This window comes from Lotus japonicus, chromosome 2 (genome assembly GCF_012489685.1).
Source record: "Lotus japonicus ecotype B-129 chromosome 2, LjGifu_v1.2".
NCBI classification, from domain to species: domain Eukaryota; kingdom Viridiplantae; phylum Streptophyta; class Magnoliopsida; order Fabales; family Fabaceae; genus Lotus; species Lotus japonicus.
Window position 1 is genome coordinate 91008891 of NC_080042.1, and position 143054 is coordinate 91151944.

The 143054-nt window shown below is 36.3% G+C and overlaps 13 protein-coding genes, 1 long non-coding RNA gene and 1 pseudogene across 17 annotated transcripts; 2 read left to right on the forward strand and 13 right to left on the reverse strand.

The window, feature by feature from the left end:
- Positions 1–2040: 2040 nt before the first annotated feature.
- Positions 2041–3868, forward strand: LOC130735862 (CASP-like protein 1C1). The gene is made up of 4 exons (XM_057587738.1): positions 2041–2169; positions 2826–2995; positions 3127–3229; positions 3430–3868. The coding sequence occupies exons 2-4, from the start codon at positions 2835–2837 to the stop codon at positions 3658–3660; spliced, it is 495 nt and encodes a 164-aa protein (XP_057443721.1). The 5' UTR covers positions 2041–2169; positions 2826–2834; the 3' UTR covers positions 3661–3868.
- A 609-nt stretch (positions 3869–4477) lies between these two features.
- On the reverse strand, positions 4478–8314 carry LOC130740948 (LRR receptor-like serine/threonine-protein kinase HSL2). Its single transcript, XM_057593681.1, has 2 exons — positions 5136–8314; positions 4478–5042 (listed from the first exon to the last, which is right to left on the reverse strand). Exons 1-2 carry the CDS (start codon positions 7705–7707, stop codon positions 4666–4668), a joined length of 2949 nt encoding a protein of 982 aa, XP_057449664.1. The 5' UTR covers positions 7708–8314; the 3' UTR covers positions 4478–4665.
- Positions 8315–33193: 24879 nt separating this feature from the next.
- On the forward strand, positions 33194–37408 carry LOC130740949 (malate dehydrogenase, glyoxysomal). The gene is made up of 9 exons (XM_057593682.1): positions 33194–33471; positions 33549–33761; positions 34029–34343; positions 35193–35282; positions 35391–35474; positions 36463–36498; positions 36673–36762; positions 36910–37004; positions 37101–37408. The coding sequence occupies exons 1-9, from the start codon at positions 33400–33402 to the stop codon at positions 37171–37173; spliced, it is 1068 nt and encodes a 355-aa protein (XP_057449665.1). The 5' UTR covers positions 33194–33399; the 3' UTR covers positions 37174–37408.
- A 24-nt stretch (positions 37409–37432) lies between these two features.
- On the reverse strand, positions 37433–38752 carry LOC130737274 (uncharacterized). Its single transcript, XM_057589025.1, has one exon. It carries the CDS (start codon positions 38750–38752, stop codon positions 37433–37435), a length of 1320 nt encoding a protein of 439 aa, XP_057445008.1.
- A 7033-nt stretch (positions 38753–45785) lies between these two features.
- Positions 45786–50164, reverse strand: LOC130740950 (leucine-rich repeat receptor-like serine/threonine-protein kinase BAM1). The gene is made up of 2 exons (XM_057593683.1): positions 47431–50164; positions 45786–46863 (listed from the first exon to the last, which is right to left on the reverse strand). Exons 1-2 carry the CDS (start codon positions 49997–49999, stop codon positions 46421–46423), a joined length of 3012 nt encoding a protein of 1003 aa, XP_057449666.1. The 5' UTR covers positions 50000–50164; the 3' UTR covers positions 45786–46420.
- An 8063-nt stretch (positions 50165–58227) lies between these two features.
- On the reverse strand, positions 58228–63302 carry LOC130737275 (uncharacterized). The gene is made up of 7 exons (XM_057589026.1): positions 63263–63302; positions 62934–63176; positions 62404–62842; positions 61386–62311; positions 60227–61306; positions 59975–60112; positions 58228–59894 (listed from the first exon to the last, which is right to left on the reverse strand). The coding sequence occupies exons 1-7, from the start codon at positions 63300–63302 to the stop codon at positions 58228–58230; spliced, it is 4533 nt and encodes a 1510-aa protein (XP_057445009.1).
- Positions 63303–69907: 6605 nt separating this feature from the next.
- LOC130737276 (replication protein A 70 kDa DNA-binding subunit A-like) lies at positions 69908–71792 on the reverse strand. The gene is made up of 8 exons (XM_057589028.1): positions 71686–71792; positions 71396–71602; positions 71182–71314; positions 70942–71096; positions 70714–70834; positions 70426–70620; positions 70264–70347; positions 69908–70169 (listed from the first exon to the last, which is right to left on the reverse strand). The coding sequence occupies exons 1-8, from the start codon at positions 71790–71792 to the stop codon at positions 69963–69965; spliced, it is 1209 nt and encodes a 402-aa protein (XP_057445011.1). The 3' UTR covers positions 69908–69962.
- On the reverse strand, positions 71727–72650 carry LOC130735863 (uncharacterized). Its single transcript, XM_057587739.1, has 2 exons — positions 72223–72650; positions 71727–72140 (listed from the first exon to the last, which is right to left on the reverse strand). Exons 1-2 carry the CDS (start codon positions 72370–72372, stop codon positions 71796–71798), a joined length of 495 nt encoding a protein of 164 aa, XP_057443722.1. The 5' UTR covers positions 72373–72650; the 3' UTR covers positions 71727–71795.
- Positions 72651–77955: 5305 nt separating this feature from the next.
- On the reverse strand, positions 77956–79537 carry LOC130740951 (transcription factor bHLH25-like). The gene is made up of 3 exons (XM_057593684.1): positions 78839–79537; positions 78346–78723; positions 77956–78223 (listed from the first exon to the last, which is right to left on the reverse strand). Exons 1-3 carry the CDS (start codon positions 79250–79252, stop codon positions 78149–78151), a joined length of 867 nt encoding a protein of 288 aa, XP_057449667.1. The 5' UTR covers positions 79253–79537; the 3' UTR covers positions 77956–78148.
- A 5700-nt stretch (positions 79538–85237) lies between these two features.
- Positions 85238–87430, reverse strand: LOC130735864 (transcription factor bHLH18-like). Its single transcript, XM_057587740.1, has 4 exons — positions 87272–87430; positions 86663–87157; positions 86007–86387; positions 85238–85897 (listed from the first exon to the last, which is right to left on the reverse strand). The coding sequence occupies exons 1-4, from the start codon at positions 87308–87310 to the stop codon at positions 85814–85816; spliced, it is 999 nt and encodes a 332-aa protein (XP_057443723.1). The 5' UTR covers positions 87311–87430; the 3' UTR covers positions 85238–85813.
- A 12394-nt stretch (positions 87431–99824) lies between these two features.
- Positions 99825–101281, reverse strand: LOC130737277 (transcription factor bHLH18-like; annotated as a pseudogene).
- A 7483-nt stretch (positions 101282–108764) lies between these two features.
- LOC130740952 (transcription factor bHLH18-like) lies at positions 108765–110959 on the reverse strand. 2 transcript variants are annotated; one of them, XM_057593685.1, is made up of 5 exons: positions 110834–110959; positions 110635–110749; positions 110005–110538; positions 109543–109923; positions 108765–109278 (listed from the first exon to the last, which is right to left on the reverse strand). In XM_057593685.1, the coding sequence occupies exons 2-5, from the start codon at positions 110680–110682 to the stop codon at positions 109204–109206; spliced, it is 1038 nt and encodes a 345-aa protein (XP_057449668.1). In that variant the 5' UTR covers positions 110683–110749; positions 110834–110959; the 3' UTR covers positions 108765–109203. The 2 variants fall into 2 exon arrangements, with proteins under 2 accessions (XP_057449668.1, XP_057449669.1); XM_057593686.1 differs by having other exon boundaries at positions 110869–110888.
- A 9021-nt stretch (positions 110960–119980) lies between these two features.
- On the reverse strand, positions 119981–123019 carry LOC130740953 (uncharacterized). The gene is made up of 3 exons (XR_009020284.1): positions 121836–123019; positions 121652–121756; positions 119981–121439 (listed from the first exon to the last, which is right to left on the reverse strand). It is a non-coding gene; the product is annotated as an uncharacterized LOC130740953 (long non-coding RNA).
- Positions 123020–127102: 4083 nt separating this feature from the next.
- LOC130740955 (transcription factor bHLH18-like) lies at positions 127103–134316 on the reverse strand. 3 transcript variants are annotated; one of them, XM_057593688.1, is made up of 5 exons: positions 134104–134254; positions 133480–133992; positions 133014–133385; positions 132502–132589; positions 127103–127158 (listed from the first exon to the last, which is right to left on the reverse strand). In XM_057593688.1, exons 1-4 carry the CDS (start codon positions 134206–134208, stop codon positions 132512–132514), a joined length of 1068 nt encoding a protein of 355 aa, XP_057449671.1. In that variant the 5' UTR covers positions 134209–134254; the 3' UTR covers positions 127103–127158; positions 132502–132511. The 3 variants fall into 3 exon arrangements, with proteins under 3 accessions (XP_057449671.1, XP_057449672.1, XP_057449670.1); XM_057593689.1 differs by lacking the exon at positions 127103–127158 and adding an exon at positions 134279–134316 and having other exon boundaries at positions 132395–132589; positions 134104–134180; XM_057593687.1 differs by lacking the exon at positions 127103–127158 and having other exon boundaries at positions 132395–132589.
- Positions 134317–136870: 2554 nt separating this feature from the next.
- On the reverse strand, positions 136871–139774 carry LOC130740956 (transcription factor bHLH18-like). The gene is made up of 4 exons (XM_057593690.1): positions 139616–139774; positions 138930–139517; positions 137838–138212; positions 136871–137391 (listed from the first exon to the last, which is right to left on the reverse strand). The coding sequence occupies exons 1-4, from the start codon at positions 139670–139672 to the stop codon at positions 137311–137313; spliced, it is 1101 nt and encodes a 366-aa protein (XP_057449673.1). The 5' UTR covers positions 139673–139774; the 3' UTR covers positions 136871–137310.
- Between the last annotated feature and the right edge of the window lie 3280 nt (positions 139775–143054).

Here is a 143054-nt window from a genome sequence, read left to right on the forward strand (position 1 = left end):
TTGGACTTACCTACTTGTGTATAGGGTTTTTTTTTTCGTGAATATATATATATATATATATATATATATATATATATATATATATATATATGGGGAAATCATGATATATATATATATATGGGGCTGTTAACTTACACCCACTAGAATTTTAGAAGGAGTAAGTTAACAAGCAACACCTTTTCTTTTGGACTAAAAAACTAATTCACTCAATTTTAAAGTAAAGCACGATCTTGGATAAAATTGTAATTTGCATTTTAGTTTTTTTATTTTAAATTAAAAAAAAAAACATGATTTCTCTCCCACGTCATGGGCATCATTGTATGTTTCAACTTTCAAATTCAATCGTAGGATTTTTCTCTCTTGCATCCTTTAACTTTGACCAAGTATGCCAAATTGCCAGTGCTATGAAGACGACGATCTACTTATTGTTATCATTATTACACAATATATTTTTTTATTGAACATTGCACACTATAATTTGAAAGAAAAAAAAAAGAATAACCTTTAAAAAGAACATGAGAAGAAGACATGAACAAGAACGTGGAGTACGATCGAACAATGATGCCCAGAAAAAAAAAACTGAAACCCGTTTTAAAATTGAAAATAAAATAATAAAAGAAAAAAAAGAAAGGCAAATTACAATAATGCAAAAAAGGTGCATTGTTTTAAAACTTGTGAGGTTGGTTTTTTAGTCCATGGATAAAAGGTGTAAGTTGTTAACTTACTCCTTCTAAAATTCTAGTGGGTGTAAGTTAACAAACCCCTATATATATATATATAATTAATCTGTCTTTCTTTATATGAGATGACATTTAAATTCTTGATAATCGGAGGTTTGGAGAATTTGAAAGTAATAGGTTGTCCTAGATGTTGGACAGTAATGCCATCTTTAGTTGTCATATAAGGGAAGAATTTTTTTATGAAGGGTGTTCCAATAATTACCCTGCTACTCTTGAGTTGACCGCAGAATCCTGCTACGAGGATTTCTACAATTAAGGTTTCTGGACAGTTGTTTGAAGTGGAGTATGCTGTAGCAACCATTGTTATATTTTGGAGGATTTTGGTGATCTCATATTCATTTTCACCGTCTATGTTCCATTCATAGATATTGTTGGCACTGAAACTCTTGAAATTAGAAGAATCCTTTTCTTCTAATAATAAGTCAGGAGCAGTAGCCCTATTGTAATAGAGTTTGGTTCCTTTTCTCCAATTGTTTATATATATATATATATATATATATATATATATATAATAGCACCTAAAAATCCAAAAAATTTATGTGATAATGAAGATGGATGGACAAAATGTGACAAGGACCATAATAGCCCAATTTTTTTACATAGTGGTCCATGCTAGATCTTTAAGTCCACCCTAGACGCGAACAAAGAATTCTATTGTCATTTAAGTTATCAATCAAAATCTCATCATACTTCGATTCATTCTCAATTAAAATCAATAATGTGTAAGATCTTTACTTTTCTACCAAGTAATTTCAACTTTTTTTTCCCCTTATTTATCTATAAAAGTTAACATTTTTCACTAGTTTTAAATTATGAAATTGATTTTCCTTATTCATCTCATTTTTACGAAAAATGAGATGAATGAGAGGTGGTGAATCTATAGTGTCCAAAAATAAAAAATTGTCCAATTTGATGTTTCCTTTAATGTTAGTTTACACCTTTATATCTTGCATTTGTCATTTACTCCGTTTTACTAATTTCAACTATTTTGTTTCCTCAAAATTAAAATATTATTAGTACATGATTAGATTTTTAAGTTTGTTGACACCGTTTGACATTCCAATATTAGTGCATGATTAGATTTATTTATTTTTTGGTAGAGGTGCACCATGATTAGATTACCTGTTAAGGTAGAATATATAAAAGGAAATTAATAATATTAAAAAAAATGGTGATTTGGCGGCAAACCCTCTCCCCTCTATTTCTTTCTTGTCAATCAGAATTTTTTCTAAAAAGGCAAGAAATAATCTTTACTATGTAACATGATCCGGTCTTTTTTTGAGTGAACGTAAAACAGATATAAATAAAGACCGGATCATCACTTCCCTGCATCAGAGAAGGGAAGTTTCAGAGCAGAAAAGGAACATTTCGTGTCCTTGAGAGCAAGGAGAAGAAGGGTTACAAGAGAGAATACTCAAGAAGAGACCAGGTATGACTTACGGTAACTCTTATGTTGATTTCTTATTACGATGAGTTTGACTATTTCACACATGTTTCAAGATTACAATAATAAGGGTTCGTATCAGTAAAAGTTAAAACTCATGCGTAAATGAATCATATTCCATCATAGTTAAAATAATCAGCATTTTAAATTGTTGTCACGGTCACGTTTATGTTGCAAAATTGTAGAAAAATATGGGTTTATGTGGCCGTAATTGCTATTGAGATGCCGTTGCAGGGACTCATAAATCTTGATGTTGTTGCTGTAATTACGGTTGCGGACAACAATTTAAAACCCTAAGAATAATTAAACTTGGACACCCTAGGAAATCCCTAATAAGAGAACTGTTGAACATTATCCAACTGTCCTGAATACACAATTGATCAAAGAAGATACAACTAGGAAGTGCATTCTGCCTTTCTCCCCCAAGTCATGTGCCTTTCTAAATTCAGCAGTTTTTTTACTCAATTTTTTTTTGTTTGAATTAAAAAATTAAGAGTGACTTGATTTATGATTATGATCATTAGTCAGTGAATGAAGCAAGGTCAGTACTCAATGGTGGCTTGATTACAATTTATGAATGAATTCTTTACCATGACGTCAATGAAATAAACTTATGAATCTGTATTTGTGGTGTGCTTCAGGAATAACTCATGGCAATTGAAAGTGATTCTGCCCTTCTTCCGCGTTGCTTGAGGGCTGCAGCCTCTTTGACTTGCATTATTGCTGCCTCTTTGATGCTGACTGCACGTGAAAGAAGGATCTACGAGGAATATTTGGTCCATGTCTATTTTGGCGATTTGGCAGCCTATTGGTAAGTACATTAGCAAGTTCAATTGGGGAGAAACTCTTGCATTCCCAGGTTACTTATGACCACATTGGTTATAAATTTAATTCCAACTTTTGATAAGTCTCTTTGGTTCACTTTGTGTGACACTGTTTCAGGTGCTTTGTATTTGCAAATTATACAGTTGCAATTTACAGCGCTTTGGCAATTTTACTTCCAGCAAAAAGCCAACTGTGGCGATTCCTAGTGGCTTTAGATGGGGTACTAATCTCTATCCTGTTTGGATGTGAATCAAAAACCCTTATTGGAGCTTACCTAATGTATTTTTTAGTAGAGAAACTCCTATAAGTGCTATTTGGTTCATATCCATATAGTCTCTTATTCTCTTAACTTGTTAAGCTCTTTCTTTTTTAGTCATATTTATCATCATTTTGTAATTGGTTGATGCTGTGTTTGACTAGATTTTGGTAGTGATACTCTCCTCAAGTTGCTCAGCAGCATTAGCAGTTGCTCTACTGGAAAGGAATGGGAGCTTACATTCTGGTTGGTCGCCCATATGTCACGTAGTTTCATTTTATTGCCTCCGACTATTCTTAGCTGCTGGTTTTGGCTTTGTTGCTGTGATAATTTACGTGATGCTGCACTTGCTGTCCATTCAAGCTGCATTAAATTCCTTTCTCGTTGATAGTTAGAGGTTTAACTTCGCTTAGTTTTTTGGTGTTTAGAGAGAAATTTACAAGGAGTGCTACTGCGGAACTTTGCGTAGTTTTTTGTTTTTATTACAACAATGGGTCTAAAACATCTGGTTATTACTTAGTATTTTTGTCAACATTGTCCTAGTTAGAAATTATTTTTATTATGTAATGATACCAGCATATTGTTTAAATGTCTTTTTTTGTTATCCCCTGCATATTCATGGATTTATCTATAGGTTTTATATGCTGCAAAATTAATAGTACTCTTGTAACAGTACTGCAATAACATCTGCCACAATTTCATTTTAGTTTAAAGTTTAAAATATTTGCTCAAAAAGTTAGAATTAGCATTGAAGTCCACAAGAACTTTGAGAACTCTGAAATGGATGCTACACTGCCTAAACTAGTATGCTACATCTGCAGATTTTTCTGCAATCACTGTGCTTGAAAAATTCATGAAAGAATAAGCAATGGTATGCTTTTGTCTAGTGAAAAAATAGATAGTGTTTAAGAATCAAGACAATCTACTGGACAAGATTTTATGTGCTATCAATATCCATGATCCATCACAACATTCTGATCTCTTTAGTTTTCTTCAACAGCTAAATTGCAACTGATAAGCTAATCAATACATGTTACTGATATTACAGTGTCACCTATAGACATGTAAACTTTTGGAATCATTTGTATGAAAGATGAGTGGTTTGAGCTAGGTCTAAATGCTAATCCTTAACTCTTCCCACAATCTTTGTTTTTTTCCGGGTTATGCCCCAAAAACAGATAAATAGTTCAAGCCAAATCCTGCAGCAGGGTATTTCTCGAGTATAGAATGACAGTAACTTTCCAATTCACTAATTACTTTTGTTTTGATCAAAAGTTCAAGACATGTTTCGCACGTCATAATGTGTACAAGAAGAACTACATACAATTAGCAACTAAACAATCACTCATAATAGTTAGTGTCCTTCATAAATATATGTTCAAAATTTCCTACAGAACTTGTTAAGTTTTCCTGCATACAGGAGAAGGTTTATGGCCCTTGAGCAACTCAACCACCCTTCTCATTGAGGGTCTATTAATGGGAAATGCTGAGGTGCAGAGCAGAGCCACATTCAAAACCTTCTCAACCTCTTCATAATCACAAGTGTCTGGGTTCAATCTTGGGTCCACAATCTGAGACAGAACACAACTGAGACCTCCTCCGATGTTACTACCTTCAGGAGATGGTGATAAAGCAGTCTCAGTGACCCACTTCACTATATCTTTGCTCTCACCAAAGGAAGAGTCATTAGGCCTCTTTCCGGTAACCAATTCCATCAGTACCACACCAAAACTATACACATCGCTCTTCTCAGTCACTTTCAGTGTATAAGCATATTCTGCAATTGGATCAATTAGGTAGATATTTATAAGTTACCAATCAATTTTCCTAAAGTACACATTCATATTCATATAGATAACCAAAAACTTACCTGGAGCAATGTAACCATATGATCCTGCAACTCTGGACATAGGACCTTCCCCGGCCTCGCGCTGCAATGTCTTAGCCAATCCAAAGTCAGCTACGCGAGGAACAAAATCATGGTCTAGCAATATGTTATTACTCTTCACGTCCCGGTGAACAATCGCGGGCACACAATCATGGTGCAAATAGGCCAAACCCTGAGCTGCACCCACTGCAATGGTGAACCTTTTGGACCAATCCTCCAACTCCCCACATTTTTCAGCATGCAGAACATCACCCAAGCTCCCATTCTCCATGTACTCATAAACCAATATTCTGAATTCATCCCCACTGCAACTAAACAACAGTTTCACAATATTAGCATGCCTAATTACACCCAATGTCTCAATCTCCGACCTGAACACCGATTCCATGTCCGGTTTCTGCGTCCCGCCCCAGAGCTTTTTCACCGCCACGGTCTGCCCCGTCTTCAATTCCACCTTGTACACTTGCCCTGAACTACCACTCCCAATCACGTTCTCGCTGGTTATAAAAGGCATGATGTCTTCCTCATTGAACCCCACTCTTTTGAACATGGTTGTCATAAAGTTGCTACCTGTGGATTTTCCACGTGAATTTCTCTTCTGGAACCAAACCAGGGTCCCCACGAGAACCATAACACACATAGCTAAAATGATCACAACAACAAGAGGAATTGGTCTGTGTCTTGAACATGGATGCAGGGTTTTCATCACCTGGCTGCAGAGACCAGGGTTTCCCATGAGACTCTGCAAGTACCGTTGGTGGTTGAAACCTGAAGGAACCTCCCCGGACAAGTTATTATCAGAGAGGTTGAACTGGTTCAGTGTTAGCTTCGTCAAATCCACCGGAATCTCCCCGGTCAGCGAATTCGCGGCAAGGTCAAGGTATATTAAGTCCGGCAGGCTACCAAGCTCCGGCGGGATTTCACCGGAGAATCGGTTGTGCGACAAGTTCAGCTCGGTTAACTTAGTCCATGAGGTCACGTTACCCGGAATCTCGCAGGTGAACATGTTATCCTGCATCCTGAGCTTCTGCAACTTCCTCAACCCGGTAATGCAGGTAGGAACTTCACCGGTGAACCGGTTGTTGCTGATGTCAATCTCCAAGAGGTGAATGAGTTCGCAGATTCCCGCCGGTAACTTCCCGGAGAAGTTGTTAGAGGATAAAAGGAGCTTGGTGAGTCCCGTGGCGCCGGAGATGGAAGCAGAGAGAGGACCTTCGAACCTGTTGTTGTGCATTTTCATAAAGTAAAGCCGTGGAAGGCTCCAAATCCGCGGCGGCACCTCGCCGGAGAATTCGTTAAACTCGATTCTCACGTATTCCAGGGAATGACAATTCTGGTACTCATCAGGGAGATTTCCAGAAAAACCATTCGTGAATGCGATGAGATTCTGAAGCTTGTTCCTCTCGCAGAGTAACTTGGGAAACTCTCCGGTGAAGTAATTCGATGAAACATCGAATTCCTCTATCGGAGAGTTTCGCCCCAGATCCTGAGGTAGTTTCCCGGTGAAGCTGTTGTTGAAGAGTCTCAGTTGAACCAGGTTCGGATTTGCAGCTAAGCTTTCAGGGACTTTACCTTCAAGAAGGTTGTCATTCAAGTTCAGAGAAGAGAGATTCAAGGAAGCTAGTTCCTCTGGGAATGCTCCGGTGAGAGCGTTCTGAGAGAGGTCTAAGTAAACCAAACTGGTGAGGTTTCCAAAGCCTTGAGGTATTTCACCGGAGAGATTGTTAAGGTAAAGCTCAATTTGAATCACACTTTTCAACCCTGAAATGGTGTTTGGAATCTCACCGGAGAGAAAGTTATCTGACAAATCCAAGTTGTTGAGTGATGCAAGGTTGCCAATGGAGCTTGGTATTTCTCCTATGAGGTTCAACTGGGTGAGGAACAAGTTTTCCAGGTTAGAAAGGTTTCCTATCTGGGAAGGTAATGGACCTGGTTTCATTGGATTGTAAGCTAATTCCAATCGAGTTAGCTCGCTGAGGTTGCCTAAGTATGGAGGAATTGTTCCGGTGAGAAGGTTCGCGGTTAAAACGAGCACGGTCAGCTTCGGAAACCGGCCGAAGCTGGCCGGAATGTTGCCGGTGAAGTTGTTCCTTGAGAGGTCTAGGTGTGTTAGCTTGGTGAACCCCGGTGGGAACTCCGGTAAGTCACCGACGAATAAGTTGTCGGAGAGGTTTAGGCGTTGGAGGTTGGAACAAGGGAGAAGTGTTTGTGGAGAGATTGAATTAGCATTGCTGAGGAAATTGCCTGCAACATTGAGGCTCTGGAGGGTGTGGATGCGGCAGAAACCGAACGGGAAATCGCCGTAAATTGCAGTTTCGGAGAGATCAATGGAGACAACTGATTTGTTTCTAGCATCGCAGGTGATGCCAGTCCAGTTACAAGGGTTGTGGTTTGTGGTTGAAACCCAGTCATGGAGGCTCTTGTTCTTGTCTTGAAGCTGTGTGTTCTTGACCCGGAGCAGAATCTCATAGTCTCTAGCCAGTGATGCTGTGGCAATTCCACTTGAGAACAGCAAGCATAGTAGCAAAATGGGGAAAGGATGTTGCTGCTGCATCCTCTAGAACACAGATAATGAGAATGGTGAAATTTTGAGGAGGGTGTTTGTAATTGAAGAGGAAGGTGTTGTGTTATAGATTGTGTTTCGAAAATACAAGTGGATCCACGTCTAGTAGGATTTTACATCAAATTGAAGCGATGAATAGTTGTTTTTGGAAGGATGGATCCACGCGGTCTACTGAATCTAGAACTAAAACCAAGCATATCCCTAATGTAATGTGAGACAACAATGAGTAGTGATGTTGCTCGTGAGTTTCTGTTATTCATGCAGGGGAAACGTGATTGGTCTTTTGGAAGATTTGGATGAGAAATGGGAAAAGGCACCGACTTTAAATTAAAGGACTGAGCATTTTACATGTGGAAGCAGTAACAGAAGAGCAGAGTCTAGAAGGCATGTATGCTTCCAGAAGAAGAATCGTTTTCTTGGGATCGCTTTATTCTGTATATCAATTGGCTTCACGAAAGAGTGTTAGGCAAAAAGAGAGTGATCATGGTATAGCATAGGAACCGCTAGTGGTAGTAGATAGAGCTTGATGATTTAAGATTTCAAACATTCCAGAGTTCTGAAATTGGAATTATTCCCCCTAACACACCTAATCCTATTTAAGAACAAAACTTCTGAAAGAATCGAATATTGTGACTGAGAATCTGAGATAACCATATTCTATAAAATTACTAGGCTTAATTGCACTTTTGGTCCCCCAACTATTGCCTTCCTGCGAAAATCGTCCCTAAACTTCAAAATTAGCAAAACACGTCCTCCAACTATACACCCGGTTGCAAAATTGGTTTTCCGTTAACTTCCGTCCAAAACTTAACAGATTGCTGGAAAATAAAATAAAAAATCACCATCGATTCTATCCCATCCTTGTCCCTTTTCCTCCCTCTGTCTCTGTTGTCCCCTCTTTCATCTGCAACCTACCCATGAAACCCATCCCCACCCAAAACCCATCGCAACCCACCCCACCTCACCCGCAACCCAACCCCATCCCCACCGTCACCCGCAACCCACCCCTGAAACCCACCCCTCACAAAGGCACCAATCTCGCTACCAGCCCAACGATTCAGATATGAGATTTTGCAGGTGATGAGGGTGAGGTTTGAATCTCAAAAACCCCAAATCCATACCGAACGAAAACCCCAACTTCCATAAGGAGAAGGCGAGCTCAGATCAAAATCGAAGGAAGAAGGCGAGTTGATGGTGGAAAGCGGTCAGTGATGGCGGCGAAACAGGAGCTTGGAAAACGCCGCCATCACCGGCATAACAGGAGCTTGGCGGTGTAACGAAGAAGAAGAGAGCATGGCCCAATTGAAGAAGTTGGAACAGAAAGAAGAAGGTGATGCTGGAACAGGAAGAAGAAGAATTTTTCTTTTATTTTTTAATTCATTTTTAACGGAATATTCTGTTAGTTTTTTGACGGAAGTTAACGGAAAACCAATTTCGCAACCGGGTGTATAGTTGGAGGACGTGTTTTGCTAATTTTGAAGTTTGGAGACGATTTTCGCAGGAAGGCAATAGTTGGGGGACCAAAAGTGCAATTAAGCCAAATTACTATTACTGTATGATATGATATGATTTAAATATACATCTAAGCTTACATCATATACATTTAAAATTAAACAGAACACTTGAAACGTGTTGTTAAGCTAAAAATTACGAGTACTACGACTCTCGACATCATGGTGCAAAGGTGGGTTCTCGACAGAAAGGGTTATGGCGAAACCGGCAACTCAGCACACGATGTCCCTCAAAGTCAAGTTAGTGAGAGCTATATCTCGACAAACTCAGCAGATGAAGAAATCTCGATCATCTTAATGGAAGAGGCGGTTACCGAGTAACAAGCAACTACAAGCACGTGCATATACCCACGATGCCACGAATAGCAACGGTTGCCCACGACTCAGAACCATCCACGTGGCAATAGAGTCACGTGCGCGAAGACCACCGGCTAAACGTGGGGCATGGCGCCAAAATTCAAAACCCACGAAGCCATCATGCATCCAAGAAAAACCGCCAAGAACGTGGGCAGGAACAGCACTATAAATAGAAGAAGCAGCAGCAGAAAAAGGAGTTCCCAACTCAAACTCTGAAAATTCACCAAAAGCTCCAAATGTCCGCATCAATGAGACTCAAGGAGCACAACGTGATGATGGAGGAGTATGTTGCAGAACCAACGTTGTAGTTTTCTCGTGTTTAAGTTTATTTAATTCCCAGTTCCTTTATGCATTTTCTTGTCGAGATCCACATCTCTTGTTAGTTTTTGTGTTATTTTATGTATGTGACTCCTTTTTAATTGACCCGTGTTTAATGAAATTCAGTTCTGTCTAAACCAATTCGTTTTTGTCGAAAAACACACACACACACACAATACTTTGGCAAAGCGTTTTCTCAAAAGGACCCTGAATCTAAACTTCCTTTAGTCGAACTAAGAGGATATTTGTTTACCAAAAATCCACGTAAACAAATTGGCACGCCCAGTGGGACTGTTTTTGTGAAAACTAAGTTTTACAGAAGCGTTTTGTGTGTTTTGTTTGCTGCATGCTACTTGGTATTGGTACTTGCCCTGGTTGTGATTTACGTTTTATATGCACCTGAGAAGTGATAAAACTGTAAGTATGGCAAGCAATCGAGGAAGAACCTCTCCTCAAGGGTCTAACGTGGGTAATCAGAGCAGCCCTGGGGGAAGTAGCGGTAATAATAATGAAGAAGTGTCTACGGGAATGGGGCATGGCACCAGTATGCCAACCCAGAACGTGGCAATTTCTGCAGTTGCAGAAATGCCTGTATCCACATCAGTACAGGCACAGATTGTTCCAACGGTTACGAGGGAAAACATGCCTTATGGTATGCCTACGTCTATGATGCAAGGCATACAAGGCACGTATTCGACGTTCCCTGAAAGTGTTCCCCCATTCAGCATACCCCCTTTTGGGGCAAATGGAACAATGCTAAATTTAGGGAGTCAAGTTAGCCCTCCTATTCCTGGATCTAGTTCACAAATTTATTTATCTACAGGTATGAATACTGGTTCACTTCAAGCCATTAGGCAGCAAGTAGATGATAGTAACCATGAAATGGTTAACATGTTATCTCGACAGATAGGTGAACTACTTAATCCAGTGCTCCAAAATAATAATGCCAATAATCAGCATTTGGCACGTCAGATGGATCGTTTGGCGACAGCCCTGGGGGCACCAGTCGAAATCCAACCAGCACCAGGGATTAACCAAATCCCATTGCCTAACCCCGCCCCTGTGCGCTATCAAGTGCCACAACACCAAGATATGGGGGCAAACCCTTTATTTAGGGGGAACGAGGCAGTGCAGCCACCGTTGCAAAATGTGTACATGGTGAACAGGGAAGAACATGCTGATGGTGTGCTAGAAAGAATTCGATACCAGAATGCTGGGGGGCAACAAAATGTTGCTGCTGTAGTGGAGCAATTGTTGAACCAACATGGTTTCAACGTGGGTTTCGCGAATAGACCCCATTTTGTGTCAGCCTTTACAGAGGAGGTTCTCGAATCAGAACTTCCTCGAGGCTGGAAGGTCCCCAAATTCACTAAGTTCTCGGGGGATTCGGGAGAGTCCACTATAGAACACATAGCCAGGTACCAAATCGAAGCAGGAGACCTAGCCATCAATGAAAATTTAAAAATGAATTACTTCCCGAGTTCTTTAACTAAGAATGCATTTACCTGGTTCACCACCCTCGCTCCTAGGTCAGTCCACACATGGGCCCAGTTGGAAAGGATTTTCCATGAACAGTTCTTTAGGGGAGAGTGCAAAGTGAGCTTGAAGGATTTGGCTAGTGTCAAAAGAAAGCCAGCAGAATCTATTGATGATTATCTAAACAGGTTTAGGATGCTTAAATCTCGATGTTTCACTCACGTCCCTGAACACGAGTTAGTGGTCTTAGCCGCTGGTGGTTTAGAGTATTCTATTAGAAAGAAAATCGATACTCAATACATTCGAGATATGTCTCTGCTCGCAGATAGAGTAAGGCACATCGAATTGCTAAAGGCCGAAAAGTCTGAGGAAAGGGCCAAAACTACTAAGTGGCCAAAGAAGGAAAAAGTGGCGTACATAGATGCTGACCCAGTATGTCAAAGTCCATGTGTCTATCGAGAAGTCCCTGTAGACGTCGAATTAAATGATGTCAATCTGGCTGAACTTCAGCCAGGCGATCCTTATGTTTGTAAAGCATTGAAGCCACGTGAAAACAAACTTGGGGAGGAAAACCCCAAGAGCACGATTCCGGCTGTGAAAACTTATACTTTTGATGTGACCAAATGTGATGCAATTTATGATATACTTGTGTCTGATGGTTTGCTTGTGGTCCCTAAAGACCAAAAACTTCCTTCTCCTGAACAAAGGAAAGGGAAGAAATATTGCAAATATCACAACTTTTTTGGCCATTGGACCTCACAGTGTGTTCGTTTCAGGGACCTTGTGCAAGGGGCATTGGACTCAGGAAGACTCAAGTATGATGAAAAAGCCAAAAGCCAAATGAAGATTGACTCCGACCCACTGCAAGTAGCTGAAGCCAACTACGTGGAACCTTTCTACATTGGCATGGTCGACATTTCTGAGAAGCTAAATCTGGGCCTGACACTCGAGGAGGCAAAGGAGGAAAACATGGCTGTCGAAGAACCGGAGGTCGCAAAAGAGGTGAGCCTAGAGGAAGTTTACCCCAAGGCAGGAGAAACTCTTGTTGAGTTTTTGTCACGAAGCAAAGATGGCGAGAAAGAAGTCATGCTTTGTCCTCGATGTAGTGCCGTTTTCGACAAGTCAGCAGCCAAAGCCTATCAAGATTCTGAGATGAAGAGGCATTACCAGAGCAAAATGCCTGTGTCTAGAAGGTTGAAATATCCCCACGAGGAGTGGGTTGAAAGAGATCAAGAACTCGATGGCCATAAAGGCCAAAAGTTAAGAAGCAAGGATAAGACTTATGTCCCTGATGCTGGGTTACCAAAAAATCAATGGTTCAAGCCAGCACCTCCAAGGCCAAAACCATACCCCAAGTGGCAGAAAATCGACTTGGGCTAGGGGTCTTCTTACATCAACAATTCCCGTGTGTCGCGGAACTACTCCTATGGCTCCGGGAACTATTATGCTCCTGAACAAATGACCAGAACTCAGTTCAGACGTTTCCTGAGGAAGAGGAAAGCGGAAAGGGAAATGGGTGGCAAGTTCCGTTCATTATGGGACATAAAGCCCGAAGACAACCCGCGCAGCGAACCTAGTGTGGCGTCAATCATTAATCAACTTGACCACGCCATCAAACAAGGAGCGACCGTGCCACCAAATCCAGCCAAGGAAAAAGGGAAGGATGCTGTCGAGGATGAGGACGAAGACATGCTCGACGATTTCGACGACAGTGATGGGGAAGATCTTAACATCATCTGCATAGTGTCTATCTTACCTGCTGAATTCGACCGAATCTCAGAGGTCACCGAGAATGAAGAAGACTACTACGACGAGGAAGAGCCAGATGACAACCCCTTATGCTACTACGTGATGCAAAAAGGATCCGTCGAGGACGAAAGAGCTATTTTCCAGAGGCCAACGGAGCAGATGAAAAGCCACTTGAAGCCGTTATTCGTTTGGGCCAAAGTCGACGAAAAAGGAGTCAATAAAGTTCTTGTCGACGGAGGGGCCACAATCAATTTAATGTCTAAGTTTATGCTCAAGAAGTTGGGCAAAACTGAAGCAGACCTAATCCCTCACGACATGGTCCTTTCCGACTACGAAGGGAAGACAGGTTCTTCTTTAGGAGCAATTATGTTGAACATAACCGTAAGGACGGTGGCCCGTTCCACGTTGTTCATCGTGGTACCCTCAAAAGCCAACTACAACCTGCTATTGGGGAGAGAATGGATCCACGGCGTGGGGGCAGTGCCCTCAACCCTGCAGCAACGAATTTCCATTTGGAAATTGGATGGGGTCGTCGAGAACGTGCAAGCAGATCAGAGCTACTACTTAGCGGAGACAGGTTACGTCAGCAAAAAGAATTTCGAGAAAAGTTTAGCCACAATTGCTCCTCTAGACACAGTGGCCTCTCAATATTTCAACCCGTACTCGGAGTATTCGGTGACGTTGGATCCCATCAGGGGTTTAAACCTTAATGAAGCATACAAACATGATGCCATGAGTGGATGGCACAGCGATGAAGAAAAGGATGCCACAACTGAGTGGCAAAATGAGGTTAAAGATGATTAATTCGAGCCTAGCTCGAATTTCGGCTTACGCAGCCGAGAACAGAATAAGGACGGCCTTAGAGGCCGCAAGAATAGCCAAAGAAATGGCTACCGACGAAGCCAATGCCTCAATCTTGCCTGTCGAAATGACACCTCAAGAGGAGGCAACAGCAAATAAGGATAACACGTGCATAAGAAAAAACGAGCAGAGTGTCGATGAATGCGAATTCGAGGACCTTCGCGATTTGAGACTGGATTGCATCTATGATGACGGTCCATTAGGTTTCGAAAAGCCAGTGGTCGACATTTCCAAGAAAATCGAAGCACAAGACCCTCTGGAAGAAGTGGACCTGGGAGATGGCTTAGAAAGAAGGCCAACATACATCAGTGCTCTTATTGACCCGGAGCTAAAGGACAGGATGGTGAAATTACTCAAGGAATTCAAAAACTGTTTCGCTTGGGATTATGATGAAATGCCTGGCCTTAGTCGAGAATTGGTGGAATTAAAGTTACCCATCAAAGAAGACAGGAAACCGGTCAAGCAATTACCCAGGAGGTTCCATCCAGATGTGTTGGTGAAAATCAAGGAAGAAATCGAAAGACTCCTTAGATGTAAATTTATCAGAACGGCTCGATATGTGGACTGGTTAGCCAACGTGGTTCCAGTGATCAAGAAGAACGGAAAGATGAGGGTTTGCATTGATTTTCGAGATCTTAATGCTGCCACTCCAAAAGATGAGTATCACATGCCTATTGCTGAAATGATGGTAGATTCAGCTGCTGGTCATGAATACTTAAGCTTGTTGGATGGTTACTCAGGCTACAACCAAATCTTCATAGTAGAAGAGGATGTGTCGAAAACAGCTTTTCGATGTCCTGGTGCCTTGGGGACATACGAGTGGGTGGTCATGCCATTTGGGTTGAAAAACGCTGGCGCGACCTACCAACGGGTAATGAATACCATTTTTCATGATTTTATCGAAGCTTTCATGCAGGTTTACATTGATGACATTGCGGTGAAATCCCCATCAAGGGATGACCATTTGTTGCATCTAAGGAAATCCTTTGAGAGGATGAGAAAATATGGCTTGAAGATGAATCCCCTTAAATGTGCCTTTGGTGTTATTGCAGGTGATTTTTTGGGTTTTGTGGTGTATAAAAAGGGCATCGAGATCAACAAGAACAAAGCTAAAGCCATTCTCGACACTAGTCCACCAACTAGCAAGAAACAACTGCAATCATTATTGGGAAAGATTAACTTCCTAAGGAGATTCATTGCCAACCTCAGCGAGAAGACCAAGTCATTTTCCCCACTTCTTCGACTTAAAAAGGAAGATGCGTTCCGCTGGGAAGCAGAGCACCAAAAAGCGTTCGATGAACTCAAAGTGTACTTGTCCAGCCCACATGTAATGGCACCACCTATAAAAGGAAAGCCAATGAAGCTGTACATCTCTGCCACGGATGGAACCATTGGCAGCATGTTGGCTCAAGAAGATGAAGATAGCAAGGAAAAAGCCATATTTTACTTAAGTAGGGTGTTAAATGATGCAGAAACTCGATACACCATGATCGAGAAATTGTGCTTATGCTTGTACTTCTATTGTGTAAAGCTGAAATATTATATAAAGCCAATCGATGTAATGGTTTTTTCTCATTATGATATAATAAAGCACATGTTATCCAAACCTATCTTGCATAGTCGAATTGGTAAATGGGCTTTAGCCCTAACCGAGTATTCACTAACTTATGCCCCACTAAAGGCAGTTAAGGGACAAGCAATTGCTGACTTCCTGGCAGATCATACTTTGCCTCGAGAAATCGTAACTTACGTAGGCATCCAACCTTGGAAGCTATTTTTCGACGGTTCCAGCCATAAGAATGGCACCGGAATCGGGATGTTCATAGTATCCCCAAGGGGCATCCCCACGAAATTCAAGTTTAGGATTAAGAGTAACTGCTCAAACAATGAGGCTGAGTACGAGGCATTAACATCAGGCCTCGAGATCCTGATAGCCCTTGGGGCAAAGAATGTTGTCGTAAAAGGGGACTCTGAGTTGGTAATAAAGCAGCTTACCAAGGAATACAAGTGCGTCAGTGAAAATCTAGCTAGGTACTACACGAAAGCTAGTAATTTGTTGGCCAAATTCGACGAAGCTAGGCTAGGTCATGTTTCCAGGGTAGACAATCAAGAGGCCAATGAATTGGCACAAATCGCGTCAGGATATATGGTCGATAAATGTAGGTTAAAAGAGCTTATCGAGGTCAAAGAAAAACTAAACCCCTCTGACCTCAACATCCTGGTTATTGACAATATGACACCTAATGATTGGAGAAAGCCAATTGTCGATTACTTGCAAAATCCTGTGGGTACTACAGACAGAAAGACAAAGTATAGGGCAATGAGCTATGTCATCATGGGAAACGAGCTATTCAAGAAAAACGTCGACGAAACACTACTGGAGTGTTTAAGCGAAGACGACGCGTTCATAGCAATCTCGGTCGTTCACGATGGGCTATGTGGTGCCCACCAGGCAGGAATCAAGATGAAATGGATCCTATTTCGACAAGGGATGTATTGGCCTACTATCATGAAAGATTGCATGGAGTATGCCAAGGGGTGCCAAGATTGCCAGAGACACGCAGGGATACAACATGTGCCAGCAAGTGAATTACACTCAATCATTAAACCATGGCCATTCAGGGGATGGGCTTTAGACCTAATTGGCGAAATTAACCCATGTTCTTCTAGGCAACACAAGTACATAATAGTGGCTATAGATTACTTTACCAAGTGGGTAGAGGCAATTCCTCTACAAAATGTTACCCAGGACACGGTGATCGATTTCATTCAGAATCACATAGTTTATCGTTTCGGGTTACCTGAGTCACTTACTACAGACCAAGGCACAGTATTTGTAGGCCAAAAAGTGGCATCATTCGCGGAATCTTGGGGCATAAAACTCCTAACCTCGACTCCCTATTACGCTCAAGCGAATGGTCAAGTAGAAGCGGCCAACAAAACATTGATCTCCTTGATTAAAAAACATGTTGGTCGAAAACCTAAAAGATGGCATCAAACATTGGGCCAAGTGCTTTGGGCTTACAGGAATTCACCTAAAGAAGCTACCGGGGCAACGCCATTTCGACTAGCATACGGCCAAGAAGCGGTGTTACCAGCGGAAGTATATTTACAGTCATGCAGAATTCAAAGGCAAGAGGAAATTCCAAGTGAAGACTATTGGAATATGATGCTTGATGAATTGGTCAATCTCGATGAAGAAAGACTATTGGCGTTGGATACCTTAACCAGGCAAAAGGATCGCGTTGCTAAAGCTTATAATAAAAAGGTTAGAGTTAAATCTTTTATACCCGGTGATTACGTATGGAAGGTTGTCTTACCAGTCGATAAAAGGGATAAACGCTATGGAAAGTGGGCCCCAAACTGGGAAGGCCCTTTCACAGTCGAGAAAGTACTTCTAAACAACGCTTATTCGATTAAAGAATTAGGAGGTCGAAATCGACAAATAACGGTAAATGGCAAATACTTAAAAACGTATAAGCCAACGTTGCATGAAATAAACATCGAATAAGGAAGCAAGAATAAGAAAATAAATAAAGTAAATTGCCAAACTCGAATGTTTTATTAATTAGAATAGAGCATTTACAACTATGGCAAAGAAACTTTAAAAAGGGGGATTGGCCCTATAACTATCGTATTTGGCCCTAAGAGGCTCCATGCGCCTCAAGACATCCTCTTGTTGGGATTCCAGTCTCGATTTCTCCTGTCGAAGATCCAGCTCCTCACGGGCAGTGGAAGAAAGCTTGTCCACCAAGGCTTTCAGAGCTCCCACACTCCCCTCAGGGTCCGCTTGGTTCAGAGCAGCCTTCAACTCTTCAAATTCTTCCATCTTCTCCTCAATTTGATGTTCAGCAAAGAACACTCGAGCAGTAAGCTCCCGGTGTTCTTCATATAGGGGTACAGCTTCATGCAGGAGGCCCAGAAACTCCAGAAGAGGGGTTTTTACAGAGGCAATAATATTCCTCTGCAAAAGCTGGTTAATGAGCCTGGTAAGCTCTTCAGCCAGAGAAAGAGAGGAATGCAATTCCCAAAACAGGTCTTCGTCAAAGGCCAAGCTCCGGATCTGGTTAAGAACACGACGGCTAGCCATGGTTGAAAGGGTGTGTAAGAGCAGGAAAGGAATTCTGGAAAAGAGGCAAGGGAGAGTTTGAAGAAGTTACTGAAGAGAAGTAACCAAGAATGCTCTATTTATAGTATAACAACAAAGGAGTGCATTAATTAGTGGCAATCAGTTGCCAACTCTTCATCTTATGGTTACAGGCCACATAAATTACCACTACCATCGTAAATGGCTTTGGCCTTTAATGAACAAAGACTTTCATTGAATCAAGAAAACGTGGTATAAGATGGCAATAAATTGGCTTATTTCCCAGAAACCAAGTAATGACTACGTAAGGGGATGCAAGGGAGTTTGAACGGTGCAACAATAAGCGAATAGCCGTCAGAATAAATGCACAATGGAAACTGAAAAGACATGGCAAATTAAACGTCAAATTATATGGCCTACGTGCCAAAACCATTGTCGAAATATTACATGCAAATTGGCATCGAAAGCCATGGTTAAAATAGTGTCATCATTACATATTGATAAGAGAGAGTCCTAAAGCAGGGATTTAAAAGAGTTCAAACGATCAGCGAAGGTGGCAATCTTGGCATCGAGATCCTTCTTCACGGCCTGGTCAACCTCCAACTCCTTGATAACATCTTTTGTCGAGATGATCAGAGCCTTGGAGTCCTTAGTAAGCACATCCAACTGAGCCTTCACAGCAGGGCCTTCCTCGACCAAATCAGCTCGCTTTTTCTCCAACTTGGTGATCTCTCGATGCAGCTCCTCAAGTTTAGTGTCGACTTCAGAAATTTCATCTGCAATTAAAACCTTCCTAGCAGTGAATTTCTTGAAGTCCTCTTTCATTGCTGCAACTTGAGCTTTACCAGAAGAGACTTTTGCTTCCTTAAGGCTGACAGCTTGACCAACGTCCTTAACTTGATGAAAAGTGGCTGAAGCATCCACTAAGAAGGATTGAAGGTTGGCCAAAGCAGCAGCCTGATGAGAATCAAGTTTTTCGCCAAGAAGGAAGACGAGCAATTCCTTAGCAGCATGGCTCGCTTGAGGATCAACTTGGATCTGGTCGAGAAACCCACTGGCGAAAACAATAGCCTTCAGCCGACCATACTCTCCTCGATTTGCTGAAAATTGGCCACCCCACTAGATTGAGCAGTCTCAGCAGTGGCATCAGCTTGATGGGGTGGAGAATCCCATTCCAAGGTGCCATCAAGAAAGCCATCCAAAGCTGCCAGCGGGTCCTCCTCAAATAAAGTGTCGAGCTTTTCACTAGACACATGAGATGAAGAGCCACCCTTGGCTTGAGGCGAAGGTTGCACAGTGGCAGTCGATTTTGGAGGAGGCATAGGGTTATCATCCTTGCCTGGAAGAGGTTCTGCTTCGCGAATGGGAGAGGTTGCACCTTGAGTTTCCTACAAGAAAAACCTCTTTAATGCCCTTTTTGATAAAGTAAAATGCATATTAGAGGAGCCAACAAAACATGAAAAATATAAAGATACCTGGCAAGCAGATTCCTTAGAAGGGCTCGAGTTGGTGGAGCTTCTGGAACGGCGGGGAGACTTATGACCAGATTTGCTCCTGACCTTCCTCCTTCCCTCAGATGTTGAAGTCTTTTTAGCCGAGGATGCGGCCTTGGGAGGTTTCTCGACACCTTCAGCTTTGGATTTTGCAGGGTTGGGAGCTGGAGAATTCTCACGGGATGGAGGATTGGAAGTGGAATGCTCATGGACATCAGCCTAAAAGAAACAAAACAAACAAGAAATGACTCAGATTAGGAAACCACAGGTTAAAATGTCACAAGGTACCCTCGAGAATGGAAAACGTACCTGAATGACGGCGTCGCCACCACCTTCTTTGTCATCGACTTCTGGTTGAGCATCAGATGCCAACTTAGAAGCCCTACTGGTGGTGGAAACACCAGCCCCTTTGGCCCTCTTCTGACTGGCCGAAGCAACAGGCTTAGGTTTCCTTTTTCGACTCTGTCGAAGAATACGTTAGTTCATAATCCAAAGAAATTGAAAAGAAAAAGGGAAAAGCATGAGGAAAGTACCTTGAGCTTGTCAGCAAGACTGACATCATCATCCTCATCATCATCATCATCATCCTCAATCACGACTGGCTTGTCCTTGGAAGAATGAGCCACTGGGGAAATAACTTGATGAGCTGGTCGGGTAATGACTTCAGCCGTAAACAAAAGATAAATTAAGAAGTAAAACAGGAAAACCTAGGCCAAGTCGAAGTATTACCTTGACCAATACGCATGTTCAGCGATATGTGGTTGAAGATTTCGACGGGCACATGATACGGAAAGTTCCATAGGTGGTACTTAGTCCAAGTCACTCGCTTTCGAGGAGGTAGAGCTTGATTGGCCAACACATTTATGTTTACATGGTCAACCCATTTAGGCAAGACCGGTGGAAAGGCCAATGCAAACCTACTCGTAGGCAAAGATGGGAACCTAAAGCTAGTTTTTCGAATAACAAAAGATAGACCCTCCTCATCAGCGTATCTCGAAGGCGAAGAGTTGGGTAATATACCACACCAAAGAACTCTTGAAAAGATCGAATTTCTGCCAGGTGCGTACCTTTGGTCTTCTTCGGATCCTGCTTCTGCAAAATAAAAGCATCTGTCATGCATTGCAGACAATCTACGAGGGGATTCGAAATTTGAGCCCAATACTCAGACCACCAGGCTTTGAAAGCATTAGTGGCATAATATGAAGGAGCGTAAGTGAAGGGGCTCAGGTTGAGGAGTTTCTTGTTATAAAACTGAACAGTCGTGTCGAAAGCAGGAGCCCTCTTAATAGCTCCGGGGTACAGGACTAGACTCTTGTCAAATAAAGTGTTGGGTAGAACTTGGCTAAGCCCAAACTGTCGAGAAACCAATTGAGGGTTGTAGCCACATAGAGTGTAGTCACTGCTAGCAAAGCCCACAGTTAAAACCCTAGGAGATAAGAGGGTCCTCCAGAGCGTGATGTGGTGTTCTTTGGGCAATGCAGAATCAGAAGCATTAGGGTAAGAATTCCTCAGCCAGAAAGGGCCACGAACAGCCTTGCTGTAAGGAGAGAAACTGGAACGATAATGCTTCAGCTCGAGAAACATGGTAAAGTACTTTCTGAAATCAGCTTCAAAACTCGACGCATCATAAGCAGGGGTCAAGGTCTCGAGCCTGTGGGCATCAATCCTGGTGTTAGAAACAGTTGGAGGATTATCTTGTGCCGGCAGAAGAGATTCGAAGACTGCATTCAACTAAAGTTGAAACAGCCAAAGAGGTCCAGCTGCATTCAGAGAGACGGTCTTGGTATTCCGGATATCCTCGACAGCTTCATTCAGCATTTGATAGAGGTTGTCAAGGACAAGCCTAGCCATAGCGAGTTGTCGACCCTCGTGAAGTAGATTGGCTAAGGGCAAAAGCTTGGCAGGAATACGCAAAGACTTGGTGCAAAAAACATAAGCAGACAGCCAATACAGCAAGAAAGCGACATGTTCAGCATCAGACACCTCACCACTCTCGACATAATGGTCCTTAATGAATCGACTAAAAGAAATGTTGTCAGTAGGAATCGAGATGGGTTTAACAGTGGCAGGTGCAGAGTGATAATCATCACCAATGGGCCATAATCCGGTGATAGCAGCAACATCCAAGAGGGTGAGGGTGATCATGCCAAAGGGAACATGAATGCAATTAGTGGACCTCTCCCAGAAATAAAGTGCACTCAACAACATAGCAGGGTTATACGAGATTGGAGATCTCGACAGCTGAATCAAGTCGAGAATCCCGACATCCTTCCAGTGTTGCCTCTTATCTTCCTCAACCCTATCTAACAATTTCAGGTAGGCTTTGTCGTTAGCAGAGGGGTTAGGAGGAGCTGAACGAAAGGCTCGTTTTGGGTCGGAAAGAAATGGCATACGGTAAGAAGGTTGAAATGCCAAAATAAGCTCCTCTCCCCTAACGCTAGGGTGAAATGATTCATGTTCTTCAGGGAGACTATTGGGCCTATCATGCTTCACTACTTTCAAAGGACCCAAAATGGCGCGTAAAGTACCATTAACAGAGAAAGGAATGAGTACCTGGGATTTCCATATAGCTCTCTTCTCTGCTTCGTTGGGGGTTCCGGGATTGCCACGCGCTTGGATTCATCCAGCTTAAGCTCAGTGGCCAACGGGATGGTCTGCTCAGGATTGGAAGCCATTGAAGAAAACGGTAGATATTCCAGAGAAAACGGAAGAAGATGAAGTGAGAGCGCTGGGGGAAGGAGCTGAAGGTTTGAGAAAAGAGTAAAGCTTGAACGAGGAATACCAAGAGGGTATTTATACACAGAAGGGCAAACGGAACCCAGGCCGCATTGAGCAGTAATTTATAAAAATTTGGGGTCCAAGCGATTATTTTATTAGTTAACTCATGTCACATCTTAGCTTTTTGGCATAGGTGAAATCATGGCCCTAAAAAGGCTATAACTGTCAGCTAGTGGAGAAGTCATCAGACGTTATGGCTGCTGATTGGACTTGAAGATCGAATGTTCGAGAGCACAAAGTACTTGAATCGTTGGAATCGAACGGCTGCGATAAAAAATGCTTGGTGTCTTCAAGCTAAAGCAGTCGACAACCAACATTCTTGGGGGGCAACTGTTAAGCTAAAAATTACGAGTACTACGACTCTCGACACCATGGTGCAAAGGTGGGTTCTCGACAGAAAGGGTTATGGCGAAACCGGCAACTCAGCACACGATGTCCCTCAAAGTCAAGTTAGTGAGAGCTATATCTCGACAAACTCAGCAGATGAAGAAATCTCGATCATCTTAATGGAAGAGGCAGTTACCGAGTAACAAGCAACTACAAGCACGTGCATATACCCACGATGCCACGAATAGCAACGGTTGCCCACGACTCAGAACCATCCACGTGACAATAGAGTCACGTGCGCGAAGACCACCGGCTAAACGTGGGGCATGGCGCCAAAATTCAAAACCCACGAAGCCATCATGCATCCAAGAAAAACCGCCAAGAACGTGGGCAGGAACAGCACTATAAATAGAAGAAGCAGCAGCAGAAAAAGGGGTTCCCAACTCAAACTCTGAAAATTCACCAAAAGCTCCAAATGTCCGCATCAATGAGACTCAAGGAGCACAACGTGATGATGGAGGAGTATGTTGCAGAACCAACGCTTTAGTTTTCTCGTGTTTAAGCTTATTTAATTCCCAGTTCCTTTATGCATTTTCTTGTCGAGATCCACATCTCTTGTTAGTTTTTGTGTTATTTTATGTATGTGACTCCTTTGTAATTGACCCGTGTTTAATGAAATTCAGTTCTGTCTAAACCAATTCGTTTTTGTCGAAAAACACACACACACACACAATACTTTGGCAAAGCGTTTTCTCAAAAGGACCCTGAATCTAAACTTCCTTTAGTCGAACTAAGAGGATATTTGTTTACCAAAAATCCACGTAAACACGTGTTTATCTATTGTTCATAGAAATCTCTCAAAGGAAATTACGTCATGTAATAACAGCTAGCTAGAGTGCTAGTCATCACTATAGATTATACAACCATTCCACACACGCGTCCAATTGAATAAGAAAATTGGAGCCATAGGTTTGCTATAGTGACAAGGTCATGCGTGAGAGAATTTGAAATGCCCATATTCTGTGAAGGGAAAATGACAGTAACATTTTAAGAAAAGCTCAGATTTCTATTTCTACCCAAAAGATCTATATTCTATAGTCCTAGATTTGATAAAAACAGAAGATGCTGTTCCTCCAACTCTGCGTCGCCGTGAAGGATCAGCTGTTTGGTATAGAAGAAGGAGCTGTCTCCCACCTTCATTTACATTGCTCCCGAGGGTTAAACAAATAATTAATGAAGCTCATCACATCTAATTGCCATTCCACTTGACGGTATTAGTACTTCAAATTATACTTAAAAGATTAAAGCATCAACTAAATTAAATTACGGATATATGATAGTGAAGATGCAACTTGCAAGCACAAAATCTTACAAGTTTAATTAGTTAAAAACATCCATGTAATTTACTACTCTAATTAGTGCATGTTTGGATGCATCATACTAGATTTCCAAGCTGGGAGAAGAAGTGATATTCATGATTTTTGGGAGGACTAGAACTTAACCAGACATTCACCATGTCCATGGTCCCTTTGGCAGTAAATACAGCAGCATCCACTACAAGATAATGAATGCTTTTGTTGACTCCACTGAAGATAATCAATTTTGTCAGTGTCCTCCTTCCCCATTGAACTTGATAAGGTGATCATGACCTTTGCAAGAGTATTGCTTGTGGGTCATGGTATTTTTACTAAGTATCTTCTAATTTGGTAGTCATAAGATTAATTCCTTTTAAACTCTAAAATTATATTAAGTGGAAAAATATCTACTAACAAGTCATTTTCCATACATACATTTAGGATCAAATCATTAACTAAATATTTTAAGAATTCAATTATCTATCAATCAACTGTGCTAGAAACATATTGTCGGTTGTGACTTTCAAAAAAAAAAAAAAAAATATTGTCGGTTGTGGTGGGTGATGATAGTGCATCATTTGGTAATTGAACGAGGAAAATGACAGAGCTACTTTACGGGTCATGGAGCAGTCTATTCATGGCCTTTTATGGTGTCATGGACTTTCCTGGTTTTGGGCGTCACTTGCAATTGCAACCATATTGCGTAGATAATTAAATTTAGCCTAAATTACTTGTAATGAAAACAAAATGGTGGAATTAGTTGAGCTAATTCAGCCTTTTGGTTTGTAATTTGATTCCTAATGATGATTAATTCATGGTAGGTCAAAAGCTGAAGTCTATCACACAGATTAGGAATTTTACTGTGGACTAGTCGTTGGGTTGGACCCCTTAGTCCGTTAATGAGCAGAGTCCAAATTAATTAGAAAAAGTGATTTTCAGCACTTGAACGTTTCTAAACTTGTGTTGACTTGGTGCCATTAAACCAGCGGCAGGGTGGTCCGTATATGTCATGTCCAAATGCTACACATATTGACTTGTAAATTGTAGACTTTTTTTGAATTGCATACTAAAATCTTACATATTCTCTTGAAATAACACTCAGGAGAATGATACATTAATATCCGAATGCTCAAAATAGTTTTTTTATGGTTCTGTTAAGATTATACAACAGTAAAAACACACATAAAACATATCACATCACATCGTATATATTACACCTATTATTTATTTATGTTCTTTTACTTTAATTTTCACATCCATTAGTGCCTAGGCCTAGCTAGGCTAGCTATGAGGTGTTGTAATATGTTCTTTCCACACAAATGAGCATACAATCCATTTTTAAGGATAAAGATAAATGACACACATTTTGTGACATGAAAAGTCACAACTAAACTTCAACAGTTGAATTGAACAATGTTCATTTTATATTGTGTTAATCTTTACACCCCGCATTTTAGAAAATGAAAAAAACACAAGCCAGTCTTACTTGGAGAGTGTGCATAATTTGACATCATGTCAAATAGCATCTCTCATTTCACCATTCACTCTTTTATATTTTATATTTTGCAGTCACAATATTTTTCTCATCACCAACCCTATAAATTTGCTAATTCGAATTGAAGGGTGATATAAAATCGTTCTATACCCACTATTACCCCTAACCTCCCCTAAATTATTAGTTATTACTTCATTGAATTGGAACCTATGCCCAATTATAACCATAAACTGCTAGTCATCCTTTTCACATGAGAAAACCCTTGAGATGAGCTTTTTGGCAGATTGCTATTTCACTCCGAATCAAATCTCACTAGCAACTTCAAGAGTATTTCTTTGTATATCGATGAGGAAGTCCTAACCAGTTGGTTTAGATTGTTGCACTAACAATTCCACACATAAATAAAATTCAAATCTCATTTTAAATCAAAACACAAATCTGATGACATCTCTACTCATCAGGCAGACAATTCCTTTGAGATTACAATAATGGATGATTCTCCAAGAAGGTATGACGATATTTCCATCCAGAGAATTGAATTAAGCTTTGACGCTACAACAATGCTATACCTCAGGGTAAGCCTATTGTTGGGCCGCAAGAGGATAAAATCGAGAGATCATCCACATTGGGATGACATGAACAAATTACAAGTGGATTGGACACCATATATTTCACCCAAAACCTTAAGGTATTAGGTGTATGAGTCTACTCACTTATAAAGTGATTATTACTCCCCTAATCTTTAAATGTGAGACTTTCTTACTCACACTTGAATTCCAAGACTTACCTAGGTGATTGACATCCTTTGAGGTTAGGTCAAATTATTGTTTGTCAACTTTTGTTTCCTAATTAAATTAAACAAGCAATTATTTGCACTAATCTCTTTGCCCACACTACCTAAAAACCCTAAAATCACATCCCTTCCTATTAGGGAAAATCACGTGCAAAATTATACACAGAAGCATGTTTCCGATTTTGATTCGCAAGTCAATGGGTTGGGTTAAGCATGTTTCCCACTTGTCATAAACCACTATGAATGAATGGACCAAACTGAAAGCATAAGAAATTTTTTTTTTTTGAAAGCTTAGCTTAAGATTAAATTTGACAATTCGATTTATGATCTTATGTTTTTTTTTTTGAATAGTTACGATCTTATGTGGTTACATGTATTATGTTAAAAAATTAAAATGTTGGTCAATGTAAAAATTTGTATGGCGTGAGGACACCTAGGTAAAAATCGCTTAGATGGGCTAAGAGCATGAAGAAAGGCAAACTCCAAATATATAATATGATCATACATTAACATTTCTAATATTGTTATATTGATGGTAAATATGGACGAAAAGAAAAGTTTGTTCTCAATTAATGTATAATTGGCACAATAATATAAATTGGAAAACCGATATACACGCAGAAATGATGAGAACACGAAATCCCCTAGATATACTGCAATGGTCCATGACCCCTGGAAATCTAAATCCTCCTCTTGATTCTCATAGGATCAAAAGGAGGAAAAAGAAATTGTGACTAAATTTAAAAATAAAAACTAAAACTAATTTAGCACTGCCTGGCTCCAATCTGTATGCCTGTTTTTCTCTATATATGTATCAAATAATATAAACGATAATATTTTTTAAAATAAAATAAAAAATAGGGGGAAAGAGCAAAGTTACATTGCTGCAATCCTTGGCTTTCCAAATTGCATATGATATCACCTCTTGTTCACACAGTTGGTCATATCAGACGAAGAGGGTATGTTGATGCTGGTGCCTCTTGAGGAAAAGAAAGGAAGGAAGGGGTTGTTTGACATGAGAACATACAAAGTAGGGTTAATTTTCTTCTCTTCATTATGCTGATCTCTCTCATAAGTCTAAATTAACGTACAACTGAACTCAGAATGAAAAGAAAGAGAAGGAAGGAGGAGATGGAGAATGGAAGGACAGAGAGATGAAAAGTAGTGATTTATAAGCGGGTCTGAGAGAAGCATTTTTGTCCGTGCGGTAAAGCAAAAGCAAAAGCGTGTTTGGGCCGGTGACGCCTCTTTTTCGACTTATGCTTTGTCTCCATTTTTGGCGAGACACGAGACTCTCTTCCCCATATATATTAACTAGTATAGTATATTTACCTTACCTTGGATACTAACTGCATGCGATCGATGCGATCCTGCTGTAAATGTCATTTTATTCTCGATCAGATAATACTATACTAATGTATAATGTGTTAGTGCTCGCTCACTCTGTGTCGTAAATCATCATGTCCCATTCACACACCTACAACCTCATTCTCATGGACTTTTATATAAGCTGTTTTTGGCCGGTCTTTTCTCACAAAAATATATTGTAAACCAACTATATTTGCACTTGCTTATAAAAGGAAACTATATTTGCACTTCACATAACGTTCTCATGTGTGGCTAATTCTTTTAGCTTTAGGCAGGGACGGATTTAAGTGCAAGGGTATGAGGGTAAGTGCGGTATCTTAATTTTGGAAAAAATATTAGAAAAAAAAATAGTGGTAATTAAAAGTATGTGGGTTTTTTATGGCTTCTTTGATAAATAATGTCATCATTTATGTTCCACAATGCTAAATGCTCCACTTGTGTCTCACATTACTAAATGTCCTCACTTGAGTAGTAAAATTAAAGTTTGTGGTTTTTTATGGTCAATTTGGTAAAAAAATGTCCTCACTTATGTTCATTTTGGTAAAAAATGTTATCACTTGTGTTTCTTTGGTAAAACGCGTCATCCCTTTTAATAGTATATGTTATTTTTTTTTTCGAATTTATATGTATATATTGCCCTCACTACATCAAATTTCTAGATCCGTCACTGACTTTAGGTGTTTTTCAGATAAATATGTGGCACCTAAAATGATATTTTTTTTTACAACAAAAATCATCTTTATTGAATAATGAGGGAGACTTGAATACAACTTTCAAATGAAAAAGGGATGCAAACAAATACATCGGGATATGATATATACCAATAAATATATATGCTTAGATAAAAACAAAAAAAACATATATGTTTTGATTGAGTCATCATTCATATATTTATTCATATATTTGTATGAACATTTTCTTTCGTATATAAATTTTAAATATTAATATTATCATCATTAATTATTTGCAAAGTAATTTTTTAAAATGTTCTCAACTGATTTTTTTTTTATCTTCTGGATCACCAAAATTTTGTTCCAAAGTAGAGATGTCGGAACCTGTACCATCATTTTCATCATTCACCGACTACAATATCTAGATGTCGCTTTCTTTATCGTCAATAAGCCTTGATCTTTTCAAAAAAAATAATAATAAGCCTTGATGGTCAAAAATCTATCACAAATGGCAAATAGTCAACTAGACCACTTATGCGAATATCACACCTAAAATAATTTTTGAATACCACAAAAATCACTACCACCATTTCTTTTTAAGAGTAAATTTTTCACACACCAAACTCAAATGATGAATGATGAATGTAAACATGGTTACCAAATGACTGTGAATTACCTACGGAAAATAGCAAATTCATAGCTGTTTGCGGATCATGTGGAAAGTATATAAATATTGTAGGTGATTACTTAACCCATGTATGGCATAGGTTTGATTTTGGAAATCATCTTTTGTATTCTGCCATAGGGAGTGTCATAGATTGCTTAGGCTTAGATTGTTCTCAAGCTGTGGCCCGCCTCGTCCTAGCGTTCTGCATGCTAGCTAGTTGTCTTTCTTGAACCTAGCCCAGGCTAACAACAACAAAAATTTCTATTTACTAGTTAATTTTCAGAATCTGGAGCACGGGAAATCATCCCTAAATGCCCAATTTGTATCAACCCCAAATTGTAGTGACGCCTTTTTCCCAAAAACATGGAAGCATGACTTTTTTGCAACATATGAATTAGAGGTATATAATATAACTGCTCATCTATGTATGGCTACCATTCACAAGCGATCAGTACAAAGATACTAAAACTGATGCATCACTCTCAAATAAGTCAACTAAATTTGAAAGAGCTAATTAATCAAATCCACGAAACATTAATATACAAACATAAAGAATCATGTTTAGGACTTTTGTCCATGGAGAAAATGTTCTAAAGAAAAAATTCCAAATCACATGAAATTGATGTTACCTTTTTTTTTTTTAAATGGAAATTGATGTTACCAGGACAATAGAACAATACCCACGTACCTAACAAAAATATATAAATACAAAATCAACTAGAAATCAACTAGAAATTTATATAATGTTCGCCCGCAACATAAACGTGGTGTTCTACTTCTACTCTTTACAATATTGTTTAATTGCGCATATGAACTTCCGGTGTGAACAAGATCCAAACGAGGTTTAGTCCTGTTAGCTTTTATTGATCAGTAAACGCAGGCAAATTTTGACGCTCATCTTTACGAGATATTCCTCCTGCCAAACGAAACACCATACCATCTTGTTTTACGTGGAATGTGAAATTGATTCATTGAGAGAAAGTTTTTTTTTTTGAAAGTGAGAGCAAGTTTGCATTAACTTATCTTTTTTAAGAATGATAAATTTTTTAGAGTAAAATCATTGAATTTATTCATGCAAAGCACCAGTAACATTATTAGACGATAGAATACCCACCAAATCGGGAGACTATTCTTCAATCCAAACAAAACGAGGACATGAGAAAACATATTTAGCTATAAAATCGGTGGCTAAATTACCAGTTCTAAGAACGTATAATAATTGGAATGAAACAAAAGAGTGAGAAAGCATAAGCCAATCAATAATTACTGAAGCTAGGTGAGACTAACTCTTATCTCCCTCGTGAATCTGTGCAAGTGTTTAACACTATTAAACTAATCCGAAGGGGCGGATCCAGACCTTATATATCAGTGTGGTTAAAAATAAAAGAAATTATAGATTAAAATATTTTGAAAATATTTTTTTTTCAAAAAAGAGAAAATATTATAGTTATAAAACCATGAGAGAAAGTTCCTCATAAAATAGAAGAGTTTACAGTCCAAAAAAGACTAGGCTTACAACAAAAAGTTTCACATGAGAGCAAAGCCACGAGGTAAACCATCAAAAATTTATTCTAATGAATTTTTTGTGTAGCTTGCAAAGTGCTTACAGAAAGAAAGTACATAAATGTGTAAAGCAAAAGAACAGATCAACAATTATGTTTTGCTTACACGGACCTGCTCCCACAAAAACCAAACTCAAACAAAACTTCCTAGACAAGAAAAATAGAAGAAAACCAACAAACACAAGTTTCAATACAAATAGAATTGCAGAGTGAGACACGCGTGCATTGCCGCCGTGCAGAGAGAGCATCGTCGCGTGCAGAGAGAGCTTCGATGGAGAGTAGGGAGAGCGTGCGTGAAAACTGAGAACAGAGAGAGTGTACCTGAAAGGAGTTTTCTTTTGTCATTTTTTTGTACTGCTTTATCAAGCATACTTTTTTTTTGGAAGGCGAAATAAGTATATATAAGTGTATAGCAAAAATGGTGTTATTCCCTAATACAAAAACAAAAGAGGCGACTATACAAAGTTGCAGACAAAGGATGCAACACCAGCCAGAAAGCAAATTATCAAATTGCAAAAGCCAGATCTACTTAAAAGCTAGGTACAGCTCCATCAGCAGCATATATACATGTATCCCGTAGACCAACCCTTTCTTTGCGCCCCCCCCCCCCCCCCTCCTTCTTTTGTCAATCATATAATTTTTTTAAAAAATAAAAATAAAAAAATTGGTGTGGCTGCCTTAAAGTGGGTCCGCCCGTGCTTGACGATCATCTCTTGAAAATCAGTCTCCGAGGACACTTGCATTGCCCACTGTAGGCCACAAGCCTCCACAATAGCAACATTTAGAGTCACCTGCTGCTTACTAGGTGTCGAGCCTAGCACCTAACCACTGCCATCGCAAGCCACGAATTGAAATCGAAACCCATGGCAGTCACTTGAGGTGCAACAACATCAACATTGACCTTTATCTTGCCATGAGCCATGAGGTGGTGGCCACCACTTATTCAGCTCGCTGCATACCACACCCGGGGGACACAATTAATTTTAATGGATTGCAATCCTCTTTTATGTGAAATTTTTTAGAGTAAAATACACTTATCCCCCTCAAGGTTTGCTAGAAAAACACTCCACTCCATTCTTGTTCAAAATATACACTCCACCCCACTCATCTTATCATGTTAACTTTATCCAAAAGATGCTAACGGAATATTCCATTCAAATCAAAATTATTTAATGTAAACTTATTTTTCCATTTCTTTTTTTTTCTGGTTATTTTTTATTTTATTTTTTTTCAAAAAAAACCTCACTTTCAAATAAAAATCGTTAAACGTCAGTTCCATTAAAAAAAAACATTAGTTTTAACAAAAAAGAATATAACATCACAATTACTAGTAATACCCAGTTTATAAAGGATTTTTATAAATAGTGAATTATATAAAAATATTTCGAAATTAATTTCATACTAATTAAAATTTCACCAAATAAATACTAATTAAATTTCTTTTTCCTATATTTATAAAAAAATGTTGCTTATGAATTCATTGAGTAATGTATGGATATTATTTAATAAAATTCTCTTATCATATATCAATAACATCCTTCATTTTCAATTACTAAAAGTAATATATACTTTAACATTTAACATGTTATAACCAACGCGATCATATTATCCAAATTAATTAATTAATTACAATAATAGTATAACTTTATATTCTTTTATGGAGTGGAAGTTTAACGTACTTTTACCATAAGTTTTAATTTAAAACTATTTCATACATATTTATTCTTGAATTATTTTATAAAATGGTTACTTTATATACTAGCTCCAACAGTATGTAAGCATTGAGAATATTTGTTTGGTCAAATATTAGAAAGTGACGTTTTTTTCTGAAAAAAAAATAACCAGAATAAAAAAGGAAAAATAAGTTTACATTAAATAATTTTGATTTGAATGGAATATTCCGTTAGCATCTTTTTGAATGAGGTTAACTTGATAAAATGAGTGGGGTGGAGTGTATATTTTGAATAAGAATGGGGTGGAGTGTTTTTCTAGCAAACCTTAAGGGGGTAAGTGTATTTTACTCTATTTTTTATCATATTGATTTTTTTTCTATTTATCTCCATTTATATGTATTAAATAAGCATTGAATAAGTGAGATCATGCAAATATTTGTAGGTTAAATAAAAATGAGAGAATTTTCACTATCATAACTCGACCTAATTAAATAAAAACATAAATTATCATCTACAAACAAAAATATCAGTGCAAATAAAAAAATAAACCTTATATATATATATATATAATGAGGGAAGAAAATAAACCTTATATTTGATTAATTTCATTTTTCGAAAATTTTTTAATGCTCTCCAAAGTCATTAAGAAAGGTTTTGATTTCGAGTCTTGTAAATAAATTTTTTTTACAGAGTTAATCTCACCTGGTCTAAATGTTATTACTCAAATAAAATTGTTAACCCGCAAAAAAAATACATTTCGGAGAAAAAGAAAAACATGGTAACATTGCACAAAGTGAACTTGGTAACCTTGAAAGTCCAAAGTGAACTACAATGAACGCACATGTTAATTTATGACATTGCACACGTTCCTTGTACAATCAAAACGTGACATTCTGCTAAAAAATATACTTACTATAAAAGATTTCTCCAGAATTATTTTCATGGTAACCGTCCCAAATTATTATTGAGCATTTTCCATACATAACATAACCCATCTGCGATAAGGTCAATCTTCACACTTCCCAATTCACATAACCTGATCTGATCAAGCTTCTTATACAGAGATCAATCAATCAATCATCAAATTCATATTCCACAACAACAATCTTCATCGTTTTCCACTGTGAATTCCAAATAGTATTATGGAGCCAAATTCAGATGCTAATCAGCGAATTGCCATGATCGCTGCTCACCTCAACCCTCCCAATCTCATGGTTCGTTTCGTGATCCCTTGCCTACTCTTGTTTTCTTCTTCGATTAATCCTGTTTCGTTTCTGTTGTGATTGAACAGATGGAGGATGCTTCTTTGAGAACTGCCCATTGTCGCGCCAAAGGTGGAGCTCCGGGATTCAAAGTCGCCATTCTGGGTGCTGCAGGTGGCATAGGTCAACCTCTCGCCATGTTGATGAAGATGAACCCACTCGTTTCGGTTCTCCATCTCTATGATGTCGTCAACACCCCTGGTGTCACTTCTGATATCAGTCACATGGACACTGGTGCCGTTGTATGTATTTCCTTCAATCTCAATATGCGAATTCGTTTTCACTGAAACAAGCAAAACCCAGATACATTTTCTGATTTTTTTACCTGAATCATGTAGAAATTAATAAACTTGCTCAGTGAATTCTTGTGGGTAGGTTTGGTTGACCTTGTATCCACAAATTAGGCCTTATCATGAATCATGTCTAAATGTGGATTTGTGTGATTGTGTTAATGTTTAGCTCTGTTTGGTTTGCTTAGCCTGCTGAGATGACTAACATTTGGTATTTAGGTTCGAGGATTTTTGGGGCAAAAGCAGCTTGAGGATGCATTGATAGGCATGGACTTGGTGATCATTCCTGCTGGTGTTCCACGCAAACCTGGAATGACAAGAGATGATCTCTTCAATATTAATGCTGGAATTGTTAAGACACTATGTGAAGGGATTGCAAAGTGCTGTCCAAAAGCGATTGTCAACTTGATAAGCAATCCGGTTAACTCCACTGTCCCGATTGCAGCTGAAGTTTTCAAAAGAGCCGGTACATATGATCCCAAGAGACTTTTGGGAGTGACGATGCTTGATGTTGTTAGAGCAAATACGTTTGTGGTATGTGCCACTATTCTTGAAATTAATAGATGCAGCTCTTTATAGTTAATGGATAATTAGGATGGTGAAGTGAACTTTTCAAGTTAAACTAAAAGAAAATCTCAAATTTGAAATTCCTGTTGTTTCAAACTTTGACTAGCTATGATTATGCTTATTACTTAATTATGACAACCAATGGTACTGCAATTAAGGAATTAACTCTTGGGTGAGTTGAACTGACTGCTGCATTGTCATAATCTTTTATATTTTTTATGGAGAAAGGCTGAAAGGCATATTAGACGAGGGCATGGGAGGAGTTCATTTTAACTGTACAGCCTTACCTGAAAATGTAGGATCAACCAACAGAGGTAAGGAGGGCGGAATGGGAAAAGGGGTTTCGTGCTGATACTTCAGAGAATAACTGAATGCTGAGCTGGCAGGCATATGAGAATATTAGAGGGGAGGATAGGAAGTATGAGGGCTGACAGATAATGGGTAGGAAATTGTGGATCCCTTGAAGAATCTTGGCATTTTCTCTCTCTCTTTTCCCGTGCTACAGAGAGTGAGAGCAAGGGACATTTTTTTTAATGGTGATATGAGTAGTAATATCAGTTCAGAATATCGAATTCTGGTTTTGTGAATACATACATCAATAATAGTCATACCTGATTCCAGTTTCTATCACGTCCATTTGAAAATATAGTTTTTGGCTTTTGTAACATAGCTTGTTAAAGCCTGTGTACCATAAAATAAAAGTGTGCTAGTAGCTCTCTCAGTATTATTTCCCAATGTTGTCTGTTATTAGTTATTACTGTATCAAATTTTGAACTGCACTTCATTAACTTTTCCCTGTCGGGTCTGAACATGCAGGCTGAGGTTCTAGGTATTGATCCAAGGGATGTGGATGTCCCAGTTGTTGGGGGACATGCAGGTGTTACAATTTTACCTCTTCTTTCTCAGGTCTGCACTCTAACTATTTCTCATTCTTAATTGTTGCTGTGTCTTATTTTGAATTCTTACAAATGTTATACTCTAATTTATTAGCTGACAGAGTCTCCCAAATTTTAGGTTAAACCTCCTTGCTCTTTCACCCCAAAAGAAATTGAGTACTTGACTGATCGCATACAAAACGGTGGAACTGAAGTTGTTGAGGTGAATATTTATATATTTTCTTAGTTTCTGTTTACTTGAATACTAATAACTAATACACCTAAATTCCATTATCACTCTTGTTGTTTACCCTTCAACCATGGAGGTCTTAATAATTAATTTATTAAATGTCACTATGTCAGACTTAAAATAATATCTGGTGAGATAGCAGAGGGGTTGAACTGATCGGCAATCTTGCACTCCTGCCTATTATGGAGTTCAATTCAATGAGTGCATGTTAATAAATATAGAAGAATCGTGTAATGTGCCAAAATTGTTATGCAGGAAGCTACAAATAGTTGCTTGTGGCATACGGGATTATGAGTTTCCCAAAAGCTAAACCATATATTCAGTGAATTTGAGTTGGCTTATGCTAAAGATGATTCAAACTTCACATGGAAGCAGATGTAAAATAATTGTGCCCCGATCCTTTATGTTATTTTTTACTTGGTAGTTTGCAATCTCACCAAACCCCTAGTTCATAAACTTACCTAGACACATGCCTAGGAAATTCTATGAGGAAAGGTTTCCTATATGCAGGGAAACGTAGATTTCAGTAAAATCTTGAATTTGGGATGGGCCTAACTCAACCCCAAAAGCTTGCTAAAGGGTGAGAATTGTTCTACCTTTTATGAAGATTTATTTGGTCATATCTTCAGTCAATGTGGGACCGCTCAGCACATCTCTCTCATGCCCAAGACTGGACATATGGAGCATGAAGTTTTCAAAACTGGCGGGTGACCTAGTTATGAAGGGCCCAACAAATGGTACAATCTTAAATTCAGGCCTAGGACTAACCTTCACTCGTGAGCTAGCTTTTGGGATAGAGTTAGGCTAATAAGTTTTGAAAGTAATCACTAATCTGGCTTAGTAAAATGTGTATCAGTTAGTACTTTTTGGCAGTAAATTCGAGCTATATATGAATCCTCTATTGCTACGGATTATCTACACGTTGGAATTTTGATTTGGACAATGTTGTAATTTTCTCTAGGCCAAAGCTGGAGCTGGGTCCGCAACACTATCAATGGTTAGTGACTTATTTTTACTTTATATATAATACATGTGATGTGAGGAGAATATGCATGTTTTTGTAGAAGAAATTAATCATGACCATATATGCTATAGGGTGTGCATAACATTCATGTCATTTTAACTATTTCGGTTCTAGTAAATGTAATCCCGAGTATGTAATAAAGTGCAGGCATATGCTGCTGCTAAATTTGCAGACGCATCCCTTCGCGCTCTAAGAGGAGATGCTGGCATCATTGAATGTGCATATGTTGATTCACAGGTATGCTAAACAGACATCTTAAGGTTGCCATGCTTATTCCCTTGTCATATTTTAGCAGATTGTGATATTATAGTGTTGATTTTTCTGCTCAAAGTGGGAGCTTGAATAAATGTTTTCTTAAAAACTTACAATGTGTGTCATACATAGGTGACTGAGCTCCCGTTCTTCGCATCAAAAGTACGACTTGGGCGTGGCGGTGTTGAGGAAATTCTTCCTCTTGGTCCCCTGAATGATTATGAGAGGTAAGCAGTAATCACAGACATTTTAAAAAAACTGATGTTGTCGTTATTCAGGTGAGACTGAAACAATAGAGTTTATATGCTTGTGTTTTGAAATAGGGAGAGTTTGGAGAAGGCCAAGAAAGAGTTGGCAACAAGCGTGGAGAAGGGCGTTTCTTTCATCAGAAAATGACAAGTTTGATGATCCGGAAGATAATAAGTGGTGGAGGAATTGAGGTGTTCTCGATGTGAAATATAAATTTTTTGAATTAGTTAAGCAGCAGGTAAGTATGGATATCGGAATATCTATATCTTTTGAACGATGTAATAATAATAAATGGATAGTATTCAAGGTATAATGATCATCAAACAGCGACTATATAATATACTTCAATACTAAAGAAGGGATTAGTTTATCCCGTTTATAACGTTGGAACCAACATAGTGGATTGTCAAATACTTGGTACGAACCAGAAAGGATAAGGGACATCAGAATGATCTGATTTCTCTACAGAAAAATATTTGGTGCTGCTGCTATCAGTCAAGTGCCTGATCCCAAACTGAATGTCTTGACATGGATCTGTAAGACATTCAAATGAAAGAGCAAAGTAGACACTGTTTTCTCTTATAATTGACTTGTGAGTGCTATTGAATGCAGCTCTTGACATTACCATGCTCTTGCAATAACTAACAAAAACCACATTATCATCCAAGCTTTCACACTTTGTCCACGCAATAGGTTCCTTATTCATGTCCAACTTGAACACTTCGACTCCAGTAATATCGGGTGAGTTAACAAATTTTGTGACCATATTCATATAGTTCACATCTTCAGGTTTATAAACTGCACTGCATATCACATAAATGAGAAATAATTGCTTCAACTTTTCGTGTTTGGCTAAACGGCAGAAGGCATGACCTGAAATATGACGTTGGCTATCAATAGTTCTTGATATTTGTGGCGTGGATTTTTCCGGAAGCACACTTAATACTTTGTGCTTTGGAGAGCCATTAGTGGAATCTTTCAGATCATAAACCAACATGGAATTCAAAGGTCTGTTAGTTCTAACATACAACTTGGAACCCATAATTTCTATATCCAAAAAATGGAACACAGAATCTTTCTCTATTTCAATCATGTTCCAAGACTCGTCAAAGAGCCTATAAAATGCAATGTGACAAAAATCGTTGCAGAGACCGGCCAAAAAACAATCTGAGTCATAACCATCCGGTGTGGAAGAGACCACCATTTTCCCCATGGACAATTTCATATCTTGGATTTGAGTGTTGAAGGGAAAGTACAACGGGGGTGGGACCGAAACACTACCCGTAGTCACTGGATTGAAGAAGGTGAAGGATAAACTATTATCTTCATTATAATTTGATAAAATCATCCATCCTTCAATTGAACCATGGCAAAATATGCTTGTAGAGTCAAATAGTGAGCTTTTGGGACAATATCCACGTTCGTTTTTCAAGCTGAAAAATGTTTGTTCATGCGATATAAAGACAACTAGTGGAAGTTCGGGTAAAGGATGGCAATACTTGTTTGCAATGGCATTAGTAACGGTACTCCTCCAAGACGAGCATATTGCACGCATTGTAAGGTAATCTGTGAGGCATAGACGTTTCATTATCTGTTCCAAAATATCCTGGGGAAGATGTGTCCATTTGTTGGTTTCTTGCTTACTCACCTTCCTACTAATCCATTGGTTTTCAGTGAGTGATGAACCGAAAGAACTTTCACTTCCATGGGGTGACATCTCGACCATGTTTGTCCACTGTTATCACAAAAAACAAGAGATTGTAAATTTTCATGAAAACACATAATCGAAATTGATCAAAGATGAGTTTACTTTTTTTTTGATAAGTCAATGAATTAAATAACTAAGAGTACAAGGGGTACTCCAACCCTTATACAAACAAAGAGAAAACCCAGCCAACAAACATGCTGCAATTAGTCTTACAAGAGAAAAGTCATCAAGGGGCTAACAGTAAAGGAAAAAGACTAGTTACTGTCAAAAATTGAGCAACATCTAAATTGCTAAAACAGACCAGCTCATCGTCACTTTGTTAGCACAACACCCCTTCAAAATCAAATTACTCTTCTTTCACATATCCACTATAATATAGTCACCAATTTTGGTGCTGTACCTAAATAACTAGAATCAAAGTGATTCCATACATATTAATGGGTTTGAAGTGCACTTAATGAGAGAGTAACTAAAACCTTTCACTTTTGCTAAAAGAACAATATAACAAGAGAGTAACTAAAGATGAGTTTACTAAAAGAACAATATAACAAGCAAATAGTGAAGAAAAAATACCTCAAGCGAAACCAAAGAGAACATCCACTGAACACCAAGTTTTTAGAGTTGATATTTATATGTGAATTTGAATGACGTTAACAACCCCGAGTGATATCATGTTTTAAGTGAAATTAGGATAGAACAAATTTATGTTATAAATCTCAGGTGCAAATCGACGCAATCCTTTGTCGGCAAATGTCTATCTTGATCAAATATACATTTATCTATTTCAAATACAAATAAATTATTCCTAATATGTATAAATAAATTATTCTTTTTTTAGCGTGATAAATAAATTATTCTTTAATTAAAAGAAAATTTCCATTAATTAATATCTTTTTTGAAATCAATCAATATTAGAAAAGAAGAACTTCTATCAAGCTGATTTAGTGACGTGTCGCTCTCACGTTATTCTTAGTGACGTGTCATTCTAACTTTAATTCTCATAAAAAAATTCTACGTGTCATTCTCAGGTTAATTCTCATAAAAAAAATACTTTTTTAAATTTTAGATTTGATTATGATTTAGGTTGTTTATTTCTTGATTTTATCTTGTAAACAAAAATTTCACGTGTCATTCTCAGGTTAATTCTCATAAAAAATACATTTTTAAATGTTAGATTTGATTATGATTTAGGTTGTTTATTTCTTGATTTTATCTTAATCTATTTTTGAGTTATTTTTAGAGTATTAATTAATTTTTATTGAATTTTCGAATTTTTAATTAATTCAGGATTTTATGAGTTTTTATTGTGATTTGCTAGATTTTGATAGTTTTTATCTATATTTATTTAGTACTTTTTTAAATTTTAGATTTGATTAGGATTTATGTTATTTATTTCATGCTTTTATCTTAATATTTATTTTTAGAGTATTAATTAATTTTTTATGGTATTTTTATTGAATTTTTGGATTTTTAATTAATTCGGGATTTTATGAGTTTTTATTGTGATTTGCTAGATTTTTGTAGTTTTTATCTATATTTATTTATTACCTTTTTAAATTTTAGATTTGATTAGGATTTAGGTTGTTTATTTCTTGATTTAATCTTAATTTATCTTATTATTTATTTAATGTTAATTTCAAGGAAATATTTTATTTTAGAGTTATTTTTAGAGTATAAATTAATTAGGATTTAGGTTGTTTATTTTTATCTTAAATTATTTAATACTCTAAAAAAAATCCCACGTGTCATTCTCAGGTTAATTCTCATAACAAAAAATTCACGTGTCATTACATTTGATAGATTATCTTATGTTGTATTATTTTATCTTGAAACCGAATTTTAAAACATTTGCCCTAATTATCTAAGATTTACCTAGATTACTCCTTACTAAATTTATTTCCAAAACAAATCTTAAAACCGTTTTTATTATCTCTTTAAATTAGGAAAAGTCTCAAGCCTAATTTACTACATATTTAACGGAATCCCGTGATTTCTCATTTTATTCTTTCTCATGATCCACAATATAAAAAAAATATGTAATGCTTAGATTATAATCCATGAAAATTTAAAATATTTTTCCTAATTATCTAAGATATTGCATCAGTCATCTCCTTCTCTATATATTAATATATATTAGAAAAAAATTAGATAACTTAATCTTTTGTTGACACGTGTTTCCTAATTCCAAGACAGATCTTGAAACATAATTTTAAAAGATTTACCCTAATTATCTAAGATTTAAACAAACACGCATAATCACATTCATGATTATTTGATATATCAAATACAATAGACATATTCTCCGTGCAACGCACGGGAAAAAACTAAATATTTGTTAATATCTACATATTTTTATTTATTTCAAAATATATCAACAGGAAATATATGAAATTATCACATGTTACTTATAAAAATAATAAACTTTGAAATTTATTTTTACAATTTATAATTTTAATTTTCTATCCATTAAAAAAATATCATATTCTAAATTATTTATAATTTTCAAAATAAAAATGTGTAAATCACTATCTTCTCCCCTTAAAGGTTGTTTCTAGGTTAGTTTTGAGAGGTTTTTGGAGGAAAATGAATCCGATGACATATTTTTTAATTTCAACTTAGAAGATTTAAATAATATTTTCAAGTTTTTTTATAAAATAAAAAATTTAAGTTACAGTATGTTGTGTGTTTTTTGTATCATTTCATAGGTTTTATTTTTAAAAATCATCAATTTAGATACTATTTATTTGAAAATTAAAAATATGTCCTCTCTTTCTTTTCTCTTCAAAGATCTACAAAAACTAACTCACAAAATGGCAAAATATTTCTTATATGAGAGAAACAATCGTGTGTATGAAAAATAACACCGTAAAGGCTTCTTATGGTAGTTTGGGAGTCGCTTAAGAACGTAAAGACTCCTTAAGGATAGCAACATTATCTGGTTTCATCTACCGTGGGTAAGTCGGTGCTTCAGTTTAATTAGGACCCTTTGATATAATATTAAAATATTTAATGGTTCAGATTCAAAATACAAAAATTATGTAATGACCAAAATACCCATGATTTATCTTCCCCATTTCTCCTGACTGTTCTACTTGGAAAAACCATAGCCAATGTCTCTCCGGCCTACTGCTCCTCCACCGCCACCTCTTCCTCCTCCCTCCTTCTCATCATCTTCCTCTCATATCGTCCTTCTTTCTCTCCCCTTCCCCTCCACCGCTCCTCTGACCCAACACCGTGCCCATCCTCTCCTCAACCTCCTTCAACCTCTGTTTTGAGCCCAACTAGAACCACAAAAACAGAGCCAACAAGAATTCCAGATCTACCACCAAAACATCCAGATCTGCCACCAAATCTCCCCTTCCACAGGTCCACAACCACCACATCATCTTCTGTTCTTCTCCACCAAAATATAAAAAAACCAGATATCCTCCATTGTTGTTGTTATTTGATTTGGGGTTAATTCAATTAAACAAAAGAAATGATATATGTATATGAACGATTAAAAAAAATCTGAACTTTAATTAATTTTCTTCCAATAAGAACCAAAACAATCAGATTCCAGCCATTAAATTGCATATCCACATAAAAAAATCAAACTTTAAGTATTTTAATAACTGTTCAGTGGTTCTTGATCAGTCTTCTCTTTTGCACGGAGACCTGGCGGGTTTGGCGGACGTCGGAGGGGATGGGGAGCGAGGAGGAGGAGGAGGAGGATCTGCGATCGAGGCGAGGGACGGGTTTGGTGACGGGTTTCTGGGTCGGGTTGCGAGGGTTGTTCTCCTTTTCGGTGGAGGTTGAGAGAGTAGGGAGTTTGCGAGAGGTGGAGAGAGGAGTGACAGACCTGGTGGTGGATCTGACGGCGTCGTCGCCTCCGCCGCCGCGGCGAGTAGACATGGTCGTGGTTGAGTGAGTGTTGCTGATTAATAAAGCAAATGAAGGAAGCTATTTAACACTAATATGATGGATCCACATGACTTGGATTTGATGTTGATGACGGTGGTAGATGTAGTGTGGTGGCAGGTTCCAAGGAAGAGGAGATGGACAAATAGTGGGGGATAGTCAGAAACATGGATCAAGCCGGCAGCATGGCTCGTCGGAGAGCCAGCAAGAGTAAATAGGTAGAAATAAATTTTATAATTAAAAGGGTAATTTTGTAATTTACATGGGGAACAGTAACTGAAGCATGGTGTGTCAGTTTGAAACTGACACACGGTAGATGCAGCCACATTATCTAATCATTAACTCAAGGGATTGATAGAGTGAACCATGAAGAAGTTTTGTATCTACACTCAAAGTGAGGTATATATAAATATTTTGTAAATGTTCTTTGAGACGGACTACTTTGAATGGGAGCTCCATCCTATCATCTAATTTTTTTGTTAAATAAAATAACATTATCTCATCTTTTTATCCCTTTTCATCAATGAGGACCCACTCAAGAGTATTTTGAAGATTTCCAAATGCAAAGTGCTAATAAGAATCCTAGGAGGGAAGAATGTAGGCAATTAGACAAAACCAAGAATTATGCAAAGGAGAAATGCAGGGGACAAAAATTTGCCAATTCACGGTGCTTTCTGATCTTCTACCCATGGTGTTCTGTCTTTCAATTTCAATCCATACATCCCAAAAGCAATACATGGACAGAAACAAAATATAATACAAGTGTCACTATAGCAGATGATACAATCAGGAAGAAAACAAAACATTAGACCAAAACTCCATCAAGCCCTTTCACTGCTCTCATTCTAATAGATTTTTGGGTAAAGTTGTTTGTCGTTTTGGACCGATTATTCATCTCTTTCAGTCCTGTCTTTCATTTCAATTTTCAACTTTCACCGTTCAAATTTTCTTCCTTCATTATTCGTTTCTGTGTGTACACAAATAATTTTAATTTCAAAAGCCTCATTAAAGGGCTTTATGGAGGAATTTATTATACACTTCTAAAAACTTGTGCATGGTTGCACATTTGCTTTTTAACCTGCAATAGCAAGTTTAGTAGGTTTTTAAAAAAAAAAATTAAAAAAACATATATATTAGTAAACTAATTAATGAAGGATTAGGTTAATTATTAACTCAGTAATTAAAACCCAAAAAAAATATTCTTCATCAAAACCCAGATTTTGTTCTTTATTGTGACACACACCCACCAAAATCATCTTCATAACCGACACCTTGATCTTCATCTTCAAAATCCAACCATCAATTCCACCCAAACCAAGCACCTCCACTGTCCAGGACCCATCAATCACATACAAAACTCTACCTCCTTTCCAGATTACATAATCAAACCTCGACAGCTCAGTTTTCTCTGTGAATATGGCTCAAGAAATGCATGTCCTGATTCTTTCACAAGGAAATCCAAAACACAAGCTACCCTTTTCTACGCTCTTCAAATTTTCCCTCAAAGCTTCACAGAAAACTCAAATTTTCCCTGTTTTTGTCAAGTGAAGCCAACACTGTTTCTGGGTATCTGTTTTCATGAAGGGGCAAACCCAGAATTCCCAAATGACAACGAGATTATGCCACTGCTACCCACAGCACAAAATCCTTCAAGTTTCAATTTTTCAGCCCAAGTCCCTTTCCTAGCTTCTTCAAGAACTGGCCGGCGAACTCCAGCGTGAGCTCAACCCCTCTATGCATCTTCAAGCATTTCCGCCTCCTTCGCCGGCGAAGCATATCCGAGCCTTGCTGGACCCAGCCTCCACCCCACAACCAGATCTGAAGCCCCATAACCAAATCGCAACCCACCCCCATCCCCAGAACCCATCGGCCCCAACCCCCAACCCAGAAACCCATGAAAACCCAAAGGAGAAGAAGAAGCATATAGAGAAATCATCCAACAACATCTGGGTCAATCCCTTCGAATCCAGGAGGCGCTGGTGGAGTAGCTGGATTTGGAGCCTCCGAATCTGAGATCTGATTTGGTGGAAGAAGATGAAGGTTGAGGGAGGTTGGTGTTGGTGGAAGAGGGTTTCAGTGATGGTGGTGGTGTTGGGTGAGAGAGGGGATTTGGTGGTGGTAGTGGTGGTGTTTGGAGATGGAGGGGATGACTTTTGCAGAGATGGTGGGATGAGTTTTGGGGTTTGGATCTGGTGAAGAAGAAGAGAGAAGAGGAACAGATTAAGGAAAAAAAAAACATTTTGAAAATATTTATTAAAGATAAATGTTTAATTAAGAAAATATGAATTTTGATTTTTTTTTTAAAAACCTGTTATAGTGGGTCAAAAGTGTTTGGTGCAACATTACACAAGTTTTTAGATGACCATAATAAATTTTTCCGGGCTTTATGGCCTTTCTTTGCTACCTCTAGACACAAAAAAGATTCTAATATGTAGAATTTGTCGGATGTGTGTCTTCATAGTTGGAGAGCTGAACTCCATGTTCCAATTTTCAATCACTCAAATCATAGACCAATTATTAATTATGAGTTCAAGTTATTTTATATATCAAACTATTTTGTTCCAAACAATTGCAATCTATCCAATTCCATGCTGATTCCCGACTATAGATTTCATACTTCTTACACAAGCACTTCATTGTTGGTGACTTGGTGTAAAAAGTTACGTTTTTCTTTTCATAACAATAGTGTTAATGAAGTTTAAATAAATACAGCTATCTACTCCTTGCAAATTGCTGAGATTGCTCAATTGTTCCATCCCATCATCGCGGGTGTAGCATGCAAAATTGGAATGTAGTTTTTGATTTAGAATCAAAAGCATCTTTATGACAGACGACTTGTCTCTTCTTTTTTGAAAAGGTCATCATTATACAAGCCTTTATTTTACCTTTTACAAAGGGCAATACCTAAGGCATTAATGTGTTGAATTTGTGAATCTTATCTCATATTTTAAGAAATGTTCGCTTACATCTTAAAGGGGAAAATGAAAGGTTGTTACGTTGTTATCATGTTATGTAACTAATGGTCACATATTCAAGGCGTTAAATCAACCTCGTGTAAAAATGCAAGATAAGGTTGTTGCATTAGATTCACAAAGTGGTTTAGCCTCTCCCCGGATCGGCCACGCTCACAACAGAAGCTTTATAGCACAAGTTGGAAGACATTAGATCTTAATCCATAAACAAAGAAATTGTTACAACGGCTTGAATTTAAGTTTCAGATAGGATCAAACTTATGCTCAAACATGCATTTACATATCTTCTACCATAAACGAAAAGGGAAAAAAAACAAGAGAGAATGGACATGATAGTAACTTGGGAAAAACCTTGCAGCATGGACCATTGATTAGTCACATGCTCACACAGCTCATTCATTCTGCGCCTACCCACTCAGCGTTCACCAGTAATATTATAACCATATACCCACTTGATTTGCACCTAACCCGTTTGTGTTATTGTCTGTCCCTTTCATTCTCTTGTCACTGATCCCCTCACAAAATAAGACACTGTCACTGATGTTTACATTGCCTCCCTTGGACCCTCACCCTGTGCTGGCTCTGAACAACAAGTGAACAAACCATAGCCATGACATCAAATTTAAAAGCAGTTTACTAGATGAAGAAAATGACTTCCACTCTCCTTCCAACTAATCCTACTGTACAGAACCATTTTTTAAGAAAAGCCAAACCTTAACCTTAAAAGTTAGAGAAACCCCAACCATTGGAGGAGACAAACGTTTAATAAAGAAAACATAAATGGATAAGCTAGCATGGACTAAAGGAGATCAATTCAGATGCTAAGAAGATCGGTTGGTGGGGATTGAGGAGGATTTTCATGATCTTTAGAGGCTGCTGTTGGAGATTCTAGAGCGTTTGATGATGGCAAAGAGGATTCTGTGATTGTTAAGTCCCCTTGTTTAGAACCAGGAAGCTCTGTCAGAATTTGAACAACTTCGCGCATGGTTGGTCGTTCCACTGCCTGTTCTTCAACACATAAGATGGCTACATAGAACATGTGCATCACCTCATGAAGGGGAACTGAGGAAAGTCTCGGATCAAGAACTTTTACAACTCCTTCCTTATTAGAGTCTGTCATTTTTCTCACCCACTGCACAATGTCCACACCGTCACCAAACTCTCCTACCGGTTTTCTACCGGTTATCAGCTCCAAGAGAACCACGCCGAAGCTGTACACATCGCTTTTCTCATCAACCTTCAATGTGTACGCATACTCTGCAATCAAATATCAAACCTATTAAGCTAAAAGATCAAACTTGTAAGCTAAAATAAAGCAGCCACATTAATTATAAACAATATGCAAAAAAGACAACATAGAGAAGTAGAACAGTATTGGAGTAGACCAATATTTTAACTGAGATTTTGCCAATCACTATCATTTTCCCGTTGTTAATGTCTTTAAGTCTATGACAACAGAATTTACATAACAATAGGTGTTGGAGCTATGGTCAAAATTTAAACACTATAGAGCTACCTAACATTTACTTTCAGTACTTTGGTTAGAAATAGACTACAATATGGGCCAAATCAAGTGATTATTAGTTATGATAGAAAACCAAAGTCAAGACAAACACATGGCAATATTAATTAATTCAGGGGTATCACCTCAATTACTATAGTCTTAAAGTACCTACCTAACCGTGATTAAAGGTGAAAGAGTCAAATTCTCAACTTTGATGAAACATACAATTATGAATCTATAATCAGTAAAAGGAAATTTGCCACAAAAACTCAATGTATTAATTCATCAATCATCATGCATGTTGAACTTGAATATGTTACCTGGAGCGATGTATCCATATGAACCGGCAATAGCAGACATGCATTCAGAAGTTCCAGAATCTTGTAGGAACTTGGCAAGCCCAAAATCAGCAACATGAGCTTCATAGTTAAAATCAAGTAGGATGTTGTTTGACTTTACATCTCGATGGACGATCAACGGAGAACAGTCATGGTGTAGATAGCAAAGTCCCTTTGCAGCCTCCACAGCAATTTTATACCTAGTGTCCCACTGTAAATGCCCCCCTTTTTTTCCATGTAGAACCTCACCCAAACTCCCATTTGGCATGTACTCATAGACCAACAGATTTGTCTCATGATTTGAACAGAAACCCAGCAATCTAACAATGTGCCTGTGACGGATTCGCCCCAATGTCTGAATCTCTGCATTGAATCCATGATCATGGGAAGAACCTCTGCTCATAACTGGAAGCCTTTTCACAGCAACCTGATCCCCATTTGGCATTGAACCCTTATAGACAATGCCAGCACCCCCTTTCCCTATTATGTTGTCCTCCTTCAAGGAATCCAGAACATCATCCACAGTGAAGTCCAAGCGTTGAAACGCGGTCAATTTCCATGCGCGCGAGTCGCTGGCTTTCTTCAGAGACCTAGCCTTGAGTATTGCTGCAACAGCAAACACAATGGAGCATGCAAGCAACCCAATCACCAGAATGAGCTTCACTGAAGAAGAGAGTCTCCCTTTAACATGAGGTTGGTGCCCACCATTGGCAACGCCATCCTTGCAAGCACCCAAATAGGGTCCACAGAGGTCAGGGTTTCCAAGGAAAGAAGTGTAATTGAAGTAGCTGAATTGGCCAGTACCAGGAACCAAACCAGATAAATTGTTATATGAAAAATCAACAGAAGTCAAGCTTTGCATTGAGGAAATAGACCCTGGAATGCTACCAACTAGATGATTTCTTGAAACATTCAAATAATTCAGTATCCGCATACCAGTGATTTCATTTGGAATCTCACCAGAGAGCTCATTACGGCTAAGATCAACAAATGTTAAGACCTTACATTTACTGATTTCTGGGGCAATAGGACCTGAGAACTTGTTGTGGCTAAAATCAATCTTTGAGAGCTGTTGCAACCTCCCAATCTGAGGGGGTATCTGACCAGAGAACATGTTTCCATCCAGGAGAAGCTTCTGCACACTAGAGAAGTTGCCAATGGAAGGAGGTAATGGCCCTGAGAGTTTGTTATTGGAGAGAGTAATCTGACCAAGATTAACAGAAACAGAATCATCCTGAGGAAAATTTCCAGAGAGGTAATTTTCCTGAAGCTCAACCTGGGTTAGATTAGGAAGTCCAAAAAGACCTTTTGGGATTGAACCATTCAGAAAGTTATCTCCCATGCGAATCCTGCTCAGTGATTTGCAGCTTCCAAGCGATTCAGGGATTGCACCGAAGAGGAAATTCCCCAGAGTTATCAGAGTTTGAAGACGGTTCCCATTGCAGAGATTAGGAGGCAGAGTACCTGTTAACTTGTTGGAAGAAAGATCAACCACCGTGAGCTTACCATTCTTCCCCAAACCCACAGGGATGCTTCCGGTGAAGTTGTTCTCCCACAACTGCACCACCTCCAACGCCGGCAACTCGCCAATGAACTCCGGAATAGCTCCGTGAAGTTTGTTCCTGAACAGGTTCACCAGTGTGAGATTCTTCAGGTTTTCAAAGTTCGTCGGAATCTCACCGGTTATCACATTGTTAGACAAATCCATGGATTTCAAGCTCTTCAGATTCCCAAGCTCCCATGGCAGAGACCCTGAAAGCTCGTTCACTTGGAGAAACAGAGTATCCAGGTTCTGAAGCTTCCCCAGCTCCACCGGAATCTCACCGGTTAATCCACAGTAGGCTGCGTCAAACCTCACGAGCTCCGTCAGGTTGCCAATCTCCGGCGGAATGCCGCCTTCGTAGGTGTTGTAGTACCCGACGTAGAGCTCCCGGAGGCTGGTTAAGTTCCCTATCTCCGGCGGAATGGCCCCGGCGAGCTCGTTGCCGGAAACAGCAAGGTACTCCAAGTGCTGCCACTGGCCGTACTCCGGAGGGATCTGGCCGGAGAAGAAGTTGCCACCGAGGTGAAGGTGGCGGAGGTTCGGCAACTGGGTCACATCGAGAGGGAGAACTCCGGTCAAGTTATTGTTGTAGAGGTCGAGAACCTCGAGGTTCTTGAGGACGGAAAGCTCGGAAGGGAAGGTGCCATTGAAGCCGTTGTTGGAGAGGTTGAGAAACCGGAGTCCGGTGACTGCAGACAGCGACGGTGGGATGGGTCCAGAGAGCCCATTGTCGGCGAGGGAGAGGTTGGAGAGGAATGGGAGGTGAGCGACGTCGGCGGAGAGAGTACCGGTGAGGCTGAGGCCGGTGAGGTTGAGAGCGATGACGTGGCGGCGGGGGTCGCAGGTGACGCCGGACCAGGAACAGTGGGAGGTTGAGGCGTTCCATGAGGAGAGTGAAGGTGGGGTGGCGTCTGTAATGGCTTCCCGGAGAGAGAGGAGAGCACGGTACTCTGAGATGGGTGCAGAGAGAGTGAAATGGAAGAGGAAGAGGAGAAGCAGAAGACGCATTTTTGCTTCTTGGTTTTGGGTATGGAAGAAAGGAGTAGAAGAAGAAGAAGAAGAAGAGTGCAAGTACTGAAATGCAATGAGTGAGTGTGTGTAGGTAGAGAGTAGGAAGATAACACAGGTCCAGAACTGAGAAAGTGTGAAGGAACCTACTTTTTCTCTGACCTTATGCTTGAAAGTTTTGGACACTGCCCTTAACTTTCTGGTTTCCAAAAACAAAAAAATAATGAAAAGAATGGCAGATTTTGCTTTTTATTTTATTTTATTTTATGGGGAAACTGAAAAAAGAAAAAAAAAAATTACAATTACAATCAATAATTGACGGAGTGTCGTGTTGATTATGGAAGCTTTAAGTTGGTGCAGCAATCATCCACCCATTACCAAATCTCTTTATTTCTAAGCCTTTTTTTCATCTATGATTTAGCTCTAGTTTTTGGGCTTTCATTAAACACCATCTCCGAGCATAATAATGTGAAATACAAATTTTACAACTATTGTCAAACCCACATGTGATATAGGTTGTTTATTTAAAATCATGAAGTATTGGAATAAAGTACTACTAGTATATTTAAAATGTAACTGAATATAATTAAAGATTATTGAAAATGAATGATTTTTGTGAATATCCTTACTGCCAAAAGGGTCATTCATTGTCTTCGTAGTCTAATCCAAATTGTGACAGTTAACAAGGAATTTGAGTGGCAACTTGATTTGCTTTTTGATTAATAAATCACGCGATTTGAAATTGAAAGAAAAACACGGAGGACCCATCCAAGTGAGAAAGGATCATTTCACTGTTCTAGCTTATGTGTGTGATCATTGTTTTTTTTTCCTTGTTCCTTCAATCATCTCTAATTAATGAAATGAAAAAATAAACTTCACTACACAAATTAAAAAAATTAGATTCCTCTCTGCCTTCTGTCACTGATTAGAGTCATATTTCCCAGCTACAGCAGCATACTAGTTACAAATGAATCAAGATAAGAACATTGTAAATTAAACAGCACTAATAAATAATACTCCTAATATTGTTAGTTGGGAAAAGGCAGTCAAACATTGTTGACTAGCACGAACGAGAAGAGATCGAGGGTGTGTTGTGTGAGTGGGTGTTTTCGTTGAACCCTCTATATCTGCATGTCTCTTCAGTCTTCGCCCCTGCGTTGCTTTCATTATTACGACCGGCCCTCATTGCAGATTCACCATCATTTTACCCATTTATTTTGTTCCAAGTGGGGGCTATTAAACTATCCCTACATACATCCTATCTTCTATCCAGTGGCGGATCCAGGACCCCGGGATCAGGGGGTTCAAATTTTTCAAATAAACACATCGATAAAAATAGTGAGATTTATACAAAAGAAAGAAAAAAAAAACAAGGCATACGTTCACTTCTATTCATAATTTTTCTGATATCTGGTCCATATATAAAAACATGAAAACCATAAAGGATCATGGTTCTGATTATATCTTCTCGCCATAGACTATGTAGCTAAATATAACCTCCACATGAAACTACAACTTTTTTCCCATTCAGTAAAAAATACAATCTAGATAAAGAAACAGAGCATATGAACGGAGACATTAGCAAGTTGTGTTGAAACTAATTTTTTTCATCAGTTGCACTGGCATTAGCATAAGCATACAACTACAAAGTATCTTTAGGGATATCATGGAACTATGACAAAAAAGCCTTATTAAATACTAGACCAATGTGACAAAGTGATTAAATCCATTACACACAAGATCAATTCATATCACAACTTGATTAGTCTCAACCCTTTCAATTAATCTCATCTTTCCATTGTATCTCCACAACTTCAAGCCAAAACATCGAACATCACATTAAATGATATAAGTCAGGAATTGTAAAGGCACCTAAGTGTATTCTGCATTTAGCTTTTTCAATTTTTATGATGCAAATGAATAAGAACAAAAGGTAACAAGGGTTGAGAATATTGCATACAAATTCTTCTGCTTTGGACAGTTAGATATAGTCATCCTCAGTTGATTCCTCTTCCTCATCTTCAGTTGCTTCCTCATCTTCATTTGATTCCTCTTCTGATTCCACTTCTTCATCATCAGTTGCTTCCTCAACATCGGTATCTCCCTCTTTCTCATCTACAGTTGCTTCCACATCTTCAGTTGCTTCCTCAACTTCATTTGCTTCCTTAAAGTCACGAAGCATGAACAGGTAACTATTTACACATGAAACAAAGTTCTAATAATGTTATCATCCTTTAAATTAACTAAAAGTTGGGAAAAAATGAACAGCCAACTTATGCCTTACTTTAAACCCAAGACCATGACAGCACCCACACTCCTTTTGCCCATGACAGAAAGCACTTCCTTACTAGCCAAGGACAACATAAACAAAGTATTCTTGAACATTAACCATTGCCACACAAGACCATTGTTTGTTTATTTATCATACTCTCCATTACCAAAATCCCATGAAAGCTAAAAACAGTAGCAAAAATCAGAAAAGCTCCAACTAAGAAACACTGGCAAACAGTGAAACCAGCTCCATCCCCCAACCAGCACAAAAACTCATATCATATCACAACACACCCACAAAACAGGTGAAGAATCCATCAAAATTAATGGGGAAAAAATAAATCAAAATCAAAATAGGTGAAGAATCATACCCACGAACACAGGTTTGCGATCCCAGAGGTTGAAGAGATCAATGCAGTGAGAAACGATTGGATCTTCAGATCTGGGTTCACCCAATTTGCTCAAACGAACCTCCAACGTTTTCGAACCAGCCTCGTAATCAACCCACGCGTTGAGCTTTTCCCCATTGTTGACAACCAGCTTCAACACGGAAGCATTCGCAACCGCGACGGAGGCGAGGCTACCAACATCGATCCCAGTCTTGCCGTCTTGGCCTTGGGTATGGGAGAAGGAGAACTGGAGAAGCCGAGATAGAGAGGTAGAGGCGCGGCGCAGAGTGCGTGGTGGACTGGAGGACGGTGGTGGTAGCCGGTGGTGCAATGGTGCGTGTGTGTGTGCGCGCTTGACCTAGGGTAGTGAGAGAAAGAGGTTGAGGACTGGGGCTGAGTAGTGAGTGGGTCTTGGGTGCAAATTAAAATTTTTAGGGGGTTCAAAAAAATATTATACAGGGGGGTAAGTGGGAATTTTATTTTTCAGGGGGTTCAACTGAACCCCCTTTGAACCCCCTGAGTCCAACGTGGGTCCGCCCCTGCTTCTATCCACCCAACTAGTGAAGTTAGGTTTATTCATCGGTTCGGTTTGATCGGACTATGGTTTAAAATCTCAAACGCAATGTTATTGGAACTGAATCCGACCAAACACAACGATATTGGAATCGACTCGAACCGACTTGGTCTAAAAAAATCCGGCTGTTTGTTTGGACTCGGATCACGTTGGTGATTACTGGACACCCATAAGTACTGAAGCTATCAGGGAAAATATTTGGTGAAATGCTGCTTAGTGTAATAGTGTCTACCACGTTTACATATTCATTTTCATCACCCTTTTTTAACAGTTAAAAGTCCAAATTTACTTTCTTTTTAATTTCAATTCTATGACAATTTAAAATTGCCACAAAATCAAATTTTCAGTTGATATTGTGTAGCAGTATAGTTCCCATATCGAAATTGAGGCATCAAAATCACGTAACAATAGAATCACTAAGAAAGAGCCATGCAATGGTCCCCCTGGACCCCCATTGCAAACAGCTCTGTTTTTCTGGATGAGAAAATGACCTAGCAGCAGTGACCAACATATCTATAATAATGTCTATAATATCTGAGTAGCTAGTTATAATTGTAATAATGAAATGACCAAGCAATCCACTGGTCCTGGGATCAGGATTAATTATTAAGTCCTGCAATTGGAGTGTGTCTCCATGTGCGGTTACACGTAATAAGCTGAATAATTTAGTGATTAATCACATTAATCTATAGATGACTGAATTCCTTTATTGCAATTGTCGCTTTCCTTTTAACAAATTAACGGGTCATATATATGTTATGGTAATTTAATCTGTGCTCAGTCCAGCTATAACGCACGTACTACTTGAAAAGAGAATTCATTAATCACTATAGTAGTATAGTGTATGCACATTACACGCCTCTAATTTGATGCTGTAATGTAGAAAAGCCAAGAAGACATTTAAAAACCTTTTATAATTAATTGATTTCAGTTCAATGTTTCAATTACAATGGATGTACAATATATATTTGTTCCGGTATAAAACCACAGACTAAAGGCTAACCAGTTTGAGAGCAAGCGAAGTAAACAAAGTAAATGAAAATGCGTGAAAATGATAGGATCCCCACCGCTTGGGCGGTCCTCTTTTATTTATAGCTTGGGTTTTGGCCCAGCTGGACCATGGTTTGCCCGACCCATTTATTACACGATAATGATAAGCCTAAAGTAAAGTGATTCGGTCCGCCCATATCAGTCCAATATCTAAATTACTTAACGAGGTTGTCCTTCTCAACTAATCCCAATCATTCCGATCTTGGAGAACTATGATGTCACTAGCTAGAACAGTGGTAGTTGGAATCCAAGATATCCTTTGTTGACCCACTAAAGTTTTCCACTGAAGCTATTGAGAGGTTTCCTTTGTTATTCCATTAATAGATTAATCATCATATAGCAAGAGCCTCATCACTTCTTGTTTTTTACTGCCACAATCTAAAATCTAAAATGTATTTAAATAAGTTATCTTAATTAAGGAGTGTCTAAATGACTCATAATAACGTTTAGGTTAAATAATCCATCATCCAATTACATTTGAGATAAGTGAGTTAAAATTTCTATTTTATTTATTAATTAATAGTTTAAATGGGCAATGACTGTGACAAAGTTTGATATATTGTTCATTGATATGATAGAGGATGAAAGTATTTGCCAAACATTCATACGGCGGTTAAAAACTATTATATGTCAGCTAGCTGAATGTAGCGGAAACATGAGTTTATTTATCTTTACTCTCACAATTGCTTAGTGCTGATGATACATACTGCATGTTTTTTTTTTCATAGGCATACATACTGCATGTGATAGTATTACAGAAAGCAAAAATAATTATATTGGCTATAGCTAGAAGAGAATTTTAGGGATTCTTTCCACGTTTCAGGAGAATTATTTAGTACTACTAGTTATCAATAATTAGTAATTCAGTTTATCGAGAGTCAAATTTGTTTAGAACAAGAAAAAACTTTGGGTTTGATTCAAATAAAATTGATTAGGCTAGCCCTAAGCCCTTACCTCCAGAAAGAAATTAAGCACGCTGTCCTATTTACTACTTTCATTCTTTATAAATTGTCTATTTTTAAGAAGAAAAAAAAATAGATATATATTCTGTATAGATACACTTATAATTTTAAGAGAATATTAGCTTATGTTTTCTTAATAGTATCCTTATATGAGCAATATATGAGAAGAAGAAAAATACATTTTAGAGGGTAAAATAGGAATATAAATAATATTTTTTGAAATTTAATAAAATTAATTGCACTCTATAATATATGTGTTTATTTTATCTAGACAGTTAAATAGGAATGAATATAGTAAAATTTAATAGTTTTATTTTTTCTAAATTTGAATTTAAATTAATCATCTCAATATTTTGTTGTTAGTTAGTTAGTGATTAAATTGTGAGTTGCTAATTTGATATAATTCTTATGGAAACACTCATTAATTAACAAATGTTTAATCAATTGATTGTCAAGGGGGTGTAGCTCAAATGGTAGAGTATTTGCAACGCTTGTAAAACGTTTGAGGTTCAACTCCTTGCTCCTCCACTTTTAATTTTTTGACAATTAAATAGGAATTGTGAGGTATAAAATTAAAAATTATATTTAATAGTTTTACCCAGCGCCCAGCGGTGTTCATAATTCCGTAGTTTATGCCGTCAATTCAACTTCTGTCTGTAACTAGTGTTTTACCCTTCTCAATCTACAACCAACTTTTTCCCATATCATTGCTATAGCACCACCGTCTTATTTGAAATTACCACCGTCTTATTTGGCATGTGGTGCTAGACGAATAGTTGATGAGGATCCAAAAGGAAAGAGGGGAAGGAAATAGAGTTAACACCCAATACAATGCATTTATTGGTACTTTGTCTTATACTAGTACAGTAACCCGTGCTTTGCACGGTGAGAATTTCTTCACAATTTTCCTTGACCAAACTAAATTCTTCATTTAATAAAAGGTAAGATATTCCATTGCCCAGTTCAATAGTCTTAAGAGACAACCCAGTACATCATAAAAGTCATTACATGCGAAAAGGAAGTTAATATTACAACATACAGTGCATCCTAGCTACTGGTTGTCGTCGTGTATTAATACATCAATGAGGCCAACTTCTTCACTGGTGAAAAAAAAGGTTAAAGAGTCACCCTCTTTCAATGCATGTAATTTGCAGAAAGCCCTCCAACCCCTACCAATCCTCGCATATGTTCTTTGTTCTGTAACACCAAGAATTTTACAACGAACTTCTTTGCCAGTTGGACCTCTCAATAGCCAGGTTTGTAGTTCACCCTGGAGCAGATAGTCATAAACATGAGCAGGCAAATTCTGCAAAACACAACAATTAATTTTATAATCATTGTTTTAGAACTACAAAAGAAAAGTAAATTGGTTACACCATACCATCTGACTCGAAATTGATTGATTAAGTGAGAGTCTGCAAGAGAAGAAGCATGGATACAATATCCAATCTCGATCCTGAGGAGTTTGGATCTCTTCACAGTCGGACTCTGTGGAGTTTGCAACAACAATGGCAGGAGAAGGGGGAGTTGTAACTGGAGGTGGAGGGGGAGGTGGAGGAAGGTAACATACTTCCTCAAAACCTTCATTGTATATAAATAAATCAAAGTTGGAAAAACCTTGGTATTTAAGAAGGCACCAGTTCATCCCTTCCAATGAATAATACTTGCGGATCTCCAATAACCCTTGACACAAAAAAGGCTTTTCAGATTCTTTTTCATATGAAACCAAATGCATCTTTCCAATGGGATCAAACAACTTCCACTGCTTGGTTAGTTCATGATCAAATTCGACAGCAAATCTGGGTGAAACGAATGCTAGTTCCTGAACAATGAAAGGGGGAACAACATTTGTCATATCCTAAATAGATTAGAACATAAAACAATTAAGCTATACAATGGTAGTCACCTGCTCAGGTAATGAGAGAATGGCAATTGAATCTCTACATCCTAGAAGATCATCTCCGAAATTCAGCTCCATTTAAAGAGAAGTTTTTTGATCCTTGCAAAGAACTTCACTGCAATCCCGTTTGTCTAAAGCTCGGTATAAGTACTCAACAATACACTAAACTATAATATTATGGCAGAATTTAATATCTATACCTATGTAGTTCAAAACATATGAATGAAAGTTTGCATAAGTCAAAGCTATTCAAATGATATGCTTGATTGGCTGACACGCATTTATTTCACAGAGCCAGGTTTGTTATATTAATGTATCTAGTTTACCATAATATAGAAAACGCGTTATGAGTATCCCTCTTTTGAAAAAATTGGTAGGTAAGTATTGCATAATAAAAGTTAAGTTGTATACCTGTTGAAAAGCATATCTGAATTTGATTTAAACGGGTTTCTTATTTAGTACAGGTAACCAGTTTAATTCCGTTGCTTACCCAAACATAGTGAATACATTTTGAATATTTACTTTAGTTTTTTTCTTATGCAGCACGAATTGTATTTCCCATTAGCTGAACATATATATAATTTGGCATGAGTATAGTTTATAGATTTGGCTGGATTAAATAACCATGAACGAAATTGATGTCAACATCAATAATGGCAGAAGATAAGATAACTATTTGCGTGTTGATAAATGTTGAAATAGAAGTTGTCAAAATTGTGAATAAGTATCTATCTTTGTGGCTGTGTATACGCAGAAGCATTGAGTAATTATCACAATATAAATGGGTGTGCATCATATATGAATGATAGTGACCATGGAGCTCCCATCTATACTATTCCACGAAAAATGAGCTGAAAGAATTAAGTCTGCAAATATAAATGGATTAAGTCTGCAAATAGAAATGGATTAAGTCACTCTTATTACATATTCCACGAAAAATGTGTCTTCCAGGATTAAGTCTGCAAATAGAAATGGACATGTATGAGGTAATTTCATACGATGGGATCATAATGGAAATAGATAATTATGCTGGAAGAAAAGTTCATTGCAATAACTTACATATTTCAGCTATAGGATGTGCATCAAAGATTATTAAAAACCTCCTTGTATACCACATTTTTTGTCACAGTCGAGATTAACCCATCTTCATCCAAAATCAAAATTTTCAAACCTTTTCTTGACTTTACCCTTGATAGTGCCACATATAACTGACCATGAGTAAACACTGGTTTGGGTAGATACAAACCGACATGAGATAGCGTCTGACCTTGGCTTTTATTAATAGTCATTGCAAAACATAAAGAGATTGTAAATTGTCGCCTGACAAATTTAAATGGAACACCGGAGTCGGAAGGAACTAAATCCATTCTAGATATAAGCACCTTCCCCCCTAACTGCTTCCCAGAAACAACATATGCAACAATGACATTTTTGCCCAATTCCTTAACAATCATTCTTGTGCCATTACAAAGTCCACCTGCTTGGTCAATGTTGCGCAACAACATGATAGGGACACCGACCTTTAAAGTCAATTTGTGATTTGGTATGCCGGAACATTGAATATTATTCAAGAACTCACTTGTGAACCACTCTGCTTCAACCTCGGAATCTTCATCTGACTTGCAAGTAGAATCACAACTCAAATATTCTCTAACCTCTCCTGGTATTTTAGATAGCATCTCATTGTTGATTGCTTCTACACTTTCTAAAGTGGGGGCCAATATAGCACGTTCTTCAAAGAATTTGTAGTTCTTTTTTCTCAAGTTCTCCAACATATGAGGGTAAGAAAAATCAATCAAACTTTGAATTGGATTATCTGAGTCAAGAATAAGAAGGTCGTCTGGTATCTGAATGATAGATTCTCCATCCCCATTTGGATTCAATTTCCCATCACCAATGTCCAGTAGCCAATCAGCGAACTTTGTAATCTCCATGTTTTCATCAAGGGATTGAGAACTTGTCAGCCTCATGTTTTTTGTCAATTTAAGAACAGAACACTTCTTCCAAAGATATGACGAATTTATGGTCGCATTCACTATATCACAGCGACTTCCTTTCTGTATAACTGGCAATATTTGCCTGAAGTCTCCCCCCAACACAACAACTTTACCACCAAAAGGCATGCCATTAGTACCACTTGGGTGCGACTTCATTATGTCATTTAAAGTCCTGTCCAGGGCTTCAAAACAAAATCTATTAAGCATTGGTGCTTCATCCCATATGATCAGACTTGTTTTTTGTAACAACTCTGCTTTTAAAGAACCCTGCGCCACATTGCAAGTTGAGCTCTCTTTTATAGAAATGGGAATAGAAAATCGAGAATGCGCAGTTCTTCCCCCAGGTAGAAGTAATGATGCAATTCCACTTGAAGCAACATTTAATACAATCAACCCTTGTGCCCTTACTGCAGCAGATAACGTATTCCACAGATACGTTTTACCAGTACCTCCAAATCCATATAAAACAAACAGACCTCCAACCTTACTTTTAACAGCATCCATTACGGACTTGTATATTTGTTGTTGTTCTGAAGTTAGTGAATTGAGTAATGAATCGTGCAAACCTTCCATCTCAGCTCTATCATAATTCAACTCATCAGCTACTAATTTGTTCTCATACTGGCTGGCATCAAATAAATCAGGAAAGGGGAGGCATGAATAATCTTTTAATGACCTTCCATTCATATTCAGCAACTTCTCCAGTTCTGCTAAACAAAGATTTCTCAGATCCTCATCATTTACATGTAGATCTACATAAGAATTTAACCAGTTAGTGTTTCATGCTACTATATGTGTATTAGTTGAAATGTATTTCTTTAATAAGAAGAACCTGGAATGCGTAGCTTTTTCCTCCTTTCATAAACTATCCCGTCAGCTAAAATCCTCCAACTTTTCTCCCACACAAATTCAGGCTTGCTCATAGTGTTTGTAGTAAGCAACATGACAAAGAACTTCCGAAGCTGAATACCTACATAAAAATCCAGCGCAATAAATATTACACATGCGGCGATAAACTGTAGCAAACACAAAGCAGCTTGTGTGTGTCTAAGTGTATAAATAACGTGATTTGTGTAGTACTAACCTGATGCTAGATCATTTGCTTCAATTATTGCATCTATAAATTCTTTGTCATCAGCTAACAATCCTAATGCATAACATGCGTCTTGAAATGATGGACATACAACACCATCAATGGTTCGAATGCTCTCCCAACTTGTGCAACCTTTCTGTATAGTTAGTAGAACTCTCAAGTAGTAAAGTTCTCCAACTCCATGAGGGATATATTGGAGTCTTCCAATAGAGTGTCCTTTTTTCCTTGGATGCCATGTTTGGTTGTCCTCATCATAAACAAAATATGATGCGAACTCTGCATATGTATAGGCTTTTCCCTCTTCATAGATATCATTGGCTTTCATCCACGCTATAAACATAGTGTCTTTATCAGAGGCTTTTTCAACAATGTGGTTCAAATCACCATGATCTCTAAAACAAACACTTTGCTTATTTGGTAGGTGAGAGGTCATTTTCTTAACCGACGGCCACTTAACATGAATGTAATAGCCGAAGGTCCGCCAAACAGCTTCACATGGAGTCAAATATCTGCAATCATAATATTGCTTAATCTCGTCTTTCACCTCAGGATCTGTGGAATCATTTTTGTGATTGGAAATCTCAACATTTACTCTATCTGGCCCTTTGCTGACATATTTGAACAGGTATTTGATCGCATTTGACTTGTTGCAGTATTCTACATTGATGTGACCATTGTATAGCATCAGAAGTTGAGGATTGTAAGGGATAACGTAACTATTGTCCATGCGAATCCCTTTCTTCTCAACATAAATTCCTGAATCTCTCCTTTTATATATAGGATAACCCTCTTCATCAATTAATGTGGTTTCTTGGAATTTCTTAGGAAAAAATTTGCTGCATTTTCCATTTGCCATGCAAGGAGATTTACCATAACCAGGACCGCACGGGCCATGCAGCATATAAGTAGATACAACTTTGTTTAATTTAGGATATACCTTCTTGTCAAGAATTTCAGCGCTTATGCATTTATCAATGTCAGATGTTGTAACTAACTTGTTCTCCTTGCCAAGCCATAACAAAATATGCGCGTGTGGTAATCCTCTTTTCTGAAATTCAATTGTATACATCCCTGAAATTTTAAATCCTCGTTAGTGAATACACAAAAATGCTTACAAATGACATGAATAAATAATTACTACAATCTGCACCTGCTTGTAGAGGACCAAAAATAATACCACTCTGCAGCGTTGCTATTAAGTGGTCTAGCTTGATTTTAAACACTCGACAACAAACATCAGGTCTTTCATCAGCTCGTAGGTTTCGTTCTCGAACAAACCTGTCAATTTCTTTCCACAAAGAATTGCAGGTCATAGTAATGAAAAGATCGGGATAACCAAAGCGCTTGCATATAGCCATTGCATCTTGGAAACAATCAAACATATACCGTTTCCCACCAACAAATGATGCCGGTAACACAATACGCGTCCCTAAAGAACTCGGGTCAGTTTCACCCCTAGACATGGCTTCTTCAAGACCACTTAGAAAATCAGCTCGAATAAGTTTTTGGTTGTTGCGAAGATATGAAAGCCTTTGAGATTCTAACATTGTATAACAATCAACCACAAACTGTTGAAAAAGCCTTCGACATAATAAAACATTCTCATTTTCATTATTCCTCTCTTGTATTCTGAAGCATATGAATTCCCTCAATGTGACGCGAGGTTTGACTCGAGAGCTAGTTGATGCAGCAATACCAGATAAAGGGATATCTTCTTGCCAACCATCTTCACCAAAAGGAAACATCAACGGATATTGTAATGGAATAAACGAAGTGTGAGTTTCGTGAATCCTAGTTAGAACCCCCTCTTTTTTTACAATGATATCTCTGCCAACTTCTACTGTGTCAAAATCCCCTACAATAAGTGCAGCTATTTCATCAGACGTGGGAAGGTTATATGTTCTAGGGTCCTTACCTCGTTTGCGAAAAAGTCTCAAAGCAAACGCTGAACCTTGTGTATAATTGATATAATCTCTCACTTTGCGAAATGATTTAGCCAAAACATTACTCTCATCAATCATTTGCTTCAATTCATCAACTAATGATATATCCAATTTATCAGCTTCCTTTAATGAACTGCACATAGTACACAACACTTGATAAATAAAATATCCAACTTCAAGATCGACAAATAATTTAATATTAAAGCCATAAATAATAAAACTTACTTAAACGGTTTCATTCTATTTGCATTTTCATTCTGAGTGTCATATATATATAGTTGAGCAAATTTCGGCATTTCGCCGGGTTGAGGTAATAGGGTACCTATCCGGTGATAATTTTGACCGCTGAGGACAAATTGGGGTGGGCCCCCTCCATTGTTGACAGCCGTTTCCACCTTTCCACCAATCGAAGTAAAGGCAAACATACTATTATATGCCCTAATATTTTCCTTAAAGTGTTTCGATCGGGGATCTATACCATGAAGCAGATTATATAAAAGAAGAGGTGGTTTTGATAGAAATGGCAGCACTACCTTCCCTTTCATACAACACCTTGTGAATTTTGGATTTAATGAGTGCTTACTTTTTGCCAGCCGTTCGTCATACCACATCAAAGCAGAACAGTAGCAACATACATATGAAGCGTCACCGAGATAGACCTCTTCTACATAAGATAATAGGTAACATCATCATGCTGGTTAATTTTGAATTTTAAAAATGTATATACAATAAAATTGAAATTTCTAACTATTTACCTATTAACTCAGCGACTTCAAATATGTCTGAAACATTCGGTTGTGGGTCAGCTGCTCTATCAAACTCACAAACCAATTGACGATACAAAGATAACCCTCTAACAGACGTATTTGCAGGTAAGGGATCTTTAGAAGAGCTTGCTTGATTCCGTCTTAAATGGTTTCTTTTACATAAGGTACTATTATCACCAACTTGTTTCGGAAGGAGTTTTGTTTTACCACCTTTGACGTACTTTGATTTAACTGAACAACACAATTTAGTTTCAGGGGTGACCCCTTGAATATTAACCAGTTAAAAGAACCAAATTAATGAATGCGAGTGAACAAACCTTTGTCGGTATATCCTTCGGCCAAATTTTCCTTGTCCATATGAATTGAGATCTTTTTTTTTCTTAAACATAACAATCTATTCAACCTTGCAGCTGCGGTTTGTTGTTTGCTAATAATGTTTGTACCTGGACAATGTGAGACATAATCCTGATTTTGACATCTTTTCAACTAACCATTCCCATATGTAAGTTCAACAAAAATCAAAAGGACATACCGCTTATTTGGGATTGAATTAACGGTCCATCATTGAAAATAGATAATGGAAGCCTATTTGTTAAAGAGCTTGAGTTTAAATCACCTGCATAAATACAGGACGTAAGTCCTCCTGGTAAACTACTACAATCTTATCATCTCAAGAGGTCTACATTATGTAATGATGGTTCTTACAAATTGCGCTAGTTGTGGAAACGACATTAGGCGTTGGACATGGAAATAGGTCTATCCAAACTCATGCGACAAAAGCGTCCACCAGTCTCAACCGAACTGATATTAGTTATGTCTGATAACATGGGGCTTTGGATTATCTTCCTGGACTTTGTTACTGTTGTCGAAATAGAATGAATTTATTAAACAAATGCTTATTGTAAGTAGTAAGACAATATATACCTATTGTGTTTAGATTTAGACAACTTTTACCAATTATATGCTGAAGTTTACCATACGAAAGTACTAAAAATCAATACAATGCAAATTAAGGTAGGGTTCATATAACAATGCTTGCCTTGTCCACTGCTTCCACCACCTTTGTTTAGGTCTAGCCCTTCGAAATTTCTTTTCCGCTGCATAAGTTGCTTCCTATTACTCCTGCATGTTCTTGCCAAAGCTTCTGCAGAATATAGAAATCCACACTATTAAATCTAACACCTTATTGATGAAGCACAAATAAATGGAAACTTCAGCACCATTATAAACACAAGCTGTAATACATCTTACGAAAGAATACCTTTTTTTCACATTTATCAGGATTGAAGACTTGCCCAGTTGGATTCTCCATCGAGCCTGAAATGGTGTTTCTTACCTATTTGGTGGAACTAATGTTCATCCTTAGCTCTGTACCAATTTCTTATGACAACTTCACACTTAATATATATATGATCATGGTCCATAGATATTTTCCCCTCTCTCTAATAGAAACACATGACACCATGAACGACAAAAGCCAAAATTATACTATCACTCCATCTAGAGATTCATACTAATATATCAAGGTATCATGAATGTGGTATAATATATCATATACCACTTTGGGCTTATTTATAAGATGTACTGTTTCACAAGTTACTTTATTATGTCATTTTTCTTTAACTCGTTGACTAATTCTCTTAACCATATTAAACTTTCTTACATATTGTCTTATAGATTTTTCTGATTTTGTCCTAGCGTGAATATAAGCCCCTTATTATGCTGTATTTCAGGATGACCCTAAATTAAGATATGTTTGAAGTCTGGAATATTAACCATAGATGGAAACACATATTAGATATGAGAAAACAGTTAAATTTTGATAATTTAGTTACAAACAACCTTGAGCGCGCAACCTTTGAGGAAAAGAACTAATAGAACAAACAGAGACATTAAACACGAGCTACACTTGACAATGAGAACTTCACTAAAGACACACTAATAGTGGTTGGATTACTTTTTGTTTCTTCCCAAAAGCTTTCCAAAAAGATGCACCAGCGAGTACATTAATCCCATTCCATTTGGCCAAACCAAATAACTACTTTAGAAACTCAACATCAATCAACCTGGTGAGCCCATCTGTGAAGTTCATAGACACTTTTTGACCATGTTGGACGCCTTGGCTCTTGCAGAACTTTCTCCATCCCTTTCCCAGCTTTGTGTAAGGTTGGTTATGTTTGAATAGGACGTTGATTTTACGTTTGACACCGTCTGGGCCTCTTATATACCATGGCTCCAACCCATTCTCGCGCACAAATTTAGCAGCCTTCCCGGACAAGTTCTACATAGCAAGCAAATATTCTCATTAACCTTTTCTTAACAAACACGGGTATAATCAAGGTGAGGAGTTAATACTTATGAAAGCTAATTGCTAATCAGAGAAAATATAAACGACGTCGATAAAGTTAATTAGTTTCACTTACAAACTGACATGTATAAGCACGGTGATGAGTGAGTTCTGTTGTGAGATTCAAGACATACTTAGGTTTGGCTTCAACAAATTCCACCATTGATCCAGCTGATCCGGTGGCAGAGCCATTTTCATGATGAGGCTCAACGCGTGGCTCCTCCATGAACGGCTGGCCGTCGTAAAGAACCAAGGCCATTGCTTGTGTAAAGTCTTCTTCATCTGTTTTGTCTATAGATACGCTCTCACGTAGATTGTGCTCCACGTTTACAGATCCTGAGCCTTCCCTAACAGCTGGCAATGGTAGATAGCTTATCTCTTGTTGGTACAAATCGAATATTCTCAAATGAAAATGAGAGGGTGCTACCATGTTAAGTATACACACATGAGTCTGATCCAACCCATATGCGTCAACTATAGACCTCCATCCTAGGCCCAGGACAGGCTTAGCAAAATCCATGTTAAAGTCGACCACGTAGAACCTCTGGAAAGGGTCCTCAAGTAACCACTTTTGTCCAATCAGACTTGGATATGCAAATGGTTGTTCAATGACAACGTAATCCTACACCAAGAATCATATAATTAGTGAAAACTTACAGTATATCATATTTTTAGTTGGATAAAGTGTTTTCCAAACAATGACTAAAGAAAAGGGAATGATATCACAAGTCTGTTGCGTGAGTAACAAAATTAAGTTTTCATTTTATCCTACATATACTATACTCAAAGGCTTGAAATAGATTTTTATGACTCCAGCATGTTTAAAAATCCTGGCTGATTACAATCCATTATACCAGTTTTTTGCAATGAAATTTTTTAAAAAGTTATATAGTTGTTATGATAATCAAACTTTTGAAATAAAAGAGTGAAACATGCATGCTGTATGGTCTTGCCAAAGATATGACAATGTGATATTTACTCCAGTTTGTAATAATTCAAGACCAAAAATGCTCTAGTTGAAGGTAGTGTAAGTGTCATACATCATTTTGGCGCGGCAAGATGCCTATCATATCCATGTACCCGCCCCATGGCACCAAATGAACCATTGTGGAAGTGGATAGCAGTGTAGAGCTTTCTTTGAAAGAAGAAGTGTATCAGACCACATGGATGAAATGCATCTTAACAAAGGTGTCTATTTATAGCAAAGTGTGGGTGCAAAATTTTTACACCGAGTTTGGCACATACCAAAGAGAAGTAAATGATTTGTATCTACATTGCAAAAAACTGGTTGTTCACAACACCAGTCATAAAGGCACTACTCCAGTAAAAATGAAATTTTTACCTATTATGTGAGACATAGATTTAATTGGCTAACCTGTACAAAGTTCAAGCATTAATTGTATTTTACTTCTTCTTTTGCATGTTGCACGTATAACTATGTGCAAAATGTAGTGAAAGTAAATTTTCTCAATGATATTTACACATTTCATGTTTTAAACACTAATAAACTAATTTTTTTTCTATCTCTATTATCTTATCATCCCACCCGATATAAATTTTCTATGTCTTAATTTTTCTTTACTTATCATCTCTCTCTACCTCCACCTCTCTCTACCTCATAACACTAATGTTTTAATAAGATGGAAAAAAACTGCAAGTTTCATGATCATGATAAAACCCCCATCTATATCACCTTACAGACCTTGCTAAACTAATAAATGTGTTAAATCAGACCTCAACTCATATAATTTATTACGGACATGTTATAGCATATACTAAATCTAGACAAACAGAGACTTATGCAAGAAAATCTTCTTTGCATGCCATGATGCGGATGCCAGGGTAGTCTCATCAGCCGCCCACTACTCTGAATTGTCAGAAGAATAATTGCTGAAGTTAGAGTTATTTATTAGGGGTAATATACACTCATATAATCAGTTGATATTCGAAGCTTCCCATCCAGTATCTATACATACAAAGTGCATATAAACTGCATATAAACTACCCATGAAACGTGCACCTACGAAGGACATTTGTGGCGCTCCGGTCCCTTAATACTGAGTAATGTTACTTACACCTCTCTTTGAGGTGGAAGAGGTGGAATGAAGAGAGAGATAGGAAGAAAAGGAAAAGTAAGAGAGAGAAAGTATGAGATGTGATAGATGGTAAGAGGAATGAGATAGAAACAAAAAGATGTGGAAATGAAGTGTTTTAAAAATGAGGTGTGTATACTTGCCTTAGATTTGTGCGTAGGATAGGGGAATGGAAAAGAAAACATTAAATGAATTCCTCTCACATCAACTACCCTTTGTAGTTGTAGGTGGATTTCTTTGGACATATCTTTTCCTTCATGAATTATATGATATGATGCATAACCATATCTTGCACTTGCAATGGTTGTAACCACAGGTATTCCCATAAATGGTGCAATTCATTATGATTTTATGTTAAGAAGGATTGAGTTTCACAATCAACGTATTAGTTTAAGTTCAAAAATATTACATGCACTTGAATGACATTATGTTAGTGAGCATCATAATCGTAACAATAGGTGCAATTTAGTAATCCGTCCGACCCTTTTTATAAGAAACACGTTTGAGAATCTTTTTTTGTCCTTCTTTTAAAAAACAATCTTAAAAAATTAAGTCAAATAATTCATTCGAATGCAAAGAAACAAATTCCCCATGCAAGAAATTGGAGGGAAATTGCAAGCACCCAATAAGTTTTGTCAACATTTATGATAATTAGCATGTTTTTTTTTTTGGGAAAAGGAAAATACATCATTGAAATTAAGCATAATAAGTTAATTGATAAAAAATGTTAGTTTCACATGTTAGTATGATTTTGTCAAAATTTTCTTATAAAAAGGACCGGAAGGAGTATAAGATAAGCCATTTTCTTGGAGTATTTTCTTGTACAATAATGTTAGGTCAATCTGCAACAACTTTTAACTGAAGTTCTTATATATTCCAAATTATATGAATTCCTATAGAGTTTCCAAATCTGTACACGTATAATTCCAAATTGATATATATTAATTTCCCATAATCCGTTGTGGAATGTGGTTGTCTAAATTACTCGTTCTAAAATTTGGGTTACAAAAACCCATGATCTAGGTGGACCAAAATCATTTAAGATAAATTAGTTGATTTTTTATATTTTATTTATTAATTTTTCTAGGGTAAAATCTGATTAAGGTCCCTGATTTATATACATAAATATAAAATGGTACTATAAAATATGCATGGCTGCGTTTTTTGACATCCTCACTGGTTGCATAGGCTGGACAATGATTTCATGGTGACTTGTTAGTTCCAGTAACTTTAATAATGTGAGGAGAAGGACTAAATATTAATGACCAAAAAATTTGAGGGACCTAAATAGATGTGCAATTTTTAATATCTCATCTAAATATTACCTGACTTTGAACTTAAATATGGAAAACTTGAGAGCTCCTACTACACCTGTATAACTAACTTAACGCACACATTTTGTATCTTTTTGCAAATTCAATTACCAAAGTGATTGTTGAGATATTACTCATAAATTGTTTTAACATAAGATTACTTATGATTTCGTAATATCATAAGTAAGATACCCAAGCCATCTCACTCGGTTGCACTAAATACAATTTACTGGGTACACTTTCTGTCTCACAATGAACTCACACACTTGTCTTTTGGTTGTTCTCTCTGAATCTCAATCTCCTTATTTGTGCTTAACTTCAAACAAATCATTTCGTCATGAGAAGGAATACTCTCTTTAAACCATGAGTCTTTTGATAGCTGTGTAACTGTATTTGGAATCAATGAAAGACTATATTGGACATAGCTCTCACGGGATAAATGTGACAGTGCTATACATAAGTTGGCAATTTGAATGCAACATTCACTTCTTTGCCACACTCCAGAATTTATTTTCATTACCTATAACGCAGATAAGACAAAGTTTAACTTGCATTAACACACCCATTTTGGATGGAAAATGTGAGATCCAATAGTATTTCAGTAAGACTTGGACTACCGTGAAGCTGTAACAATAAGCATTTTTCAACAATATCTTCTCGTCAATTTTTTCATCCATCAAACCATCTTTATGCTGAGGAAACAGGTGTTCGGATAATGATGATTATTACCTAAGATAAATAGATATTTCATTGACCAAATAGTCATTCTATGTATTTAAGACAAGGTAATTAGAGTGTTATAATCACAATTTTGGACTGAACTACTCTTCAATATCTTCTCGTCTAAAAATATGCTTCAACTTTAATCAGTAAGCTTGTGACATACTTAAGAAACCAGTTATAAGACAGACTTGTGACACTAATCCAGCTAGCCCTTCAAAAGAAAATGACAGCTAAACTTTGTTCCTTTTAATTATATGACCCCTTTTTATTTTATGCACTCCAAATCTTCTCAACGATCATAATCTAACACAAAGTTGACGATGCAAACAACATTAGTGTTATTCATACTCATTACCATGTTCAAAGAAACTGGTATTTTTGGAAACTCACATCATAACAACACAAACAACACATGATACTGAAAAACAAACGTAGATAATAGGGCTAAACAACAAACTGCAAGTAAACTCTGCATTTTAGGAACATAATCATGGACTTAATACTCTGACTTCAAACAGCTGCATCGTCAATATGATAGGTTTCAAATCTTATCCTTCTTTGCCTTTGGAATCACCTTCTTCTTCCTGTTGGACAGAACCTGAACACCCTCGTTGTCAGGGGAGGGACTCCTCTTTGGACTTATGGTCTCCTGAGTATTTGCATTCAGATCAGTGGTTGGAAGTTCAGATGACAAATCAGGCTCTGAAACCTTCTCACTGGAGACGACGACAAACTCATCCAGCAAATCCTAACAAAATGAAGTAAAACAATTATTTCTCAAGCGTGCTGTATGCCCCTTTCACAAATATGGATAAAAAAGAAAAACCAATTTCAATGAATACCTTCCCGATGTCTTCATTCCGGAGGACTTCTTTGTTGAGTGTGGACTGAGGGGTCAGCATGCCACGGCTAGAAGATGCACCCACCTTTATCCCGTATTCATTAAGATCAGCCCCAGCATTAGGTAAATAAGCATAACAAAAATAAGGGAGATAAACACGTACACTCAGATCTAGCTGCAAATGTTTGAACTGCTCGATAATCAATTCATCAGTGCAAACACGCTTAACACGATACGAAGTCTCAAATCTGGACCTATCAAACCTCTGACCCTGGAAATTCTTCACCTCTATTTTGAAAAGAGCAGATCTCCCAAACACACTGGTCAATTCAACAGGTAACCCAGTACCACCTTCATTCTATAATAGCAACAAAATAAAATGCAAGGCGTGAATGAATTACATGAATATATAAAAGTTATCCGGGATGAAATCAATATATCATTAATGTACCCTGTCACATGAATCAACCATCTCAGTGCATGTTTTGCCAAGCAGTGCTGTGGCTTCCTTGTCAAAGAGGATGAAATTAGCACTGCCAGAGTTATCTTCCACCCTCAATTGAAGACGGAACCTATGTACACAATTTAGACAGTGTCACACTTTGATTTATTTTCTTCTGCTAACATAAGGTTTACCCCATTCCAACTTTGTATATGATTACAACTGAAATCAACCAACCTTGGGTAAACTGCAATAACATGGCGATTACATCCCTCGCAGAAAAACATCCTTTCATCAGCATACACCTTACGACTGCATCTACAGGCAGTATACCACCAGTCCACACCTTCTTCCATAGGGAGTATGGTTCCATACACGACACACACACAGTCCTAGACCAAACAGATCATAATGAGTACATTGTCGCAATATCCGTAAATACCATCAACAAACTAAATACTGCAAACACATTGTTACCTTCTTAATATCACTAAGTTCAGCAATGGACTTGCTGCTAGTTAAGACCAAAAAATCCTCTTCACCAGATACGGATTTGGAATCTGACAGTTGACTTAGTGTATGGGATGCACTCGCATTAGCATCTAAATAACTGGAAATGATAAACTGAATTGTCATCATCGCATTCATTGAAATTTAACAAATAAGCTTTCTAAATATATTAATTCCATACTTTGATTTCAAAACAGATGCCATAGGAAGATCAGGGTCAAACAGGATTTTGGTAGCACCATGCACATTCTGAAGACTGTTGTTCCCCTGGAATGATTTCACTTTGGCAAACTGAATAATGACAACAGGGTTGTTGAGTTCACCCCCTCCTAGAAAATTAGCTAACTCATCAACATAGGCGCCAAAGAGGGCACACTCAACCCTGAGGCTGTTAAAAGAAAAAATTCATTAAGACAAAAAATTGGTCTACATTTTTTTATTAAAAAGATAAAAATCCTTTGATTAAATTACCCGGCAGACTCAATCTCAATCACATTCATCTTTGACTTCTTTCCATTTGTAACAATCTCCCTCTCAACTCCAACACCAGTCAAAATGCCAATTACATCTGCAAACATAGTTCAAAACATGTTAGATGGGCAAAAACTCTTCAGAGTAAGAGATACAAAACTTAGATAAAACATGTACCAATTCTTACCAATAAGATAACCAGAATCATAGCTAGGGGCTAAAATGTCAGCAAGAGATACAAAGCTATAGGGAAACTCATCAATAGTAATATGGGGCATGTGGCGCACTTCAGTGTTATACATGAAACAAATCTTGTAATTGTGTCTCGTAGGTTTGTAATCCCCACTGCTATCCACTAAAACGAAGGAAGACAAACTGTAGACATTGCCCTCAACCAGTAACTTCTCAAACTTGTACATCAAAGTCTTCTTAATAATCGCATGGATCTTCGAACCCTGTCATGTATACCAACATCCTACAATTACCTTGATTTAAATAAAAAAGAAAATATAAACATGTGATATAACACTATCATACCTTGTCATCCATCAGCACCAACTCAAGAGAAAGAGGAAGCTTCGATGAGGCAAATCCTTGGCTGTACCAAATTCGAACCACCTTCACCAATATCCTCCAATGTTGCTTCCCAGAACGAAGCTCATCAACATTGTGGTAAACAAACTCCATAGCGGATCAAGACAGGAAAAGGATAACTAAAGATATGGAACACAACTGGATCAGTTAGGACTTAGGAAGGGTGTGCATTTTTGATGAGATTGGCATTGTTATTTATAGTACCAAGAATAATATTCATTATGAAAAATGATATTCAAAAGTGGGACAAAACATATAAATCCATTCCAGCCTGCAAACAGAAGGTCAACGAAATACATATGGAGCTACAGTGTCTTACTCTTTGTATATTAAAAGTGGGACAAAACATATAACTACATCCAAGCTAGGAAACAAATGAAATTCGAAACACATATGGTCCTTCAGTAATCAAGAGTAGGCTAATAAACAGACGCGTGGCAAATGGTTGTGAGAATGCCACGTTGGTTTTTTGTCGTTCTAAAGGGCTTGTGTTTTGTATCTAGTATAGATTGCCTTTGGTATGTATCCCACAGATGCATAGAATGATAGAAACCTCTTTATCAAATAACAACCCCCACTAACTCTGTCTATGCCAAGAAAGGAACAATTGCATATTATTCTTATATAATTCTTTTCCCAAACGAAGTATACAAATTAGCACAAAGTTGAATTTAAGAAATACCATATGATGCAATACAGAAGTGATTGATGATGAACGATCTATATCTTTGGGTACCTTCTATTATTTGCTATTCACACATGCAAGGAGCACAAAGTCGCGAAAGGATGTTCATGGGCCACGAATGGATTAGTACATGCATATGAAATTCACACACACGTACACCCAAAGCCCATTTATATATGCTAGGTATATATCTTGTCGAGGCTCAAAAATTATATTAAGTTGGTAGGTTTAACTTAATAAAATATTTTCCATACGCATTGTCAAATAATCGAACTCTAACCTAGATGATTAAGGAGTTCAGCAGCTACCTATCAACTGTTGGTTAAACTTAGATCATTTATGTTTTAGAGTACCATCATTTTGCATAAGCACGCTAGTAATGATGTTATGTGCATTCCTAAATTAAGTTTCAAAGCTGATCGAAGCTTAATATGTACCTATTAAAAGTTGGAGTGTGCTTGATTATCATGATTGAAAATTGGAGGCAAAAGATGACAAAGGGCAGGTTTGTTTTATCTTAAAAATCTCACCTCAAGTCCTTTTCAATTTTGTCTTAATTGTCTTATTTTTGTGTCTTTTAGAAGAAATTGTTTGGTTTGCCACATTTGCCTATACAGCATATCATACCATTTGCTGCACAGAGAGAGCAATTGAATTGAAGGAGATTGTCTCTTCTCATTCCGAATTTCCAATGTTAATGTTTTTCCTTCTGTTTTGCACACACTTGCACGTTTTGTAGAATGAACAGAGGGGACCATTTTGATCCAATTTCAACTTTCTCATAAACATTTTTGTCCACCCAAACAACCCAGCCCAATTTTTTTATCCACTCTGTGAAATTTCCAGTTTCAACATAAAAAAAGGAGGAAGAATTCATTTCAATTTTCCAGTAGTTATTAGCAGTTTCCTCAAGTTAGATAAAGTGTTTGGATGTGAAGTGAAAATAAAAGGAAAGAAAAGAAGATGAATGGAGGAGAAAATAAAATAGAAAATGTAAGGATTTTTAAATTGTTTGGATGAGAAAACAAGAAGAAAATACAGACAGAAAAAAAAAACAGAAAAAAAAGTATGATGCACAATTACTATTTCATCCTCTTGTAGTTTAATATATATGTAAATATTTTATCTATTTAATTTTTTTGAGGGTCTATTTAAAATTATTGTTATTATTGAAAAACCAAAAAAAATTATTGTTTTTTTAACTAACAATTTTTTTTTGAAATCAACAAAATTTATTGTTATTATTGAACTATTGTTTTTCTAATGTATAAAAGTTCATTTATAATATATAAAAATATTTTTACAATTACATTACTTAAAGTGTATGAAAGTAATAAATTTTTTATATTTTAAACTATTGTTCTATGAAAATAAATATCAATAGAATATTTAAAATTTTATTAATATAATATCTTTGTAGTTTAAAATTTATGGGTTTAGTTTTTTTGTCAATGAAAGTGATTTCCTTACTTAGACGGTGCCAGGCCCAATACACACAATTGGCAATGCCAATATCCTTTTGTAGAGCCCATTATGTGAGACCCAGCCCAGACATTATTGTTTCATATAATCAATCAGAACGACAAACCGCCAAACTAGTAGTGAAATTTAAAATTTGTATTTTATAGTTTTATTTTTTCTAAATTTGAATTTGAAATTAATCATCTCAAAATCTTTAATTAAAAATATTTAAATTAATTGAATGTCAAGGGGGTGTAGCTCAAATGGTAGAGTGCTGGCAATGCTTGCGAGACGTTCGAGGTTCGACTCCTCGCACCTCCATTTTCATTTTTAGATAATGAAATCAGAACTGAGAGGTATAAAATTTAAAATTAGTTTATAAGTCCATGACTGTGTTCCCTAGTTCTCTGAAAAATGTTTAATGGTGTCCCTATTCCCTCATTTGGGTACAGAGCTAACATGGTTTATATGCCGTCAATTGAACTTCTGTAACCAGTGCTTTTACCCTTCTTATTCAACCAACTTCTTTCCATATCATTGCTATATGAATTATAAAACAACCGTGATATATTTTAACCTAACTTTCTATTACTTTGAACCAAAAAAAAATTCTATTACATTTCATTTCCACTTTTTTTTTTTACAATTCTTTTCTTTTTCTACCAAATCACATTATTATCTTTCTTGGTTGCCAATGTATTGATCATGAACAAACAATTTTCCTTCATATAAAGAAGATCAAAATCCTCTAATCATTAATAGCATTAATCAATTTGTTGTTCAGAAGTCCCACCAAGACAGTACAAACCCTTTTTTTTTTGACAACCCTCCACGAAACAATGCCAATATTAAAACCACAATATCTCTAGGCAATTACAATACCTATCAATACTAGACTGAAAGGAGAGGGAACAACCACAACGTTATGCCCTAAAATAGTGTGTCTGTTAAAATAATTTATGTAATATGACAAATTATTGAATAGTAGGTTATTAAGAATATGATAAACATATTACATTAATGAAGCTCAATAAAAAAATTATTGTACACTAATTTTATTAGTTTTTTTTTATAATAAACATTTGGTATCGGTCACCCTTTGGATATACCGACATATTCGAGATTTAGTCACAATTAAGGCTGTTCATCCCTCTCCCAGAGTTATTGTGTGGGGATCGAACCCGAGAGCTCTTCACACACACTCGGCCTGTGTTGCCAACTGAGCTACCCCTCTTGGGTTAATTTTTTAGTATATTAAAGCACACATTTTATATTTTATGTTTTTTTTATAAAAATTATCTTCAATTTATTTGGTGATTATATATGTTTAAATAGTAATGCACTCCCAATATTAAGTAAAATGATAAAAATATATAATTAGAGCTGAATAAGTTAGTCCGTGTTTGTGTAAAATCATCTGTAAAAGTAAACTGACTTTTATAAAGTGGTATTTATCTCTTGCTTTCATGTTTTGGCCATCAAAGTAGTGTTTTTAGTTGAAACTTTATGGGAAGTGTGCTAATGAAAGTTTAATGTCGAAACATATTCTTTGTGACACATATAAAATTTATACTATTTATTGCATAATGAGTATTTAATTAGTTAAAATGCAGTTTGTAAGAGCATATATTTTTTAACTTAATTATGAATTAAGATAATAATTTATCTTATTCGATAAATGTTTATAGTATTATAGAAAGTAAAAAATTATAAAATCTTATAAGACAATCTGAAAACACAAATCGTCCAACCTAATGAATGTCTATTACAATGGTTAAAATTAACTATTTGGATCCCTGAGATTTCGTCATTAAGGAATGCACTTTATGATAGACCTTTAACTTTCACAACACTTGAGGAGAACATGGTTCCCTCAGTAGAGGATAGATGTGGTTAACACAAATAAATTATAAGGACTTAGTTAAGAAAGATTCTTAAGCTCGTGTAGCATAATAATGTGCAAAAGTGAAAGTTTGTTAAGAATGGTTGTTTTTTTTTTATCAATGAAGAAATATTGTAGCTATATCAAATATGATTTCATTTAGGAACTTTATTAAATACTTCATTGCATACTACATTTTTAGTCTATTGTAGATGAGTGCAACAATGATAAACCTCATAGGAGGTTATAAACTCATATTAAATATTATTAGAAAACATATTTTAAATCAAAATTATAACTAACCAAAAATTTTAAAATTAAACTATTTTGACAAATAAATTTAATTAAATTATTCTATTTTTTTTAACAACATAAAGAAATTTATTGAAAAAATGATCAAACATACAACCAATGGATACTTGCATGACTTGCATAACATAATTAATATATATCTCATAATTTAATTAACTTAGTTTTTAATATATTTATCATCATAAATGCAGTTAAATAGAAAATTACTCTATGATAATTTTAACTATCAATAATTATTTAATAAAAAATAGTTATTAATTTTAAATATATTTTATATAAATTAATTAATTATAAATATTATTTATAATTAATTAATTTTACTTCTTAATATTTTTCAACTCAAGTTATTTTTTAAAATTATAACTATTATTATTTAATATAAATATTTTTATGAATATTTAATGTAGGTAGTTGGATAGCTTTTGACAATACAAATTTTTTTTTCAGTTTTTAATCTTATTATTTAATATATTTATTACAAAGATAATTTGTTATTACTTATGCATTATAATACATGCAATATTTACTAATGTATTTAATGTAATGGTTCAAGTGTGCTTTACTTATATATATAGATTCTATCATAATTAGACCAAACCAGCAAACATACTGTCCAATCCACCACACAATAGAAGCTAGCTACATTTATAGAAGACTTATATAAATTAAGAGTTATGACTGAGACGCATATTTTCTCTTCTATCTCAATTTCACTAAATTTCTCTTAATCATTTTTTTTCTTATTAGATAATCTATCATATTTGTCATTTTTCTCTCGTCGGTCTCTATCTATCTCATAAAATATAAATATGAGAAGTGTGAAATGATTCATTGATTAGTTATAATAATTTAATAATATGAAGTGCATAATTAATCGAATTAATTATAAAACGTTACGATTGAGGAAAGGTATGTGCATTTACTTGACTAGCAGAGAAATAAAAAAGGAGATCACAAGATCTGTGGTAGGACCAAGTAGTTTCCTATACTAAATTGCAACTATCACATTTATATATCTCTCATGATCCGTCATTCCACCTGCATTATGTGCATGAAAACTAATTGATTGATGTAGAAGTAGGACTTATTTTGTTGCTATATTGATTGACCATAATTTGGATTATCTCAAGTGAAATCATTTTTTTCCCAAATGTATTTCATAATATAGGAGTGTCAGCAAACAGGCAATAGGTTCTTAAACAAATAAAGGACATTTGAGACAAAACGATCGGTGGGCATAAATTTATATGCTGCCAAATGATGTAAACTCCATTTGTAACTAAGACCTTTGTCTCTGTTTTTAATGAAATGAATTTTGCTTGTTCAAAAGAAAAAATTAGCCAACAAAACTCACTTCTATTTAAACATAGTAATGAAGATTATATAGACTAGTCAACTAGGGAAAAATACAAGAACAGAATAGATCGAACAACGGCAACATATGTGTCGAAATCCCACACACTACACTACTACAGCGATCATTGATCAATACATCACTGACATTGATTCCTTGAACCGATTATCCGCCATCAAATGATCTGCTTCAAAGCCTGCTGCAGGCTTCTTACGATGTCCTTTGATGTCTTGCAGTTTTCCTTGTTCATCTGCAATACCACAACACGATTATTGTATTGCTCTTGGTTTATATAGCAATCAAATTAATCTCAAATGCAAACTATATTATATATATATATATATGTGTGTGTGTGTGTGTGTATTTAGTTACCTTAGCAATAATAGTTGCATCAATAATGGTATTCCCAAAGGGCAAAAAGCTGAAACTGTGGACAGTGAGATGATCATGCTTTTCTATTTCTCCAAGTATTATGGTCTCATATCCACTTTGTTTGTGACAATGAATCTTGATGAGTACATCGTTGCCAGAAACTCTTACTCTGATTTCAGGGAGTGACTTATAACAGTGGTTGTCAAAGATTTTATCAGATTTTGTTAGGCTATCATCACTGATGAAGAGAACAGATCTCTTTACTAGAAGTGCGGATCCAACTCCTTCCTTGGCTGCTTGCTCCTCCAGAGTCTGCACTTGCTCCTGTAATTGTTTCACATACATGATAGCAACTCCCAAAATAGAACCTCTGTCCATCTGCACAATACCGTTGGATAAAATTGCGTTTGGAAAAATGAAGTTTGATAAAATAGCATGATGAATGTGATTGAAAAAACAATGGCTAATTAAGCTGAGAATGAATTAGTATTACCCTCGCAAGGCCAGGAAGAATTGCAGAAAGAGCAATGAAATTCTGGCTGAGCTTTTCCCTTCTTTTTCTTTCGGCTATTATGTGTTCTTGAGTTTGAGTTGGGGTCCTCGCAGCGAATTGGTTCGGGGGATTACCATAATTTGAGAAAATACTGTCCTCAGATGCACCTTGAGAAACCAAAGCAGGGTTGTTGAAGTGGTTGAATGAAATAAGTTGGGATGGTATTGGAGAGGAAGAAGGCATGATCATGTCACTGGTTGGTTTTGCTGAGGCAACAGAGTAATTAGAAACCTCAGCAGGGACAAAATTTGGTGTTGTTTCATAGTTGAAACACTGATAAGAAGAATCGCTATCTGGGAGAGTGGAGAAAGAGTGCATGTCAAAATCATCATATGGGCAAGCAAAACAATCCATTATTGGGTACAGGTTAAACAAGGTGGGAATGGGATCCTCTATTCATTTAAAAGGCAAGAGTAGAGTAATGTCTGCTCAAATATGCTTGTGGTTCAACTATATATAGTCATAGAATGCATATTTAGAAATGATTTTTCAACCGTAGGTAGCTGGATAATGGAGTGAAGCAGAAGATGATGTTGGATTAGTTTTGTAAATGTAATTTGGACAAGCAATGGAATCGGTAAAAGGTAGGACTTATTATTGAACGCATCACCCATTATTTCTTAGAGCATCAGAATCGGTTTGTGATTTAAGAATTGCTCACTGACAAATATTTTAACATGAATTTCTCATACCATTACAAGGCCATGGCTGCTCCACGTTTGCAATGAAGAGTTACTGCACTATAGGTAAGAGTAAAATATAAAAGTTTGGGCCACGTTTGCAATGAAGAGTATATGGAGTTATCTAAATTGACTCATGAGAAAGTTTGAGTTAAATAACTCATCATCTAATTACATTGAAAATAAGTGAGTTAAAATATTTATATTTTATTTATTAATTTAATTATAAAAATTCATATTGGTCAATTGGGTTGTGAGTTTTTTTTTTGGTCAAAGTTGTTAGTCTTATAAAAGACAGGGGAAAAAACCCACAAAGATACAAGGCCGAGGCCCAAATCGAACGTCTTCACGCAGGGCAGAGAAACATGAACTTTAACGCTCTGTTTGGTAGAATAGAGAGAGATAGAGAAGAGAGAGTAAAGAAGAGAGAGTTTGAGTAGAGAGAAATAGGTGAGAAATAGAGTAGATTTTGAGGTTGTTTGGTATGATAGAGATAAAGGAGAGAGATGAGTAATAATGAGGTGGAAGAAAAAGAAAAAGTTAACTTTTAATTAAAAAAATATTTTTTACAAAAAAAAGTCAAGTAAGCAAATAGTGGCGGTTCAGAACCGCCACTAATTGCACACGAAAAGCATTTAAAAAAAATAGTGGCGGTTTGAAACCGCCACTAATTGCACAGCAGACGAAAAAAAAAAAAAGGTGACAGGGACGTATCTCTTCGCAATTTGCGAAGAGAAGAAAAAGGGGAAAAGTGGCCCCCTCTATCTCTCTCTCACCTGAACCTCTCTCTCACCAAACAAGGGTGATTTCCCCTTCTCTCCTCTAACTCTCTCTTCTCTTCTCAACCTCTCTCATACCAAACATAGTGTAAGTGCTGCCCGCAAGACATTAGAAGCTAATAATACTATAGTCAACAGAGGCAAGGAAAAACCTTTAAGCCTCGTAAAATTACAAAAAAAAGGTCCCCACCATGAACTAAAAAACAATAACAAAATACAAACACATGGGTCAGAGTAAAATATAAAAGTTTGGGCCTGACCCACCATTAAAATAAATAAACTCACCGAGATCCACATTTAGCCAGATTCACATTTTTCAGAAGCAAAAAATAGTTGCCAAAATAAGGAGCATTAACTATAGGCTTGTTTTGAGATCTAGGTTATTTAGAGTGCCTTCCCCAACGACCATGTATTGAATCTGTTTATCTATTAGGCTTGTTTGGGTAATAGTTTTTCCGCCCTCTTCTCCTGTTGGAATTGGGCCGGTACCACTTTCTTGTAATCCCTGGGCTTGAACCTTTTTCAATGATCATTTTCCATTGACAAAAAAAAGGACCATTAACTTTTCAGTTGGAACCAAAATTAAAATAGCTTTGGAAACAACTTAGATTTAATTTGGGCAAAATATAAACATGGCATGGTGCCACCATTTGTTCTCCCCCGACCTCAAAAACAAAACACACAAGTTAAGCCTCGGCCATTTTAAGGATGAGATGATCAATCTATACTAAACACATGCCATGTAAGTCAAGGATGGTGCACCTTGCTATCCAGAACTCAGCAGCATTTGGATGAATGTTTGAGACTGGGATCTACAGGACAAAGTTGCAGCAATAGAGAATGCTTTTAGGGTAATGTAATTTTCAAGGTGTCAAATTTCTGAATGCAATTTTCATGACAGTCTAGAAACAAGCTTTATCTGAAAGAGCATGAAGGCTTATTCTGTCTTTCTTTATTTAAAGAAATAAAAAAGTATTGGTAGATGTTTTCCGTTAATTTAAGTTTAGTATATTTTTTAGTATGAGATCATTAAACTACAGAGGTAAGATAGCCCCTAAAATTCCAGGGTTACTTTATGGATGTGTGTGCATATGCAACATTTCGTGGAACTCGGTCATGAATTGGCTCCTGCAGGAAGAAATCTCGTTATATTAGTATTAATTGCATTAGATAATATACTTAAACAAATTGGTGTATGTATTACCTCAGTCAATAGCACCTCAAACTTTGATTTCAATATAGTCTCATACAAGAAAATATATCTGCGCAGAAGAATAGTATAATGCTCAGTTGAATGATTAAGACATAAAATTGTGCACTCAAATTCAACTATAATTTGATTCACAGAAAGTAGATCCATGTACACAAGCATAGCTAGACAGACATGTTATGAAAATAGGATTCCGAACTGTGATGATCACTGTTTCCAGAGAAATGCTAATTAGGGGAAGATTTTTGCACTATTGATAGCATATATGCTGTATTTTAATTCATACTAGCTAGAACAGGTCAACATCATCATCCTATATTCTGCAACAAATATCCAAAAAATATAGAAATTATTTCCAGAAGCCTTAATGTTTTTTCCCTTGAAGAGAGAACCACCTAATATTTTAATCCATACATCACTGAGTATCATGGAAATCTGTTACAGAGCACACAAATCTTTACATTGTCCACTGGGAGTGCATACGCAAATGGATTCCAGAGAGCATGCCACCCCTATAACTACAGATCAGACAACATTGACATTGACATTTGACAAAATAAACCACATTACTTTTGTCCTGTTTTTCTCTTTTTCAGTATGTCAATGAGAGTATAATACATTGTCTACGTAACCCAAATAAAAGACGATATGGTCTTAAAGTTATACTATCACATCATTTAGGCAATTATTTCTAGTGCAAGAGAAAAAATATATCTATAACATGTTACAGATTAAACATTACTGCTAGAATGAGAAGGGACTTCATTACTTTCTTTATTTCCGAAATTTAAAATGACCTAGCCAAAGAAAATTATTACCTGCCCAAACTCAAACAAGCTTAATGCTTTTTCACTAGCTTGCATAATCTGCTCCAGTCATCATTCCCCTTTCTATAATCTGCATGGTAAAACGCAGCATAGAAGAAGCATGAATTTGCGAGGGAAAATGTTATGAAAAGACTAAAGGGTATCCATCTGTTGGAATTTCATTATCACACCTCACCGACTTCAAGAACGTACACTGCATGATTATTTTACTAATGAACATGGAACATATAGTCATGCTTCCCTTTACCAATTAACAAGTAAATCCACAATCATAATAGTGCTTATTATTTCTGCAGGGTAGACCAAACTTCACTGATCTTGGATGACATTTTCAAACACATAAAAACTGCAATATAAACCAACCTTGGAGGAAAACAGTATTGATAATTTAGCATAATGATTTTTTTTTTCATAAATGGGAGCTAGGAACTAGTTCATAATGCAAGCCAACATTATAAGAAAGTCCCCCTATGACCTATATATTTTATCCATCCATTTTAAGTTGGGATAAGCTAGTTTTTTTTTTTTTTTTTATAAGCATTGGGATAAGCTAGCTAACCTAATGAAATATAGCTTGCTAGTTGCTACTCTCCTAATGTATCATTTTCCAGCCAAATCCAACAGTTTTTTTTTGTCCATTTGTTTTGCCAATGAAGCTCATACTTTTACTGTTACTTCAATCATAGTGAAAAACCTCGTAACAATTGATTAAAACCAGGCAAACATACCTCATTTGGAGTGACAGGAACATCATGATCTGCAACTTGTGATTTTTAACAATTCCTGTCATGTATTAATATTCTATTATACAAGACATCACGAATTTTGAGAATTGACACAAATTATAAATCTCACCATCGAAGCGAGGATTGCGGGGCCTGAGAACTTGTTTGGGTTGAAAGCGATTCTGGTGGGGAAATGGGGTTGCTGGGTGAAATTCTGCTGTGGAGGGTAAAACACGATAGGAGAAACAAGCCTTATGCTCTGTTTGGATAGGTGGGAATAAGAGGAAAGAAAATTAAAGAAAGAGAAATTATAAGAGAAAATTAAAGGATTTTTTTTTTGGTTACAAAAGAAGGGCTAGGCCCAAAATGAAAGGATTTTAAAGAGTGGGGCTTTAGTAAAAAAAAAATGAAGAAGTGAGGAATATGAAATTGAGTATGATGTGCAATTATCACTTTTTTCTCTCATTTTCAATTTCTTGCCAATATGGCAAAGAAAACTAACAACATCTTATATGGCTTTCCATTTTGATAATTCTCATGATGTATCCAAACTTGTAGCTATTTCATTTTTCAGCCACAATCCATCTTTGAGTTTTCCTTCAACTGAAAATGTCTCGATCGAACAATATGTTAAGTCCGTTGGAAGTTTACGAAAAGTCATGAGTTGTGAAGTATTTTTCGCTTTGTTTCTCACTAGAATCACTTCTTGTCATCACATCACTGTCGTTATCGTCGCCACCACCACCACAAACCCAACCTAGACACTAACTATTCTATCATTGTTTCGACCGCCATCAAACTCAGCGTATCACCTCTGTTGTCGTGGAGAGCGAGGTGCAAGTGTGAACCGCGATGAAGAGAGCGTGATGTCGTGAGTTTCAAATTTGGGTTAAGACTTATATTTTTAATGAGTCGAAGAAGGTGTAACAGGCGAAACACATATATACATGTATAATTTTTCTTTCTCTTTTTCTATATTTGCTCCCAACAGAAGCTCCCTTCACCATTCGGTACACGAACAGATCAGGTTGGATAAAAATATTATTAGTGTATAACATATTGCTCGGAGTATAATACAGATTTATTTTGGAATAGTGGCACCCCTTTCGTAGAGTCTACTACATGAGATCCAGCCTAGATGTTCTTGTTTAGTATGATCAGAACAACACGACGCCAAGAAGAAAAAATCAGCACAAGTGCACAACGCCAAACTATGCAGCTTTGTTCATGTTAAGAATTTCAACATCCTCTAATCATTGACATATAATCTTCAACCAGATGTACACAAATTAAATTCACATCTTGCCTATTCTTTATAGAGTCATGTCATCGAAAAAGACAAAAACCCAAATATACAATGAATTCATGTTTATAGAGGATATCTACATCTATGACCTTGAGGGATATAAATGGTTGTATGAATTAGTTATAATAATATAATAGTATGAAGTGTATTAATTATAATCCAGCTAATGATAAATATAAAGTTATCAAAAGTGATCTAGAAGAAAGGTGTGTATTTAAAAATTTTAAATGATTATACCTGTTTAGGGAGGATATCACAAAATCTATGGTGGGACCTTATATTAAATTTGATGTAGTTGAAAGCAACTGTTTTTTTTTGTGCTTAGTTGAAAGCAACTGTTATCTCATGAGTTAGTCCAGTACACCGACTTAAAATTTTATAATTAATTAGCCATTTAAACACAATCATTTTTACACGTGAGATAATAACTCTTATAGGTAAACATAAGCTTGGGTTTAGTGGTAGTTTTTAACCTCGGCTAATGTTAGCGACAGTTAAAAACCACTGTTAGAGAGAAAGCATATGTTCTATGGGTGAGATAATAATATAAATTCTTTGTTTAACGCCCAGTGTTTTGCTTGCTGCCATAGATCTGGCCATCATGCATCCGGTTACCTTAAGAATTTCTTGTATAAAAAGAAACGCATATGTCTCATAATGAGTTAAACTTATTTGATTAAAATAATTGTTTGAAAGTTCTCGGCAAAACATCAACACCTTAATTAAATATTTCCAAACCAAGGTATGTATGGGGGGAAGAATACTTAACTTCACTATCAAACAATGTAAAATACACAACTAAAACAATCAACTTGTATTAAAAGGAAAAAAGTTACATCAACTTGCATTAAGTCACCACCACTGGGTACAATCATAAGATTTTTATACACAAGTAAATGACAAAAGGAACAATATTAAAACAAGTGCCTGCCAGTTTCTATCAAACTGGAACCTTTTTCACAAAAGGAAAGAGGGAAGAAAGAGGTCTTCATACATGACAAGTCAAAGCCTCTCAAAAACCCCTCTTGAAAAAAAGATCAACAAGTACTGATCAGATTTCAAAATGCTAAGGTGTACAAGGTAGTAATGAACATAGTCGAATAAGTCAACTACGCCCAAAAAAATCAACAACAGAAGAAAACAATCTGGCAACACATCTGTTGAAATTCAGCACACCAAGCAGAAGAAACCTCATCATGTAAACAATGAATATGGTATGTGTGAACAAACTAAGATACTCGCAGGCCCTTTGTATAGTACTCCAGAATCCCAATCAAGGATGAAAAAGGAAAAACAAATTAAGCTCTCCGATAAAAATCGTTATTGATTTCTAAACTTTTCATATTATCATGCTCCTGCACATCACTGAAATTGACTCCTTGAACTGGTTATGCACCATTGAATGAACTACCTAAAGCTTGTTGTAGACATCTTAAAAGATCCTTTGCTGTTATGCAGTTTTCCTTGTTCATCTGCAACAGAACAACACAATTAGTGGCTTGTCCTTGGTTTACCAATGAAATTAATAATCTGAAATTCAAACTTAATATTTGCATCATTTTGCCAGAAGATATAATTTACCTTAGCTATAATAGTTACATCAGTGATGTTATTCCCAAAGGGCAAAATGCTGCTACTCTGGACAGTGAGATAATCATGCTTCTCTAGTTCTCTGAGTATTGTAGCTGCACATCCACTTTGTTTGTCACAATGAATCTTGATGAGTAAATCTTCCCCAGAAGCTCTTACTTTGATTTCAGGGAGCTGTGACTGATCACAGTGGCTTTCAGAATTTTTATCTGATATAGTTGAGCCATCATCATTGATGTAGAGAACTGATCTCTTTACTAGAACCCCAGATCCAGTTCTCTTCTTGGCTGCTTGCTCCTCCAGAGTCTGCACTTGCTCCTGTAATTGTTTCACACTCCTGATAGCACCTCCCAAGATAGAAGCCTTGTCCATCTGCACATGCAATCATGCATATTAATTACAAAATTGCACTGTTATATAAGTCAAACACAATAGACATGTGTGTTCATAAATCATAGATGCAGCATCATGAATGTATTAGAATTTGAATTAGACCTAATTCTACTCGAAAAACTAATTTAAAGGTAAGGATTGCTCTACCAGTTATAAAGACTTATGTAGCTATATCTGTAGTCAATATGAAACTTCTCAACAGCATGTGATTGAAAGAAAAACAATTGCTAATGTTATCAGAGTAAAATGAATACCTTCTTGAGGCCAGGAAGGATGGCCGAAAGAGCAACGAAACTCTGGCTGAGTTTCTCCCTTCGTTTTCTTTCTGCTATGACATGTTCTTGAGCTTGGGTTGGGCTCCTGGTGGCAACCTGGCTTGCTTGATTATCATAATTTGATAAAATATTAATGTCCTCAGATAAACCTTGAGAAACCAAGTTAGCAGCATTGTTGAACTGCTGATCAAAAGAAATGATCTGGGGTGAAATTGAAGGCTTGGGAGTGGGAGCCATGATCATGTCAGTGGCGCAAGTGTTCATTGTCTTGAGCCTCTTAGCTGGTTTTTCTGGGGCAATAGACTGATCAGGGAAACAATTTGGTTTGGTTTCGTAGTTGAAACATTGAAGAGAAGACAAGTCATTGCTCTCTGTGGCAGTGGAGAAAGAGTGGAAGTCAAAGTCATCAAGTGGACATGCAGCAAAAGAATCAATTGGGTATAATTGGTGAAAAATGTTGAGATCCTCCATTCCCTGCAAAAAAGTAATTAAGAGTAGATTAATTTCTGCTTAATTATATACGTATGTGTTAGACAATATATATTGTTTAAAAGCTTGTATATCCATATGAGGAAACTATATGCTTACAAATTCGGGGAAATAGTTGGGGGAAGCAATTTGCATCATCTTGCTTGAGTTTCCTTGGTTGGAATTTTGTTTGAGGCAATTACACAAACACGTGGAAGGAAAGGAGGAAGGGAAGGGAAGCTAAGAATTTTCGAAAATTGTTGTGAACTTGGAAGAGAATGTTGTGTTGAGAAGTTTTTATATAGATGCACCTGGGCGTACACGCTTCATACCCGGTACAGTAGTAACACGTGTGTTCACATTATGTTTCTTTCTGTGTCAGTCAGTAGGTAAACCCTCTGAAATCTGAATGCGGCTCATCCCTCTCCTCACTCGCAAAGTCTGGTCAAACTATGGGTTCTTTCATGACTTTCTCTCTCGAACATTATTGCTATAAGATGTCATTAGTTGAGAGAGTTTAAGATTTCAAATTTCTTCACCACAAAAAAGATAAAGAAAAAGAATATTATCTTGAAAATGATTATTATGCAAAATAAAATAAAAATAAATATAGTTGTTCCACTTATGATGAATTTTTTTTTTCTATATTACAACACCCGATGATCATGAGACTAATTTATCATCATACTATTATCGCACTAAGCGGTAGGAGTCAAGCTCTCAATTACAAGCAAAAATATATATATTAAGAAAGAACTAGTTAAGTATAGAGAGTAGAAAAAAGAAAGAAAACAAAGATGGTACTAGCTTATCAATCTCAGGATATACTATCTAACATTTTTTTTTTAATCAACATTAGACTACCAAGCTGTACAATGGCGGAATGGCCTTAGCTCACCAGATAATTAATACAATCAAACTACACTAACACAGCCTAGGTAACGAGATCAGCAAGGTTGAATCAAGTACATCAACCCGGCCAGTTGGATTAAAATCAAATGACTTTCGTTAGTCTTTTTAGGTGTTTGTTTCCGCTTTTGAAAAAATTATTAATTTTTTTATGCATCGGAAAATGAAAAAAAAATCATTATTTAAAAAAAATTGAAATTAATTTATTTGGAAAAGTTACTTTAATTAGCTTATCAGAAGAATATATTATGTTAGATGAGATAAAATAAAAAATCAATTAGTGTAAAATCAATTTATACTGTTCTTAAAATCTCTAAAAAATAATTATTTTCTTTTAAGCAGCTAAAAATAAATATTTTTTAAAATGAAATTCACGCAGTATGAACATTCAATTATTTACATCACGAAATATTTTAAAATTAATTCCTTGATTGTTCACCAGTAGTGACTGATTAATTATGTTAATAAAATAATCAATCATTCATTTAATTTTATAAGCAACAATACTGTACGTCTTGAAAACACTTGCACACATTTTATATGAACTATGACGTGGTTGTGATTGATGAGAGATGCTACATATATGTAATCTGAAATTTTCAATCACTGGTTCTACGAATTACTATAATGAGAAACACACATATGCTGATATGCATGTGCTATAATTAAGAACCCCTCTGTTATCATTCATCGGTTTTCATTTTGTGCCATAATATTGGAATTTTTTTTTTTCAGAGTGAGTGACGACTAGGTAAAAATAGTCTTGGATCAATCGATATTTCTCTGTTTTCTATGTTGAGAAGTGTGAATAAGAGCATCTCCAATCATAGTATCTAATGTTAAATACATAATCATATAAGTATCTATTACCATTTGAGTACATATTCAATTTCAACATGGTAAAGATGAGTATGTGTGAATAGATACTCTACACTAGACTTGAAAAGTGAGCTTGTATTTATTACAAGCACCTACAATTAATATAATTAAATTAAAATAGAGATAAATAATAAATATATACAAATGTGATGTTGATAGTGGGATCCACTATGACACTATAGAAACTTTTAAGAGTTGTTGGGTTGGAGCAAAAAGTTAGTAAAGTAGGGCAGATGATTTAGCACTATGGAGAATTGTAAAAAATGAAGTGTAGATATTTTAGTGAGTATGATGGATCATGGATGTAGACGCTCTAATATCTTAAATTTAAATGTAAGTGAGATTAATCTTAAACTTTTATATATATAATTTATTAAGTAACTAAGTAATACTCCCATTGGGCTGGATTCCCTTTTCTCTTAGCATCATCAATCGGATTTGTTGATAGCTCTTGTTTATTAATTATTGAAATAAACTCCGACAAAAAAGGTGATCACAGACAAGAAGATGCGAAACAAGTTGAATTAAGGTGTAGAAGGTTGTTGACCCGTAGTTCCGGCCACTGCAACTGCTCCAAAATATATTATTATTGTAGATAGGTTATTTATTCCTTCTCCAATCAAACTGGAAATGTAACCCTTCCTCTGTCCCACATCAAATTAAAATCCTGCCTTTCCTCAACAATTATCTTCTACTATGTTTTAAATAATACAATTGAAGTATTCATGCCTTGTTTGTTAAGGCATTGTCTTTCAAAAGTTTCAATTGTGCATATATGATTTTAACACATGAACAGTGTGTTCAGATAAACATGTCAATTAAACGCTTTATTTCAATAAACATGTATGACATAAGTGTTTATTTATAAATTAGCGAATAGCTACGACACAGACACTTACGAAAATATACTATTGCGAATGAATATTTACCAACGGCAATCGTCGCAATAATAATATTTTCCAAATTTCCAATTGCTAGACTATTAATAACTTGAATTTTTTCATTGTTACCAATAGCGCCGTCGTGATGACCTATAAGTTCGTCTAGGCATCTTCCCACTTATTTTCTTAGTTTTTTATTGGGTTAATTAAACTTTTAGTCCATGTGTAATAGGTGAATTTCGAATATGGTCACTCATCAAAGTAAAGTTTGACTATAGTCCCTAATGTTTTAAAATTACCCAATTTAAGTATAGCTTTAGGATCGGATCATGCATCATATCTAAAAATTCTGTATGTATTTTTTTATATTATTGAAATTTTATGCATGTCTATCCTTTATCTTATAATGTCCTTGATATCTCCCTAAAACTAGTATAGATAAAAAAAAAATTCAATGATGAGGATTTACATAAAGGAAAAATTAAATACTATAAACCTTCTAAGTAAGAACTTCCTGCGTATATACCTTGAAATTAGCTTATGCAAATTAAAGTCATTTCTTCATAAACTTCATTGCTTAACTTTTCTCTAAGCACATATATAAAACTAATTCTTTCAGAAATTGGAAGTCAAATTACTTCATGTTCGCATTAAAACTAGGATTGGACTGGAATGAATATAAAATGAGGTAGAATAGATAGAAATGGGCAAATTAACTGGCCGGTGCGATGACTTGTATAATAAGAACAGAAAATAAAAAATCAAGTAGGACCTATAAAAACAAATCTCTCCTTACATGTCGAGACTTTTGTATGGGGAGGAATTAAGGATGAGTCATGAGTGATCAATTTTCGACAAAATAACCCTCATTGGCCAACAATTCACATCTTGCTCTTCCATTTTTTCCAATATAGTATGTTGATATTGCAAATGGGTGCTATGCTACAAGCCTGCAATGAAATCGATCAGATTTAAAATTAAGTTGTCATAATTATTTCTTTCTTTGACATGCGCATGTAACTTTATTTTAAATGACAAATCCCATCATTATGAATAAAGCTTATCTTTATGTACGTAATAAATTCTATTGTTTTTTCATTAAATCTAATTTATATTATTTACAAATCATTTTTTTTTATGGAATAAAAATCAATTTTCAATTAACGCCATTTTTCAAATAACGTCAAAAAAATTTAAAATAAAAATGTCTTTTCCATCACCCTCTTGTTTCAAATACCGACCATCATTAAATATTATAATAACACATATCTAACGGAGTACTAAATTTTGTATACCATGCATGGGTTGATTATCAAAAGTTTTATAATCCTAGACAAAGCCATTTATATAACAAAGATGTCATTGACCACCAATTTTAATTATGGTAATATTTGTAATTTGTGATGTTTTTACTTTTTACCACCATAAATTACATATTTTTTAAAAATAAATTACAAATAATTAAGCGAATAAACCTCACAAATTAAAGGTGTTGCACACTCGTAGCTAGGTGTCACCACAAAAATGACATATGTCCACAAATCATAAATCGTGACATTTTGGCTATGTTTGACATGATACTTCAGTTGCTTAAAACTTTTTTAATAAACTCGTCTAGGTAGTTTATAGTTTAAAGCTCATTGAATTTATCCTCATTTATATCTTTATCATGTCCCTTTTTTAGATTTATAAAAAAAACACTCAACTCTAATTATTTTTAATGTAAAATAATTACTATTTAATTTTTAATACAAAACTCTAAAAAAAGTATTAAATTTAAAAATTAGTTTTATTTATTATATTCCATTTATAAAAAAATTGAACTAAATTAAAATATTTACAATGACAATAATTTATTATTAATATTATATATGTATTGATGTGTAAGTAAAGTAATAATATAACCAACAAATAGTTGATCTAGTGGTAGGTAAGCTAAATCTCCAATAAGGATGAAATTACAAAAATCAAACCCCGAAAAAATCATTTGTTGAGAGTAACTGCATCATATATCAAATTAACACATGCAAGGGAAAAAATAGTAATTATAGAAGCATTTCAGCTTAGGTGATATCCGCTTTGATATGGCAAGTTGTGATTACTTCACTTCATAAAATTATAAACTATTCGTGACAACTACATAATATAATGTAAAGAAAAATTGAGGAAATCCGATTGAGTTTCTAGAAAACTGATGGAATGACGACACTGTGACATTTTGTTTAGATCATAACCCAACTATTAAGTACTACTATATATATATATATTATTAACAATAATGAGATCCTAGTTCTTGCTCTGGAAAATATGTAGGAAACTGGTTTTTCTTCCATGCATCAATTTTACTTTCGAAAAACTTAATTACTATTACGATTATTATTTAATTTTACAGTTATATTTTCATAATTTTTTGCAAATTAAATAACGAATAGATTCATAATCATTTATAGGCTTAATAAAATTAGTCTTTAGAAATTAATATGATGATTTTCAGATTTTGTTTATTTAGTTCCTTTTAATATTTAAATTTTACTTTCTTTATAAATATAAAAAGTCTTCAATTTTCTTAATCCGTAATAGCAAAATTATAAAATAAATTAAAAATAAGTTCTTCGAAACATACTCAAGTAGTTTGCTCACTTCGTTCATTAACTGTGAAGTCGGGGGTTTGATTATCTCATATGAGAATGAAATGTATATTATGATCAGTTGTTTACTGCTTAATGTAAGTTGCCGCAACATAATAATTAATCATTGCTGTTGACGGTAGATACCCGAGCTGGATTAATAAAAATTACAGTAGGGATTATTTATGTTTTGTGAAATTAAAATGATTATTTTATTTAATCCATTTTAGGAAACGAGACCCACTTTGGCAATCGCCAAAAGTTGCTAATGCTATAAATGGAGCAGTCTCATGAAAGTTGACGTTAAAAAAAAAGCAATACCTCATTTATCACGTGATAATGTGATATTATTAATCAACTCGTAAATGATTGTCTTTTGACATTTGAAATTTTGTCCTTATTGACTCGGTAAATAAACATGACAAAGACTTTTACAGCTCATAAATAATTAAGTCCAATCAATGGGACAAACAAACGCGTAAAATGACTAAAATCATGATCCCGGCGGCGACCGGGTAATACACTACTCCACTACTACTTTTGTTTCTACTTTCTACACCCTATATTCCAAAACAAATGTTCACATAATTCAAGAGTCATATCTGATGTTATATTTTGACTAGAAAGAGTTCTTGTGTCTTAATTTTAATTCTCTTAAATTAAAAAAATAGTTATCGATAATTAGCTTTATTAGATTACACGTATTTAATTTTCTATGAATGTATAAAGTTGCATTGTTGTTTTTTTGAATTTACTTATTTACCTTTCTTTTAAAATTTATACATTTAAGGGGGAAATGGTTGGTTCACTTGGTTGGCTGCTGTTGTTGCAGCAAAGGTTACGATTCAGTATAAGGGGATCTTCCACATCAAGCGTTGCATCGTGGGATTTCCAAATGTTGTGGATGTTGAGGGATTTGCATTTTGCAGTGTTCTACTTCTAGGCCTATCATTGTTGGTTGCCAGGTCATTAATTTCTTTCTATATTATTCATCCTTCTCTTCTCCAACCTATCCTTTACGGTCTGTTTGGTTTGAGGGGAGGGGAGAGAAAGGAAAGGAAAACACGGAAAACGAAATCTTTTTCCTTCTTTGGTTCATGAGAAAAACATGGAGGAAAGAAAAATTGGGGTGGGCCCCACCCCAAAATGTTTTCCTCCCAAAATGGAGAGAAAACGGTGGAAGATGGGCATACCTTATAAAATGCCAAAAATGTCCAATGGAACAAAAACGTAGATTATTTCTTTACTTGTTTTTTATTATAGTTTTTCTATTATTTTTATAATACTGGTTTCTTTTATTATTTATCTGACAATGACAACGATAGTAATTTCAAATATATAAATACATATTATCATGATGCATCTTTCGAAATTATTGTACAATTTTAGTTTTACTAAAAAAATATGACAAATACGATATTATTTTTTTGATATAAAATATATGTTATAAAAGTAATTTTAAAGATACCCAGAAAATTAGAATCAACATTTTTTGAACTGTGTAAATTAATTTTAAAAATTTAATTTAAATTTTGTTATATATGAATTCTTTGTGTAATTATATATATAAAGGATAAAATAGTAATTATACATCACACTTTTTTTCTTTCCTTCCACTTTTTTCTTTTCCATTCCCCCACACCAAACAACCTGAAAATCATCTTACTCTCCTTTCTCTTTCTTTCCTTTTCTTTTCTTTTCTTTTCCTTTCTTTCCTTCCTCATACAAAACAAACCATTAATCATGTCGAAATTGAGATCGATTATTTTAAATTTTATAATGTTTATATAACTGATTGACCATCTTGAAGATGCTTACGACAACATTTTGGCCTAACAGTAAAATTATTTATTAGAAGATGCAAGCGAAGCTTCCCTCATCATCGATACCTTAATTAGCGCAAACAAAGTATCAATATTTTATTTAGAATAATGTCATTAAACATACAAAATATTATACTTTGTTTTAAAATCAAAATCTAATAAAGATCTCACAGCTAGCCCAACAGTTTTCACAGAGTGGCAGCATTAGATGTTGAATATTCTAAGAGTACAGATCTAATTAAGTTTCTGTTCTGGGAGCCTCCAAAACCGACCGTCCCCCGAGGGCGATCGGTCCAATCTCGTAGCTCAAGCTCCACAACGGCACCGCCCTAAAACGGGATCGAATCTAAAGGAAGTCGTCTTCTAACTCTACGCTCCCTATTTCTATGACCTGGTCTAGACCAGAAGGAAGGGGAGGGGCAAAGCGCGCAACCGTCCACCCATAGACCCACATCACAAGCTGCAGGGAGATCAGGTGGGAAGATCACCCTTAAGCTCATGCCCCACTGGATCATTGGGCCAGAGCTGGGGGACTACTGTTCTGGGAACTTGGGAAATACCTAGGTCCGACCCCACACTCCCACAAAGGACAACGGTGGGACCCAGGACCTAGGAGTTAACTTCCCTCAACCACCTTAGAAAGCTAAGGACTGAACCTACCACACGGGGAACCCTGGACCATGAGATCTCACTGGCGTCGCAGGAATGACAAGAGGATCGAACGACTGGGAGCCACCCGCATACAAGGCATGCATGAATGTTCCGAGAACCCTAGTAACTCCTCCGCGAAAACGCCGCCCTTAAAGCTCATGCTCCACTGTGGCAGTGGACCAGAGCTGGGGGACTACTGTTCTGGGAAACCATGGCACGGACGACCAGGGCAGGCCCAGGGCGGAAACCTAATGAAACGGCCACCACCGCCCATGGACGACCACCGCTCCAGGAAACCCTCGAACGGACGACCGGAGTGGACCTAATGGGACGATCACCCACTAAATGATCGCTACCCCCTCCCGGCCCGCTTGGGACGGAGGAGACTTCCCTTTTGAGTACAAGACGATCACCGGGCCCACCATGTAGGAGTTGACCTATCCCAATGGTACTAGTGGTTGGAGGCACAGATCCCAAGGAACCCTGGACCATTATATCACTGCTTTGCGGCAGGGAGCGACGGAGGATCCAACGGCCCGGGATGAATCAAGTATGAGCCATGCATGGCGTTGCATGACTCAAACCCTAATTTCCCTTCGTGTATATAAGGAGGGCTCCTCCTCCATGTTAAGGTAACTCATTCTCTTCACCTCTTAACTTACACATTCTTCATTCTTCTACTTACTTTAGCATCGGAGTCCCTTGCAGGAGCCCCTCCCGGGAACGTCCAGATCGCCGGCTTGCCACTCCCCCACCTCTCTCCGCTACCCCCTTCCACGGGTAGTTTGGTCGCTCCCCGATCAATTTCAATATTAGTGGAAACTTTTATCCAAGAGTTTTTATTCCACGTATATACTGGTAAACAAATGACAGTTTCAAACTTCGTGCAATGATATATAATTTCTTATTTAGTTTCGTTTTGTCTGTACTTAACAGCAAATCTTTGATCAGATCTTGTTTCAATTACAAGAAATATGTTGAAAGAAGGGGATAAGCCCACTCGAATGCAACTGGATTTTAAGAATGTGGAGCTAATTATAATGTAATACATGTTCATTAAACTTTTGATATATGCAATTGAAAACTCATTGTAACAAAAAAAAAACTCATTCCAGATCTGATGAATTTCTTGTAGTTATAATATCAGAAGTTCAGAAATATCTACATCTATATTTTAGGTGATCCTATTTATGCAGAACAAGAAGAAAATCTACGGATAATATATGAAAATGGGCATGGATTCTACTTATAATTTGATACTGCTGGCAATATTTAAAAGAAAGTATACACAATTCTTTCCAATAAACTACACTTCCGTAATTACTAATGTCATGTTTATATCCTTTAAAAACAATTAGACTTCCGTAAGGGTGAAAAATACAAGTTCGGACCGTGTGAAAATCATTTGTTAGTGGGGACAACTATACAAATTGCCAAACGGCCAAACAAGTGATGATATCCTTTTCAAACAAAAAAAATTTAAAATCCTTCATGTGGTCATATTTTTTATTTTCAAATGAAAATATTTAACTGGCTTTTTGTGACCCACACTGACCCGGGGCATTTTTTATATGTATGCTTTTTTTTTCTGCATCGGATTAACTATATGTATGTCTTTTAACTTGTAATTATTTAAAAAGGTTATTTTTTAAAGCATAAAAAATTTAAAAAGGTTAAATAATAAATAGTGAATTTCGATTTTTTTGTCAATGAGATATATATTACTACTGACTTGTGTAGCTGAGCCGTGGGCCAATCTCATTTCTAATTTTATTTGGACTTTCAGGACTTTATTTTAAACTGTTACTTCCTTCCTTTGTTCAATCGATGAGGAAAACGTGTTTTGACAAAAAAAGAGTTATGAATAAACGGTCTGCTACACCAAAAAAAAGGTCTGCGATTTGTAAGCACCATTTTTGTGAATAACTCTATATTGTTACTGTACAGATAGATTTGCATGTTGTTTGCGAGAGCTCCAAGAAATTGGATTATCACCTAAGAAGATGAAAAACGCCGAAGTACATAGATGTGCGATATGATCAATGGAGTTCCGGACTAGTCTGGATTGAAGTGTGCTCTAAGAGTAGTAAGAGCATCTCCAATGGTAGGAACTTATTTTGGGACTTAACTCAATTTTTGTGGGCCCAAATTGCCACATAGGATTTAAGACACTCATAAGGTCTTCATGCACATTTCACTCTAGTGGTTGAGATCTTATTTTACTTTTGACTGGACCCACGGTACCTAATATATTTATATTATTTATTTTTCTCCCTAATTTTTACTTTGGTTATGGTATTGAAGGAGAGAGAAAAAAATATTATTTATTTAAGATCCCACATTTGAGGGTACCTGAGCTAAGGCACGGATCTTAGCTTTTGCTAAGATCTCATGCCATGTAGGATAGCTCCAATGGTGGGATATAATAAGATCCAGATCTTATTTTAAGATCCCAAAATAAGGACTCCATTGGAGCATCTCCAATGGTAGGAACTTATTTTGGGACTTAACTCAATTTTTGTGGGCCCAAATTGCCACATAGGATTTAAGACACTCATAAGGTCTTCATGCACATTTCACTCTAGTGGTTGAGATCTTATTTTACTTTTGACTGGACCCACGGTACCTAATATATTTATATTATTTATTTTTCTCCCTAATTTTTACTTTGGTTATGGTATTGAAGGAGAGAGAAAAAAATATTATTTTATTTAAGATCCCACATTTGAGAGTACCTAAGCTAAGGCACGGATCTTAGTTTTTGCTAAGATCTCATGCCATGTAGGATAGCTCCAATGGTGGGATATAATAAGATCCAGATCTTATTTTAAGATCCCAAAATAAGGACTCCATTGGAGATGCTCTAAGACTCACATTGTAGCAATAGACCATATGTAAGAGTCCAATTTGAGGTACATAAAGACAAGTTTGACCGCACTACAAATGCTCCTCGGTTGTCTTGACGGTAAATGTGCATGTAGTAACCTGGAGATGCAACATATACAATTTGCGTGGTCAATGGCTTCTCCCCATGACCCCATCCATTTTGTGGCGATGAAGGATGTACGTAGGAGATGTACTTGTGTCTTTGCACTGGACTAACTCAATACCAATAAAGTACAAAAGATAACTAAGGTCCTTTAGTGCAAAAGTTACACTAAGTTTATTGATGAGCTTGGAGATCAACGTAACAGACTATGATTTCATGTTAACATAATATCATCGACGCAAAAAGATATAAATGAGAATGACCATATGATGATAGAGAAATAATGAGTTGTCCGATCATGACTGCACAAAGTCGAGACCCACTAGTGTATGACTTAGCGCATGGTACCACACTCTAGGCGCTTTCTTGAAGCCATAAAGAGATTTTTGGAGATGCCATCAATGAGAAAGATGTGTCGTATCAACATAACCGGCCAAGTGGCGATATTACTGCATTCATGAAGACAATGTCCGAAAGTGAGTCATGTAGAAAAACGTTACTCATATCGAGTTGTTTGATACACTAATTGTGCGTGAGAGCGAAAAAGAGAACGATGTGAATAGCTACCGGTTTAACAATCGGACTACAAGTCTCCAAGTAATTTACATTAGGGCGCTGCTCTTTGATTGTGTTGGAAGATTGACCCATTTGTATTGAGCTTTAAAATATTAGGCTTAGGACATGCCCAAGCTATGAGGGCATTCATTTGATTTGATCTTGTTTGGCTTATCAGGTAACATCTGATTCTTAGCCACTTGGTTTGCAAGTTGTTAATCAAAATTGCAATGACATCCGGAAGGGTAGTTCGATTTTTAAATATGAGGTCACACCGATCTTTTTAGAGATACCATATTGAAATTCTGAATAACAGGGGTCAGCTAGTTCCACGAACTTGGACAAAATCCTTTTCAAGGTTAAAGCAGAGCCAATCAGTAAGACCCTAACTAAAGAATCTAATTCAATCGTCTTCATCAATCATTCCTTCCCACACATCCTTGACAAGATCACAATCTCTTAAGGCGTGCATGATAGTTTCCTCTGCTAAGCTACATCTGGGGCATAAATCATCATTTGTCATCTTCCTCTTTTTCCTCTCACTGTTGGTAAGAACTAAGAAGCCTGTTATGCCTTGTTTTCCATGGGAAGGATTGGATGCGAGGGGGTCCTCTATGGTTCCAGATAACTTCAAAAAGTTTCTGGGGATCATCCTTCTGAGGTTCACAAAGGACATGAAAGATAGATTAGAGAGAGAATTTCTCGTCCTCGCTATAACGCCAATATGGATGATCATCTCCCTTCTCCATGCCTGGGGGGTTAACCGCTCGAATCCTACAAATTAACCTCGACAGGGAGGGTTTGGGAAAGTAGCTCCCAGTTCCAATCGCCATCAGATGTGAAATAGGTCATCGGTAAGTTAGTAGCCCACGCCTCAGGAAGGTCCTCTGGCAAGAATTCCACAAGAGTATCCATAGATGGAATCCAAGAATCCTTCCAGAAGGAGACGAAAATACCATTGCCCATCGTCCATTTTGTCCCCTACTCCACGAAATTCCTGATCCTACAAATTCCTTTCCAAGTGGGGGAATCAGTAGGCTTAAAGGAAGGGGCTGTCTAAGACCTGCATTGAACTTGTACTTGATTCTATGAAAATTTTAGTGATAATCCCTAACTTTTAGTGTATGTATGAAGCCTAAGGAAATTCAAAAGGACCCAACCTTATAAAAAAGTTGGTCTTAATCCCAAATTTTACACTTAACACATTTTTTCTTAATAAAAAGGTATCTTTAACATCTTGTTTATAAGGACATTTTTTTAAGTTTCCAAATACACTTTTACTTGACGAATGAATATCAAAATGAAATAACGCATGTTACGATATATTCATGTATGCTAACGCACTAAATAGAATGAATACTACATGAATTGCAAGAGCCTCACTCGAAGATTTCTACCCAGTTCCTTCACGCTAAGCTTGAACCCATCATCCATCTGCATTTGCAACAACAAAAAAAGTTATGTGTATAGTTCCAAAAAAGATCCATCCTTACTATTATGTAACTTTTAGGAAGAAAGGAGGAAAATTAGAAATAATATAAAAACCATTATATTCATCTAATCCTTAAGTAAAAAATTTGGGATAATTAGTCATGTGACATAGTATCAGAATCTCTATGACCAAACGTTTAGAGTTCGATCATTGCTGCCTCAAATTCATCTAATAAAAAGTTAAATTTTAACACATGATAGTTAAACTCTTATTGTTCACGGTTCAAACTCAAATGGTAGGTAGATGAACTTTGTTTAACTAGGAATAAACTAAGTGCTTATATGTTGAAAGCCATGGAATGAAGTAGTAAACCTCGGCTATGATGGTTATGTCCAGTTTGGAGGTTCCAAAAAGCAAGGTACTGCTATTGATCACTGATAGGTGGAGGTCATGTATCTCCCTGAGTATGTCCATCAGCACCCCCTCCTTTTTCTCACAGTGGATTTGGATCAACACTTTGTTCTCTGAGAACCTTGCCTCAATTTCAGGCAGTGAGACATTATCTGTTTTTAAGCGGTCAGAAGAGTTTTCATTGCCTGGATTTGAGGATGTGTCTGAGACATCTTCGTCTAAAGGGGACTTAGGTTTCTCAACATACACCACAGACTCTGTGCTTTTCCTTTTGATTTGCTCTTCCTGTACCTTCACCTGCTCTTGGAGCTATTTCATGTGCTGCGTCTCGCAGCACAGAGGCCTTATCCATCTGCAATACATACATACATACCCTTTAAAAATCTGTACCAAAAAAAATGTATCCACTTAAGTAATCACCAGAGAAATTAAGTCATTTGGATTTTATCACTGAAAAACTAGCTGAACCTTTTTTAGGCCAGGAATAAGGGCTGAAAGAGCTATGAACTGTTGGCTAATATCTTGTCTCCTCTTTCTCTCAGAAAGAATGTGATGTTGAACTTGGTGAGGTGATCTTCTGGCTTTCTCCCTCTCCTGTACCATGTGTTTTATTTCCTTGTTTTGATGATTCATCACATTCACAACCTTGCCTTTTGGCTTCAGGGTCAAATCAAAGTTTAACATTGGTGATGGATTCTCATTGGTAATTGAAAGAACGTAGGAAGGAGAAGAATTTACAATCTTGAGTGTTTTGGAAGGCCTCTGATCAGAGGTGGTGTTATGATCATTTCCGGAGGAGTTGCTCATGGTGCTGTAGCAGTTCTCTGTTTTGAAGATTGAAGCTATCTGTAGAGGAAGCTTAAGACCAATGATCCTGGAAGAAATGAAAAATCAGGCATTCAGTTTCACATTAATTATCACAAACACATCACATTCATACTCATCAAAAGTAAAAATGAAATCCATACCTTCGGAAAACGACAGCGGGATTTCTGAATAGTCTAAGAAGAACTTCCATTCTTTAATATCCTTTATAAAAACAAAAAAGCACCTTGTATGTGCTGATTAATATATTCTTAAATCTTAATGGGTGTAATTTGAACTTATATTTATTAAACAGCACATGCACATGGTTATAGTATTATATGTATTATATTAGTATATCCCTAAAACCATGAGAATGGATCAAATTTAAAATTTCACGCTGAATTAAGGGTTGAATATCAGAAAAGTGGAGAAGTAAAACTGAGTTCTCATTTAACATTCTGTTATAACTAATAAGTTATGGTTAACCAACTAAAAATAAAAATTAACCAATACAATGATAGGCTAAGCTTATTAACTATGCTACACTTCAATACTCCCCTCAAGATGGGATATAGATGTTGATCAAACTCATCTTGCATAGAAGTAATTGAAAAACCGACAATGTGTCAGGCTTTGTGAGAATATCAACAAATTGTTGTATGGATTGAACATGGATAAGCTTTATATATCAAACCAAATTGTACTTTCTCGTGGACAAACTGACAATCGATGCCAATATGCTTTGTTCTTCTCTCGTGGAAAATTGGAGTAGAAGCAATGTGGATCGCTGATTGACTATCACATTAAGTCATAGCTGCTAGGCAAGATGTTTGGAGATCCTTTAGAATGCCTGAAATCCATTATAACTCACTTGTAACAACTACTAATCCATGATGCTTGGCATCTGCTGAGGATTTAGAGGTGGTGACTTGCTTCTCTGACTTCTAAGACACAATGAATCATAAAAGAAGATGCAGAAACCGGTTGCAAACCTATACGGGTGTTTAGGCAAATTGCCCCAATCAACATCAAAATATATATGTTGTTAAAGAAGAAAATGATTTTCTAAAGAAGATCATCAAGCCTTCCCCAGGTGATGCCTTAAGATAATGAAGACGATGAAAACTGAGAAACAAAGCTTCGTTGCTAATTGACGAGTGTGAGAAAATTGAGAACTTTTGGCTAGTTTCACGCATGAAGGCTGTGTTTTGTTTTTTGTTACGTTCAGTTGAAGTTAAACGAATGTTTTTTCCCCTTTCACATATGTACTTTGGAATTCAGGAAGACGATTTACGTATCCAATGAAATCTGTTTGATGAACATACACGAAATAGTTACGCCCAAATCACGTTCATGATGCTATGTGAAAAAAAGTGACATAGAAAAAAACCGGCTAAGTGTCAAACATTAACACGGTGACCTACTAAAAACTCAATGACCTACCTAAAAGAGCATTTTTGGATGTTCACGAGATTTTTGCATTTTTTTCATTTAATTATGAAATTTTATGGCAAATGAAAGCATATTTTTGGATATTTGTTAGTATTACATTAAGAATTCTTTTTAAGGCACTCAACAAGATTTATGTCATCATCATCATGACCCATAAATCCTTACTAGTTATGACTTAAATGAGGTTACGGTTAAAGATAATATTCACTTTTTTTATTATATCGAAAAGATAAATTGCACCCGCCAGGAATTGATAACTGGACTTCCCTCTACCCAACTCATATGTTCACAACTCCTACCACTTGAGTTATCCTACGGGGACAAAGATAATATTCACTACTCCGTTATCATTTAAGTCTTGTATCTTTCTTTTTTAAATGTGGTTGTCAATATGACCAATGAGAAAATTTAGGTTATATAACTCATCGTCAAATCACATTAAAAATAAGTAAGTTATAATTTTTATTTGAGTTTAATGGATATGCACTGACAGTGTAAAATAGTTTTACACAGTCATCCAATCAAAGCATGTCACATAGGAGAGATAATTACATTTGACTTTAATTTTAATTAAAAGAATAAGATATTTTCTGATTTGGCGGAATTCAATTGGATGTCTGTGTAAAACTATTTTACACTGCATATCCATTAAACTCTTTTTATTTTATTTATTGATTTATTTATAAAAAATTATATTGGTCTATTGAGTTGTGGGTTAGTAACTCACATATGTCAATTAGAGAACCATTTTTAAATATTATCTCAACATTTTTTTTTTTCATAATTGGTCTGATATGGGCTTATTGATTAGTTGGGCTTATCAGCTTAATGTAAATATGGGTCACGCAACCCATGGTCCGGGCGGACCGAAACTCAATCTATAAATATCAGACACCACCCAAGCGGTGGGGGACCTAACTTTTCACGCAGTTTCTCATTCTATGAGTGTTCTATAGCTTTCAAACCGTTTAGCCCTTGCTTGATAGTTCCATACCGGAACATTGGCGCCGTCTGTGGGAATTCTGTAAAATAAATCCCCACTACCATGAACAAGAGGCTATGTGATTTCTGCTTCTGAGAGAGGAGGGCGAACGAAATTGAAGAAGAAAATGTTCAGCCCATCCCAAATAGCAGTGGAAAAGAAAAATGAAGACATGCGAAGTTGATAGCGTTGATACACCATCCATTTTTTCAGAAACCGTCATCATGACTAAGCCTGTTGGCGAACTTGATGCCACTGGCATTCTCTCTCTTTCTCTGATATTTAATATGGTTTTTTGATCCTCTTGGAAAGTTTTTCTTATGGGCTTTCCAACTCTCATTGTTCTCTTTTTAGCAGTGATTTATTTCGTATTTGATCTGTGAGTTCATTTGTGAAAATGAGGACCTTGAAAGGAAATTGGAGAAGAATTGCTTCTGGATCACGGATCTGCTTCGCCGCTTAAACAACATCAGTAAACAGATCGAGGAAAGGGAGGGCAAGCGGCGAACGGTTACCAGATAAGGTGAAAAAGAGAAGGGCGATCAAGAAGAAGAACCACTTAAGAGATGAAGCCACCACTTCTGAGTCGAAATCGCCTACTCAATTTCAACCGCCATGCCCAGAATTTAAACGGCCATTCTCAACTGCTAACTCAGAGTTGCAACCGTTCATGTTGTCTCAACCGCCACCTCTGAATCAAACCGAATTGATTCACGATCACTAAAACAGATCTTCGTTCCTTGGAAATTTTCTTCTACTTTCTGTTTCGGTTTTGTTTCCATTAGTTTTGTACTCTGATTACCAATAGTTCAAAATTAATTTCGTTACTCTCTTTTGTGTCCGTAAATCAGATGGAGAAACTGATCAGATCAAGAAGAAGTAGTGGAGAATCAGAATGGCACGCCAACTGTTCGATGAAATCGGTGAACGATTTCTGCACTTCAACTTTGCATATGAGGCAATCTCAACACGTTTGCTGCGGCGATGGAGTTCTGGCGAACACGTTTGCTGTGGTGATGGAAGTATTGCGAGCATGTTCGCTTTGGCGACACAATTTTGGCAAATACGTTCGCTTCTGCGGTGGAATTCTGGCGAGCAAGTTTCGCCGGCGTTGAAAGTTCAACGGCGGACAAGTGTTAACTGACATCTCTATCTCTCGCCTGTGGTGCTCAACGCCAAGGGCGAGCCAAACCTGATTCAGGATTACTGAAACATATCCCATTTCTTTCAACTTTTCTTCTATCTTCTGTTGGTTTTTGTTAATATCCTTTGATTATCAAAACTCTGGAACTAATTTTGTCATTTTCTTTTCTGTGTCTGATGTGCGGAACAGAGGGGAACATGCCAGGTGAAGATGAAGGGAACATGCCAGATGTGCGGAACAGGGGAACATTCTCTTTTCTATGTTCATGTTCGAGCCTGTTATTCGTTTGATGCAATGATTGACTGAATTTCCTTTGATTCATTCATGTCTAATTTTCACATCCATCCTTTGATAATTCTGATAATTCCTTATCTCGCCTACAGTCCAGTTTATCGATTCCTCTACATTCCACATTCATTCTACTAGCTGTGGTTTCCACTTACTTGCACTCATTTAAAACTTAAAACTGGTTACTTTAGTTGTCATGTAGTGCTGGCTAATTGTTCGAGAAATTTGGAATGCATCTTCTTTTTAGTTCTCTAGTAGTTTACATGTCTTGGGTGCTTATCTTATGGTTAAAGTGTGCAAGGATACACACCTGCATAGTTTCATACAAGAGAAACCATGATTTAACTTTTATCAAGTGTATTGGCATTTTGTCATGAGTTTTGAGAGCCAGTGGCTGGTTTTTCTCACAAATAGCAAGGATGACTTGGAAATGCTTTTGCTTTGGGAGCTTTGCTCTCTGTTCACAGGTTTTAGTTATTTGCACATCTAAATTCTTATCATTCACATAAATATGATGTGACTTGCGAGTTGAGATTGAAATCATGATGAGGATTATAATGTTTTTACTTCCCTTATTGTTTAACACCTTATTGTTTAACACTGAATGCTTTGAAAGTGGAAGAATAGATGCTAGTATGATTGATTGTTTCACAGTAAAAGAGGATTGTTATGTTGCAAGTTGGTTATTGTCAATTGTTTCCTGCTCATAATTGTTGCCTTCTATCTCGTTAAAACTCAGCTTTTTGGAGTTTCTTGTGCGTATCTTTTTATGACAGGCCATTGGTTCAATCATGCTTAAATTGGAGTTGAAATAATGATTTCAATATTGGAAATGCTACTACAATTGAAATGCTTGAAGGAAAAGCAGAATAGGAAGAAGCCTCGTCAAATCACCCTGACAAGCTTGAATAAAAATATGAGAGCCAGAATCACCTCTTTGAAGAGTGCATAAAATCTGGAACTGAGACAAAGTCCTGGTTTGACAAATCTTTCTTTTAAGCCAAAGTTGATTCTGAAGTTAATGCTTTCCATCTCATTTGAACGTTTCACATGGGCTTTCATTTTCTTTCATGATTCTATTTTGGTTTTATTACCTGCTATATGCTTGATAAATCTCCTATGTGAATTTCAAGAAACAAAAGTCAGATGGGTGACAATTTAATCCTTTGAGCCTAATTCCTAGTGAATCTATTTCTGTTTATGATTGCCCTATATTGGTTTGGTGAATGCATATGCCGCAAGTTTGCTTTGAAAATAACCTGCATAATTAAAATTTTGGTTCCAATATCTAGTCCAAGTTTGCTTCTTGATTAAAACACTGTCTCTGCATAATCTGCCAGTTTGCTTGTTTGCTTTTTGCCAGTTTATGTAGCAGATAGTGCTCTGTTTTCTTATCATGTGGTTTTTGTTCATAAGCATGCCTGCTATCTGGTTCATTCCTTGCCCGTTTGAGTAGTTTAAATATGAACCTGCACTTATTTGCATCTGAACATGAAACTTGGCAGTTAACTTCCTAATTAGAGGTGTTTGATTTTATAACGCCTTTCTTTCTCATGTGATCTGGTTATTATGAGGGATAAGGCGTTGAGTTTTGAAATGTGTATCAAGTATAATCATATGTTTTGGTGCTGGTTTGGAACTTAGTTTACTACAACTAATTTATTTATTTGAGTCCTCAAAGAATATTTTGATTTAATGATGACCTACTTGTTTGTATGAATATGTATGTTACCTTCTGTTTCTTCACAGGCATGTAATAATTCTGGTTTGAGTTTTTCTTTTGTGTTGCATGGCATAAGTCTCTAGTTTATTCTATTCTAATTAAGCCTTGCAATCTGTCCTCATACTGTTGCATCTTCTTACCATTTTTATTTGTTTCATGAGCTCCACTTGAAATTTGAGGGCCAAAACTCTCCACCTTAAAGAAGGGGCATCCAACTAATCTAGAAGCTGGTCACATTTTGAGGAATGCATGAAATCTGGAGCTGAGATAACGCATTGGGTGATGAGTTGACTAAAAACAGTCAAAGCATAAAACATTATGTACAGAAAAAAAAAGGAGCAACAGGTATGCACTCTTTTCTCTACCCCAGGCGGGAGAGTTTTTAACGAGGCATAACCTTTTAAAAAAAAATGTTCAAGGGCGTAACATTTTATTTGATGCACTCTTTTCTCTACCCCAGGCGGGAGAGTTTTTAACGAGGCATCAACTATTAATGAATAATAGGTATGCACTCTTTTCTCTACCCCAGGCGGGAGAGTTTTTAACGAGGCATAACCTTTTTAAAGTGATCAAGGGCGTATCATTTTACTTATTTCTTTTACCCATAGCGGAAACTTATCAACTAAGGTCTATCAATTGGGCGACGTCAGACAATTGAGAAAAGAGTAAGTCTCTTAAAACAAGAGCATTCGACCACGAATTCATAAGCACAGTCTTAAATTGGATTTAAGCTTGTCCAAACTAAGCACAAGTCTCCACGCGAGCATACTAATGAAATCAAATGTGAGACTTTGATTTCCATGAATAACTAAGTCAAAAAGTGAAAAATTTGACTAAGTTATGTACACAAAGGCCTTATGATTCCAAAGTAGTTGATTAAGTTTGAACTTTACAACATTTAAGAGATTCACTCAAGAGTGTTTTACTATGTACGGTAAAATGTGAAGGCAATGGACTGATATGGGCGGACCGAATCATTTTACTTTGGGCTTATCATTATCATGTAACAAATGGGCGGACCGGATCGTGGCCCTCCCATGTTACACTGAGAATAGATGAATGTGCAAGCGATGTGAAGTAAGTATGTTCCATATTATTGATTTACATTTAAGTCTTTAACTTTTATTTTGTTCAAGTTTCAAATTATTGTGCATTATTACTTGTCGTATTATGAGAGCAGGTTGTGATCATGGTTTAGGAGAAGAGAACATTAATCATGATAATGACAGTGAAGCCGTGATTGATGCGAAGAGACGATTTGGGTCAACTTGCACACGCTACACAAAGATCAAGAAGTAACAGCAAAAGTTGAAATGACAAAGGAATGACTACTTAGCTTTTATGTCTTTTAAATTTTGATTTTGGAGCCTGTGTGCCCATTATTTCCTTTGCACATTTTGGGCGTGTCAATTACTTGTTAGTCTTTGTGTAGTGTTGGGTGAGTTGATTACTTGTGGGCTCGAAAAAAAGACACACTTCGTCTTAAAGCTTTTAAGACTCGGTGTCTTGTGGACTTGTGGTCTGATATGGACTTATTGATTAGTTGGGCTTATCAGCTTAATGTAAATATGGGTCACGCAACCCATGGTCCGGGCGGACCGAAACTCAATCTATAAATATCAGACACCACCCAAGCGGTGGGGGACCTAACTTTTCACGCAGTTTCTCATTCTATGAGTTTTCTATAGTTTTCAAACCGTTTAGCCCTTGCTTGATAGTTCCATACCGGAACAATAATGAATCGTAAACACATGTACCGAAAAAAAAAAACGTCTACGTAAGTAATAAATTGACATTTACCGTGCACAAAAAAACTTAAAACAATTCCGGACTGAATATTGGGCCTCTCGGCCCAGTTCTTACACACTCCTCACAAAAAAAACAACAAAAAAATATTTCTGGTCTGGCTTGGTTGTGTTGGCTATAAGGTGTTACGGGTAGAGAGAGACATTGGGGGTAGTCTTCTTAAGAGAACAAGGAGAATGTATATCTGCATTTGGTTTACTTGTATAATGCCAACGAAATTAGCTATCAACTAATGCAAGAATCCAAAACCAATATCAGCAAAGGAATCATATTCCAGTCAAACTTATGATACATGATTGAAGCCAAAAATTATTCTTCACCTTACTCTTAAAACACGCCTAACAAGAAAGGAGAAAAGAGGGCTTACAAGGTGGATCAATTTTTAAGTACTTAAATTAATCCACTCTATGACTTTCTAAGGAGAAAATTTATGTTTTCTAAGTTAGGACAAGACGTGTCTCATTTCCATGGCAGTGCATTTTTGCGGTCACTCAATCAATCTCTTTTCCCAATGATAGATCCCATCTTTATTAATTTGTGTGGATATTTTTTTTGATACTCAAGTCTCAACTCAACTACTTCTATAATTAACGGGTCCATTATCTAGTTCATGTCAACACTGCTAAGAAGATGGACATTTATTGACTCCATAACCGAATACATTAAAGTCAGGGCCAGGTAATGACAAAACCTCTACATGAATTGCAAGAGCCCCACTCGAAGCTTTCTTGCCAGTTCCTTCACGCTCAGCCTGAACCCATCATCCATCTGCATTTGTAACAGGTTCAACAAAATTATGCATATAGTTCCAAATTAAACCCACCCTTACTCAAATGATGTAACATATATTGAGATGGAGGAGCCTAAAAGTGACAATAAGCCAAGAAACTATCAATCCAAGTCACACTTCTCAACGTCAACAAATCAAAATGGAAAATTTTCTTACACATAACATTATTGAACCTTTTTTAACTAGGAGTAAACTAAGTGATTAACTAATGAAAGCCATGGAATGAAGTAGCTATAGTATACCTCTGCTATGATGGTTATGTCCAGTTTGGAGGTCCCAAAAAGCAAGGTACTGCAATTGATCACTGATAGATTAAGGTTATGTATCTCCTTGAGTATGTTCATCAGCACCCCCTCTTGTTTCTCACAGTGGATTCGGATTAACACTTTGTTCTCTGACACCCTTGCCTCAACTTCAGGCAGTGAAAAATTATTAGAGTTGTCTGAATTTGAGGATGTGTCTGAGAGTGAGACATCATCATCCACTACAGAGGACTTAGATTTCTCAACATACACCACAGATTCTGAGCTTTTCCTTTGGCTTTGCTCTTCCAGTAGCTTCACCTGCTCTTGGAGCTGTTTCACATGCTGTATAGCATCCCCCAACACAGAAGCCTTATCCATCTGCATTATATTACATACCCTTAATAATCAGTACCAGAAAATTGAATCCACTTAACTAATTAGCAGAGAAATGAACTGAACCTTTTTTAGGCCTGGAATAAGGGCTGAAAGAGCAATGAACTGCTGGCTAATCTTTTCTCTCCTCTTTCTCTCAGCAATTATGTGATCTTGAGCTTGGTGAGGAGATCTGGCCTTCTCCCCCTCCTGTACTTTGCGTTTTGTCTCCTTCTTTTGACTTTCCAGTGACCTGTTCCCATGATGATTCACATTCACAGTCAAAGCCTTAGATTTTGGCTTCAGGGTAGAATCAAAGTTCAATATATGTGCTGGATTCTCATTGCTAAACGAAAGAATGTAGGAGGGAGAAGCATTTGACATCTTGAGTGTCTTGGAAGGCCTCTCAGAGGTGGTGTTATCATCCTCCCCTGAGGAGGAATTGCTCATGGTGCTGCTGCAGTGTTCTGTTTTGAAGGTGGAGGTGGTGGTAGAGTGAGAGTGGTTGCTATCTATAGTGAAAGATCTCTGCAAGTTCTGTTCCTGTGCTTCAGATGGGAAACTAATTTCACCTGCCCAGTTTGTGTCTGATTCATTGAGGAAATTGCAATCCTCTGGTTCCTGGGAAAACAGAGAAAAGGGTACTAAGTTACAAGAGTGAGTTTTGTTTTACTCACATAAAGTGTAGTTAGTTGAAAACAAAGATGTTGAATATACCAAGTCACACAACCAACTTGTCCATGATTCTCCCTCTGGTGACATCATTCTGCTGCTAGCTGCAAGCAATCTTCTTACAGTGACTTGTGAGAAATCTTAGGACTAACCAATGATCCTGAAAGAAAAAGAAAAACATGTGGTTTAGACATTTTCACAAACCCAAGACATTCATACTCCAAACTGGAAATGGAAATAATACCTATCCACAGCTAGAGTGGGATAAGAAGAACTTGCCTCTTTTATAAAGAGTAGCAGGAAATTTGATCTAGAATTTATTGAAGAGCACGTGGTTACCATTCGTTCTGTGGAATATTCTTTGCTAACTGAGTACTGAATGGTAATTAGCAGTGTCCTTTCTCTAATACGTGCGCTAATTTGTTTGTTATACTTGTTTTCTTCGTTAAGTTAATACTGGGTACAAGATACCTCGGTTGAATATATAGTGTAGGGTGTAAAGACTAAATTAAGCAAAAAGGTTTGAATAATTTACTATAACCTTTTAAGCTCAATCATTAACTCACCATACTTCTTTTTTGCTTTTTAAGTTTTTACTTTCAATTGGAAAATAGAAGATTTTGATTTTTGAAGGAATTTTTTTATTATTGGCCCACTTTTGAAAAAGAAAATGCACTTTTTAAAAGCCTCCTTATAAATTGACAAAATCTTAAAAAAAAGTGCACAAACTTTAGAAAAAATAAACCAAACTGTATTAATAGTACTTATAAATTTTAATATCTATAAAATGATGAAAAGATAAGCACTTAATTTATAAATGTTAGCCAATAATACCCGCATAATAACACTATCTTTTTTTCGGTGTTAATCAAATATCATCACAACTATAGGTGTGAGACACTATTGGCGTATTAAGCAGCATGAGATTGACCATATATATTTTTTTTTAATTTGCAATAGTTGGTAATCAAATCATCAACCACTTACGAAGCAATGCAATTTAACCCTATTTTGAATCCATTAATAATTACACTTTGGAAAATTCATATATTCATTATATTTTTCCCCTAATTTATGCTACACCGGTTCGTTAATTTCATTCTTCGTCTGCTCAAGTCCTAGTGATTGGGAAGAAGAATGAAGAATGTGAATTTTTTTTTTTTTAGCAGAAGATTAATGAAACTGCTCAAGTCATTGGGAATCCTCAATTGTGTAAATGAATGCATGTGTAGTAGACCAAACGCTCGTGAAGTTGCAGTTTGTACCTTCCTCTTATGCTTACTAATTCACAATGTTGTCTTCTGCTATAACACACTGCATAGTAGTTTAATTTTATACCTTCTGTGACACTTAACATGGATGTTTGTGTGTTTGTGTCTGGAAATTAATGTGACTTCTCACAAGAACCAGATACCTGAAATTAAAGTGTACGTTTTCGCAACAACAAAGAAATTACTAAATTATATATGAAAAGAAAGTTGTTGTTCATATGAAGCCTGCAGTGAAAGAAGGTTTGTAGGAAACATGTTTTATTAAGTTAAATTCTAAATTATATATCATTTTTATCTATTGATGGACATTGAATTTTTCCCTTGACTGAAGGAAATTGTTTGATGAAGAGTGAAGCCAGTCATTTTTCTTCTGAAGCTGAGAAGGTATCATTCTTTTTCTGTCTAGATATCTACTTTGTATTCCTTTCTTCTTTGTTTAAACAGGGGAAATGTAAGTAAAAGCTCTCGCGATTTGGATCAAAGGAGGGTTGGCAAGAAAAAGTATATGTTGCTAAAAGGAGAAATACTAGTTGGGCTCAATTTGAGCTAAAATTTGGAATCCATGTTTCAGAATTCAGAATTCAGATTAATAAACACATCATAGCTATATATCTCTCAATGTGTATCTCTGTACTGTTAGGGATGTTTTTATCTGTTAGGAATTAAATATTGAATATGTACTAGAACTTAGTTTTACCAAGGTACGTTACTGATTTTATTATTTGCAAGGCAATATCTTTTTTCCTTACTGATTATAATTTGATTGATTCATTTGATTTTGACCTGGAGAACTGTTCTCCAATGAAAATGTTTGTTTGGCTACATTACCTTCTACACAAATATACCAATGGATCAACATCAACTTAGTTACTTTGGTGGATAGAGTATACTGATATACACTCCTTCTTTATTTCAAAAGAAGTAAACAACTCATTTGCTCTGAAGGATTTAGTTAAATGCCAATCTCTATGAGAACCGGACAAAACCTTAGATAAGACCATGAAGGTTGTGAGTATGCCAATCTCTATTATGCCCATGATTCATATATACATTCGTGCCCGGTTGCTGAAAATCCCCAACTTTAGTCTCTGTTAGATTTGTGGTTCTAATTCTCCCACATTCCCAAGCTACCACCTCCTACTTCTTGCATTAATTGCACCTCATGCTTTGTTGCATAATTTCATCCTAGCATTCCAGCTCTGCTTGCCTTGTGTTGGACGTGCCACTTGCTTCTTGCATGTAATAAATGGTTTTGTTTTCAAGCCTACACATGTCCTGCTATTTGCATGCAACACGTGTCCTGCTATTGCTTGGTTGCTTTGCCTATAAGCATTGGAAATGTGCCTATATATATGCAGCAACATCGCTTCGATCGATGAATTGCAACCCACACACACAAAGCATTGAGACACATCCATACTCACAATAACACTAGTTTGCTCCTTTGTGCAATGGGGGGCGTGGCTAAGTGCGAGTGGAGCTAGCACAGGAACTTCTGGTATTTTGTGTTGTAATAATTACTCTAGTAGTAATAATTACATAGTGTTCCAAAATGACGAGTGTGTTGATTTTGCATTGAATGGATTTGAAACAAGTCCCACATAGAAAGGGGAGCAACTTTTCAAAGCATTTATATATCATTAAATGACAACCATTCAACAAAGAGACAAAGAGATGATATAGTGCCACATGTGCATGGTTTGGTGGTCTCAAACTTTTAAGTCACACCACCCTCGCCGGTGCGACACCTATGTTTTGACATTTGCCTTCTTATTTTGTTTCCTTTTGTTACTAAGGAAGGCGCCCCTTGTGCCATATTAATATACTTTTGGCTTAACCAAAAAAAAAACAATAACACTTGTGAGTGAGTAATTTTGGTGAGGATTCTTGTTTAGAGAGAGTAGTTTAGTGAAAAATATTGTTTTTTGTCATCTTTCTATAAGAGAATTTGTTGTATACTCTTCATTTTACATTGTGGAACTTTGCTCGTATTCGCCTGTAATTTCTTCTGCTTATGAGTTTTTCTACATAAATTTTGTGTGACTTTTTCTTGCAACTTTACTTTTGTTTCTCTTTAGTTATGAATTATCTCGATACTACGCTTATCTAGATCCTACGCTTTCTCATTGCATTACAGTGACACCCTAACAGTCTCCCATAAATTAAAGATGGTGGCCAGTTAAAAATGAACACCTTTTTTATAACTCACCAGCAGGCTCTCACTACTAGTAACTTTTAGGCAAACTTTTACATGATGGTTGCTGAGGGGGGTTACAATGCTGTTTCTGTATTACCCAATCAATGAGTGCCATGTGGTAAGTGAGTGTCTTGTGGGTGCCATGTCATTGTAACTTCTGAAATTCAAGATCTGGTCCCTCAGCTATTTGTATTAAGAAATGTACCATATCATATTAATTCAATGATATTATCATAAAATGTTTTATGTTTTTTATTTTAATCTTATTTTGGGGTAAAATCCCTTGACCTATTTTCAGATCACCAATCTGGTGAACGTGTTCATCATCTTCTTCGTGTCGTTGCCGCCGCGCGCGTTCTTCATCTTCTCAGGCTCAGCCGATTTCTTCATCTGCTTTTTGTCGTCGCTGCCGTGGTCGTAATCTGGTGGTGCGTGCTCTTCATCTTCTTCTTGTGTCGCTGCCGTGGTTTGTTCATCTGTGCCCTGTTGCTAATCTATCTCTCGGCCTCATGTCTGTGCGAGGTGGCATTGAACCCTGGAGCAAGGCCTGCATTCAAACCTCTGTTTTGTGCTTGAGTTCCCTAAAGCGAGACCCCATCACCCTCTCTTGGGTGTTTGAGTTCTCCTCCGGTGCTCAATGCTGAAGCGAGACCTCCACCACTGGTTCGTCTGTTCATTTACCGCAAAGAGGGTGTTAATTTCATCGGTTCATCCGTTCACCTCAACCACCGCCACAAGCTTGCTCCACCACTGACTCAGGTATTCTCTTATTGTTTTTCTCCTTTTATTCCACAGAAATTTATAATTTTTATTTAATTTGGATGATAGGAATGAACTGGGTAATGACCTTTGTTTCTTTCAATTTGTATGTTTGTTTGGTGATGGTTTGGCTGATTAGTTTGAGGATTCTTTTTTTCTAAATGAAACAATCACTTTGCTTCAATCTATGCACGTTGATGGGGTTGTTGAACTTTTACCGAGTCTATTCAATTTGGTTGATTAGTGTGAGTCATCATGCTTTGATGCCTTCATTTTGATATAGATTCTGTTAACAATATTAGAGATCGAAAAACACATTGATTATATGATGAATAATAGAATAGTCCATTGATTCAATCTTAACGGTACTAGTCAAGGCATATTTACATTCAGATTTACAAGAAGAAAAATGAAGACAACAAATCTCCCTTCAAACTTGTCTCATTTCTTGGTAGAAAGTTTAGATGCAGGATTCAACTCTCTAGGCATAGTTGGTTGTTGTACCCCAATGGATGATGATTCCCAAATGTGTTTAATCTATTGTAGGCTACTAGGCTCTTGGTAAGTTGGTATGTTAGTTATTTAACTATTGCAACATTCCTGCTGCTATTTTCCTGCATTCTAGTTCTTACATTTAGTTTTGAAAGCATTCTTATATTTAGTTCATTGTAATTCTTACATTTACATTTGATTAACTACTCATTGTCTGTTGGTCATGCTTATTCACTTGTCTTCTGGTGCTATCTTTGGACTCTACTTTGGTCTTGTGAACTGCTTTTTTTCTCTTCTTATTATTAAGCTCTTAAAATGCAAGTGGTCATTATAGGCCTATGAGGAAACTGATAATGTGTTTGGTGAATGCAAGTCAATCACTACACAGCTTAGATTCTGGCCTTGACTAGTTCTACAAATGTATGTTAATTTACTACATAGCTTAGATTCTAGCCTTGGCAAGAAGCAAAGAACAACAACCTTGGTGTTTGTTTGGTTATGTAGCTTTATTGGGTTTTCAAACTCAGCACTATGCTTATTTTGTTGATATCACTTTATTTGCAGTTTTGCAGCTTTGTTGTATTCAACTGACTGGAAGCATACCTACACAGCTTGGTGCTTTGAATTAATATGTATGAATGCATACGTTTTAGTGCATAAAGTTGGATGGAGGCTCACTGTGAGAAGGAAATATGACACAAGGATCAAATAAAAGTGAATGGGGTGATTGGAACGAAACAGATCATCTCAATTTTAATTTTTCTCAATTTTCTACAGAGGACATTTGTGGCGGTTTTAAGCCGCCACAAATGTTGCCAATATTTTGCAGTAACATTTGTGGCGGTCTAAAGCCGCCACAAATGTCCACTGCAGAAAATTGAGAGAAAACAAAATTGAAAGGATCCCCAGGGTGCAAAAAGATAAAAAATTGGTGAAGGAGCTTAGCAATTTAAAAGCCAAAAATCCAAAATGGTGGAACATGACTTGGATGAGGTCTTTTCCCTCACTTTCTAAACATGAAAAGTGTGTTTAGCGCCACTAAGGAGAGCATAAAAGTGTGAAATTTGTTTAATAATATTTTGTATCGTTTAAAAGATTTTCTTTTATTTTGACCCATGATTTATAATGTTAAAATAAAATTTGTCCTCTTTTTAAATAATTTAATGTGATTATTTAATTTAAATAATAATATTGATATAGTTTTCCAATGTAGAAAAAATTAATAATGTTGATATTAATTATATTATGGAAAATAATTAAATAAAGATAAATCTTAAAATTCAATTAAATTAAATTTAAAAATTGAATTAGCCATAGACCAAGTTTCATCAATCCTTATTGGGCGTCATGTTAATCTTCTATGTCCACCAAACACAATAAAGCTTCATCTTGACCTCAAAGGCCTGATATGAGCCAATAAGGCTTCATGTTGTTAAAGGGTTAAGGTTAGAGTTAGTGTTTGGTTGAAGTGCACTCGTAAAGGAAAGACACTTATGTCATTCACATGATGACCCTTAGTGTTAGGGTTCAAAGTATGGTTTTGTTCCGGTTGGCTCTTAAGCCCTACGACTCGACGATGTTGTAGCTAACTCACAAGGGTCTGCTCTTAAGCATATACCATACGAGAGGCCAACGTGATCTTGTTCGGGAATAAACTACCCCGACTCAACTGATAAAGTGTCCGAGCAGCTTTACTAAGGACCAAGATATACTACATAAGCATGACGACACCAAGCAAACCATGCGCTCGGAAGTTCCACTTAAAGGAATTCACTCACACTTGGAGAGACTCGAAACACAGACACCGAGTCTATAAATACAAGTTCCTTCATTCATTTAAGTAGCATGCTATTCATTATTAATTAGCATTTCCTGAGTTCTTATAAGACTCGTGGATTCTCTCTTTGCATACTCACTGACTTGAGAGTCAGATTTTCTACTACTGGTACTCTCCCTATGGCTAGTACCACCACTCTCTTAGGAGCCGCGACAAAGCTCAGCCACAGAGCACAACAAGAGAAACAATCCAAAATCCATGAAGAGCAGGTTTAGTCATTTCCGCGAAACTTCTTAACCCAAGGGTTAGGGTTAGGGTAAGTGTTTAGTTAAAGTACACACAAAAAGGAGCAACTTATAGGTCGTCGACACGAGGACCCGTAGTGTTAGGGCTCAAAGTATGGTTTAGTTGTATGTGGAACTTCTTGGCCCAAGGGTGACAACTAGAGTTAGTGTTTAGTTGAAGTGAACACGTAAGGGAACAATCCTTCAGGTTGTCACACGAGGACCATTGTTTTCTTGGAATTTCTTTACCTAGAGTTAGGGTTCAATTGAAGTGCATACATAAAGGAAGAACCTTTAGATTGTCGACATGAGGCCTTCAGTGTTAGGGTTCAAAGTATGATTTAATCGTTTCTATGGAACTTTCTGGCCCAATTGTCGACATGAGGCCTTCAGTGTTAGGGTTCTATTGAAATTTATTGTAAAATTAAAATTTGAAATTATTCTGATATTAAATTATCAAATAAATAATAATTTAGAAAATAAATATTTTTAGATATATTTTCAATGATGTTTTATTTATATCTAACATGTATTTATATATTCATTTAAAAAAACATGTATTTATAGTTACTCATATAATTCATAAAAAATTAGATATTTTATTATTGCCTTTGAAAAATTTATTTGATTTTTCAAAAGGCACATGAATTAGGACCAAAAAAAGGCACATGAATTGAAGTTTTTATATGAGAAAATGAATAACTTAAATACATTTTATTTGAAAATTTAATTAAATTTCTAAATTTGTTAGCGGTAAAATTCTTCTTTTTGTTAAAAAACTAGTAAGTTACCCGTGCAGTTGCACGGGTCGCGGTCGGTCGACCGCGATCGATTTTACTTAACAATATTTTTTAATTATTTATAATTAAACATAAATTAAATTAGAGATAAATCAATTTAAAACATGTGTATATATATAAACATGTGTCTTAAAAAATACATTGATATTTAAGTTTATTTCTAATATAAGTTCTTGTAAAAGTTGGATTAAGTTCAAAAAAAAAGTTTATGAGAAATTTATGACGTGCCAACATTTTTTCGAGTTTCTTTTCATTATTAATCTCAATATAATATCAGAATTTTTTACGGAAGAATTTCAAAAAAAAATTATTATTGTTGTTAGTATAAAAGTTTGCCCCGTTGATGATTGAAATTATTTATTTAAACATTGAAAAATAAATTTATTTTTAAACTTAATGTAAATTAATTATGTATAAATGAAGATATAACTAATATCTATGTAAAAATTTATTGTGTAAGAATTTAAATAAGTTGTTATTTTAGTTAGCATAAATTTTTCCCCGTTGATTAATGAAATTATTTTTTAAATATTGAAAAGTAATTTATTAGTTAAAATAAATTATAATGAGATTATTAATGTAAACATTGAACATTAAGTATATTCTTCAAGTTAATGTAAATTAATTATGTATAAATAAAGATATATCACTAATCTCTATAAAAATTATAAATATAGATTGCAAAGACATTTTCCCCGTCGATTAATGTAATGATTTATTTAAACATTGAAAAAATAATTAATATTTAATTTTTTATGTAAAAATTTAAAATCTATATTTTTGTGGGCATAGAAATTTTTCCCGGTGACTAATGAAATTATTTATTTAAACAATGAAAAATAATTTTATACTTCAGTTAATGTAAATTTTTTTTGATACATCGAAAAGATAAATTTCACCCGCCAGGAATCGATCCTTGGACCTCGCCTAGTAAGGTTTTAATGAGGCCCTCTCTCAAAGTCCCCATGTGGTCATTGTGTGGGTTTTTTTTTTGCAGGTGTCTTGAACATGTACCTTGATGCTTGCCTATTTTTGGAGGCTTTTTAATAATATGTTATTCAGTTTTCAAAAAAAAAAATCTCATTGGAATATTTTCTTAATTTTTACAGTCATGTAGATGAAAATATAAATTTTCAACTATCAAATTTCATTTGCTAAGAAGTTTATTTGAATTTCATTCAAAATTTACTATTTTTTTATACATCGGAAAGTTATATTGCACCCGTCAATGATTGATCCATGGACCTTCCCATCCCCATTCCATATGTCACCCACCTCTTACCACTTAAACTATCAAAGGGACTCAAAATTTACTATTTAGATAACATAGATATTTTTCCGGCTGAATAATGTATCAATATGCTCACATATATATATATAAATATAATTTAAGTAAAATTCTCATTTCTAAACAATATAAAAAATAATTTTCCCTGTGCTTTATACATTAATAAAGTTTCATATAAATTTAGTCGTATAAAATTTGAATCCATGTGTAGTACTACAAGTAAAATCAAATTTAAAGCACTATTATATGATGGAAAAAAAAACACATTCATATTAAAAGGAAAATAATAGACTCTTTTTCATTAAGAATTGAATTAATTTATTAATTTATTTATAGTGATTCACTGATTCCCCTTGCACCGACCATCAGCAAGGACCCCCCACAACATTCAATGACAAATCAACCCACAAAATATGTAGCTCAGGCTTTGATTTATGTGCTAAACAGACCATCAAACAATCTTTACAGAAAAAAAAAATTGACTAACAACAAATCAAAGTGCAATTCTTTTAGGAGACAAACATTCAAGTAAATCCCAATTCATTTCAATTTAGATCTGTAGTACAACATTTTACAATTCCAAAAAACACATTCCATTACAGCAAAAACAATACACTGAAAATCTCATTCTAAATTATATATCAGGCACCCCATGTACAAAAGACTGCAATTAGAGGATAAGCATTTTCTTAGTTATCGCCTCTCGTCTTGACTTACTGCCCATCTCTATCTCTGCAGCAAGCAGTTCTTGTTGTGTTATCTTACATAAATATTAGAAATTTCATTATCTTCAACATTCCTTGTATCATTGCTAAAGGTTTAGGTATATGGTGGTTAAACCATTTTGCCTGCAAGTAAATATGGAGGAAACAAAGCAAGTGATGTATTGCAAGTTCTGCTTCAAGTCCAAAAAAATTGGTTAATAATGAGCGAAAAATGTACTCACTTTGTATACAGAGCACAAGCTGCTAGTTTGCTTTACTATCATTGTAATGTAATGTAAGTTGAAAGTGTTATAGTCTTAAAGCTCAACTCAAGTAAATCTAAAGGTGTAAGAAATTCTTTTGTTTGGATGTTCAGAAAAATAATAAGAAAAAAATCCATTGTTCATGATTTTGCAAAGCATGTGAATCAAGTCCTTAAGAATTTCAATTCATGGGTAATATAAATTGCAAAGGCTCTAATTTTTCACCAACACCTACACTTTCTTTGGGTTTCTCTTGAACTTAACAGGTCATACAATAAAGGGGAATCAAGTCCAATAAATAGAATTACAATGTGTAGTATGCATAATCAAAGCACAGCAAGGAGTTTCACCGGACCTTTCTATAATCAAGGGATTAAAATCAGTGACTTTTCTAGGTGTGATAGGGGCAAGCATATCAATTTTCAGAATTCAGAATACAAACTGAAGCTTGAAAAAGAGCTGACAATAGCAAGTTATAACTTAAAGAGGCATTAAGTATAAAATGTTCCTGAGCTGGTGTTTATATCATTAGGGGGCTTACAAAATATAACTATTTGGTTGATAAAAAGAATTGAGAAAACAATAATAGAAAAAAGATATCAAAGAAAACCAAGGAGCTTACTTACAAACTAAAGCTCTTGTAACAGCTTGTGTTTCTTCATCTAGTTTAAGAACAAATAATCATGAACTGGAAGAAATTTAAAGAAAAATGGTAACAGGAAAAACACTTCACCATAATTAAGCAACAAAAAAGATAATAACACCTCAACTTAAGGAAGCAACCTTGATACAAATAGGCAAAAATGCAACTATAACAGAACTTTCATAAGAAACTTACACACCTACTCAAATAGCTTGTGGTCATTAGGAGTACTCACCACAATTAGATTCTACTTTCTAACTTAACTTGCTTCCTCCTTCATGCACTCACCAAGACCATGCTAATCATCTTAAAAAACTCAATTTTTCTCATATTGAATAGAAAGTATGATTTCAGAAGAACATACAGCTCTTCCTGAAACAAACAACAACACATATTAAGATTGTATTCACTAAAATAATGAAAAGAAGGTCAGACAAATTTATATGAACAAAGACAACATCAGAGAAATACAAAGCGATTTAGCAACCAAAAGCTTTGAAAACAACAGAATTTCTAATGAGATTGAGTAATGAGTAGACACTTCAAAGCAATATCCATCAAGGTTACAAAGACATGAAGTGTACCTTACATGATCTGGCTACCTCATGCAAATCTGTCTGTCCAGTACCAGATGGAGATAGGGGGAACAAAGCTTTAGGACTAAGAAGATGTGCATCTTCGTCATTATCCTGAAACCCATATAAAAATGAGTGTTTTACACAAAGGAAACCATCAAATTAAGTCACTAAACTCACAAATTGTTCTTACCTGTTGTTGCAACAAACCCTGCAATTTAAGTGTAAAATGATATAAATTAGGAACATAAGATCATATAACAAACAAATAAAAGATCCAGTTTGAGCACAAGGTAAACAATTTGATGTAGAAAATAACACATGGCCATAGCAGAATCCAAAAGTAGAAACCCTTTAAACAAAATCAAGCTCAAACATAGTAATGAAAATGAACATAAAAAACAAAGGAAGACCCAAAACCAAAATAAAATCTGAACGAAAATCCTCCAGCAAAATTAAAATTAAAAACAAAGAAATTTATGAAAGAAAACATTTACTTTGAAAAAGAAATGACGCACTCGAACCCATGGGTGTAAAACAGAAGGAAAGAGGTAAATGAGGTGGAAGAGGGAGGAGAGTGTGAGCCAGATCGTAGCAAAGAGAAAGGGAAATAGAAAAAGAAGCGGTGGAACAGAAAGAAAAAAAAAACAGAGAAGAAAAATTATGTAGACTACATACAAAATAAAAATCAAACCTTGGAGGAAGTTTAGGTCAAGTATCGGATGCTTAGAGAGGAACAGAAAGGGACTGGAAAAGAGAAAGGAGAGTTTGGGAAGAAAGAAATACCAACAAATAGAGAGAAAGAAACCTGTGTAGAGAACCAAGAGAGAGAAAGGTCTGCGAATTTTAGGCTACTTTCATGTCAATAATTTCAATTTGAATTTGAAATGATTCAAAACTCAAAAGCAACTAATTTGGAGCAAACCATGAAAATTGGACCCCGCGTGTTACCATATCTCACTTTTCCCCTAATTCAACCCTAATTTGATGTATCAATTCTTGTATTCCTTAGATCAATGACGTTTTCATTCACAATTTTAAATCCAAATTGCTACTATCCTCCTGCCCCAATCTGATTCCAATAGGAGAATTTGAAGGTGAGGGAGTCCTTGAGGTAGAGAAAAGGCGTGGACTGTGGACGAGGGGACCGTCTTTGAAGGCCATGGGACTGTTTGCTAGCGGGAAGAGGGAAATGTTGACAACGCACAGGAAAGAAGGGGATGGGGTAGCAGTTGTTGGGGGTGACGTCCACTCTTTGGCCCTAAAACTGTGGGTAACATTTTCTTCCATTTTATTTCATCATTTTAATGTCTTTTTTGGGGTTCATTGTTATAACACTAAATTTACATTACTGAAGTTGGTTAAGGCCTACTGATTTTGAACTCTGGTGACCGTTTTGAAATCGTAGTGACAAGTGCAACAGTGGTACCCCAACTTCTGTTTAATGACTATGATCTTGGACTCAAACAATTTGTTTTTCAATGTCTAAAAATCAGAATATTTTGCTCAATAACAGTTTGGAGGGGTAAGTCTACTTAAACTTGCTTGTAACTATTGTTTAGGCATTCTTGTTTGCTATTGATAATTTAGGCCCTGTTTGGGTGGTTTTTACTGGCTAAGTATGCAGTCACTGACAGAACTGACCTCTTTGGAATGTCATGGTATAAGCATCTAGTAAGTTTTTTCTTTTCTTTTTTGGTACAGAGCATTTGGTGATATGATATCTAATTATCTAGTAGAAACTTTTTGTTTAAGTAGCTGAAACATTCAATTGTGCTCTAGTCTTCCTTTTTAATTTAAACACCTTGGTTTTAATGTTTCCCCACTTTAAGAAGCTTTAAGTATCAGTGGTATAGTTTGAATAAAAATCCTTTTGGTTTTCTCCATTGGAGATCTCAAAAGCCCACGGGGGAGTTGTTATTATCTGTTTTTATTTCATTTTGCCAAGAAACCAATCTGAACAAAGTCAAACTGGGCATCCTCTTTTATGATGAACACTTCACGTCCATTTCTTAATTAAGTGTCCATTAGTGACGGGTGTGTTCTCTCCAAGAGGCTATTGCAACTTCATTCTGTTAGAAATAGTTATAAATAAATAGGTTTTGAATATAATTTAGCTCTATGATGACACATAATCTTTTGCAGATACTGGAGAGCTAATCTTTAATATGTTTGGACCAACTTAAGTGTGGGGAGCTTCTTTGTAGCTTGCCATGCCTACATAAGATTTATCAAGTATATAGTTTTAAACTAAATTCTTGCTTTTCTTAAGTTTTTGGGCTGTTCTAATACTTTTGTGTCATATTGAACTATTAAATGCTAAATGTTTGTCAATGTTGAACTTTTTTTCTGTCCATTTTTCACATGGCAGACTATACTGGTTTGTTGCAATTGAAGCTGGAAGAGCTCCAAATATTTTATATTGTCTCAAGATTTTGAAGCCTCTGCATATCCACTTTTCTTGGCTTAGGATTTGGATATAAAAAAGGGCACATACTTATCCATTTGTTTTTGCAATTTTAACCCCTGTTCAGAATTTTACTCACTTTCCTATGTTATTTTATAGAGCAACCCCAAATACTTGCTGATATGGCTTGTTATAGGATGAGATGTGATTTAAGTAGGCCAAATAATTATTAGGCCTTCTTCCTGAATATTTTAAGTTCTTCAGAATGTCCTTTATTTGAGTTTATGGGATTCTTTTGATTGTTGTTTGATACCTTTGTTTCCGTTTTGTTTTCATTCAATGTTTTGGGTCGCCAATAATACTTTTAGAGGATGATTCGATCTAGATGGTAGGTAATATGCAGTTAAGTCAATTGATAGAGATTTCTTATCATATTAGCATACCTATCTATCATTGCATTTAGCTTAAAATTTGAGTGAATTGCAAGCTCAGTTAAAAAAAAGTAGCTTAAAAGGTTCTAAAAAAATAACTGGTTTAGCTTTCCAAAACACCATTATGATGACAACGGTTAAAAAACTGTGGCATAATAGGCATATATAAACCGTGGCATCAAAGGCACAAATAAACCGTGGCATAAACGTCTCAATAATACGTGGTTGAAATTTATAGAGCCACGGTTTACCAAGTGCGGTATTATATAAACCGTGGCATTAAGTTCATGAGCGAACCGTGGCTTTAAAATCACAAAACCGTAGCACTTGGCCACGGCCACATACACTGCGACATGGAAACCGTGGCAAAACTGCGGGGTAAGCTTTCAACCACGGTTTTTTAACATGTGCCCACGGTTTTCCGTCCGCGGCGGAAGGCCAAAAATGCTGTAGTGCACTTTGCTTCAATCTATGCACGTTGATGGGGTTGTTGAACTTTTACTGAGTCTATTCAATTTGATTGATTAGTTTGAGTCATCATATGATGATGCCTTCATTTTGTTATTGTTTGTGAGTTACTTTTGCTGGATTTCCAATTTCCAATTTACTTTTTCTTGGTAAAATTAAATTAGACCATTGTCTTGTGTTAGTTTTGATTAGCAATGATCACTGCATTGTAGTTCTTACTTCTTACATTTACATTTGATTAACTACTTGTTGTCTATTGGTCATGCTCATTCACTTGTCTTCTAGTGCTATCTTTGGACATCTACTTTGGATTGATAGTCTTGTGAATTGCATTTTTTTCTCTTCTTATTATTAAGTTCTAAAAATGCTAGTGATTTCTTCCTTTGGATTTTATAGGCACTTGATAGAGGAGCAGAAGAAAGCAATTTGGTGAGGTTGACCAAAGAGATCGTCGCACGTATTCAAGTGACAAGGTTGTTTCACACTAAACAAATGATGAGAAGTTATGAGCTGAACTTTAGAGGCATCTTACTGAAATTTGTATTTCCTTTTGAAGCAAAACCAATAGCTCTAAAGTTGAATGAAATCCCTACTCCAAGAGAATGAATGATACTGGACAGCTTAAGCTCTCAATTGCATTCAAGAAGCTAAGAAAAGACTTGGAAGGAATGGAGAGTCTAAAGAATTCATATCATGATTAATAGTTTCAGATTTGAGGCTCACTTTTATGTTTTCCCTTGTAGCATTTCCTTGATTGTACATATATTCTATGTAACAGATTTCAAATATGATTTTATACAAGATAGAATTGCGACGGTGTTAGCTCTTTCTCTGTGAAGACTGAGTTAAAATATGTTCTTTACTTAAATTCTTTTTATCTTTATGAAGAACTACTTCTCTTTACCTTCTTTAGTTAATGTAATAACAATGTTAAACTAAATTTAAGGTCTTACAAGTTACAAGTCAAGAACAAGTATGACCTAAGTTGATGGTTCCTTAACAAAGTTACAGTTGGAGATGCATATTTTGCTGTCATGCTATTTTGAAGCCTCATGTTATATAAAGGTAACCTTATTGTAACAGTTGGACATGTATGCATAAAAGGAGTTTGACTAATCTGTTTGAACATTTGGCTTATTCGGTCTTTGCAACCAGCTTACTAATTAGCAAGACAATATTTTTGTGGCGGTTTTCAACCGCCAAAGTTTGTTTTCCACTGCTAGGAAAGAGAGTCGCTGAGAGGAGGCGAGGAGCTTGTTTATGTATTTGTAGGATTATAATTACCAAAGTATTCTAAGTTCATAAGGGGAAAAATCTTCAATCCCTAAATGATATCTCATATCCTCTTTCACCAATGAAATTGTCTCATGGCAATTAAAAACCACCATGTAAGGTTATAAAAATGTCATATCCATGCATTTTTAGTTAACATGACATAATTGTATTGGTTGAAACATACAATATGACAGTTAATGAGATCAATTTACAATTTTGTATGGAAAATGGCATGCAATTGCTTTGCAGTCATGCTATATCAACAAGTCCATAAAGAAGGGGAGCAATATCTTCTACCACTCTTCAAAGCATTCTGTATTCTACAAGTTTTTCTGAATTTTCCACTGTTTCAGAAGCAAAATGCAGGAGATTAAACAGCTCTGACTTCCAATGATCAATAAAACACTTCAAAAGAAGGTTGGTACGGCAAGTTTGTCTTGTTCCACTTTAACCATTCTTTGCTGCCCCTGCAGTACTTCAAGTCCGTCAACTTGGGACTTCCTAGAACTTTGAAATTGCATATGCACTGCTTTAGCTTTATCACTTTGAAATTGTGTTCTGTCAAATTGGATGAACCAGATTCCATGCTAAACCTCCCATAATTTGCACATCTGAAACATAGAAGAAAAATTTAAAAAACTAATTGAATTTAAATTGTTACAATACTATGTAAATTCCATTAAATTACAAGAACCTACATGAATGAATATATCAAGCAGAGCCTCGGAAGCAACTTAACCCAGATAATTTAATTAAAAGTTCAAAAATCTTTTCGTTTGAGATAAAAAAAAAACAGACAATTGATATGTACTCAGAATACACACATAAGCAAAATAATTGTCCGGATCAGATGAACCTCAGTGGGTGTAGACTTCCTGTCCGAAGCACAAACTCCTCAATCTCTTTGATCGGATTTTCTGTAAGCAAGGTCCCTCCTACATGAAATGGACGCAAATATCAAGTACTGGAGCAAGTTTAAGTATTGATTACGTAGTACAAATATCTATCAAGTATCAATCCTATGTGATAGGAGCGTCCATAGGCTCGCCAGTTTGTGCCTGAGGCGTGCTTGCGATGGATGAAAAGTAGCTTGCGGCGAAGGTGCTTCTGGTCGGAATAAACAGGGCTTGCGGCGGCTACGAAGGGTGCCTTGCAGCAGATGATTCGCTTAGGGGGAGGAGGACTTGCAGGCAGAGGAATACTTCGGTTGAGACCCAGAAGCTGGAACACGGTGGTGAAGCCACCACCCGTGTGACGAGGAGGTGAACCGCTGCGGCTGAAACCACCACCGTCGAGGAGGCTGTGGCTGAAGAGAGCAACACGATGTAGCAGGGGCAAGAAAGGTTTTAGGTTAATGAATTCTATTTTTAATTTCAAAAATAATTAAAAAGTGTAATTAGTTGGGGGATATAATGCAAAACTTAAAAATATTAGGGACCCAAATTTAGAAAATAAAACTTACTGGTCAAACGGATGACATGGCAATTTATTACACTAGGCATCTTGCTATTGGTCTATAAGTGGGGGGCATGGCTGATGTTTAAAACACAAACAGCATTTTTAAGTTTGCCTAACTTTTATTACTCACGTGGCAACTGCTAAGTATAGAGAAATAAACTGTAATTGGAAAACTTGATCATTGTTATTTGTTGCTGTCAGTTTAAATATACAAGATAGCAGACAAGATTGGGAGTGAATCAAGCTATCAAATTCCTATTGATTCTCCTCTAATCATGCGCTTATCTTTTGCCTAAGAATAAGTCAATAGACTTTTGACTAAAGAATGGGTCAACAACAGATTTACAAAATCTGAATAATTAAGATAATGAGAACCTAATTATTATTATTGATATCCTCCCGCAAGTTGTATAATCTGGAAGAGAGATGCAACTTGGACAGTAAGGACTCGAACCGAGGGCGAAGTAGAGGCTTGGTTAGAACATCAGCAAGCTGATCATCAGTAGACACAAAGGACACTCGAAACTTGCCATGTTGAACATTTTCTCGGACAAAGTGATATGCTAAGGCTATATGTTTCATCCGAGAATGGAAGACAGGATTAGCACTTAGATTTGTGGCACCGAGATTGTCACAATATATCACCGGATTGGCGGTTGGTGTGTGACCAAGGAAAGGACCCATAGGAGCTCACTAGCGGTGTCAGCCAAGGCTTTATATCCTGCCTCTGTTGATGATCGAGCAACTGAACGTTGCTTTCGAGAGCTCCAAGAGATGGGAGTGCTGCCGAGGTACAACAAGTAACCAGTGGTTGAAACATAATCATCCTTGTCACCCGCCCAATCCGCATCCGAGTAGGCATGAAAGGTCAGCGGGGCAGTCGCTGAGATGAAGACTCCTTTGTCACAAGAGCCCGCCAAATATCTGAGCACTCTTTTGAGGGCAGACCAATGCGCCGTTCTTGGGTTCTGCATGAATTGTGCAAGTTTGTTGGTGCTGAAGGCGATGTCTGGGCGTGTAAGGCTCAAGTATTGAAGACTTCCAACCAGTGCTCGGTACTCAGTTGGGGAAGGCAGGAGATCACCTGAATCCTTGAGTAATGGAACACTCGCAGACAAGGGAGTGGATGCTGGTTTCGTATCTGCCATGCCTGATTTATGGAGCAGATCAGTGATATATTTCCTTTGTGAAAGAAACATACCTGTAGCGGAAGGAATGACTTCGACACCTAAGAAATAGCTGAGACATCCAAGGTCTTTCAATGAAAAACGAGCAGCAAGTGTGGCAATGATTTTGGACAACTCTGCAGAGGAACTCCCAGTGACAATTATATCATCAACATATACTAATAAGTACAGTGTAACGCCCGGTTTTTGGTATATGAATAGAGATGAATCTGCAGTGGAATTGACAAAGCCAAGGGAGAGCAAGAATACTCGAAGCTCCGTATACCAAGCACGAGGTGCCTGTTTTAGTCCATAGAGTGCCTTTGTGAGGCGACAGACATGATCAGGAAAGGTTTTGTTGACAAAACCAGGTGGCTGTAGCATGAAGACTTCTTCCTTGAGTGTCCCTTGAAGGAACGCATTGTTGACATCAAGCTGACGTATGGACCATCCTTGGCGTACTGCAAGTGTTAGTACAATACGAATGGTCACCGGTTTAACAACTGGGCTGAATGTTTCCGTATAGTCCCAACCAGGGCGCTGGTGAAAACCTTTGGCGACTAACCGAGCCTTGTAACGATCAATCGATCCATCCGGATTCCGTTTGATTCGGAAAACCCATTTACAGCCAACCAAATTTTGAGTAGAGGTCCGACTAACAAGATCCCAAGTGTTGTTGCGGTCTAAGGCATCAAATTCGGCTTGCATGGCGGAGCGCCAATCAGGGTCACGAAGAGCCTGGGTGATGGTGCTGGGTTCGATGGGAGAGGAGGATTGGACATGAAGGTTGAGCTTTTTGAGGGGTTTGACGATGTTGTTTTTAGACCGGGTGATGATCCCACCGCCGTTGGGGTTGATAGCGGGTGGTGATGGTGGGGCAGGAAGTTGTGGTGACGGTTGTGAGGTTGGAGGGGGAGATTGAGTGGTGTTGGTAGATGGAGAGGAAGAGGCAGCGGAGAAATCTTCCAGTGGGTTTAGAGTGGTACTCACAGTGGGTTGGGTTATAGGCTGTAAAATGGAGAGTTGGAGTGGGCCTGTTTGTTGCTCTGCACCCGGACATGATTTAGCAACTAGGGAGCTGAATGGAAATTCAGATTCGACGAACTTCACATGGCGAGAGGTGTAAATCTTTCCTGTTGTGGGATCAAGACACAAATACGCATGTTGATCAGCCGAGTAACCTACAAAAACACACATAGCAGACTTTGGCGCAAGTTTATGGTTAGTATATGGTTTAATCCAGGGAAAACATAAACATCCAAAACATTTTAACTTATGATAATCCGGGCTAATGTTGAGCAACTTGGAATAAGGTGATTTGTACTCAAGAATAGGAGTTGGGAGACGATTTATGAGGTAGGCTGCAGTGGTCATGGCGTGAGGCCAATAGGTTAGGGGCAAGCCCGAGTGGTGGAGAAGAGAGAGACCGGTTTCAGCTATGTGGCGATTCTGGCGTTCTGAGATTCCATTGTGTTCAGGTGTATGAGGTGGGGTGGTGTGATGACTTATACCATGAGTGGTTAAAAAAGGACGAAGGCCAATATATTCGCCACCATTATCTGTGTATAAGATTTTTATTTTGTGGTGGTAAAAGTTTTCAATGAGCGATTTAAATTTAGGAAATATAGTTTGCACATCAGATTTGCGTTTTATTGGATAAAGCCAGATATAGCGAGTAAAATGATCAACAAACATGCAATAGTAACGAAGACCATCAATTGATAAAATAGGAGAAGTCCATACATCTGAAAAAATTATTTCCAATGGATAAGAAGATGTAAGAGTGGACTCATGAAAAGGAAGCTTGTGACTTTTGCTAATCTGGCAGGAGTTGCAATTTGATTACTGGAATTTATTTGAACCCAAAGAAAAATGTTGTTGAAGAAATTTGAAAATGGAAGATGAAGGGTGGCCAAGCTTATGGTGCCATGACGCAGAGGATTCCGTGCGGACGGTGTGGACGGATGGTGAGGCGGAGGGCCAGAGATAAAGTCCATCGACACATGATCCTTTATGGGTTGTGTGGCCCGTCTGCAGATTCGTCACATGAAAAGAGTTTGGAAGGAAAACAACAGCAGAGTTAGTTTGTTTGGTAAGTTTAGAGATAGAGATGATTTTTTGTTTCATGGAAGGAACACACAAAACATTAGACAGGGATAAATCATTAAGTAAAAGTGTTCCAGAATGAGAGATGTTTAAACCTGAACCGTTACCCATAAACAGCGAGTCAGGACCGGTGTATGGATGATGGAGTGCCAGATTTTCAAGGTCATTGGTTACGTGATGCGTTGCTCCACTGTCAACCAAAAAATCAGTCTGAGGTGGGCCAGCAGCTGCAACATTGACCTGAGCCTGTCCAGGGTACGTCGGAGAGTTCCGAGGGGGCGGCGGGACACCGGGATGTTGCTGTTTGAAGATGTGGCACTGAGACAGAACATGGCCTTTGACATTGCACCATTGACAGCGGCCTAAAAACGGTTTGCGGTTGCTGGTGCGTTGATTGGACTGGGCAGAGGATTGACCAAATCGATACTGGTTGTTGGAGTTGGGTCGAGCCTGAGCATTCAAGGCAGTAAGGGGAGCAGGAGTTTGTCTCTGAGCAGCAACAATGGAGAGTTCCTGGATGAGCAGCTTCTCGAGGAGGTCATCAAAGGTAATTGGGGTATCCCTTGCATTCACGCCATCAATGACTGCTCTGTAGCCGTCGTCGAGGCCGCGCAAGACATGATCAATCATGTCTTCAACAGAGACAGGAGATCCAAGTGATGCAAGAAGATCTGCCGTTTGCTTCAGAGAATGCATATAGGTTGTGATGGATTGGGTACCTTTGGAAGCCATACGGAGACGCTCTTTTAGTTGCTTGAGATGGTTGCGGGATGCTTTGGCATATGTGTTCTTGAGGAGGGTCCAAAGATCATGAGAGGTCTTTGTCTGAGACACCAGAGAGGCCACTTCGTTGGAGAGAGTGGTGAGGAGAGCGCCATAGATGAGGCGGTCCTGTCGACGCCATGTCTGGTAAGCAGGATTTGGGGTTGTCACTGGAGGTGTTCCAGTGGTGGAGATCGATGCCGGCGGCGCGGAGAAGGATCCATCTGGATATTGGAGAAGATCATAGCCATCAAGGAGAGCTTCAACTTGGAGTTTCCAATTAATATAATTGGTGGGAAGAAGCTTGGTGACACTGATAAGAGTGATACAAGCAAAGGGTTTGGATGGCTCATAGGGGTTGGAGATGAAGGAGGTGCTGTCACTGGCCATTGGAGGCAAGGGTGAGGAGCAGCGTTCTGAATTAGAGAGAAGGGGCTGGATCGTTTCTGACTGATACCATATAGAGAAATAAACTGTAATTGGAAAACTTGATCATTGTTATTTGTTGCTGTCAGTTTAAATATACAAGATAGCAGACAAGATTGGGAGTGAATCAAGCTATCAAATTCCTATTGATTCTCCTCTAATCATGCGCTTATCTTTTGCCTAAGAATAAGTCAATAGACTTTTGACTAAAGAATGGGTCAACAACAGATTTACAAAATCTGAATAATTAAGATAATGAGAACCTAATTATTATTATTGATACTAAGAAAGTGGACATTTATTGAATCCATAATACATTAAACTTTAAAGTGAGGGATGGCTAATGACAAGACGATTAACTGAATGAATGCTACTGCATGAATTGCAAGAGCCCCACTCGAAGCTTTATTGCCAGTTCCTTCACGCTCAGCCTCAACTCATCATCCATCTGCATTTGCAACAGCTTTAACAAAATTATATCTGTATGTAGTTCCAAATCACATCCACCCTTACTATAATTTAGGGAGACAAGACCAAGTGACAATAGGCTAGTAAAATAAGACATCAAGAGAACATGACAAGTTGACAACACATCTCGATCCTCTGTAAATCTAGTTACATAGGTCTCATTTTACATATTGTTCTCAACAAGTTCACTTTTAATTAATGTAAAACTCCATTAACAATGTGGGACTAACACTCAGTTTGTTTTGGGAGGAAAATGATGGAAGAAGAAATCTGGATACATTACTCTAGTCTAATTAAAAAGCTATAGCTGAGGAGTGTGGATTGCATTACCCTATACAAAAACTTATTTGGTCATATCTCAAATTAATGTGGTACTTCTGAGCAAAAGTAGTAATAGTGTATACCTCTGCTATGATGGTTATGTACAATTTGGAGGTCCCGAAAAGCAAGGTACTGCTATTGATCACTGATAGATGAAGGTTGTCTATCTCTTTGAGTATGTTCATCAGCACCCCCTCCTGTTTCTCACAGTGGATTCGGATCAACACTTTGTTCTCTGACATCCTTGCCTCAATTTCAGGCAGTGAACCATTATTTTCTCTGCCTGAATTTGAGGATGTGTCTGAGACATCTTCGTCCACAGAGGACTTAGATTTCTCAAAATACACCACTGACTCTGTGCTTTTCCTGTTGGTTTGCTCTTCCTGTAGCTTCACCTGCTCTTGGAGCTGTTTCACATGCTGTATAGCGTCCCCCAGCACAGAGGCCTTATCAATCTGCATTACACACCCTTCAATAATCAGTACATAGAGAAAATGCATCCACTCAAGTAATGAGCATTCAGAAGAGAAAGAAATTTAGATTTTGAACCTTTTTGAGGCCTGGAATAAGAGCTGCAAGAGCTATAAACTGCTGGCTAATATTTTCTCTCCTCTTTCTCTCAGCAAGAATGTGATCGTGAGCTTGGTGAGGAGATCTGACCCTCTCCCTCTCCTGTACTTTGCGTTTTGGTTCCTTCTTTTGACTTTCCAAGGACCTCTTTGAGGGCAAATTAGACCTGTTCTCATGATGATTAACATTCACAGCATTGTCTTTTGGCTTCAAAGTTGATTCAAAGTTTAATATTGGCGCTGGATTCTCATTGGTAAATGAAAAAATGTAGCAGGGAGAAGCATCATTCTTGAGTGTCTTGGAAGGCCTCTCAGAGCTGTTATCATCATCATCCCCTGAGGAGGAGTTGCTCATGGTGGAGCAAGAGTGGTTGCTATCGTTAGAGAAAGATGTTTGCAAGTTCAGCTCTTGTGGAGCAGAGTCTTCAGACAGGAAACTCTCATCTAACCAGTTTGTGTCAGGTTCATTGAGGAAGTCGCAATCCTCTAGTTCCTGGGAAAACAGGGAAAAGGGTACTTAGTTAGTAGTTACTTGAGTTAGTTTTGTTTTGGTCACAAAAAAATGCATGCAGTTGAAAATAAAAATGAATCATGTTGAACTTACCAAGTCACACAACCAACTAGTCCATGATTCTTCCTCTGGTGACATCATTCTGCTAGCTGCAATAGGGACCAATGAACCTGAAACAAAAGAAAAAAGTTGTGGCATTTGGTTTAGACATTTTCACAAATGCAACACATGCATACTCCAAAGTCCAAACTGGAAATGAAAACAATACCTTCTTACAGCGACAGTGGGATTGCTGAATAGTCTAAGTGGCCCCCCATATAAATATAAATATCCTTTTTAGAAAGTGGTAGGTTAGGTACGTGCAGATTATTAGTAAACAGCACGTGGTTACAGTATATCTGTATTATATTCTTAATCTTAGCTAGCTGAGTACTAAACTGTAATTAGCAGTGTCCTTAATTGACTAATTTGTTTGTTTGTACTTGTTTTCTACGACAAATTAACACTAGCTACTGGATACCTCGGTTGCATTGTGGACAGATTAGGCTGTCAATTCTAAATTAACCAAAAATGTTTAGGCTGTCAATTCTAAATTAACCAAAAATGTTTGAATAATTTACCATAACTTTTTGAGCTCAATCATTTTACTCACACCATACTTCTTGATTGCCTTTTAATTAGAAAACAAACAGAAGTTATTGATCACTTTTCAAAAAGAAAATGCACTTTTTGAAAGTCTCCTAAATTGACAAATTCTAAGAGTTATGCTCTTTTCTAAATACACTAGCTTTAGAAAAAATAAATCAATTATTTATCACGTTTCCAAAAAAAAAAACCAATTATTTATCTTTTTCTTATTATTTCTATGAAAAACAGAAGAAAAAAAAACCTTTTCTGCACTGAAGCACTATATGATTTTTATTTGATCTCTGCAACTGAATTAAAAATAATTATATATTTATCGGTTTTTTATTTTCTTTATACAACTTCTCTTATTTTTTTATTTGATTTTATCGCAAAACAGTCAAAGGCCAAGATCAGATCCAAAAAAATAGGCCAAGATTTGGTACAGAGTCTAAGATGAGATCATCAAATTTGATATCATTGGGATACTTGATTCATAGCTCGTGGCATTAAGAAAATTTAACTACTTGTTAAAAAACATTAGAAGAGATCATCAACAGCGCTGCAACCAAAAAATATTACCAGGCTCGAATCTTCAGGAACCTTTGCAGGAAATTTTTTATTCAGAAAAAAAATGATTTAAAACGAGGGTAATAGGCCACGTACATATATTAATTTACCCGTAAGTCTGTGACCCAAGTTATCTGTGTTCATATAGTTTTTTTTTTTTTGAAAATCGTCTTGGGAGTACTATTCTTAAGGATGTCCTCTTATTAACACTATACACCGTGTTAATTTGTTTGAGGGGATTTTGAGAGGAGGGAAGTTGCAAATATATATGGAAATGACTAGAAAATGAGCTTTCAACGTGTTTGGGAGAGACCTGAAAATGGAGGGGATAGAAAGCCATACAGAAAGATTCCACTTTAGGTTTTTCTCCACTCTATAGGCGTGAAAACTAGAAAGAGGATGAACATTGATAAATATTGGACCGTTAGGATATTTGGCTAGCAAACTCCATATCACTGCACGCGGAATCCTTGTAAGATGACTAAACACTACCCTGCAAGTATGAGTTAGCCGCCCGCATAGAAGACATTCATACTTATTTGTCAGCACACCAATGCAATATCATCGAGTGTGGTACGTTATAGGGAGTCTCTAGCAGTGTAATAGTGTGATCCACTGTATTACGTCATAGAGAAACTCGACTGTATAAGAGGTTTTCTCATGCTTAATAAGATCATGTGTCATTTGCAGAGAAATTCAAAGGTATAATTGTGTTCGACCTACCTAACCTTGTTTGAGGATTTTGTCATAAACAAATATATTTTTACTCTTCTATAATTCATGAAAAATCATCTCCAAATAGTGTAATTTGATATTCTCATTTCCACTAGCTCGCAACTCGCAAGCCACTAGTGTAACTTCATGAGGTAATTTAAACAACCCACAAATTAAACAAGGTTGAATCATTTCTCTCTCTACAGTCTAACAATTTCATTTTCTTCCTTATTTCTCTCTTCTCTCATTCTGCCTTAGCAAATAATTAAAATATTGAATTTATAAACAATCTTTCCTCAAATGTCCAGACTACTATGCTCCTTGTCAGGTCTAAATGATCAATGTAGTGCTAAACTGCTAATAAAAAGTTAAAGCATACTCGAGGCTCCAAAAATATAGGGTATGAAAAAAAATTCACCACAAGGGGCTAATATTTCACAACACAAAGGCTTCACAAACATAGGCTGATGAGTTTCATAAAGTGAAGGTTTACCGAGTTCTAGAACAAATTTTTCCTCCATGAAATCCGATGTAGTGGCCATTACTGAGAATCAATCTAAGGAACAATAATTATTTATCTCTAACAAGGTTCCAAGTACCAAGAGTACTCGGGGCTATATATAGAGCACGAGCCTTGTCGACTAAACCCAGCTTGTCCATGTGAAGCTTGTTTCTAATGCAACAACGCATGTACTCCAGTATCAAATATATATATAAGATACATAAAAATCACAAATTTAAATGATTCATCGATGGATTGAGAAAGAGCTACGAACGGCTCGGGTCTTTTATGCTTTTAATTAAGCTACGTGACAGCCATTCATTAGATAAATGTTGATTCAAGCCCTCTAGCTAAGCCTGCACTTCTAAAACTCGTGTTAAGTGGCTTTTAGTTTACCACACATTTTTTGGGACCAATACACGGATCTTATTCGAGAAATTCCAGCATCACTTGTAGAAACATTTCCTGAGAATGGAAACTTCTGTAAACATTCACATAATTAATGTGTGAGAAACAACTCTCATTAAAATACACAAGCCAAGCTAGGATGAGACAAGCAAGAAACTAGAGGGAGAGTACAATCTGCCCAAATGAGGAGACAAACGTGGAGCATTCACATGCCATGGGTCTATCAAGCCTTTATTCCAATATGTGGGGGGACAGAAAATCGATCGTATCGGTTGAATTTAAATACTACTAGTACTACCAAAACAACGATACAATTTTCGGATTTACAAGCATCAATTGAATCCGGTTGAGTTTCAACTTTCAATCAATCAGTGTTCGAGTACGTTCACCAAATGCAGATGCAGTTATATATCAGTCTCAAACATTATTATTATTTATTATCGATCCCCACCACACAACAAAACCAGGACCACACATCTATATTATGAAGACATGGATCTCAATGCAGCCACTCGCAAATTTTTTACTAGTTCGTTTATGGTCAAGTTGTATTCTGCTCCTATCTGCAAAATCATCACAATAAGTTCTTAAAACAATGATTAAACATGAAATCAATTGTACATCATATTTTTGAATGGCTTAAATATGTTTTCCCCTGAAAATCCAGCTAATGTTAGATTTCGTATCTGAAAAAATATTTGTTTTATTTTTAATCCATGAAAATATACATTTTTATTTATTTTAGTCATAATTCTTAAATTTTACTTGAGTCACAGAATAATGACTCACCGGTGTTTTTCAAAATCAAATTAACACTATAAGATCCACTCATTTACACAATTCAATCTTTGTCATTAAGTTTACTTATGTGACAATGTATATTTTTAAGATTAAAAACTGAGAAATATTTTTTGAGTGACTAAAGTCAACATTTGTTGTATTTCCAGGGACCACAAACATATTTAAGCCTTTTTGAATTCATGATGATCAAGTTGATAATATTGTTTACCTGAGCAACAATTGTAATGTCAAGGATGGAATCTCCAAAAGGAAGGACACTGCTATTGACGACAAAGAGATGAAGGTTTTGAATCTCAAACAATATTTTCAGCAAAAGCCCCTTTTGCTTTTTGCAGTGTAATCGGAGGAGCACGTCCTTCTCTGACACTCTTGCTTCAACATGGGGGAGAGCTTCTTCACTCCCAATAATGGTACCATCATCGCATGAGGATGATGAATTATCATCGTTGCTGATTTGTGGTTTGTTAACCACCACCACAGATTCCATTGCTCTGTTCTTGTTCTGTTCTTCCAGTAACCTCAAACGCTCTTTAAGCACTTTCACGTACTTGATAGCGTCTCCAAGGACTGAAGCCTTGTCCATCTGTAACAAATTCCCAGCATAATCGAGTTATATCATGTTTAGATAAACTTTTTTTTTTCATTTCAGACTTAATTTTGATACTTTTTTTGAAACCTAATTTTGATACTTATAAGCTAAAATATTGTCTTTAGAATATTCCCACGCATGCACTTAGATGCTACAATAATGGATCACTGGTTATTTTAATCTTGCTCCGATTTCTCAATACTATATAGTTGAAATCGCTTCTTAAAAATAAATAATCTTGCATAAAGATTAGTTTCTCCAATAAATTATCATTGAAACCCGTTCATAAAACTTTTTGTGTCTTTGTGTCTTTATCTATGAAGACGTAATATATGGTAAGTCACCAACCAAATATATATATATTTATCTCAACTAGAAAACATTATGAAACTAGAACTAAAGTAAAGTGAGACTGCAACTGTTTGAAAGAACTTATTTGATTTTATCTTATAAGATAAATGTTTATGCAAGTATTTAAATTATTTATAAACTGCTTTGAGCTTATTTTTACTGTTTATAATAGCTTATCAAATATACGCCTTCTCTCAGCTATGATGCGCTTAACTAAATTATAGATACACATTTGAAAAGCCAAAATTACGGTACACATTCAAAAAAAATAAAGTTATTCTTATATTCTACGATTTTATCTAAATTTTTTACCTTAAATCCAAACACACTTAAGAGTGAAAAAGGGTGACTGTGGTGTACCTTCTTTAAACCAGGAATAAGGGCTGCAAGAGCAATTAAGCTCTGGCTGAGCTTCTCTCTACGCCTTCTCTCAGCTATGATGTGATCCTGACCATGTGATTTCTTGCTACCTTTTCCTTGAGGGTTTGTTATGGTTTCAAAGTTTTGATTTTGTGTTGACCCTTTTCGATTTTGTGCTGGAAAATTCACATTCCGCAGTTGGGGTGTTGAAACTGAAACACCCTCGTTCTGCAAATTCGGGTTCAAGCTACAATCTAAGCCATAAAGATGGGTGTTCTCAAAGGACAGGATCTGAGAGGTAGGTGAAGAAGGTGAAGAAGAGTTGGATTGATCTGGTAAAACGTGTTTGGTTTTCTGCTGCTTAGCGGGTCTCTCAAAACACGTTTCATCAGTGGAAGAATTCCACACAGTCTCAGAATTTGAAACAGGGTAAGAAGAGTAACTCTCAGAAGACAGAGGTTGTTGTTGTTGTTGCAAATTGTCACTCTGAAAAGCACTCACTATATCATGTGAAAGAAACTCTTCATCGCCAAGCAAGTTCGGATTGCATTGTTGGAAAAAATTGCAATCATCCATTTCCTGCAATAGCTGCAAAAAAAAAAGCAAAAATGGTAACTCAAACTCAAAATTTCACTTCAGTTTTCTGGTGCAGTTAACATGGGGACATTGATAAACGCGATCCTTACCAAATCAGATAACCAGCAAGATGATGATGCCTCTGTTGGTGTGTTCAGTTTCTCCATAACAAGTGATCACTATAGAATTGACAGTGCAGTGCAGAGTATTAGGCTCTCCAGTTTGACACAGAACAGAGTTCCTAACCCTCTTTATAAAGTGTTGTCAATTACTTTGGCACCTACCCTGGAATTGCACTATTAAAAATATGGGCCCCAAGTACTGTGTGAATCTGAATATAGAAATATTTTTATGGTGAAATAAAACATTCATTATCACATCCATGTCTGTGTATGAAAATTGAGACATTATTTTCTTTTATTGTAAAACTATTTTAGATTTTTTTCCCATTTTTACATTTTCGAGTTACTATAAAATATAAATTAACTTAATCAAATCTATATTTAAGTAACTTTGTTACTTATTTATTCTAATAATTTTTTATCAATATTAAATATACTGTATATTAATGTACCAAAAAAAAAGAAGATGTACCAAAAAATATATTATATATTAATAAATTATCATAAGAATAATTTTTATTAATTAAATTATTTAAGAAATTTAAATATATTTCATTTTATTTTCATTATCATTGTAAATTTTAATTAGTTAAATGAATTTCTATAAATAAGTTAAAAACGTCTCCCCTCTCCTACTCCATAGTTAATTATTTGTTTCAATATTTTACATATATGTTTTTCCTTTTTCAAATTATATTTCTTTTTTTTTGTTACAAAATTATATTTCAAATTATATTTTCATTTTAAAATATAAAGAACATGTATCTGTAGGATAACTCAAGTGGTAGGAATTGAGTGACATATTGGTTGGGTAGAGGGAGGTCAAAGGATCGATTCCTGACGGGTGCAAAAAAAATATATAAAGGACATATTAATTATTTTTAATGATATTTGTTCCAGTATGGAGCATTGTGAGGTAGGGTAGTACCTAGAGTGAAGAGAGATTGCACTAGAAAGAGAGAATAGAGGGAGAGTATGTCACTGAATTTCACTTGTCATATTGAGAAATGAGCAAAAAGTCTCTTACAATTTATAACTGCTGCCTATTTATATGTATGGGGGCGTAGGCTCGCGTGTTTGCCTATTCTTAATGGGCTACTTGGATCACGCATTTAGGCCCAACCTAGAGGCCAACTGACCCACCAATGGCGGGCTACCTTAGGGCGTCGCCTCTATAGGGGCTTGCCCGATCCAATACTTTTATTTATTGGAAGCTTTTACTCTGAATACTATAATAACCAAAAAGAATTAATAGTGGCAATTTCAGTAAAAAGAAATATATCACATCATAGTTATTAATGTAATAATTTCTTTTAATTTGATATCAGTGACCCCAAGACAGTCATTAGCACTTCCCTAGTAAAATTATTAGGTAAGATTAGATTACTACGGCTCACTTTCTAGTTTCTAGCTTACACCAGAAAAAAATATAGTTTCACGAGCATTTGTCGCTAAGCAATTATTGTGATGACCCTCTGACCATATGGAAAGATTCATTCATACTCCCTCCGGTCCTATTTATAAGCAACAAAAAAAAAATTCACATAGTTTAAGAAATGTAGTTAAAGTAGATAAAATGCATTAAATTTGTCTTAAATCAAAATAAACTTCCAAAATTACCCTTTGCTATTAGTGTTGGAAAGTGGGAAAGAGAGAGAATAATTAATGAAACACATTTTACAAGTTAGAATTAATAAGGGCATCATTGGAAAAAATTAATTAATATAGCTCAAACTTTCATTTGGTTCTTATAAAAAGGACCAAGGTTTTTCTTCTCTTTCATGCTTATAAATAGGACCGGAGGGAGTATGAATGATCAGAAAACAAAAGCACGTGGGGAAATAGGTGGTCCCACTCACCATTACCAAATGTGCACTGGACTGCACAATTTATGGGCCTTCTTCTCACCAGTACTATCACATCTTCACATCAGCCGAATCTTATCTTAAATGATAAGATTTAAGCAACATAAATGTTAAGTAGGATGAAGAGAGGATGGTGCAGAGTTTAAGCCATGAAAATAGATTAATTTAATAATATTACTAATAATTACAGTAATATTTATCTATTAAGAAAAACTATCACATCATAAATGTAGGTACTAACTATTGCTATGATTAAGGGCACCAAATGTATTTATTTTTATTGGTGAAGATTGAACCGTTGATTTCATAGTTAAAAAATAATTTAAGCAATCATCACGTCACTCCACGTGATTGGTATTTAAATTCTAATTTTTAGATTATCACAATGATTTTTTTAATATATATAATATTTGAGATTAGATGTAAACAAAACCTACAAAAGAGAGCATGTTCAATACAAGAAGGTGGAACATCCCACCAAACATCAGAAAGAAAAAGAGAAGCATTAGCAGCTAAGGTATGAGTTATACGACATTGGCCTAACGTTTGGTAAGGCAGAAAAGAACACGCTCGAAGCAAAAGCTTGTAGACGCTTAGGGTCTCGAATGATTGGCTCAATTATATATTCTTAATTCTTAAAAATTAAGTTAAATTGATGATATCGTTATTTAATTTGATCATTATTTTATTATTTTACTACTGAATATGAAAATAAAGATAAAACAACAAATATTATATTTCTTGAGTTATAAATAATAAATAATTTAATATTAAATAGAATTCTAATAATTAGGCAATTATCTTTAAATAGTGATTAAATTTAAAAACATATTATTTATTCGCTTTAATTAGTTCAAATGTTTTATAATTTTACAAACAATGTATTAGTCTAGTGGTAAGCAAGCTAGACAATCATAAAGATGATAACACAAATTTAAATCATGAGAAAGACATTTGTTGTAGACACATATAACTATTCCTCAAACCGGTGACGACAAACACACAAAATTTTTTTTTTATAAATTACCCTTAATGGAGGGTGAGAATATGCTAGATCATGGTAGACTCTACACAGTTAATTAAGGATAAAATTTGTTTTATAATTTCCCCTTAATTTTGAATTTTGGTTTTTTATTTTTTATCCTCTTAATGACTCAAACACGCTATTTTAAAAATACAAGGATTGAAGTGAAACAAAAGATTTGGCAAATGGAAATCAATATTTGTGAAAATGCTAGGATTAAAGACGTATTCAACATTTTTCTTACGTATAAATTTTTGGTCTAATGGTAGCTAAGTAAATTAAATCCTGTAAATTAAAGGTGACGGTACAAGTACGTCATTTATTGAAAAGAATTGTTAGTTTTCTTAACGGGTTTTACGTATGTCAAAAACAATTTTCTTTTTGTAAACCATAGTTAAATTAAACTACATGTCCATGTGTCTCTCTTATAACTGAGGAAGAAACCAACATTTTATTGATACGATCCTTATGCATGTACCACAAACTTATGTGAACCATAGTAAAAGAAAACCATGACGATGCGTCTCGTATTATATAT

Excerpts from the sequence above, each read along its gene's own strand:
- LOC130737274 (XM_057589025.1), bottom strand. The coding sequence starts at position 38,752 with ATGGTCGAGATGTCACCCCATGGAAGTGAAAGTTCTTTCGGTTCATCA.
- LOC130737275 (XM_057589026.1), bottom strand. The coding sequence starts at position 63,302 with ATGGACAAGGAAAATTTGGCCGAAGGATATACCGACAAAG. Across the intron at positions 62,843-62,933 it reads TGAAGTCGCTGAGTTAATAG|AAGAGGTCTATCTCGGTGAC; the intron begins GTAAATAGTTAG and ends TATCTTATGTAG. Across the intron at positions 60,113-60,226 it reads AGCAAATGATCTAGCATCAG|GTATTCAGCTTCGGAAGTTC; the intron begins GTTAGTACTACA and ends ATTTTTATGTAG.
- LOC130740955 (XM_057593688.1), bottom strand. The coding sequence starts at position 134,208 with ATGCCACAACTTTTTTCTTTTGTTTCAGGTTCATTGGTCCCTATTGCA. Across the intron at positions 133,386-133,479 it reads TTATTCCAGGCCTCAAAAAG|ATTGATAAGGCCTCTGTGCT; the intron begins GTTCAAAATCTA and ends TGTGTAATGCAG. Across the intron at positions 132,590-133,013 it reads ACATAACCATCATAGCAGAG|ATGGATGATGAGTTGAGGCT; the intron begins GTATACACTATT and ends TTGCAAATGCAG.
- LOC130740949 (XM_057593682.1), top strand. The coding sequence starts at position 33,400 with ATGGAGCCAAATTCAGATGCTAATCAGCGAATTGCCATGATCGCTGCT. Across the intron at positions 35,283-35,390 it reads TTTTACCTCTTCTTTCTCAG|GTTAAACCTCCTTGCTCTTT; the intron begins GTCTGCACTCTA and ends CCCAAATTTTAG. Across the intron at positions 35,475-36,462 it reads GTGGAACTGAAGTTGTTGAG|GCCAAAGCTGGAGCTGGGTC; the intron begins GTGAATATTTAT and ends AATTTTCTCTAG.
- LOC130740948 (XM_057593681.1), bottom strand. The coding sequence starts at position 7,707 with ATGCAGCAGCAACATCCTTTCCCCATTTTGCTACTATGCTTGCTGTTC. Across the intron at positions 5,043-5,135 it reads ATATGGTTACATTGCTCCAG|AATATGCTTATACACTGAAA; the intron begins GTAAGTTTTTGG and ends ATCCAATTGCAG.
- LOC130740950 (XM_057593683.1), bottom strand. The coding sequence starts at position 49,999 with ATGCGTCTTCTGCTTCTCCTCTTCCTCTTCCATTTCACTCTCTCTGCA. Across the intron at positions 46,864-47,430 it reads ATATGGATACATCGCTCCAG|AGTATGCGTACACATTGAAG; the intron begins GTAACATATTCA and ends ATTTGATTGCAG.
- LOC130735864 (XM_057587740.1), bottom strand. The coding sequence starts at position 87,310 with ATGATGCAAATTGCTTCCCCCAACTATTTCCCCGAATTT. Across the intron at positions 87,158-87,271 it reads CCAACTATTTCCCCGAATTT|GGAATGGAGGATCTCAACAT; the intron begins GTAAGCATATAG and ends ACTTTTTTGCAG. Across the intron at positions 85,898-86,006 it reads ATGTAACTATTATAGCTAAG|ATGAACAAGGAAAACTGCAT; the intron begins GTAAATTATATC and ends GTTCTGTTGCAG.
- LOC130740951 (XM_057593684.1), bottom strand. The coding sequence starts at position 79,252 with ATGGATTGTTTTGCTTGCCCATATGATGATTTTGACATGCACTCTTTC. Across the intron at positions 78,724-78,838 it reads TTCTTCCTGGCCTTGCGAGG|ATGGACAGAGGTTCTATTTT; the intron begins GTAATACTAATT and ends GGTATTGTGCAG. Across the intron at positions 78,224-78,345 it reads ATGCAACTATTATTGCTAAG|ATGAACAAGGAAAACTGCAA; the intron begins GTAACTAAATAC and ends GTGGTATTGCAG.
- LOC130735863 (XM_057587739.1), bottom strand. The coding sequence starts at position 72,372 with ATGGAGTTTGTTTACCACAATGTTGATGAGCTTCGTTCTGGGAAGCAA. Across the intron at positions 72,141-72,222 it reads TGGTGCTGATGGATGACAAG|GGTTCGAAGATCCATGCGAT; the intron begins GTATGATAGTGT and ends TATACATGACAG.
- LOC130740952 (XM_057593685.1), bottom strand. The coding sequence starts at position 110,682 with ATGATGTCACCAGAGGGAGAATCATGGACAAGTTGGTTGTGTGACTTG. Across the intron at positions 110,539-110,634 it reads CAAGTTGGTTGTGTGACTTG|GAACCAGAGGATTGCAATTT; the intron begins GTATATTCAACA and ends CTGTTTTCCCAG. Across the intron at positions 109,924-110,004 it reads TTATTCCAGGCCTAAAAAAG|ATGGATAAGGCTTCTGTGTT; the intron begins GTTCAGTTCATT and ends AATATAATGCAG.
- LOC130737276 (XM_057589028.1), bottom strand. The coding sequence starts at position 71,792 with ATGTTTGCAGATGTAATTGGCATTTTGACTGGTGTTGGAGTTGAGAGG. Across the intron at positions 71,315-71,395 it reads GCATCTGTTTTGAAATCAAA|TTATTTAGATGCTAATGCGA; the intron begins GTATGGAATTAA and ends TATCATTTCCAG. Across the intron at positions 71,097-71,181 it reads AACTTAGTGATATTAAGAAG|GACTGTGTGTGTGTCGTGTA; the intron begins GTAACAATGTGT and ends TGTTTGGTCTAG.
- LOC130740956 (XM_057593690.1), bottom strand. The coding sequence starts at position 139,672 with ATGGAGAAACTGAACACACCAACAGAGGCATCATCATCTTGCTGGTTA. Across the intron at positions 139,518-139,615 it reads CTTGCTGGTTATCTGATTTG|CTATTGCAGGAAATGGATGA; the intron begins GTAAGGATCGCG and ends TTTTTTTTGCAG. Across the intron at positions 137,392-137,837 it reads ACATTACAATTGTTGCTCAG|ATAGGAGCAGAATACAACTT; the intron begins GTAAACAATATT and ends ATGATTTTGCAG.
- LOC130735862 (XM_057587738.1), top strand. The coding sequence starts at position 2,835 with ATGGCAATTGAAAGTGATTCTGCCCTTCTTCCGCGTTGCTTGAGGGCT. Across the intron at positions 2,996-3,126 it reads GGCGATTTGGCAGCCTATTG|GTGCTTTGTATTTGCAAATT; the intron begins GTAAGTACATTA and ends ACACTGTTTCAG. Across the intron at positions 3,230-3,429 it reads TCCTAGTGGCTTTAGATGGG|ATTTTGGTAGTGATACTCTC; the intron begins GTACTAATCTCT and ends GTGTTTGACTAG.